General features: G+C 36.2%; 29 protein-coding genes across 36 annotated transcripts; 15 read left to right on the top strand and 14 right to left on the bottom strand.

Annotated features, from left to right (window-relative positions):
- Window positions 1-5,151: 5,151 nt before the first annotated feature.
- LOC148765270 (uncharacterized) lies at window positions 5,152-8,470 on the bottom strand. The gene is made up of 5 exons (XM_088812727.1): window positions 6,556-8,470; window positions 6,336-6,479; window positions 6,112-6,267; window positions 5,515-5,994; window positions 5,152-5,440 (listed from the first exon to the last, which is right to left on the bottom strand). Exons 1-5 carry the CDS (start codon window positions 7,147-7,149, stop codon window positions 5,333-5,335), a joined length of 1,482 nt encoding a protein of 493 aa, XP_088668853.1. The 5' UTR covers window positions 7,150-8,470; the 3' UTR covers window positions 5,152-5,332.
- Window positions 8,471-8,883: 413 nt separating this feature from the next.
- LOC105952448 (TRIGALACTOSYLDIACYLGLYCEROL-like protein) lies at window positions 8,884-12,711 on the top strand. The gene is made up of 5 exons (XM_012976001.2): window positions 8,884-9,289; window positions 9,816-10,065; window positions 10,725-11,109; window positions 11,803-12,116; window positions 12,260-12,711. Exons 1-5 carry the CDS (start codon window positions 9,015-9,017, stop codon window positions 12,455-12,457), a joined length of 1,422 nt encoding a protein of 473 aa, XP_012831455.2. The 5' UTR covers window positions 8,884-9,014; the 3' UTR covers window positions 12,458-12,711.
- Window positions 12,712-13,050: 339 nt separating this feature from the next.
- On the top strand, window positions 13,051-15,100 carry LOC105952449 (10 kDa chaperonin 1, chloroplastic). Its single transcript, XM_012976002.2, has 7 exons — window positions 13,051-13,316; window positions 13,437-13,495; window positions 13,623-13,673; window positions 14,355-14,420; window positions 14,501-14,548; window positions 14,675-14,704; window positions 14,871-15,100. Exons 1-7 carry the CDS (start codon window positions 13,229-13,231, stop codon window positions 14,937-14,939), a joined length of 411 nt encoding a protein of 136 aa, XP_012831456.2. The 5' UTR covers window positions 13,051-13,228; the 3' UTR covers window positions 14,940-15,100.
- Window positions 15,101-16,789: 1,689 nt separating this feature from the next.
- Window positions 16,790-17,870, bottom strand: LOC105952354 (E3 ubiquitin-protein ligase ATL4). The gene has a single exon (XM_012975898.2). The coding sequence runs from the start codon at window positions 17,804-17,806 to the stop codon at window positions 16,928-16,930; it is 879 nt and encodes a 292-aa protein (XP_012831352.2). The 5' UTR covers window positions 17,807-17,870; the 3' UTR covers window positions 16,790-16,927.
- Window positions 17,871-18,577: 707 nt separating this feature from the next.
- Window positions 18,578-21,824, bottom strand: LOC105952386 (uncharacterized). Its single transcript, XM_088813211.1, has 7 exons — window positions 21,568-21,824; window positions 21,021-21,200; window positions 20,477-20,929; window positions 19,953-20,126; window positions 19,544-19,689; window positions 19,150-19,260; window positions 18,578-18,843 (listed from the first exon to the last, which is right to left on the bottom strand). Exons 1-7 carry the CDS (start codon window positions 21,697-21,699, stop codon window positions 18,762-18,764), a joined length of 1,278 nt encoding a protein of 425 aa, XP_088669337.1. The 5' UTR covers window positions 21,700-21,824; the 3' UTR covers window positions 18,578-18,761.
- An 883-nt stretch (window positions 21,825-22,707) lies between these two features.
- LOC105952450 (ALG6, ALG8 glycosyltransferase family) lies at window positions 22,708-25,618 on the bottom strand. Its single transcript, XM_012976003.2, has 4 exons — window positions 24,776-25,618; window positions 23,886-24,092; window positions 23,555-23,792; window positions 22,708-23,179 (listed from the first exon to the last, which is right to left on the bottom strand). The coding sequence occupies exons 1-4, from the start codon at window positions 25,514-25,516 to the stop codon at window positions 22,797-22,799; spliced, it is 1,569 nt and encodes a 522-aa protein (XP_012831457.1). The 5' UTR covers window positions 25,517-25,618; the 3' UTR covers window positions 22,708-22,796.
- Window positions 25,619-31,656: 6,038 nt separating this feature from the next.
- On the top strand, window positions 31,657-32,483 carry LOC105967759 (senescence-associated family protein (DUF581)). The gene is made up of 2 exons (XM_012992371.2): window positions 31,657-31,882; window positions 31,968-32,483. The coding sequence occupies exons 1-2, from the start codon at window positions 31,788-31,790 to the stop codon at window positions 32,146-32,148; spliced, it is 276 nt and encodes a 91-aa protein (XP_012847825.1). The 5' UTR covers window positions 31,657-31,787; the 3' UTR covers window positions 32,149-32,483.
- A 5,243-nt stretch (window positions 32,484-37,726) lies between these two features.
- Window positions 37,727-40,688, top strand: LOC105973838 (uncharacterized). Its single transcript, XM_088813780.1, has 2 exons — window positions 37,727-39,742; window positions 39,849-40,688. Exons 1-2 carry the CDS (start codon window positions 37,730-37,732, stop codon window positions 40,626-40,628), a joined length of 2,793 nt encoding a protein of 930 aa, XP_088669906.1. The 5' UTR covers window positions 37,727-37,729; the 3' UTR covers window positions 40,629-40,688.
- A 922-nt stretch (window positions 40,689-41,610) lies between these two features.
- On the top strand, window positions 41,611-44,304 carry LOC148765269 (uncharacterized). Its single transcript, XM_088812726.1, has one exon. It carries the CDS (start codon window positions 41,611-41,613, stop codon window positions 44,302-44,304), a length of 2,694 nt encoding a protein of 897 aa, XP_088668852.1.
- A 4,282-nt stretch (window positions 44,305-48,586) lies between these two features.
- LOC148765268 (uncharacterized) lies at window positions 48,587-51,569 on the bottom strand. The gene is made up of 2 exons (XM_088814058.1): window positions 49,554-51,569; window positions 48,587-49,441 (listed from the first exon to the last, which is right to left on the bottom strand). The coding sequence occupies exons 1-2, from the start codon at window positions 51,564-51,566 to the stop codon at window positions 48,662-48,664; spliced, it is 2,793 nt and encodes a 930-aa protein (XP_088670184.1). The 5' UTR covers window positions 51,567-51,569; the 3' UTR covers window positions 48,587-48,661.
- A 3,241-nt stretch (window positions 51,570-54,810) lies between these two features.
- Window positions 54,811-61,426, top strand: LOC148765267 (uncharacterized). The gene is made up of 2 exons (XM_088812725.1): window positions 54,811-59,629; window positions 61,413-61,426. Exons 1-2 carry the CDS (start codon window positions 54,811-54,813, stop codon window positions 61,424-61,426), a joined length of 4,833 nt encoding a protein of 1,610 aa, XP_088668851.1.
- Window positions 61,427-61,525: 99 nt separating this feature from the next.
- On the top strand, window positions 61,526-64,572 carry LOC148765266 (uncharacterized). Its single transcript, XM_088814006.1, has 2 exons — window positions 61,526-63,585; window positions 63,737-64,572. Exons 1-2 carry the CDS (start codon window positions 61,573-61,575, stop codon window positions 64,514-64,516), a joined length of 2,793 nt encoding a protein of 930 aa, XP_088670132.1. The 5' UTR covers window positions 61,526-61,572; the 3' UTR covers window positions 64,517-64,572.
- Window positions 64,573-66,103: 1,531 nt separating this feature from the next.
- LOC105952355 (putative serine/threonine-protein kinase PBL19) lies at window positions 66,104-70,647 on the bottom strand. Of its 2 annotated transcripts, XM_088813555.1 has the most exons (6): window positions 70,328-70,471; window positions 69,801-70,216; window positions 68,755-69,015; window positions 68,313-68,435; window positions 67,156-67,748; window positions 66,104-66,235 (listed from the first exon to the last, which is right to left on the bottom strand). In XM_088813555.1, exons 2-5 carry the CDS (start codon window positions 70,161-70,163, stop codon window positions 67,191-67,193), a joined length of 1,305 nt encoding a protein of 434 aa, XP_088669681.1. In that variant the 5' UTR covers window positions 70,164-70,216; window positions 70,328-70,471; the 3' UTR covers window positions 66,104-66,235; window positions 67,156-67,190. The 2 variants fall into 2 exon arrangements, with proteins under 2 accessions (XP_088669681.1, XP_088669680.1); XM_088813554.1 differs by lacking the exon at window positions 66,104-66,235 and having other exon boundaries at window positions 66,903-67,748; window positions 70,328-70,647.
- Window positions 70,648-72,322: 1,675 nt separating this feature from the next.
- Window positions 72,323-73,852, top strand: LOC148765265 (protein FAR-RED ELONGATED HYPOCOTYL 3-like). Its single transcript, XM_088812724.1, has 2 exons — window positions 72,323-72,364; window positions 72,620-73,852. The coding sequence occupies exons 1-2, from the start codon at window positions 72,323-72,325 to the stop codon at window positions 73,850-73,852; spliced, it is 1,275 nt and encodes a 424-aa protein (XP_088668850.1).
- Window positions 73,853-77,806: 3,954 nt separating this feature from the next.
- Window positions 77,807-79,301, top strand: LOC105952452 (large ribosomal subunit protein eL43). 2 transcript variants are annotated; one of them, XR_016029938.1, is made up of 6 exons: window positions 77,807-77,948; window positions 78,467-78,506; window positions 78,631-78,719; window positions 78,822-78,904; window positions 79,009-79,193; window positions 79,233-79,301. XR_016029938.1 is itself a non-coding variant. In XM_012976005.2 (5 exons), the coding sequence occupies exons 1-5, from the start codon at window positions 77,946-77,948 to the stop codon at window positions 79,070-79,072; spliced, it is 279 nt and encodes a 92-aa protein (XP_012831459.1). In that variant the 5' UTR covers window positions 77,807-77,945; the 3' UTR covers window positions 79,073-79,301. The 2 variants fall into 2 exon arrangements, 1 of the variants encoding a protein (XP_012831459.1); XM_012976005.2 differs by having other exon boundaries at window positions 79,009-79,301.
- A 368-nt stretch (window positions 79,302-79,669) lies between these two features.
- LOC105952453 (casein kinase II subunit beta-1) lies at window positions 79,670-83,068 on the bottom strand. Its single transcript, XM_012976006.2, has 5 exons — window positions 82,639-83,068; window positions 81,892-82,110; window positions 80,834-80,943; window positions 80,582-80,747; window positions 79,670-80,129 (listed from the first exon to the last, which is right to left on the bottom strand). The coding sequence occupies exons 1-5, from the start codon at window positions 82,862-82,864 to the stop codon at window positions 79,999-80,001; spliced, it is 852 nt and encodes a 283-aa protein (XP_012831460.1). The 5' UTR covers window positions 82,865-83,068; the 3' UTR covers window positions 79,670-79,998.
- A 917-nt stretch (window positions 83,069-83,985) lies between these two features.
- On the bottom strand, window positions 83,986-85,324 carry LOC105952387 (Cox19 family protein (CHCH motif)). The gene is made up of 3 exons (XM_012975929.2): window positions 85,159-85,324; window positions 84,322-84,398; window positions 83,986-84,218 (listed from the first exon to the last, which is right to left on the bottom strand). The coding sequence occupies exons 1-3, from the start codon at window positions 85,250-85,252 to the stop codon at window positions 84,171-84,173; spliced, it is 219 nt and encodes a 72-aa protein (XP_012831383.1). The 5' UTR covers window positions 85,253-85,324; the 3' UTR covers window positions 83,986-84,170.
- A 1,363-nt stretch (window positions 85,325-86,687) lies between these two features.
- On the top strand, window positions 86,688-89,300 carry LOC105952356 (rac-like GTP-binding protein RAC9). Of its 2 annotated transcripts, XM_088813360.1 has the most exons (8): window positions 86,688-86,827; window positions 86,997-87,088; window positions 87,465-87,552; window positions 87,912-88,021; window positions 88,126-88,189; window positions 88,576-88,640; window positions 88,837-88,902; window positions 89,040-89,300. In XM_088813360.1, the coding sequence occupies exons 1-8, from the start codon at window positions 86,812-86,814 to the stop codon at window positions 89,136-89,138; spliced, it is 600 nt and encodes a 199-aa protein (XP_088669486.1). In that variant the 5' UTR covers window positions 86,688-86,811; the 3' UTR covers window positions 89,139-89,300. The 2 variants fall into 2 exon arrangements, with proteins under 2 accessions (XP_088669486.1, XP_088669485.1); XM_088813359.1 differs by lacking the exon at window positions 86,688-86,827 and having other exon boundaries at window positions 86,838-87,088.
- Window positions 89,301-91,489: 2,189 nt separating this feature from the next.
- LOC105952388 (uncharacterized protein At1g28695) lies at window positions 91,490-93,933 on the top strand. Of its 2 annotated transcripts, none has more exons than XM_012975930.2 (3): window positions 91,490-91,787; window positions 91,868-92,275; window positions 93,300-93,933. In XM_012975930.2, exons 1-3 carry the CDS (start codon window positions 91,494-91,496, stop codon window positions 93,795-93,797), a joined length of 1,200 nt encoding a protein of 399 aa, XP_012831384.2. In that variant the 5' UTR covers window positions 91,490-91,493; the 3' UTR covers window positions 93,798-93,933. The 2 variants fall into 2 exon arrangements, with proteins under 2 accessions (XP_012831384.2, XP_012831385.2); XM_012975931.2 differs by having other exon boundaries at window positions 91,499-91,787; window positions 91,874-92,275.
- Window positions 93,934-95,120: 1,187 nt separating this feature from the next.
- KIS (tubulin folding cofactor A (KIESEL)) lies at window positions 95,121-96,864 on the top strand. The gene is made up of 3 exons (XM_012975932.2): window positions 95,121-95,473; window positions 96,120-96,206; window positions 96,584-96,864. The coding sequence occupies exons 1-3, from the start codon at window positions 95,321-95,323 to the stop codon at window positions 96,683-96,685; spliced, it is 342 nt and encodes a 113-aa protein (XP_012831386.1). The 5' UTR covers window positions 95,121-95,320; the 3' UTR covers window positions 96,686-96,864.
- Window positions 96,865-97,025: 161 nt separating this feature from the next.
- LOC105952454 (Alcohol dehydrogenase transcription factor Myb/SANT-like family protein) lies at window positions 97,026-98,768 on the bottom strand. Its single transcript, XM_012976007.2, has one exon. The coding sequence runs from the start codon at window positions 98,458-98,460 to the stop codon at window positions 97,405-97,407; it is 1,056 nt and encodes a 351-aa protein (XP_012831461.2). The 5' UTR covers window positions 98,461-98,768; the 3' UTR covers window positions 97,026-97,404.
- A 787-nt stretch (window positions 98,769-99,555) lies between these two features.
- LOC105952455 (uncharacterized) lies at window positions 99,556-101,644 on the top strand. Its single transcript, XM_012976009.2, has 2 exons — window positions 99,556-100,281; window positions 100,714-101,644. The coding sequence occupies exons 1-2, from the start codon at window positions 99,706-99,708 to the stop codon at window positions 101,500-101,502; spliced, it is 1,365 nt and encodes a 454-aa protein (XP_012831463.2). The 5' UTR covers window positions 99,556-99,705; the 3' UTR covers window positions 101,503-101,644.
- On the bottom strand, window positions 101,616-105,206 carry LOC105952456 (uncharacterized). Its single transcript, XM_012976010.2, has 3 exons — window positions 104,101-105,206; window positions 102,711-103,488; window positions 101,616-102,580 (listed from the first exon to the last, which is right to left on the bottom strand). Exon 3 carries the CDS (start codon window positions 102,563-102,565, stop codon window positions 101,825-101,827), a length of 741 nt encoding a protein of 246 aa, XP_012831464.2. The 5' UTR covers window positions 102,566-102,580; window positions 102,711-103,488; window positions 104,101-105,206; the 3' UTR covers window positions 101,616-101,824.
- Window positions 102,807-103,286, bottom strand: LOC148765264 (uncharacterized). The gene has a single exon (XM_088812723.1). The coding sequence runs from the start codon at window positions 103,284-103,286 to the stop codon at window positions 102,807-102,809; it is 480 nt and encodes a 159-aa protein (XP_088668849.1).
- Window positions 103,693-105,194, top strand: LOC105952457 (putative carboxylesterase 9). Its single transcript, XM_012976011.2, has one exon. It carries the CDS (start codon window positions 104,074-104,076, stop codon window positions 105,043-105,045), a length of 972 nt encoding a protein of 323 aa, XP_012831465.2. The 5' UTR covers window positions 103,693-104,073; the 3' UTR covers window positions 105,046-105,194.
- An 819-nt stretch (window positions 105,207-106,025) lies between the features above and the next one.
- On the bottom strand, window positions 106,026-108,357 carry LOC148765263 (putative WRKY transcription factor 12). Of its 2 annotated transcripts, none has more exons than XM_088812873.1 (4): window positions 108,053-108,357; window positions 107,863-107,924; window positions 107,263-107,439; window positions 106,026-106,333 (listed from the first exon to the last, which is right to left on the bottom strand). In XM_088812873.1, exons 1-4 carry the CDS (start codon window positions 108,320-108,322, stop codon window positions 106,177-106,179), a joined length of 666 nt encoding a protein of 221 aa, XP_088668999.1. In that variant the 5' UTR covers window positions 108,323-108,357; the 3' UTR covers window positions 106,026-106,176. The 2 variants fall into 2 exon arrangements, with proteins under 2 accessions (XP_088668999.1, XP_088669000.1); XM_088812874.1 differs by having other exon boundaries at window positions 108,056-108,356.
- A 3,176-nt stretch (window positions 108,358-111,533) lies between these two features.
- On the top strand, window positions 111,534-113,589 carry LOC105952458 (nucleoside diphosphate kinase B). The gene is made up of 4 exons (XM_088812875.1): window positions 111,534-111,753; window positions 111,897-111,945; window positions 112,474-112,705; window positions 113,308-113,589. Exons 1-4 carry the CDS (start codon window positions 111,703-111,705, stop codon window positions 113,420-113,422), a joined length of 447 nt encoding a protein of 148 aa, XP_088669001.1. The 5' UTR covers window positions 111,534-111,702; the 3' UTR covers window positions 113,423-113,589.
- Window positions 113,590-113,969: 380 nt separating this feature from the next.
- LOC105952459 (uncharacterized) lies at window positions 113,970-119,244 on the bottom strand. 3 transcript variants are annotated; one of them, XM_088812872.1, is made up of 10 exons: window positions 118,813-119,221; window positions 118,504-118,702; window positions 117,360-117,469; window positions 116,637-116,705; window positions 116,408-116,523; window positions 116,252-116,306; window positions 115,372-115,492; window positions 114,660-114,707; window positions 114,439-114,533; window positions 113,970-114,262 (listed from the first exon to the last, which is right to left on the bottom strand). In XM_088812872.1, exons 2-10 carry the CDS (start codon window positions 118,601-118,603, stop codon window positions 114,161-114,163), a joined length of 816 nt encoding a protein of 271 aa, XP_088668998.1. In that variant the 5' UTR covers window positions 118,604-118,702; window positions 118,813-119,221; the 3' UTR covers window positions 113,970-114,160. The 3 variants fall into 3 exon arrangements, with proteins under 3 accessions (XP_088668998.1, XP_012831468.1, XP_012831469.2); XM_012976014.2 differs by having other exon boundaries at window positions 118,504-119,244; XM_012976015.2 differs by lacking the exons at window positions 118,504-118,702; window positions 118,813-119,221 and adding an exon at window positions 118,257-118,408.
- Window positions 119,245-122,833: 3,589 nt separating this feature from the next.
- On the bottom strand, window positions 122,834-131,449 carry NRPB1 (RNA polymerase II large subunit). The gene is made up of 14 exons (XM_012976016.2): window positions 131,069-131,449; window positions 130,686-130,949; window positions 129,778-130,077; window positions 129,500-129,658; window positions 129,204-129,365; window positions 128,893-129,113; window positions 128,666-128,807; window positions 128,253-128,588; window positions 127,879-128,165; window positions 127,390-127,648; window positions 124,245-127,309; window positions 123,665-123,736; window positions 123,361-123,417; window positions 122,834-123,250 (listed from the first exon to the last, which is right to left on the bottom strand). Exons 1-14 carry the CDS (start codon window positions 131,150-131,152, stop codon window positions 123,130-123,132), a joined length of 5,529 nt encoding a protein of 1,842 aa, XP_012831470.2. The 5' UTR covers window positions 131,153-131,449; the 3' UTR covers window positions 122,834-123,129.
- Between the last annotated feature and the right edge of the window lie 3,553 nt (window positions 131,450-135,002).

Here is a 135,002-nt window from a genome sequence, read left to right as displayed (position 1 = left end):
AACTCTTCAGTTTTAGACTATTAAGAATGAATGGAGACAATGTGGGAGTAGATCAACATCGACTATGGTAAGAATTGAGGAAAGTATTAGTTTTACACTTGAGCATTGTAGACTTGTATGAATATATTGTATAGTATATGAGTATCATGTATGAAATTCAACATATTTATGGGATCTTGTATTCCAAACGCAACAATAATGCTCACCTACCTTAAAATAATCATTTAAAACATAATTTATGCATCTCCCGTACTTATTGATCATTAAAACGTCGATGAAATTGGTACAATTCAATTCATCAAAAAATATAGTACGCTTTGTTCACCAATTAAGTATAATGTATAAGCTGGTAAAGTACAAGTGAGTCGTCACGATAGTACGATTTGTTCACTGATAAAGTATATGTTTGCCATTCATATAGTATTTTTACAGTCTATATATTATTGTCGGGCCAATGCATCCATATGATCGCATTTTAAGACACAACTCTTCAGTTTTAGACTATTAAGAATGAATGGAGACAATGTGGGAGTAGATCAACATCGACTATGGTAAGAATTGAGGAAAGTATTAGTTTTACACTTGAGCATTGTAGACTTGTATGAATATATTGTATAGTATATGAGTATCATGTATGAAATTCAACATATTTATGGGATCTTGTATTCCAAACGCAACAATAATGCTCACCTACCTTAAAATAATCATTTAAAACATAATTTATGCATCTCCCGTACTTATTGATCATTAAAACGTCGATGAAATTGGTACAATTCAATTCATCAAAAAATATAGTACGCTTTGTTCACCAATTAAGTATAATGTATAAGCTGGTAAAGTACAAGTGAGTCGTCACGATAGTACGATTTGTTCACTGATAAAGTATATGTTTGCCATTCATATAGTATTTTTACAGTCTATATATTATTGTCGGGCCAATGCATCCATATGATCGCATTTTAAGACACAACTCTTCAGTTTTAGACTATTAAGAATGAATGGAGACAATGTGGGAGTAGATCAACATCGACTATGGTAAGAATTGAGGAAAGTATTAGTTTTACACTTGAGCATTGTAGACTTGTATGAATATATTGTATAGTATATGAGTATCATGTATGAAATTCAACATATTTATGGGATCTTGTATTCCAAACGCAACAATAATGCTCACCTACCTTAAAATAATCATTTAAAACATAATTTATGCATCTCCCGTACTTATTGATCATTAAAACGTCGATGAAATTGGTACAATTCAATTCATCAAAAAATATAGTACGCTTTGTTAACCAATTAAGTATAATGTATAAGCTGGTAAAGTACAAGTGAGTCGTCACGATAGTACGATTTGTTCACTGATAAAGTATATGTTTGCCATTCATATAGTATTTTTACAGTCTATATATTATTGTCGGGCCAATGCATCCATATGATCGCATTTTAAGACACAACTCTTCAGTTTTAGACTATTAAGAATGAATGGAGACAATGTGGGAGTAGATCAACATCGACTATGGTAAGAATTGAGGAAAGTATTAGTTTTACACTTGAGCATTGTAGACTTGTATGAATATATTGTATAGTATATGAGTATCATGTATGAAATTCAACATATTTTATGGGATCTTGTATTCCAAACGCAACAATAATGCTCACCTACCTTAAAATAATCATCTAAAACATAAATGGAGACAATGTGGGAGTCGATCAACATCGATTATGGTAAGTTTTTCGTGAATACACATGTAATCGCAAAATAAAGTACCATGTGTTCAAAAGGCAAGTACATTTCATCGAAACATATAGTACAATGTATACAATGAAAAAGTACGAGTAGAGCTAATCAATAGTATTATTAGCTCTACAACAAAAGGACAGATTGTTTATGGCATAAAAACACATTCACCTGTTCATTAATTAATTACAAAAAACACAAGAACCCCAAAACACTTCCACTCCCAGTTTTTTCACAATAACGCCAGATCTATTTCATATTTAGCTTCCACTTCTACTCCCCGATGCCTCAGAAAGATAGCTGCTAGTTTTGGGCGAAGTATTTTGATATCGCAAGTTTTTGCCTTAAACCAAATTTCTTCACTGTTTACAGCATGACAATATGCCCACATGCAGACAAACAAGCCGCAATCAAGGTTCCCATCCTGCTGCCTGCATCCATGAACCCATTTAGCTTCCGATTGTATCTGCAACCCAGACCTTCTTTCAACCACCTTGCTGTAAAACGAGGCCTACGAAAATAAAATATTATATTAGTCTACAACAATTCGCAAGAATAAAGAATAACTAATTACAAGAATATGGGCTTACGACATAATCCGCAATTCCTGGGAAATTCGGAGAATAGTCTATGGAGTTCCAATGGTAAATACATTTATCTATTGGGTTCAGAACAAGCAGGAACCAGTGTTCACTGGAATTGATAGGTATCATGACAAATGTTTTACTGAAGATATTTGCTGTGTTTAGCTTGTCAAAAGCCATCGTTCCAAAAATAGTAAAATCATTGAGAAGACGATCAAACTTGGCATCGCTCATTCGTTCTACGTCCATCCGAGGTCGCGACATTAACTCTTGCTACGAAACATAATAGAGAATATTAGATAACATTGTAATGTATGCAAAATTATTTGTTAAACCACTATATACCTGGGCAGGGGAGTCAAGGTAATCAATCTCATGTCCATGCTGGGTCATGATAGATTCAGAACATAATAGATTCAAGTACAAATCTATGTGTTCTGCACTCAGCATTTCATCAAATAAAAGTTCGCACATATGCCTTCCCGTCAACTGATGTGGGCCTCTCTCCACAATAATTTCACTACAGTAAGACATAACCACGTACTATTGGATAAGTAAACTTGTACTATGTACAAAGTTACTACATACTATAACATGCAGTAAACATGATATGATCCTAACTACATCCAAGACGAAGAATTGGAAGACAAGGAAGAGGGAAATTCGTTGGACAAGTCAAAAATCATGCATCCCGAAAGTCTCGTATAATTCTGGCAGAGTACACTATTTGGCTTCTAACTTTCTCATCTGAAGTCCAATTAAGGTGATTCAAATTGCTACGGAAAGCCAACTTAAAAATCTAAGACTTTGATGTTTTGGTCCGAGAGAGATTCGGAGTGGAAGAGGTATGAAATCGAGCTTGAAGTCAAGACAAGTGCACAGCCAAGTGTCTACTCGAGTTATGAAGAATGTTCGTATCGTCGACTTGATATTTTGAGTTTAGATTTTATTAAATTACGTTTTTTTTATATTAGGTTTAATATATTTATATTATTTTAGAGTTAGTTATGGCTAGGATTTTCTTATTTATTAGTTTCCTTATTATAGATTAGGTAAGAGTCATTTTCCTTGTGAAAAATGAGTCTTTTTAGATCTTATAAATATGTAGCCAATTTGGCTGATTTTGATGGACGAATTTTAATGGTTTAATTGAGAGTATTCTCGTTTGGTTCTTTAAGAACTGTTCGAACATTACGGTGGATTCCGTTTGTTCACCCTGACTTATCAATCGATCTTCCGCAATCGATCGTGGCGTCTTCACATACCAAGGTTCTTGCCTCTTTATAGGCAATGGGTCGCGGTTCCACCCCCTTTTGATTCCTTCTTTTGGACGGTCCAGCAGTTGATAACCGAAGTATTGTTATCGGGTCTCGTCACATGGTTGGCGTGGTTCATATCATTTGGTACTCAGAGCCATCTTCCTAAGAAGGTTTCGCCTATCCTTTATCTTTATTTTTGAGTCAGCCTTTGTTTTGTTTTCGTTTCATGTCAATTGTTGTTGAGTCGTATAGTCTTTCGTTTGGCTATTTAGAGTCCATAAACAAATAAAAAAAGAAAAATCGAAATTTATTTTTTGTTGAAGTTTCTTTGAGTCTAAGTTATGTTTTGTCTAGAGTCCAGAAAAAAAAATCGAATAAAAAAAAGAAAAAAAAAAACGGAAGAACGAGTGAGTTTTGTTATTCGTTAATCTCGTGAACTCTATTAAGTTTCTTTCTTGTGGCGTCAACATTATAACTTTGGTTCGTGGTTCTATATAGCCATTGGGTCAAGTTGGTTGTTCCATACTTTTGGTTTGCGTTTCTATATAAACGTTAGGTCGGAGTGCTAACAAGGAAAATTTAATCTTGTTTATTGGTTGGGGAATTTCATTATTATTTGTTCGTAAAAAGAAAAAAAAAAAAAGTTCCAAATACAGCGAAGAACTTTCTGCCTCATGGATTCGCTTTCAATACTACACGCTCATTCAAAGGAATCGAATTCGAGGACGAATTCTTTTGAAGAAAGGGAGAATGATATGATCCTAACTACATCCAAGACGAAGAATTGGAAGACAAGGAAGAGGGAAATTCGTTGGACAAGTCAAAAATCATGCATCCCGAAAGTCTCGTATAATTCTGGCAGAGTACACTATTTGGCTTCTAACTTTCTCATCTGAAGTCCAATTAAGGTGATTCAAATTGCTACGGAAAGCCAACTTAAAAATCTAAGACTTTGATGTTTTGGTCCGAGAGAGATTCGGAGTGGAAGAGGTATGAAATCGAGCTTGAAGTCAAGACAAGTGCACAGCCAAGTGTCTACTCGAGTTATGAAGAATGTTCGTATCGTCGACTTGATATTTTGAGTTTAGATTTTATTAAATTACGTTTTTTTTATATTAGGTTTAATATATTTATATTATTTTAGAGTTAGTTATGGCTAGGATTTTCTTATTTATTAGTTTCCTTATTATAGATTAGGTAAGAGTCATTTTCCTTGTGAAAAATGAGTCTTTTTAGATCTTATAAATATGTAGCCAATTTGGCTGATTTTGATGGACGAATTTTAATGGTTTAATTGAGAGTATTCTCGTTTGGTTCTTTAAGAACTGTTCGAACATTACGGTGGATTCCGTTTGTTCACCCTGACTTATCAATCGATCTTCCGCAATCGATTGTGGCGTCTTCACATACCAAGGTTCTTGCCTCTTTATAGGCAATGGGTCGCGGTTCCACCCCCTTTTGATTCCTTCTTTTGGACGGTCCAGCAGTTGATAACCGAAGTATTGTTATCGGGTCTCGTCACATGGTTGGCGTGGTTCATATCAAAACATGTACTATTGGATAAGTAAACTTATACTATGTACAAAGTTACTACATACTATAACATGCAGTCAACATGTACCATTGGATAAGTAAACTTATACTATGTACAAAGTTACTACATACTATAACATGCAGTCAACATGTACTATGCATTCACTTGACATATACCATTAAAGACATTAACATGTACTATCAAGGTGGTTGTGCTCTTACCCTAAATCAACACTTTCCAAGAACTGATCCAACAATATCCTATCTTGTTCGGATATTTGGTCACGACGTACGTAGTCATTTCTTCCCCGGTAATAATCGGCATTCTATATAACGAATAAATCACACCAATTATGACAAAAAATAATAATAATGTAATACTAATATTAGATAAAAATACCTTGATCCCAGGGACTGAAACCGAAACCTTGGACACAGGAACTTGTTTACGACCACGTCCTCGTCCTCGTCCTCGCACGCGTGGAACTTTGGCCTTTGACTTTGGCCTTTGACTTTGACTTTCGTCTCCTTGATTTCTCTCTCTTTCTTCACTTTCGTCTCCTTGATTTCTCTCTCTTTCTTCACTTCGTTCTCCTTCACCTTCCATCCCCTTTCCTCCTTCATTTTCTCCTTCCTTTTCCCTTTCCTCTATCTCTGCCTCTATCTCTATCTCTTTCTCTGTCTCCGTCTCTCTCTCTTTTTCTGTCTCTGTCTCTTTCTCTTTCTCCTTCTCTTTCTCCTGCTCTTTCTCTATCTCTATCTCCTTCTCTTTCTCTATCTCCTTTTCTTTCTTTCTCTTACTCTGCATTTTTTTTTCTTTATTTTTTTCTTCTGTTACATTCCCCCTCTTCCTTTTTAAGTTATTCTTCATCTGCTGCAACTAAAAAAAACAATAGTACGAGACATGTTATACCATAGTATTATATTAGTTGACATATAGTATGTTCCAATGGGAATGGAAGTATGAATTTTAGGGTTTATTGTATTAATGACTTACAGATGTTGCTTCCACGTCTCCAATCTCATCTTCACTACTCTCAGAACTTATTTCCACAAATCTGTCAGCACTAATTCCAACAACTGGACCAGAAATTACTTCCAAAACCGGAGAAAGCAACGCTTTCTCTTTCGGGTACACAGAAAATGGTATAACCTAATAAACGTAAAAAATTTGTTAGCAAATACCTAATACATTATATATTTTGTAACTCAAAGTGTTACCTGCACTTGTTTTATCTGATCAAAAAGCAACCTAGCTGCTTCTTCATCGATTGGGATTTTGTTGTCTTGCCACCGGAAGAACCGGGGAAATTTGTAAACACTGGTGCTAACCCCTAGTGACGTGATCCTTTCATGCACCCATGCCTGCGTATTTTGGAATCAATATTAATTGGTATATTCAATATAACATAATATATATTCACTATTAGATATCACTTACCAATAAGCCGATAGTGCATCCATCAAAATACTTCAACCCCCCCTTCAGATACCCCTCCATATTCTCAACAAGAATATCATACACCAACTTTCCCCATGCAAAAGACCCTAAAACCTCCAAATCTTCTACATGCGGATAAACCCACCTTTCTAACGTTTTGTTCCCCTTTGGCAGTAGAATAGTATTTAACAGATAAATAGTGTACAATCTGCTGAAATCTTCAACAGATTGTTGATCGGTCATAACTGCATAGGCCTCCAGTTTATAACCAATATATGGCCTCGTCACTAAAGATAACTTACCATCAAAAATACGTGTGATGAAATCAGTGTCTCTACCATCCATATTCACATCCACCGGTACGCCTTCGTACTGCAGCCCTAATACGATAGATAATTGCTGCGGAGTGAATTCCAAGCGTATAGTATTTCCCCCAAACCAGAAGGCCCGATCTTCTGGATTGTACGCTTGCATGAGAGACACAACCCTATGGAAGCTGTGGTTTATTTTAGGCATGTCCATGTAGTGATAGAAGGGATTTTTCTTCAGTACTTCATGATGTTGTTTCTTCATCACTTTTTTCACACCTTCCATAGTTAGGTGAAAAGCGATCGGTGAGCACCTGCAGCCTATTGATAGCTTGCTGCAATCTTCTTTTACAACAATTCCTGCAATTACATACACATAAAACAAATACAATTATAACAAATACAACGTACTATAAAGTTCCACATGTCAATACCATCCGAAATCACTAGTAATACCATTCAAAGGCACTGGTAATACTATTATGGCATATGACTTATACTACAGGACCATCAAACATTATACTTCTAGTACCACAAGTCAATACCATCCGAAGTCACAAGTAATACCATTCAAAGGCACTAGTAATACTATTATGGCATATGACTTATACTACAGGACCATCAACATTATACTTCTAGTACCACATGTCAATACCATCCGAAGTCACTAGTAATACCATTCAAAGTCACTGGTAATACTATTGTGGCATATGACACATGCTACAGAACCATCAAAGATTATACCATCTAAATGCACTATTAATACCATTACTGCGCATGACACATACTATAGAACCAGTACGAAAAATACAATAAGCCTCTTTCCCATATCCTATATGAAACCCTTGTTAGGACTCAAAATGCTTTGGGGACATGCTAATGTCACCGAAGAATAATACCCATGAGAAAACTGTTACAAAATCATGAAATTCGACAACAAATAAATGATCTTTGCAAACCCAAACAACAGAACAACAAATATTGGAACCGATTTAATGATTAGGGCAAACACCGAATAAAGTCGAGGCATAATACCCATGAGTGGATATGTTCAAAATCATGCAATTCTATAACAAATAAACCTTTTTGCCCTGCTTAAGCAACACCCAAATGGGTCTGTTTCCAAGAAAATGAAAAAAAAATAAAAAATCAAACCTTGTTGTTTACCCTGCTTCACCATTGTTTATAAATGGGTTTGTTTATACTATTTTTCTGCGGTTTGTTGATTCTTCGTGTTTCGTAATTTCTTCCTTCTTTGTTGTTTCTCTGTTGCGTTTCTTCTTCGTTTCTTCTTCGTTTCTTCTTCGTTTCTTCTTGGTCTGAAAATGGGTATTACTGAACGGTGGTTTTTTCTGCGCCTTTTTAGCTTCTTTTTTGTTGTTTGATTTTTGAAATGTAACGGGCAAAGAGCGTGTAATACAAACGGCGCGTGGGAAGTTGAAAAGAAGTTATGTAAAATTAGTATAAAGTAAAGGGTATTTTCGTATTTGCACATTTTATTAGGGACTGATCTGCATGTTAGGCGCGTGAGTAGGGACTGAAATGCTAGGGGAAACTACCTAGGGACTGATCTGTGTTTCAAGTTTTGGTTTAGGGATTTTTCTGTAGTTTCCCCTAATAATAATAATAATAATAATAATAATAATAATAATAATAATAATAATAATAATAATAATAATAATAATAATAATAATAACTATCATTATGCTCAATCATTACATTGTACTTTTGCACGTACTTTCGTAGAGAAAATTCACCACAACCAAACATATTCTCATTTCTACACATACGTAAAACTAAAAATACCCATTCATCCAAACATATTCTCATTTTCTACACAAAAACCAATAATCTACTTTTTTCATCAGAAATTTTGAAAACTAGAAATTCCCCAATGAACCGCATAGTCCATACTCCATAGACCATTTGAACATTTTCAATGGGTTAAAAGGACAAAGAGTAAAAAGTAGCGGGGTTAAATAGCAATAAATGCAAACTTTAAAACCCAAACAAAACCTCTGTTCCCCCTTCCAAAAATTGCAGTCCCAGTCACAGATAAGGAACCACACCAAACCCTCTTTCCTCACATTGAAGGAGATAAAACCCCCAAAAAGGCAACCGTTCGCCGGCCGAAGTTTTTGGCCGGGAAAAATGGCGAATCTGAGAACGGCGATGGACGCAGCATTTTGGGACATGAACATATCCACTCCGCAAGCCCTCGACGGTGCTTCCAAGGCGGTTCCCGGCGATCCCATACCCATCGACGGCGGTAGAGCGAGCAAAGCCCTAAGAATTCAGCAGCTGTCTCTGTTGGGAAACGGTTTTCCTTTGGGAATCATTCCGTCTTTTTCTCCTTCGGCGAATCACAAGGAGCTTGGCTCTTTTGCGCTGCAGTCTCTCCTCGGCAAAGCCGTTGTCGGAAACTGGTATTTCTCTTGAACTTTGGTTTTTTAGGTTTTTCTAATTTCAGAGGAATTTTATAATGCTGAAAATCATATATTACAACTGTTAGATTCATCAATTGAAGCAGCAAATGTTATGGTTTCCTATTTTAGCATGTGAGTTTATTGAAGATAATGATTCGACATTGTTTATGCTATTATTATTGAATCTAATTGAGCTTAGCGTGGATGTGTTGCTTTATTCGTTCGATTTATGTTCACAGAAAATAGTTTCGGTGCGTACTGAACGTATTCTTCAATTTGCATCTTGATTAATTATGATGTTTGATTGTACATTGTTGACTAAACTTGTCAATTTTGATTAGCGTGATTTGATTATACCGAAACGGCATTTCAATCATCGAAATTGTTGTCTGCACATGCATCGAGTATGCCTCCACCAGGGTTGTTATGTATACTTATGTACAGTGATCATTCATGTGGATATTAAAATTGAAAACTCGTTTCTACTCATGTAATATCATTGAATCACGACGTTTTTTTTATTTAGGTGGGTTGGATTAATCGGGCAATTTCGTCCAAGGAAATTGATATCATCCATTAAAGCTGAGATTGCTACTTCCGATGAATGGGACCTACCTTTGGTTAAAGATGTCGCAAAACAAATCGTGGACAAATCACTCTATGCGTTAGGACTATGCTCACAGATAGCATTAACACCCTCATCATCCTTACTTTTGAGCACTGAAAAGCACGGTGAGAGGAAAAACCGACGAACCAAGGCTATGCTCTTTCACCAGGCAAATTCTGCACTTCAATTATTTAGCTCCTTTCGCAACGTTGCCTTTGGTTTTCCTTCTATTTGACTGCTCACTGCATTCCCCCCCCACAATATAACTGTTCTTCTTTTAGTATGGCTTGAGTTAGTTAAGTGTTTCTTTGTCTTGATCATTTGAATCCTACAGCTTCATGTTAATAATGAATGCGCTCTTGAAATCTTCCTGCTAAAGCTTAGCTTCAGAAATAACTTTAAATGTCATTATAGCTCTAATGTCAATTCGGTAGAGTGTGTTTTTGAATAGAATGTGGAGGCATAGGAAATTGTGGCAGATGAGTATCACAGTAGTAATGAATATATCATTTATCATTAATGCATGTTCAGAGCAAAATGTAGGTTTTCTATGTTATGAGTCCATGAGATAAAGCTAATGAAAGAATTTCCCTGTTCAAGAATGTGTGCTAATAAAATAAAAAACGATGAATCTGTTCTAAAGTTAACACAAGTTAGCAAAATTCATGAGCAGAAGAAAAATAAGGCCCGCGTGGACACATTGTATCTTCAGCAAGCTATTTCTTTAATATTATAAAAGTTCTGATGCTACCTATCGTGTGCTTGAGTATTGTCTATTTGGTCTGTTTCAACTAAATCTTTGTCTGAAAACTTTATCTTCACATGCAGCTCCAAGATCATGATATTACATTAGAAGCTGCATGGCCTGAGCTTTTCAGAGATCGCAATGGAAAATATTGGGAAGTTCCGGAATCTATCTCTTTGGACTGTTCATCACTCATCTGTGAGTCGGGATTGCGTTACCGTTTTGGGATACATAAAAGCAGCGGCCTTCCACAGGCTGTTGATTCCACTAATGCAGCTGAACCACCCCTTGCTTTGCTGCCTGGACTGTGTGCGAAAGCTGCCTTTTCTTATCAAATGTCGAAAGACTTATGGAGACAACAAGAAACAAAGGAGGATGCTTTTGTACAAACAGAGAAAGGGCATTTTTGGCGTCCCACGTATGATATTCGTCTGAAGGAGCCTCATGCAGCTATATCTGGAATTGTTGGTAATTTTTTTTCTTTCGCTAAATGTTCCTAAATGCTTCTCTAAAGGAATTTATTAGCTATCTGCATGGTCTGTTACATTATTGGGTAGGGCCCAACCAAGATCTACGAATGAATTAATGCTAACTGCAGTCATGTATGTTCACAGAAGTTTTTAATATAAATCATCAATTTGATCAGCTTCACAGTTGCATCAGAAATTTTAAACTCTTGAGAAGTAGTTTATGTATCTTAGATAAAATCAGTTGATGTGATGTCCCTCGAGGCTCAAATGCTCGAGTTCATAGTTCCCTTTTAAAGTTCAATTATTTTAGCCAAAAAAAATGCTCGTTCTAGTGGTAATAATTATAAATCAAGATCCATATAATTATTTGTCGTTATATGTTATACATAATAAGGCCTCATTTGGTTGGGTAGATTAGCCATGATTAACTAAATAATTGAACTTCGTTTGATCCTTGGTAAACCCAATAATTTTCGGATCGACCCGGAAATATTATTTTATCGTGGCCTATCTTACCTTCTAGGTTTTTAGGAAGATTATTTATTGGAAATTTTGGACCTCCCATGGTCCAATTTGGGGTTTTCATTAGGTTATCTGATCTTCTAAACGAGGCCAAAGAGTAATATGAATTTTTGCATCTACACGTTTTTGGTTTTACATATTTCTTGATGGGTAACGTTTTTGCATTTAGGGGGTACTTGTGAGGCATGGTTATTTGGTGGCAGAGGTATAGTATCTGTTGATCCACGACAAGGCGAGAGTTCTTCAGGGAATAAAGATAGAGGTCGTTTTGGTGCCGATTTATTTGGTTCACTATGCTATACTTTCCAACATGGACAATTCAGAAATTTATACGGCGATCTCACAAGGGTAGATGCTCGTTTCGACGTCAGTTCAGCTTCAGCTTTAGCCAAAAAGACCATCAACCTTTTCAAGACTGCACAAAATAATCCATCAAGAAACGAACTCGCTTCACCCAGGCTTAATTTAATTTTCCATCAACAGGTGAGCTAAATGCAATAAACCCTTCTTTTTAATCTGATTTTTTATTTAATTCGTAATTGATTGCGAAATGGCGAATTTTGATGCATCTTTGATCTTTATATTGCATTCATTGCATGTATATACTTATATATATGTTGGTGCAGGTTGCTGGGCCAATTGTTTTTCGAGTAGATTCCAAGATTGCCATGGACTCAAGTTCTGGCAATCGTGGACCCCACATAGAAGATCTGATATACAGCTTGAATTACTCGCTGAGGGTCCTCGGTTCTGGTAAGGTGGTAGCATGGTATTCTCCAAAACGAAAAGAAGGGATGGTCGAGCTTCGTCTTTTTGAATTCTAACTCCGAGAGTTTCATTATCCTTTTTCGGTACTTACTCTGGTGATTTTGACTCTTGTTAGCCTCTGCCTCGGGGTGCAGTAGAAATCGATTTTTGTTACCGATGTGCTTGTTTGTGGGTTTTAGGTACGGAGTTTCTAATGTTGCGAAATTGCTGAAAGAATCATACTTTCAGGGAGGTTTTAGGCTTTATAAATCATCTACACTGTTCCATTTCTCTTTGTCCAATTTTAATTCCAAAATCAGAAATTTTCAAATCGGAATCGATGGAATTCAAAATTTCCAGCTTTTTTAGTCATTTGCACTATAAATTACATGGATATTATAATTGTAAGTTTCGGAAAATAAAAAATGGATCGAAAATTATAAATCTAATATATTTTTCAACTCCGTTCAGAATTAAGAAACTGTAACTTTCAAAATTTGGAACGAGAAATATTTTTCCAAAGTTAATTGTTGGAATTTGAAATTTTTGTTCATCATATATATATTAATAATAATAATAATAATAATAATAATAATAATAATAATAACAATAATTTACTCAAAAAAAAAAAATAATAACAATAATCATCGGTAATATCAATTGGATGAAGGAAATGGGTATTCGGGTCAAATAACCGAAGTTTCTAGAACCCCAGTCGACCCAATCAATTCAAATCCCTTGCTTTATCAAGTTGTACGTTGAAGGCAAATAAACTGAACTAGCAGCAAAAAAAGAAAAGGTACAACACTCTGAAAAATTCTCTCTCCCTCTCTCTCTCCCCCTTATCCATGGCGTCGTCTTCTTTCTTAACCCTAGCTAATCCCTTCACTTCACACAAACCGAATCTCGCACATTTCTCCACCAAAACCCCCATCGGTTAGTTTTATTCAACTCCTCCTCTTTATTTTGAATCTGAATTCTTTTCAATTTGCTGATAATAAATATATTATTTATTTCGCATGATAAGTTGATAACTGTAATTGTGTTTGTGAATAGGTTTACAGAGGACCTCTTTGAGAATCAATGCGATTGCCAAAGCATACGAACCCGCTAAGGTTTTCTTCCCCCTCACATTCGTACAATTTAGTGTGTGTGTGTCTTTTAGAGAGAGAGAGAGAGAGTGTAATGTGTATATACAATAATTGGAAATTAGGGCTGAAATGTTTCAATTTGTGCATATAGGTTGTGCCGCAGGCTGATAGAGTTTTGGTTCGTCTTGAGGAGCTAGCTGAGGTATTTTTTTTTCCTTTTTCTTCTGGTTTGAAATTTTGTTGTTACCATTCGTTTAAAGTTTTCTGCCTTTTCGATCTACCGTGATTTTATACATTTTTTTTTTTTTTTTTTTTTTTTTTTTTTTTTTTTTTACGGTTCGGTGATTTGCAATTTGTAAATTTGGCAAAATGATTTTTTGTTTTTTCGATTAGACGTATTTGTGTACAATGAGGGAGGTACTGTAATTTTGTGTTTGTAGAATTAGTGGTGTTTGATTTATGGTTTAATTAATGTTTGAAGTTTGTCACATTTATGAATATACATTCCAGTTTTCTCTTCGTTGGGACTCTGTAATTTTTGTCTAGTATCGAATTACAGTTAAACCTCTATAACATTCTATTAATTCAGCATGTTAATCACTTTGGTCCGTGACCGGGAAAAACTATTATTAAGCGAGGTTATATTATCGAGGTTCTACTGTATTGAAGGATTCCTTTTGAATTTCTTGTTATCCTTAAGAATTATGTCTGCTGTTGATATTTATATCCTATCCACGATGCAGACTTCATCGTGATGTATTATTCCCAAAGTTTATACAAATGCTTAAGCAGATATAATTTAGCATTAGTCGTCAATTTTATTTTTCTTTGAATTTTTTTTTCCTTTAATTTATAATTTAAATGAAGAGAACTTTTATTACAGAAATCAGCTGGTGGAGTCTTGCTGCCAAAGTCAGCAGTGAAATTCGAGCGTTACCTTGTCGGAGAGGTCAGTGAAGCATATTTTTAATTTTCTCGTCAAGATATTTTCCTCTTTATCTTATTTTCGTAATCAATAATTCCTTGCAGGTTGTTTCTCGCGGTGCGGAGGTTGAGGAAGTGGAAACCGGAAAGAAGGTAAAGTTCTAGAAGTTTCTTTTACTTCATATAAACTTTCTCGATTTTCGCTTTTGGTTTTGCAAGTTGAAAAAAATCGGATTTTTGTTTTTCACCGTAATAGTGACGATAATTTCTTCCGTGCAGGTGCTTTTCTCTGATGTAACTGCATACGAGGTATGTTGTCTAGATATAAAATAAACGAAACAATCTCTTTGAATTGTTGGTTATATAGATTTCAAATGTAACGTCTACGCGTGCTGGAAAATTTTATCGCGTAAATGTAACTTTAATTATTTGTATAATAAATTGAACTTCTCCGGTATGTTGGTTTATTTATCAGGTTGATTTGGGAACATCTGCAAGGCATTGTTTCTGCAAAGCTAGTGATTTGCTGGCGGTGATCGAGTAGAGGCCGTATTTTCTTCCCGAGTACTCAGGTTTGAATCTTAATGGGAAATAATTATTGTTTTATGTAGTATTAATTGTTGAGCAAACACTTTTTAGCGCGAACCTTCGAATTATAATCATGGAATAAGTTATTGCTTCCAAGTTTTGTTAAGTATTACTAAAGATCTTTCTTCTTCATAGTTATTTAAATTTACAATTTTATTTTATTAGTGATATTTTTTCTCCAACTATAAGATTTAAATTTTGTTATAATTAGTTGCGAAAATAAAGAAATGGAAAGAAACAAAGAAAAAGATAGTTTTTTTCCTTTTCTTTTTGATCAAAGGGGCCGATATTTGACGTGCATTGGATCAATTTTGTTTCGCGCAATAGTCTGCAAATCATACCGAAAGTGTAAATTATATTGAATGGTGCGACGAAGTGGGCCTAAAATATGTTCGGAGTTGAATTCGGAGTGTTGAAAATTTAGAATGAAAAATAAATAAAAATTGTAGTGTATATAAATAGTGTGGAGGTCGTTTAAATAATTTAATAAAAAAATCAATTATTTTATCAGATCCTAATATGTCTGAGTAAATTGCAAAAAGTACCACTGTGTAATCTCTAAATAGCAAAAATCCCCTTATGACAAATAAACTAGCAAAAACCTCCCTGTGAAATTATTTAAATAGCACACTCGGCCCATTTATCATTTGAGTGTTGGCTTCATATAAAAAGACACAAATACTCCCGGGATTTTGCAATTAATAAATTCTTATATTTTTTAAATATTTTAATTATTTTATTTTTGTTATATCTTAATTATAAAGATACAAAGGGGTCTTTAATTTATTTTTATTTTTATTAACACATAGTTTTTGTATATATTTTAAATTATTGCTACATCAAAGTAAAATTTAAATTCCGTTATTATATATTTAAAGAAAATCTATACTTAATTTGATTAACAAATTTTTAATAAATTTTAAATTTAATTATTTACTATTTTTTTAACAATATTTTAATTTCTAAACAATCAAATTAAAAGGAATATATATATATATATATATATATATAATATATATACATATAAATACATTTTTAGGGACAATTTCGTCATTTCACGTCCAAAAACCTACTACCAGTCGCGCAACCCGCGAGTGAGCCACACTTAAGTCAACCAGGGGGGTTTTTGTCTTTGACTAAATTTCACAGGGGGTTTTTTGCTAGTTTATTTATCACAGAGGGGTTTTTGCTATTTGGAAATTACACAGGGGTACTTTTTGCAGTTTACTCTAATATGTCTAGCAAAAATGCTACCTGAAAGGCAAGATATAGCAAAATAAGTGATGATAACATGGTATTTGCGGATCATTCCGACATGATACTGGAGATATCTAATATCAAATAAAAAGTTTAATTATTTAATTAATAGTGGTTAATCTCTCCAATCAACGAGGCGTAATAAGATTAACTTATCTTGGGGAAAGTAATTGTTCAAGATTTTGTGCCTCCAACTAAATGCTATATTTAATTAAACTAATCAGTAATCACATTTAGGTTGCCGGTTAACCAAATTAATCAACAAGTTAAGCCACACTTATTTCCTCCAATCACTCCGACACACAAAGCTAATGATGTTTTTTCAATAAAGTTTTTACATTCTTACATGTAGCAAACTGCAAAAGCAAAAATAATTTGAGGTTTAATTAACTGGATATATAAATAAATTATAATTAAATATTTTATATACACAGTACATGATATTAGTAATATTTTAAATAATCAAACCCTATTATAAGTTTTCTAATGAATATTAAAGAATGGGACATAAAGCTAAATGTAGTGAGAATTTAATTTTAATATATTTCTCTAGCACAACAAAATAATAAGGTTTTGTGGAAAAATAAAATAAAATTGAAGTAATCAATTTGGTTACCCGGAAGTTTGAATTATTTACAATTAGACCCCAGAAAACCACCAGAGTAGTTTACTTATTTCCCTCTCTAACTAACCCGGTGGCGACTCTAAATCCTCGGGGGCAACCACAGCCTGGCTACGGCGGCTGCTGCCGGAGATTTGGAACGACGTCGTACGGGGAGATATAGTAATTGACCTCAGCCAGCCGGAGACGACCGGTAACGGTATTGCCACCGGCGGTTGCTTGTCATCTGAAGTGAAACCGGAAACTACTCTGCTATGACTTGTGAACCCTACCGGAACCTCGCATCCACCATCGCCGATGATGTACTCGAACGATCCCAGCGAGTACGTCCGCCGCCGCCGCCCTCCTTCCACCGCCGCCGCCGCCGTTACTTCTCCATCGCAGCGGCGATGACTGATACTTCCGATCTCAATCCTGAAACTTCCGCCGCTGTTATCCGAAATGATTTTATCGAGTACGTCGGAGGAGCTAGAGGGCGGGGGGAGCACGACGGCGGACCTGCAGAGGGGACATGTCAGATTGGACACGATCCAGGCGTCGATGCACGCGGCGTGGAACGCGTGGCAGCAGAGCGGCAGCAGGCGGAGCTGGTCGCGCGGCTCGAACTTCGACAGGCAGACGGCGCAGTCACCTCCGGCGGCGCCAGCCTGCAGGGTGACGGAGCGGAAGGTGAAGATCGGAAGTGAGTCGAGCAGATACTCGAAATCCGCCACGTGGCGTTTCTGCCTATTCGAGACGACGACGTCGTCGGCGGCGGAGAAGGAGCGGTGGAAGCGCCTCGAGAGGCACCGGAGGAGGAGGTATATAGCGGCGGACACTGTTGCGGCGGAAGAGATGATAATAATCACTACGATAGATGTGTATGCGACGGACATATTATGAGAGAGAAGGTAATGTGTAGAGAGAGAAACAAGAGAGATAGAGAGAGAGAGAGAGTAGGCCATTTCTAGAGAGAGATGTGTACTTATATTATTGGGTGATTATGATGTCATCAATGGTCTTTTTTTATTATTATTATTTATTATTGGCTTCATGAAGGAAACTATTGTGGGGGCATTTTGGTAATTTTGAGGTTTCTTAAACACTACAATGCAAAAACGTTTTGTCTTAATTTGCTCCAAAAGATGAAATCCCTCGCTCTGAGTGACGTTTTGCCTTAATTTGATCACATTCACATGTGGTGAATTGAATTTTTGTTAGCCTTGGTATGGTTGCAATTGTCGTGTAGCAGAGAGTCGAGTTGGATCGAGTTATCAATTGCTCTGTGGTGAAAGTTCGAGAGAGGATTGAGTTGTAATCGAAAGAGGGTAGGTGCTTAAGTGTGTGCTGAATGCAATACGATGCTTAAGTGTATATCGAGTGATTTTAAACTGTATATCTACGCAATTAATCACTCACTAAACATATGCACATGTAACAGTGTGTATGTGTAGATATATAATTTGAAATCTACTTGTGTACGTAAATATATAATTTGAAATCTACAATGTATTTCATCAGGTGTAACATCTACAAAACTCTGGTTGCATGTGTGAGCGCACGCACAAGAATTGTCAACCTACTAAACCTAATGTAGATATATAGAGTTATAGACACACATTTTGTGGGACTTTGACCCTCGATTCCAGCACATATTTTCAATTTTGACCCTCAGTTTGAGAAGCATTGGGCCCCCAAAATTGAGTAATTAAATCCAAGTCAACCTTTTCTCACAATTTCCATCAACAATGTTCACATTAGTGAACTTGTAAATATTGTTATTTATGTATTACATTATTCTACAAACAAATATAGAAACTTCAGCAAATATCACATTTTTCTTTTAAAGAAGGTATAATTATAAGTAAACATGGTAGAGTATATATTACTTACTATAAACATCTATTTACATTTTTGCCATTATTGTGTCGATACGTCTGCGTTTGTTCCGGAACATTCTCCACCAGCCCCACAAACATCGTGTCTGCAGAGTGGACATACCCTGATCAAGAACACAAGCAAATCAAGGTCAAATACGTACAGTTAAACCTCTATAAATTAATAGAGTCGAGACTACCAGAATTCTATTAATGTAGCAGAATATTAAATTGTCGAATTTATGATTTAGTACTTTGTCCCCATGAAGTATACATACACTACTATACATCCATCACACACACACACATGGATGTGTGTGTGCTTTTGTGTCTATATATCAGGTGTATTTCACTTGATGTAGCATCTAATAAAAACCCGAAATTAAAAAAAAAAAAAAACGCAAAAGCAAAATTACTCGTTTGGAATTTACCTATTTACTTCCTTCAGCCATTTATCAATGCAAGAAACGTGATATTCGTGATTGCATGGCAGAACTCTTAATTTGTCGCCTTCCTCATAATCCGATAAACAAATATAGCACCTGTAAGTAAAGTACAATTTAATTACACACGAAAATCTAAAAAAGAACGATATACATAAATTAGTAACGAAAATAGAAAGGAATAATAAAACCCACACACGTTAAATATACATAACTTTTCAGAATCTTCTTCAATGTCAGTAACTCCTAAATAATCGAGATTTTATATATATATATATATATATATATATATATATATATATATATATATATATATATATATATATATATATATATATATATATATATATATATATATATATATATATATAGGAAGACTTACTGTTGAGCATCAGCAGAATCATCGTCGGATTTTTTTAATGATTTGTGATATTTGAGAGGAAATGAATCGACGAGAGATTCTGGGGCAGGGAGTGATAGAGTAGATAGTGAAAGTGACAAAGACTGATTCTGAATTTCATCCAAAACCTGAAAAATCGAGTACCCGATTATAAAAATTAAAAAGATCTAGATGATAAAATTAAATTGTACAGTGTCCTACGATTTTACAGTCCCTTTTATATTTTACTTAAAACTCCCGATTTTGACTACCTTGCTTGTAATATTCTTCAAAAAAGCACTATGAATTTGAACTAGAATCGAACTTTTTTTGGGGTTCGAAACGAGATAACAAACCCATGGAATCATTGGTCTCAAAGGGAAATATATTTTATATATATATATGCATGTACCTCAAATAATGCCTCAGCAAGAACGATTATTCGTGAAATACTTGCAAGACTGGTCGATTCTTCGGGTGTAAAGAACGAGTCACACGAACATGTACCGTCCAAATGCAGTCCAGACGTGCAGAATGCAGTTTGTGGGGCCCCCTCGTTAATGTCACCTATACTTCGTTCCGAAACCTAAGACACGCAAACGTCACTAGGCAGTGAATGCAATAAAAATAAAAATAAAATAAAAAAACGAGCAATTCCTATGGAACATAGGTAGAAACGTTGACAACTCTTTTACGAAAAATAAATATCCGACGAGGTCTTAAGCAAGATAAGCGAATTTGATAAATAAACATGGTTTATTGCAATCAGCACCCTTGTGTTATAAATATTAGCAAAGATGCCCCTTGCGAGTCGTTTTCTTTAGCAAACTACTCCCAAAAACGTAACCGTTTTCTTTAAATGCAACGAACACAAATAAATAAACTATTATCACAAGATCACGACGAAATCAAGTTAATAAACACAATATATCTCACCTCCGATCTCATTAGCAATCTTCTTTCGTTCCTCCGACGAAATCTAGCACCGAATGAATCAAGATCACGACCGGTGGCTCCTTCGTAATTTACATCACCACTAAAATCAAGAAGCCATCTATCATTGGGGCCCACATCGTCAGCAATACTAGCTGCGAAAACAATTGTGGGGGGCCCACCGCTAGGCCTTCTAAAGCTCCGTCTCGATAGAGCATCCCAAAACAACCTCCTATTGTTCCTCCTCGATTCTCGGATATTTATTTCGGAATTTCCCGATAAATAATTCGAAGGGATGGTCACCAAATTAAGATGAAGGAGATCTTGGTCGATTTCAGAAACGAGAAATTGCGGACCAGTAGAAGAAGTTGTTGCTGTTGCCGCCACATCAGCATCGGAAACAATAGAAAGCGGCCTTAAATCGTCCGAAATAGCATCGACCGATTCTTGGACAGGCTGTCGGAAATGTGTAAATTTTTTATTTTTTTTTCAATGATCGATTATTTCGGCATTGTTTAAAATTCTCGGAACATTGAAAAACGCATACCTGGTGTGGGAGTTGTTGTTCGATAATATCTGTGCTTGTTTGGACATTTACAAGACCGGAGTCGAGGAAAGATTCCTCGACGGCAGTCGTGCTTATTTCAGACGAGGATTCTACTATGAAGGCTGGAGAAGATTCTACTACGGAGTTTCGAGGAGATTTCTCCGGAAGATTATCCAATTTCTGTAGCGCGAAAACGAGAATAAAAACTGAGTAATCGATTCCGTACTAAAATCTACATGTTTCGTAAATAATCATGTCATCGAAAAAATCATTTTCGACACGATATATATCAATTTTGAAGCTCACGCATCATCAGCACTCATTAAAAAAAAAACTAAGTACAATTGGTTCAGTTCACACATAAAATTTCATTTCAAACACTTAATCTAATCAAGCAAACCACGATCACGAAGAACTGGAAATTAATTACACACAAAATTACACCTAAATACAAAACACGAAATCAATCATACAAAGGGAATCGCATATCTGATGGACTGTAGTAATAAATTCATAAATAGAGAAGGATTAAAAAGCAAAAAAATACCTGGAAAGTTGACTTTGAAGTGAAAATACCACAAAACAGAGATGAAACCCCGCGATTGATTCTGGAACGAGACAAATTTCTTGAAGATGACGATGATTTTGATGAACCCAGATGACTATTGCTCGACCCCATGAATTGATTTCCTCAATTTTCGAAGAAATTTCCCAAAAAAAAAAAAAAAAAAAAATATTTTTTAGAAAGGGTGTTTGTTTTGTTAGTCAGCGATTTGAAAAGCCATAGGCAAGTTAACGTGTGATGGGTGGGTTGGGCCCAGTTTCCAACTGGTATCTATCACTCACTCCATTTTTTTTTTTTTTTTTTATTATTATTATTATTATTATTATTATTATTATTATATTTCTAAAGCTAGGTTTTTACTTTTTATATTAATTTTAATAATTTATGAAATTGTTATTAGCTAAATGTAAATTACCATTTACACGTATTAAAAAGAAGAAAGGAAAAAAAAATGTGCCTTGAAACTAGAGTTAGAGATTGGAACAGAATTTCCGGTTTCTGCCAATACCGATATGGATTTTTCTGGTTTTGGAATAATATTTTTCGGTCCGAATTCCGATTTTTCCAAAATTATTTGGACTAGAATTGGAATACATAAAACATTACGGTTTATGATGCAATTTTAATTTTTGAAAATAATTCCAAGAATTATGTGACGATCTTTTTCTCGAATATTACACTTACACTATCAATATTTTAAGTGACTACAAAAATGGAAATTTCCGAGTTCCACCGATGAAAAAATTCGATTTTGGAACAAATTTTAGTTCCAAATTCCAAATTCCAAATTCCAAAATTCATAATTTCCGATTCTTTTAATAGAATTGGGATTATTTTTTCGCTTTCGAAACAGAAAATCGGATTTTTTTCCGAAATTGCTTATTCCGATTCAATCTGTCCAATTTCCACACATAATTAAAACTTTAAAACCACATAAATTATGATTAAAGAGACATTTAAAGAGAAATGATGCTCATATTATGCTAAATGTATTGTTCATCGAGTGTAGCATTCTTGGATATATTTCGAACCCTTATTCGAAAATTTCCAACTTTAAGAGAAAAAAAGAAAAAGGAAATAAAATCATTCCAATATTTAAAATTTATAAAATTACTGCAAAAAAAAAAAAAAAAGCCTTTGATTATCCCTCATGTTACAGTTGAGACTATATCCTAATTTACAAGTCAAGCAATTAATTAAGCTATATAAAATCAATGGCTCAAAGAAATCATTCTTAGTTGCCAAATCCAAGAGTACATCATTCCTATAGCAGAATATATAGAAATCATCATAAGGGGTAAAAAGGGAAATCGGTCACCAAAAACGATACGATGGAGAAACTGCCCCCATATCTCGATACACAATAAGCCCAACAGATAGAATTTTCCGAACCATCCGATGTAGAAAGTAGGAGTTTCTTGTTTATTGTTATTATCTCTTCCTCCCTTAACTGCAGTTGCTGTTGTAGAAATACTCCGAGGGAAAATAGAGGAAAACCCGAAAAACATGACGAGAGAATGTAGAAGAAGCAATACGACTTTAATTGGATATTCTTGGGCTTCGAACAGAAGAGGGAAAAGCGAGTAGCAAGACACTGCATGGCATGGCATATAAGAGACGACCGTTAGTGTTCGCACAAAAATATACCGATATATTTCAAGATTGTGTGTGTGCATGTGCGTGTGCGTGTGCGTGTGTGTGTGAACTTTACTCGATACTATAGATACCAAAAATCTGGATTTAGGAAAATCATGCAAAACGATTGGTCAATAGTTCGGCAATCAAACCACACATGCTTTTTTTATGAGAATAACAGAATTTCATACCAATGAATGTTATAAATTCAAAGCCATTTACATTAACGAAGTAGCAAAAAAGTTCAACCTCGAAAGAACTAGCATTCGTATATTACACGACAAATATGAGTATTAGATATATGATTTGAATAGACTAAAGGGTATAATCGTACCTATGGACAAATAGAAGTAGTGTCTAGCATCCTCAGCGCTTCTCAAGGATGTTGCAGCTAAAGGAATCACGAAATGAAGCGACGCCTTTTCGTGAACATGCCATCCGAATAGAAACCCGCACGTATAAGCATACGATATCCATTTAGATACCATCTTAGGTTGTGGATTCCTCCACGCCTTTACGAGACAAGGAGATATTGCCAATATGACCGTGACGAATGTAATCAAAGGGGTGATCTGCAATTTTTCGTAACGAAATCAAGAAATTGATATGGTTATTTATTTCACATACCAACACACGTTAAAATAATAAGCGGGGGATTTTGTTACCGTGGGTAGTACGGCAAATGGTGACGAATCCCCAACTAGACCGCCTGTGAATGAAGCTGTTGGTGCTTGGATATCAAACCCTAGTTTCACGAGCGAAAATGCCAGACATTTATCTAATATTATATAGAATACCCAGAAATTTGGAGCCCAGTAAGCATGACAAAGTCCTCTGCCGAAAGGAAACATGCGGTGGAGAACTTGTTGTATCTGCAAAGTAACAAGCGAAAAAACAGCACAACTTGTAAATAAATAACATTCTTACAAAAAAAGAGAAGAAAAAAAAACACGGATAAAGCATTGTACAGCATTGAATTCAACCTCGGATAATCGAAGATAACATAATATCCCCAGTTATATTTATCTATTAAAAAAAATTCATCAATAAGAAAATCAACCATTCCATAAATCTATCGGAATTTCGTAGGAAAAGTGATTTATCTTATTATTAATCAAGGATTTCTTATATGGCGAGAACGGCCCTCGCAAATTGCGAAGACTAATTTGTTAAGAATTAAGCGGATTGAAGATATAGCGTCATCGTTTGCTGGAATCGAAATATCTGAACTAGCAACTGGTTTACCAAACAACACATTGGATTATCATTAAAAAAAGACAATCGACGATAAATTATAGAGAGGTCTTTTAGTTTACAACTCCCGAAAAACAGAGTATGCTACGATTTCTGGTAACTTGCTCTACTTATAAAGTAAGAATTCCCGACCAATTTGCAGCTGATCGTCTACTCGACAAAGCAAATGTAGAACTAAACTTAAGTTGTGACAAAAACTATCAAATTCAAATAATTAGTCGAATCGAAGCATCGTCTTTTTCACATTCCAACAATCAACATTTAACAAATTCGAGCACAACAAGAACAAACAAACATTTACCTGCCCGTAGTACCAAAACGGGCCGTAAGCAGCGGCAAAAACCGCCAAAACCGCACTCCCCATAACCACCAACCTCGCAAACCCCTTCACCAATCCGCCATTACAGTAATGCCTAAACAAATACACGAAATAAACCGGCGCAGCCACTGCGAATAGATGCTTAAAACAGAGCAAAACCGCGAAAACAAACCCTCCAATCAAATCCCTCCCTTCCTCCAAAAACGAAATTGACAGCAATAAAATCCCTAACAGAAATCCATTGTACTGAAAATGCATATGATCCACAATTAACAACCCCGGCGACCAAATAACCAAACACCAGATCAAAAGCCTCTGTGCACAACCGAAATTTCCGCCTTTGGTCAATCTGTGAGAGGCGTACACCAAAACGACGTCGGATAGTATCACGGAGAGGCGCTGGAAGAGGATCGCCGGAGGGGAGGCGTAATTGAGGCCGCGGTGGACATCGGCCATGGTGGGGTCCACCTTGGAGGCGAAGAAGGAGAGGAATTTCTCGAAGTAGGCGAAGAAAGGAGGGTAATCGAGCGTCCATTCGCTGGTGGCGTCGGAGTACCATTGCGAGAGGGGGAGGGAGTGGGTAAGGGCTAGCCAGTGGCGGTGGACTTCGAAATCGGTGCTGCGGTAGGAGGGGATTAGGAGGAGTTTCACGGCGGCGGCCACTAGCGCCGGCCACCATACGCCGCCGATCTGGGGGCGGTTGTTTGGCGGCGGGGTTTTCATCGAGGAAGGGGGCAGCTTTGCTAATTTTAGTTAGTTCATTATACTATAGGTGGATAAATTAGAATTCTTATTTTCGATTTGATTTAAATTTTCAAAAACAAACAATTAAACATATTGTTTTTCGTAAATTCCATTTATAACATCAAAATTAACAAATTATTATATATATATATTTCTAGTATTTATTAATAATTTTAATAAAAGATAATTAGCAAGAACCACCATCCAGGAAAATGAGTTAAGTAAACACGCGCTCAAAAAAAATAATTAGAGAAAACCTCCTTAGATAATATCCACTCAAATGATATTTTCATAATTCCAAAATTACCCTTGATTGTCTACTATACTATTTCAAAACCCAAATTTTATTTTCTCTTTTCCGTCTCTTCTCTCGCGTCTCTTCTCTGCTTTTTTTTTTCTCTCTTTTATACTTTTCTCTCATTTTCTCTTGTCGGAAGATGAAAAACCAACCACCGACATCACCGCCAGAACAACGATGCCAATTCCGTTGAAACCGTCGTCGTCGTTGCCGTTGCCGTCTCCGTCACCGTCGCCGTCGTTGCAGATCTTAACAAAAGCGATAAAGATGATGATAATTTTGATAGCGATTCTGAGTTCGAATGCTACGATTGCTACATCGGCGACGAAAAGAGGTAAAATTGTTGATCGGAATCATATTTTGATGGGTGGTGGTTCTGCTTTGGTTGGTGGTGCGAGTTGTGATTTTATTTATTTATTTGTAATAAAAAAAAGTCATAATATCAAAGTAAGGTGGTGATGGTGTGTTGTGCCGGCGTTGTGGTGACGATGGGGAGGCAGAATTATGGTTTTTTGGTCGATTGGGCGGATGACGGCGCGTGCAGAGAATTTCACGCAAGCTGAAACCTTAATCGACTGTGTACATGTTCATAGTCGATTAAGTTAATCCACTATGCTCTGGTAGCCGATTATTGTTTTTTTTTTTTTTTGTTTATTGATTCTAATTGTATAAATCATTTATAATGTTTGTACAATTTTTGTTTGGGATGTGATAAATGTCGTTCGAGATTTAATAATACCGTTACATTTTCAAATGTGATTTTGATCATTTTTAATTCCAAAATTTACAAAACCCGAAAAATAGAATTTGTAGTATTCTGATGTAGTTTTCTAACCCAACTTGAATCACCAACATTGGATGTCGGACGAGGAAGATATACATGAATCAATGGATACTACCCACAACTTTGATGTATTCAGGTATCTAAAATTCAAAATGTGACTCATTCATGCATAACTTTGTCACACGGCATCCAATCTAGCGGATTTAAGTTGGATTAGAAACCTAACCCAAAGGACTACAGCTTTCGTGTTTCGAATTTCGCCAAAATCAAAATAGAAATATGTCAAAATTAGGTTCGAAGTCAAAACGACATTAGTAAAATTGAAACGACATTTAACATTTCAGTTTTTGTTTTGTAATATATAATTGATTTTAAATTTTTTCGCAGTTGTGATTTGTTATTTTTAGTAGCAGATTCTTAATCGACTATGTTTCACATCATAGTCGATTAATGTGCTTCATTCACTCCAATTTTTAATTTTTTTTTTCTTGGATTTTTGGTTTATTGATTCCAATTATATAAATCAATTATAATGTTTGTATATTGTTTGTTTTTTGTAAAATATAGTTGAGTTCGCATTTTTGTAATTGTGATTTTTTATTTTTAGTAGTCGGTTCCTTAATCGACTATAGTTCATCATAGTCGATTTAATATGTTTCATATTCGATTAATATACCTTATAGAAAAACAAAAAGTTAAAAAATAGAAGCAGAAAATAATAATAATAATAATAATAATAATAATAATAATAATAATAATAATAATAATAATAATAATAATAACAATAATAATAATAATAATAATAATAATAATAATAATAATAATAATAATAATAATAATAATAATAAAATAATAATAAATAATTTAAAAAAAAAAAAATAAAAAAAAAAAAAAGAGGAAAGACACGTTGATGGGTCATGGGCGGGAATGGGCAGATAGTGTTAAAGGTGGAAGGACATAATTGGAAAAATTGGTGGCTAAAATTAAGAGCGAATTTCTCAAAAGGTGCAAAATAATTTGGGGTTTTCCCTATTAAAAGAAGTATTAAGAGGTTATATCCAAGAGTCTATTTTAATAATAAACATTAATAAGTAGGACCGGCAATTGATCTGGGTCTAACCGAAGCCCGATAGCTCGGCCCGATTATATTTGAAGTCGAGCCTATTTTTTAGTGAGTCGGGCCTAGTTTGAGCCATTTTACTGAACCCGATTTATTTATGAGCCGAATTTGAGCCTACTATGGCTCAACCCGAATAAGACCCGACCGATTAGGATAATAATAATATATAAAATATTTATTATTTTAATGTTATGGATCAACATACAAGTTGTGACTGTATAAGATTATTTGATTTTGTAAAGAAAAAAGTTCAAATAAAAGGAATTAAGTAGTGGCGGTGGCAATAAGTTAAATACGAATCAAATGCAACATATCACCGAGATTTGACAATATAAAACGTTTCCAATAATAAGAGTTACTAATCTTTTTGTTTTTACTTTTTTCAGTCTTATTTTCAAGTTTTTCGAATAAATGCAAAGATCGTTTAGGGTTTTTTTTTTTGATTGACTTCGTTGTAGGTAAATATTGTTCATCACTTATTTTTATAAATTTTGTTACTCATTACAATTATATAGTAATGGGGCCCGATATAAACCCGAAACCCGAAAAATTACATGAGCCGAGCTTGAGCCTATACTAATGAGGCCCGATGGTATATGAGCTTGAGCCTATAGTAACGATGTTCGATGGTATATGTGCTTGAGTCGATCTAAGTTCGGCTCACATGGCTCGATTGCCAGCCCTATTAATAAGAAAATGACTTTATAAAGGAAATTTTTAAATTTCGCCCGATCCAAATATCTTCCATTAGAAATTTCGAAAAAGGAAATTCCGATTTCAAAATTTTCCAAGTTCTTTTATATACGTCATTTTTATTCCGATCTGATTTAATTTTAATTTCTATAAACAATTAAAAAACAGATATTATTTTCGAAAATCGTATTCATACCATCAATGTTATTATACAGATTTTTTAATAACATACATTAATAAAAATAATGATTTTTTGCAAGGGTTATACAGTTTCCATCCCTGATGTATATTATTTGTAATATAATTACCCCTAAAATATCATTTGTAATACTTACCCCTCAAACTCAATTTAATTTGCATTTTAAATCCTAATATCTTACAATTTTCTTTTTTTTTTAAATAATAACTAAAAGAATAAAAAAAATATACAACTAAAAATATATATGAAAAATGCAATATTTAAAATTTTAAAAATATTATCTTACAGTACATATTTAATAAATAACATCTAATTATTATTAGACCAATTAATAGAATATATTCTTATCGATAAATTTTAAGAAATCAATAAATGAATAATAGTAGTCTTAAGTATTTTAAATTTATTTTATTTCATTGATTTCTTCAAATATATGTTCATTTAGTATTATATAATATATTAATTTTTATTTTTTCTAATAATTTAATTTTAGTTACTTTTTAATTTTTATGATCCAATAATTATTAGATTGTTAGTTTATTATGTTTTAATTTTAAAACATAAAATATTTGATTGTAAGGGGTAAGTGTTACAAATAATACTGTAAGGGGTAAGTATACATATGCTATACTTCAGCGGTGCAAAGTGTATTTAGCCCTTTTAAATCCATCAATTCTGTCATGAGAATGTTCGAAATTGTTAAAAAAAAAATCAAATTCACAATTCTTTTGGTTTTTCTAGAACATAATTAGAATTAGTTTTTCTCTTGCAAAAAAATTGAATTTTTTTCAGAACAAGTAGAATTAGAATTTGATCTTACAAAGAAAAGCCACACTAAAAGAATAAAAAAAATTAAAGGGTCTAAAATGCTAAAAATATATACTTCGGTTGTAAACTGCAATTAACACAACGCATTTCTCATGCTATCATGCGCCGTACAATCTCAGCCGTCCATCTCACTGAAGCAATACACGATTGCGACACCTCCAATAATGTAGATCGATACATTTTTTAATGCATAAAAATTGACACGTGGCACCCGGAAGAAAGAAATTATTGGGTGCAGCGCTGGTGGCATCTTGAGGCCTCACGTGTAACGGAGGATCAAAGCCAAAGCAATATTAGATTATTAATTAATATTAATTAAAAAAATAGAAAGGAGAATATTACTTGCTGCCCGCGGGCAACGGGCAAGTGCTTCGGGCAAGGGAGACAATGGCCTTGGAATCTGAGCCCGCATGTACTCGATGGTCCCCTTGGTGGGCTCCACTTTTTTGGAATCATATTTGCTGGTCTTATTAAATAGGTGGGACCAAATATTAGTTGTTTGTGGGTCCCAATCCGACGCAGCTCCAATGTGGGGAAAAGGAAAACGACAAAAAGTGGGGGGACTCCTAATCCAATTATTATTATCATATTTTTTAAAAATAAATTACAAATCATAGAACCAACCCTTTATGTTTGAGATATTACATTCATCCCCCTGCAGTTTGTATATTTCTTACATTCATCCCATATAAAAGGGTGTTAATGTAAGAAAGCTACAAACTGCAAAGTAGGTGACGCAATTTTGAAAAAGAATATTGGATTTTTTGTAAATAAACCTTATTTCTTGGAACGGTTGTATTTTATCCTGTTTTTTTTTTTTTTTTTTTATTATTTAAGTATAGGCTGTTGACTCTGCAACATACCCCGTAGAAGTAAGTATACACTAATTAATCCTTGTCGGGTTAAGGGATGGGGTCCCTGGGGGCGAGGGATTTCGCCTTTTGGTGCAAGTATACACTAATTAATTAAAACAAATCAATTGTTTTTAAAGGTATATGAGTATATCTTAAAGGGGGAAAACAAGCCAAATTTACGGAATTAATTTCGAAATTAATATTGAAGATTTAAATTATCTTAGATATACTTTCAATTCCAATCAAAAATAAAAATTGAATATCAGAATGCTAATAGTTGGATCGAAAGTTTTTATGGAACTTTTGAAAGAGAAACGGCGAAATTTGAAAATTATATTCCAACTTTCACCTTTACTTCGACCCAATCTCCTTTTAAAGAAACAAAATGTATGTGTAAAGTACAACCCTAGATTACATCTTTATTATTTTTAGAAAGTTAGAATCAAATGCAAATCATACCAAAATATAAATAAAGGGAAAAAATACAGTTTTTGTCATTCAAGTTTGTACTGATTTCGCATTTGGTTTTCCATGTTCACAAAAATCACATTTGGTTCCTTATGTTGTAAAAATTCAACATTTTTATCCCTTTCCGTCAATTTTCCGCTAAAACTAACATACCAAAATATAAATAAAGGAAAAAAAACAGTTTTTGACCTTCAAATTTGCACTGATTTCACATTTGGTCCCCTGTGTTCACAAAAATCACATTTGATCCCTTATGTTGTAAAAATTCAACACTTTTATCCCTTCCATCAATTTTTCGTTAAAACTAACTGAATAAAACGTGTGTCCATCACTTCCTTAACTAACGAACTAACGGTAAATCGATGGAAATGATACAAAATGTTAAAATTATTGGAACAGGAGGGAGGGAATGTGTTTTTTGTAAATATGAGTGACCAAATGTGGAATTAATACAAAATTAAGGGTGAAAATTGTAATCTCCCGATAAATAAATGTTAGAAAGACGGAATAATAAAGTTTATGCACTCATAAAAGATTCTCTTAAACACAAGGGGCGCAAATTGGAAAAAAAAAGTTAATTTTTATTTTTTTAAAATTATTCTTTTAATTCGAAAATAATTTAGATGCAGTGTACTAATTCTGCCACAGGATTCAACCCCTTGGATACGGGGAAACTGCCAGTGGTTTTTTATTAGCAATTATTACAGTCTTCACAAATCATTTTCCAGTGGTCCCCACCCTCATTTAAACCTCAGTGGTCTCCACCAGTAAGAACCCGTCTTTTCAACCCCTTACGGTGGTCCTCGCCACACACAAGTATTACCCCTCAACCCCCACTTGTCCACTCTTTTTCTCTATATAAAACCACCACCACCACTCCTCCATAAAATCCTCCCTCCCCACAATTCACACACTCTCTCCTCCCCCCACTTTTGTGCATCGCCACCATCGCCGTCGTATCGCCGCCGCATCGCCGCCGTGAAACCGCCGCTCCCAAAAAAAAAAGATGAGGTCATCAGGATTTGAGCAGCCACACTTTCTTGATTCTTGCTTCCTTTGCCAGAGACAACTGAGCCAGAACAAAGACATATACATGTACAGGTAAAGCCCAAAAGATTTCACATATTTCATTTGTGCCCCAAAAAGATATTTGCAAATGGGTCCTCATACTGTTTCGTGTTTGCAGAGGAGACACACCCTTTTGTAGCCAAGAGTGCAGGCAAGAACAGATTGAAATGGATGAAGTCAGCGAAAAAAGATGGAGACATTCTTTGAAGAAATCGAATAATTTGAGACAAAGCAAAGATTCCACACAGGAATCTGAGACCAAGAAAGCTGTAAGAAGAGGCACGGTTGCTGTTGCCTAAAAAAATAAAAAAGATGATCATTTCGCAATTTCCCAGTTTCTCAGGGACTTCTCTGATAAATGAATAATTAGGGAAGGGCTTTTCTGATAATTTTAAGAGTCTGATCTGTAAAGAAAGAAGGTGGGCAAGAGAGTGGAGAGAAAGTCCCTCACCAACCAATTTTGTTTCTTTTTTTCTTTTCTTTTTATTTTTTTTTATCTTTTATTATTAGTATTATTGTTATTATTTAAATTGCCCTTAGTTGGGATTAAATGAAATTATATAAATCTATGTTAATGATTTCTATGAATGTAGAAGCATGATTTTATGTGAATATATATGTATGTGTTACTAAATATTTCTAGATCTGTGGCTGCTTTTTCTTGTGATTTTGGGAGTTGGAATCAGATTCTCTTTAATCACACAACAAATAATATTACAAAGTGTAAATATCACTTAACCCCCTATGGTTACAAATTTTTGCACATGACTCCATTGTGCTTGTAATATTAGCAAATAACCCCTGTGGTTTATAGGGTAGCTTCCGTTATGTCAAATTTAAGCCCGTGTGTTAAACGTCAAAGTAATTTTTTTTTTCAGATGACCCCATTGTGCTTTTATTCTCTGTAAATGACCCCCTTGAAGTTTGAGACACGCGATTAACCCCTTGAAGTTTAACACACGTGATTAAGTTTAACGAAAGCTACTCAATAAGTCATGGGGGTTATGTGCTGATATTACGAGAGAACGAGGGGGTCATCTTAAAAGCTTGTAACCACAAGGGGTTAAATATTATTTACTCTATTATAAATCAAATCTTTTATTTGGTCTTTATTCAAAATTCTTATAAATTTAAATACAAACAATAAATTATAATTGGACTTTAAATATTAATAATACATAAATAAAATAAAATAAAAATATTGAATACCGAACTAAATTCTCGGTACGATAATCGGCACAAACCAAACGAACTCGATTTGGTTTTGTCGGTTTACCGATCCGATGAACACCCGTAAGTAATTCTAGTAAATTTAAATACAAACAATGAATTATAATTGGACTTTAAATATTGATATTACATAAATAAAAAAATAGAAATATGAAATACCGAACTAAATCTTGGTTCGGTAATCGGACATACCGAATTTTCGTTATGCTCAGTTTGGTTTTGTCTGTTTACAGATCCGACGAACACCCGTAAGTAAATTTGAGACCGTAGATGTGGATCACTAATTAAATTTGACATCGTAAATGTGGACGTGCAAAACAATACATAGTTCAGGGGATACTTATAATTACTCAAACATGAGATGTATGTTTCGTAATTTAACTCTACTTTAGGGGGGTTATTGTAATTTGCGCAAAAACTTACAAGGGAAGAAACTAGAAAGATGGAGACTTCTTCGAAACTTCAAGAATTCAGACACATGCCTAAACAAATCTTTATCGAATACTGTGGGCAAATTATTTATTATTATTATTATTATTATTATTAATTAATAATTAATTAATTAATTAATTAATGATATTTTGAAAAAATCAATGCTCAAAGTATCTTAAAAGTCGTACTATCTTTTCATATATTAAGGGAAACAAATAAATAAAGTTGGATTCTTTAACAAACCAATAAAGAGGTGACATCACATAAGCATTAACATATGTTACACTATTTTCAATACCCGATCGAATCAATTTGTTCAATTAAATAATAATAATAATAATAATAATAATAATAATAATAATAATAATAATAATAATAATAATAATAGTAATAATAATAATAATAATAATAATAATAATAATAATAATAATAATTATTATTATTATTATTATTATTATTATTATTATTATTATTATTATTATTAGGGTAAATTACACCCACACCCCTGAGGTATGCTTAAATAACTGTAAGGTCCCTGTGGTATCGATAATTACACTCACCCCCTTGAAACGTAGTTATAAACTCTAATGGTATAATGCATTGGATATGTTATTACGATAGAGTTCTAACGGACTATTGGTTTCAGGAAGTGGTGAAGACAACAAAGAGTTATGAGTGATTTAAGAAATATTGGGGGAGTCATGTCACCCCATAACTCGCCATAACTTTATGTTATCTCCATAACTAGCTAAAAGTAATAGTCTATTAGAACCCTATCGGAATAATGTATCCAATGCATTATCCCGTTAGAGTTTTTAACTACCTTTCAGGGGGTGAGTGTAATTATCGATACCACAGGGACCTTACAGTTATTTAAGCATACCTCAGGGGTGTGGGTGTAATTTACCCTTATTATTATTATTATTATTATTATTATTATTATTATTATTATTATTATTATTATTATTATTATTATTATTATTATTATTATTATTATTATTATTATATTATTATTATTATTATTGTTATTATTATTATTATTATTATTATTATTATTATTATTATTATTATTATTATTATTATTATTATTATTATTATTATTATTATTATTATTATTATTATTATTATTATTATTATTATTATTAATGTTTTGAGAAAAAAATAACTTGAATTTAATTATATGTTTATGCTATCAGAACATTAAATATCTTGTTATCTTTTTATTAATTATTAGTATTTTTAAATACTGCAACAATAATCGAAATTAGGGGCATTTACATTACCATTTTATATTGTTTAATTATTCGAATCATAATTTAATGGAGTGAGGCCATGACATTTAATTATTTATTTTAGGGACAACTCAGAAAAGACTCGTGATTCTTTCGATTGTAGTCCTCATAAATACTTTAATTCACTATTTCATCCTTTTATTACACTATTTATAAAGAAAAAACCCAATATTATCATTTCAAAGACAGCCTTAAATGACTTCAGTCTATTTATTTATTGACAAGTCTATTTATTTATTTAGCATTTATTATAGAGTTGACTTGGTAACACAAATAGGGAAATTACAAGCACCTCACCAAAGTGTAATAAAAAAAACATCTTTTGTTCGAGAAATAACATCTAATCCCCTGCAGTTTGTAATTTTTTTACATTCACCATCTTACAAAAGAGTATTATTGTAAGAAATCTATAAATTATGTAATTATGAAAATATGAGGGTGATGTGCCTAATTAGGTTTTAACCCAAAAAGCCCAAGATGCTCATTTAAAGAAAAAATCCAACACAAAAGCCCTTAATTATGAACTTCATAAGAAGCTTATGGGAAGAACTCTAATGTTTTTTGTCCCATATTGGTTTTCTACAAGAAAACTTTACCAAACTCCACCTATAAATATGTATTATCAACCACATAGTAGGGTAAGCACTATTTAGGCAATTAATTAATATTAGGGTAAATAGCACTTAACCCCCTTGTGGTTTGGGCATTTTGCACATGACCCCCTTGTGGTTTGAAATTAGGCACATAACCCCCTTGTGGTTTTGACATTTTGAACATGACCCCCTTATGGTATGAAATTATGCACATAACCCCCTTCTGGTTTTGAAATTTTGCACATGACCCCCTTATGGTATAAAATTAGCACATAACCCCCTTGAAAAGAAAACTGGAAAAATTGTAACACAATATAAACAACAAATTTGTAACAACAAATTCTTATCTGCGATATAAACAAACAAGAAAAATTGAACAAAGATGATTTTATTGAATTAAAATAAATAAATTGCGGGTTACAATCTCTATTTTAATCCTCTGATTCTTCTCTCAAGAACAATATATAGTTGACTTGAATTTTCGGAGTCGGGTCGTTGACTTGATCTTCTCCGGATTTGATTTTGGATTTGGATAACGTTTTCCGAGGGTCTTGCGACTTGAATCTCGGATCGAACGTTGAACTTTGACTTGATTTGACTTGAAGATCTTGAAATTCTTGATGGATTTGGCCCTTCAATCTTCCAATGATCTTGACTTGAATTGATTAACGTTAATCCGAAGGTTTGGCACCGTTATCTCGGATCGAACGTTGGATTTGATGAAGAACGCCTTGAATTTGCTCAAGAACACCTCGAATTTGACGAAGAACACTTTGAATGTAGAGAGAGAATCTTACCTCCTACGAATTCTTCTTCCTTGCTTCTTGAATTGTAGAGAGAATTTTGCTCCTACGGTTTCTGTTCCTTCAGTTGTGTTTGAATTGTGAAGGGAGGGTCCCTATTTATAGTGGTAGAATAAGAGTCCTTGATGGGCCTTACTGATGATGTGGCGCGATTTGATTGGCCCGATTAAATTGATATTTATCTCTTGTAACTTGAGGGAGAAGAAATAATCCTATTGGTCAATATATATATTTAAAATCAATTATCTATTTAATTTAGGAATTAATTTAATTAAATTCCAAAATATATAATCGATAAATATATATATATATGACCGCATATATACGAGTCTTCAATTGGCATCTAAGTCCTTCGGCTATGTATAATTACACAATGCCATTGGATCAAACTTTATCCCATATATAATTTAGCCATTTAATTGGCTTAAATTTTATTCTTCTACAAAATGCCCCCACTTCTAGTCTCGGCGAAGAACAAATTGTATGTTTGTGAGACGAGACTTGAAGTAAATAAGGCGTGAATATTGGGATAATTCATAGATGTATTTGAGCTTTTCATGAATATACCCCACATGTATTCAATTTATAGACTTTAAATATAAAGCCACTAGAATTTTCCAACCCGAGAATGCATGGCTGTTCTTGCAAAGAATGATCAATCTGCTCTATCGATGCTTTCTTTCCTCGATTTGCGTTATAAAATTTAATTGGGCCCACTTGAATAAACAAATAGAATTTCAATTGCAATTGGAATCCTACATGAGAATAACATCTGCTTCAGCAGCCCCTTTTTTTTTTTTTATAACATTTTTTTTTTTCATGGGCCCACTCAAAACTTCAATTGAATTCCCTGTAGAGGACTTCAATTTCTTTTGGTTAGAGAGTCCTTCTCCTACCTATGTTATACTTCAGCACAATTAGTTTTAAAAAAAAAAATTATTCCTTTGTCCACATGGACTTCCAACACGTGAAGAATGGAAGCATTACTTCTTCTAATTGATCTCTGACTCTTTTCCAATTAGACGGATGGAGTCCTAACTTGAATCGATTTATCATCGTCCATGGCCTATAAAAAGAGGTGCCCTCTTCACTTTTTCTTCATTCATCGGCACTCAGCCTCTGTGTGAAAGTACTTTTTTTTTTTTTTTTTTTTTTTTTTTGTGTATGTTCAGATCCCTTGTCTCTTGTTTGCTGCTGCTTGTGTTTGTTTCAAGGTAAGCTTTGCATATTAAATATTTGTACAACAAGTTCTCCTCTGCATGTCCACCATGTGCTTGATAATATGACAATGAGAACCTTTTTTTTTTTTTTTTTTTTTTTTTGATTCCAGATTAGTTCCACCCATCAAAACTAAGCCCTCTTTTCCTTATTCACTCAAGTTTTCGCAACTCGAAATATTCGGCACGAAACTCGGTAGAATGTTCGATTTTAGCACAGTCCTTGCCCTCGCTCCTTTTTTTTTTTTTTTTTTTTTTTTTTGGTATTTCGAACTTATCGCTCTTTCTTTAAATTGTTTTGATAGATTTTCCGATGGTTTGCTTCAAGCAAGCTTTCTCCTCTTCCGGCGACGAGCAATTGGTAATTCTTGACGATCGTTACCAACCGAATGACAAAGGAACTGTCTTGACGATTTATGCCCCCCTTATCGGTTCTTACGCAAAGCAATGGCCACGTCTCACGACTCCGAATCGCATGTCCGTTTGGTCCCACGAGCATCCTCATAATAAGTACGAGTACGTGTATAGCTTGCGAGCATCAAATCATAAACCCGACAGATCCTTGCTTCCGGAAGAGTCAAGCGGTCCGAGCCTTCTGCCGACTTTGGGTGGCAACATCGTGAAGGGAAAAGTCAAGTGGGGAGATACTCTCGAGCTTTCCGGCGGCTTTCAATTCTTCAAAGGGTACTGGGAATGGACCGAAGACGTTCTCAGCCGTTGCCAGCACAAGCTAAAGTCTGCGAAGATCTACGATTCTGTATATGCTTCCCTTTTCACGTACGACTACAATTCCGAAATCATGAAGGCGTTCTTCGAGGCATGGTGTCCGACTACAAATACCCTCTTGACGTCTCCCGGAGAAATGTCTATCTCTTTATGGGATTTGCACATCCTCTCCGGGCTACCGTTAACCGGGCTTCTTTACGATGAAGTTGTCCCTGCCTCTCAAGAACTCATTGGTACCGATGCAAAGGGTGTTCGATATTCTCACCGTTCCTGCCGATATCTATTCCATGTCTACCACTTACTTCGGAAGCGCTCTAAAGATCCTTCCTCCAACGTCTCTGTCGAAAGCTGGATTCAGTTTTGGTCGAAGAAGCAGAAGAAGTACACTCAACCTCCTCCACGCAAAGAAAAGAAAAGTGTTCGCCCCAAGTCAACTCACAATCCTTCCGGCAATATTGAAGCACATGCAAAATGGATCAACATTGAAGAAGCTGTGTTTTCGAGCATTAGCGTTGATGTCGAACTGAGGTCCGAGACATACTTGGCGGCCCATTTGGCTTGTTGGCTTTGCACCTTCGTTCTCCCTACTGATGATGTAGGCATGATACGTCCTTCAACGTTCAAGATGGCTAGCATAATGGCGAGTGGCGAAGAAGTCTCTCTTGCAGTTCCTGTCTTAGCAAGCATCTTCAACGGCATAAATAGGATTTCGAGATCCTTGAGACCCCATCAAGAGAACTCTCCGTTTCCTATTCACTTCGTCTATAGTTGGTTGGCGCTTTATTTCAAGACCCATTGTCAAGTTCTGCAAGGCGTAGCCGTCGATGGCCCAAAGATGATATCTTATTCCGGAGAAGGAAGCGCTAGATACTACACTCCCGCGGATGCACGCAAACGGATTCACAAAGGAGATCTTATGTCTTGGACTTGCACCACGATCCCTAGGAGCGAGTCTTCTTTATATGTTGATGATGGAACAACAAAAGGGTCCGAGAGAAATTATTTCATCGCCATTCGCTCGAGCTATCTCTCCTTGCGGCGTGGTAATCGTTTCGTTATTGAGCCATATAGTCCTCATCGGTTTAGCCGTCAATTTGGGTTTTACCAAGATGTGCCTGGAGTACTTGATGAAGACGTTCGCGAGGCTTCTTTAATAGATGGACTCCGTTATTGGCGTCTATGTGTTTTGCTCGAGTCCATGTCTAAAGTGATATTTTCCGTCATTCCTCAAAATTCGAGAAAGTTTCACACGGACGGCTATAAAAGATGGTGGACTAAAGCTTACGGAACTTATCTTGAAAATAAAGTTGCGAGTTTGGTGAACTTGGAGTTAAGTAAGATTCCACTTGAAGACAAAGAAGATGAGGCAAGAAATAGTCTCGGCAATCTTTCTCGCGGAAATGTGCTCCAAACCAAAAACCCTCCTAGAGATATAAAGAAGAGGAACGTTTTGCCTCCGTCGGATGAGAGTGACGATAGCCACATAGAACGTCATTGGAAAAGGCCAAAGAGGGACCCGCAATCTTCAAAACCACAAGATCTTCATATTGATAACAATGTGGACAGTCATTCTCGAACAAATGACACTTTTGCTGAGAAGGTTGCACTTAACACTTTCCCCTTTTTTTTTTTTTTTATTTTATTTTTTTTTTTTTATTTTTTTTTTATTTTATTTTTTTTTTATTTTTTTTTTTTTTTTTTTTTAGTTGGAAAACGAGATAATTAACGTTGATGATCGCGAGGAATCTCAAGCTAGTCATCACTCAACTGCCAAGGCTTGCTCAATGGGTGCAACTTTGTCGCCGACTGCTTTAATGCCTGCCAGAGCATCCAAGATGAAAGAGACTGCGAAAGGGTCGTACAATGGTGCTTGTTCAGTTTTTGTGGGTGAAAATTTTCTGAAAAATCACAAGCGGGTTTTTCTTCGCCAATTATGGCAAGATCTTCGTGCGAGGATAGTACGGACTTCAATTGATTCCATCTCGTCTATTCAAGAAGATGTCCAATTAGTTCTTGGAACCATGAGGGATCTTGGTGATTTCGACATATCTTGCGTAGAGGAATCATTGAAGTCATTATTTTCCCAGGCGACGGCTTATGATAAGGTGAGGTCGTCGAACTCTGAGAAGACATCTAAAGAGATTCTATCACGACAATTAGATGAGGCTAAAGATCGTTTGCATACTACTCAAGCTAGAGAACACAAAGAGACTCTTCAAGTTCAAGTCACCAATAGTGATTTGGAGAGTGTCAAGAAAGAGCGTGCTGCTTTGAAGGTGAGGGTGGGACAGTTGAGATCATCATTAAAGCGACAACGAGAACTCCTTCATACTGTTCAGACTGAAATTCGTGAGATTAACGAAGAGATTGCCGCCATTGAAAATACATCCCCTTTAAGTGATGATTTGGTAGAAGAATTGCGCGCTTCTGCCGAGCTTTTAGAAGATGCCAAAGAAAAGTTGAATGATTTAGACCCTTTCGCTTGAGCTAGATTTAGATTTTTTTTTTTTATTGTTTATTCCACTTTTATGATTCATGAAATAATAAAAAAAAAAAAAAAAAAAAGACTCCCTTTCCATCTTGTTTCCTTAGTATTCGGCACTTATATTTTCAACAATTTTTTTTTTTTTTTTTTTTTTTTTTTTTTTTTTTTTTTAAGTAAAGGACTGAACTTAGAGAATATCTAAGCTGCCTACGTACCCCGAGTGGGATCAAGTCATAACGTAGTTCAAAGAAAAAAGATAGATTTTTTTTTTTTAGAAGATGACTGATCTTAGAGAATATCCAAGCTGCCTACGTACCCCGAATGGGATCAAGTCATAACGTAGTTCAAAGGAAAAAAGATAGATTTTTTTTTTCTTTTTTTTTTTTTTTTTTTTTTTTTTTAGGAAAGGACTGAACTTAGAGAATATCTAAGCTGCCTACGTACCCCGAGTGGGATCAAGTCATAACGTAGTTCAAAGAAAAAAGAGATAGAATTTTTTTTTTTTTTTTTAGAAGAGGACTGAACTTAGAGAATATCCAAGCTGCCTACGTACCCCGAATGGGATCAAGTCATAACGTAGTTCAAAGAAAAAAAATAACGTTTGAAAAAAAAAAGATGTATTTTCTTTGATGGGTGGCACGCCCAGTGGGACTACGATTTATGGATGTTTATGGAGCATGACATCTTTATGGAGCATGTCATCAAATAATCCCCTCTCATCTCTTCTCTCTCTCAAAGATCCTAGTAGCTGTTCCAAGTTCACGATGAAGGCTGCTACTTCAAATTCATCAAGCATGGGCGTAGTTACAAGGAGTATGGCTAAGAAGCTGCAGACATCCTCCGAGACTAGCTCAACGCCCCAAATCATCGAAAAAGGCTCGTCACCTCTCGTCAACACAGGTGGAGGCGTGGAAGGATCTAAAGGAGAAGCTTCGTCATCCACGTCCCTTTCAGCATCAAACTACTCTGAAGTGGCTCCCGTCATGACGACACATGCTACGACCATGGAAGAGCAGATGGCGATCTTGACCAAGGCCATTGAAGGGCTAACAAAGCACATTCAAGAACAAGACTCCCAAATTGCGATGTTGCGAAACAAGGTTGACGGTAGTCACGACATGGGTAAACAAGGCGAAAATCACACCGAAGCTGAAACTTCTGCAAGGCGACATCCAATCGAAAGGGAGAAGAGCCCGGCTGAAGAATTCCAGATTTCGTCAGAGGGGTTGATTCCGATAGACCAATTGAAGGAGTTCATCATGGGGACTATCAAAGACAAATTCAATGAGGGTTCAAAATCGTCGTCAACATATACCAAGCCATACACTCTAAGAGTAGACGACTTGAAGATGCCAACTGGTTACCAACCCCCGAAATTTCAGCAATTTGATGGCAAGGGTAACCCAAAACAGCATGTGGCACACTTTGTTGAAACTTGTAACAACGCCGGGACTTTCGGAGACTATCTCGTTAAACAATTCGTCCGATCATTGAAGGGGAATGCTTTCGATTGGTATACAGACCTAGAACCGAACTCAATTGACAGTTGGAGTCAGATGGAACAAGAGTTTTTGAATCGCTTCTACAGCACCCGAAGAACAGTAAGCATGATCGAGCTCACAAACTCTCGCCAGTGGAAAGAAGAGGCCGTCATTGACTATATTAACCGTTGGAGGAATTTAAGCCTGAATTGCAAGGACCGATTGTCAGAGGCTTCAGCTATCGAGATGTGCATCCAAGGAATGCAATGGGGACTCCGATATATCCTGCAAGGGATTCAACCTAGGAGTTTTGAAGAGTTGGCCACTAGAGCGCACGACATGGAGTTGAGCATTATGGCTAGTGGAGTTGAGGGACCACCAGTTCAAGAGCCTCGACAGTTGAAAGAAAAACAGGACTTTCGGAAGGGGGGTAGAGTTTTCTCTAAAACCTCAAGCAAAGAATCTTTGGCAGTGAATGCGACCCCTATCAAATTTCAAGGAAAAGTGAACGGAAACGATGAGGAAAAACAAGATTTTTCCCAAGAAAGAATAAGACTTACTCTAAAAGAAATGCAGGCAAGGGAATATCCATTCCTCGACACTGATGTGGCTGGAATATTTGACGATTTGCTAGGTTTAAAACTTATCGAGTTGCCTGAAATGAAGCGCCCCGAAGAAGCTAACAAGACCGATGACCCAAAATACTGCAAGTATCATCGGTTGGTCGGACACCCAATTCATGATTGCTTCGTATTCAAAGATAAAGTTATGCAGCTAGCTCGCCAAGGGAAGATATCACTTGAAGAGATCAGCGCCACTACAAATTTTATCGTCAGCACTTTTGAGTCCCTTGACATGACAACAACGAACGTACACGGAGGAGATGATGATTGTATCAACATCTCATGCAACGCGATAAGTGAAAAGGAGACCGCTGTTAGTGGAACGACTCCGTCTCCAAATGAAGTTTGTACCGTGATTGGTAAATGCATGTCAACAATGACTTTCGCTGATGAAGATTTACTTCTTGGTTCCAAACTACACAATAGGCCATTGTTTGTTGCCGGCTACGCTCGTGAGCAGAAGGTGAATAGAATTTTAATCGACGGAGGTTCTGCAGTCAATATTTTGCCATTGCACACTTTAAAGGAATTGGAGATCTCCACAGAGGAGCTCAAAACTAGTCGATTGATGATCCAAGGATTTAATCAAGAAGGACAAAGGGCCCTTGGTATCATAAGGATAGAGTTGTTAATGGATGATATGTTGTCCACTCCACTGTTCCATGTCATTGACGCAAGAACCTCATATCGCATGCTTCTCGGGCGACCTTGGATACATGAGAATAATGTGGTTCCTTCTTCTTGGCACCAATGTTTCAAGTATTGTCGAGACGGAGTAGTTAAAATAATACTCGCCGATGATAAACCATTCACCGAGGCAGAAGCCCACTTTGCCGATGCTAAATACTATCTTGATGATGAGAAAACGGTAAAGGCCAAAGAAATTCTACCAGTTGAAGAACCAAAGCGAAGAAATAATCGAGACAATGCTCCTTTAGAGTGCGAGGCTTTGAAAGATTTGATGTTTCCCCTAACACCAATTGACGAGAAGCGATCAACTTCTCAACCACCTAAAGGATTTGGTCATCCCACAGAAGGAACCCAAGAGGAATGCGAAGAATTCTCCGAGTCTCAAATGACAAAATGTTTTGGCCCAAATGCTTATAAACTCCTAGTGAAAGCTGGTTTCAACCCACGTGAAGATTCTACGCTTAGAAGGCTTCCTGCCGAAGTTGTTGGCGAAAAGATGCATGGCCTCAATACTACTCAGATAATGCTGAAAGAAAAGGGACATGCTATTCAAAGTCCTAGAGTTGGTCTTGGATTTGTTCCACAGAAGCCAATTCGTATTGCTATCAATAGAGCCACCAGTAATTACATAATCGAAGATGAATTCTCATCAACAGACGATTTTCTTGAAATTAGAACAAAAGTGAGAAGGACATCCGTCTTTGATAGGCTTACACCATCTGTCTTCGACAGACTTGCGCCATCCGTCTTTGATAGGCTTGGACCACTTAGAGAATGGGGGCATGAAAAAGGCGACAAACGAGGGTTTGATAGACTTACGCCATCCGTCTTTGATAGGCTTGGACCACTTAGAAAGTGGGGGCATAACAGAAAGAACAAGTAAGATGTGGGTGTCTCTAATACTAAAATCACCAAAACACGAAGGATTCGAAGTTCAATTCCATCTCGCATGAAACGGCGTACTTATTTGACCATATCATGTGGTGAAGAGTTGAAGGCTAAAATGCGAACTGTCGTCTTTACGAAAATCCAAGACGACGAGGAAGATGACAGAGAAAGTGTGGCATCATCGTATCATATCACTTTAAGTGAAATAGACGTGATTGAGGAGGAAGACGCTGAAATTGCTCCACCCGAGCTTGAAGAAGGAGTCAAAGCCACCATCGATGAGTTAAAGGAAATTAATTTAGGAGATGCGGAGAATCCTCGACCAATCTACATTAGCGCTTTACTGGCTGTCAACGAAGAGGAGACTTATATTGAATTGTTGCACGAGTTCAAGGATGTGTTTGCATGGTCTTATAAAGAAATGCCCGGATTGGACCCAAAAGTGGCAATACATCATCTCTCCGTGAAGAAAGGAGCTCGCCCTGTAAAGCAAGGCCAACGTAGATTTAGACCTGAATTAGTCCCTGCAATTGAGGCTGAAGTGAATAAACTTATTGATGTTGGTTTCATTCGAGAAGTCAAGTACCCAACATGGATTTCAAGTATTGTCCCTGTCAGAAAGAAGAATGGACAAATTCGTGTATGTGTTGACTTTAGAGATTTGAACGAAGCATGCCCTAAGGACGACTTTCCAATGCCAATAGCCGAACTAATGATTGATGCTACTACGGGCCACGAAGCATTATCATTTATGGATGGGTCATCAGGATACAATCAAATACGAATGGCGCCGAGAGACGAAGAATTAACAGCCTTTCGCACTCCTAAGGGCATCTATTGCTATAAAGTGATGCCATTTGGCTTGAAAAATGCCGGTGCTACATACCAAAGAGCCATGCAGAAGATATTTGATGACATGCTCCATAAAGATGTTGAATGTTATGTGGATGACTTGGTAGTTAAATCCAAAAGAAGGGAAGATCATCTCCAAAATTTGAGAAAAGTCTTCGAGCGCTTGAGAAGGTACCAATTGAAGATGAATCCATTGAAATGTGCATTTGGTGTTACTTCGGGGAAGTTTCTTGGATTCGTAGTTCGTCACCGAGGCATAGAAATCGAACAAGCCAAGATTGATGCAATTTTAAAGATTCGCGAGCCTAGGAACATTCATGAGCTCAAAAGTTTGCAAGGAAAGTTGGCATACCTAAGAAGGTTCATTTCAAACTTAGCCGGTCGATGTCAACCATTCAGCCGACTCATGAAGAAAAATGTTCCCTTTGAATGGGATGAAGCTTGCACTAGTGCATTTGAAAGCATAAAATCGTATTTAACGAAGCCCCCTGTGTTGATCGCACCAGTGCCCGGACGATCGCTAATACTCTATATTGCTGCTCAAGAACGATCTGTCGGAGCTTTACTAGCGCAGGAGAATGATGATGGAAAAGAGAGCGCCTTATACTACTTGAGTAGAACAATGACACCAAATGAATTGAACTATTCGCCAATCGAAAAGACATGCTTAGCGCTCATTTTTGCAATTCAAAAGTTGAAGCATTATTTTCAAGCGCATGTGGTCCGCCTAATCTCAAGGATGAATCCTCTAAAGTATGTCATGACAAAACCCGTTCTATCCGATAGACTTGCAAGGTGGTACCTGCAATTGCAGCAGTTTGACATAACATATATTCCACAAAAGGCTGTGAAAGGACAAATTCTAGCCGATTTCTTGGCGGATCACCCTATCCCTGCAGAGTGGGAGTTATCCGATGATCTACCCGATGAAGATGTTCTCGTGATTGAAGCTAGTCCTCCTTGGAAGATGTATTTTGATGGAGCTTCTCACAGAGAAGGAGCGGGCGCCGGAGTAGTATTCGTCACATCCAACGGCGAAGTGTTGCCTCACTCTTTTACCTTAACGCAAAATTGCTCTAACAATGTTGCTGAATATCAAGCTCTTATCCTTGGGCTAGAAATGGCAGTTGATATAAAGAAACTAAATTTGGAGGTATACGGAGACTCCAAGTTGGTGATCAATCAGATACTCGGATCGTACGAAGTAAAGAAGCTCGATTTACTCCCTTATGTGGATTATGCTAAAAGACTTATCGGATACCTTGGTGATGTGACGATAGAGCATGTGCCAAGAAAAGATAACAAACAAGCAGATGCATTGGCAAAACTTGCTTCTACTTTAGCCATGCCCGAAGACGGAAATCGTATACCAATTTTCAAGAGGTGGGTCGTACCACCAATCTTTGAACATGAAGAAATTGAAGAAGACGAAACTCGAGCGGTTTACGTGTTTGAAGTCGAGAAAGAAGATTGGCGTCAGTCATTTGTGGATTACTTGAAGTACGAAAAGTTGCCTAATGATCCACGTCAAAGAGTTGATATTCGACGTCGTGCGGCTCGTTTCATCTACTACAAAGATACACTTTACAGACGTTCATTTGATGGAGTCTTCCTGAGATGTTTAGGTGATGACGAAGCCATTCAAGCCATAGAAGAAGCTCATTCCGGAATTTGCGGCGCCCATCAGTCAGGACCCAAACTACATTTCCGAATAAAAAGAATGGGTTATTATTGGCCATCTATGGTAAAGGATTGCATGGAGTATGCCCAAAAATGCCAACCTTGTCAATTTTATGCAAACTTTATTCATCAACCGCCGGAGCCATTGCACCCTACTGTTGCCTCATGGCCCTTTGATGCTTGGGGTTTGGATGTGGTTGGACCTATGACAAAGTCTTCAGCTGGACATCTCTATATCTTGGCAGCAACAGACTACTTTTCCAAATGGGCTGAAGCAGTGCCTCTTCGAGAAGTAAAGAAGGAGAACGTTGCTGATTTCATCCGCATCAACATCATCTACCGTTACGGAGTTCCTCGATATGTGATCACAGACAACGGAAAGCCATTTTGCAACAGTGTGATAGATAAACTTTGTGAAAAGTTTGGCTTCAAGCAAAGAAAGTCTTCGATGTACAACGCTGCCGCCAATGGACTCGCCGAGGCCTTCAACAAGACTTTATGTAATTTGCTGAAGAAAGTGATCGCCAAGTCAAAACGCGATTGGCACGAAAGGATGGGAGAAGCTTTATGGGCTTATAGAACAACGTATAGAACACCTACTCAAGCCACTCCATATGCGTTGGTGTACGGTGTGGAAGCGGTCTTACCTCTTGAAAAACAAATTCCATCATTGAGGATAGCTATACAAGAAGAACTCACTCAAGAAGAAAATGCCCGTTTGCGTCTTGCAGAATTGGAAGCTCTTGACGAGAAAAGATTAGAGGCACAACAAAGTATTGAATGCTACCAAGCTCGTCTTTCTAGGGCGTTTAACAAGAAGGTGCGGCCAAGATCGTTTCAAATTGGAGATTTGGTGCTTGCCGTAAGGAGGCCCATCATCGTCACTCATAAAACGGGAAATAAATTTACTTCAAAGTGGGATGGTCCTTATGTCGTCAAAGAAGCATACACAAACGGAGCGTACAAGTTGGTTGCCGAAGATGGTTTAAGAATTGGTCCGATAAATGGAAAGTTCTTGAAGCGGTACTATGCATGAAGCGGAGGAGAAGGCTCCTGGCCCGCATGAGTTGAAACTGTGCACGGCTAAAAAAAAAAAAAAAAAAATAAATAAAAAAACATCTATCTTTTTTCTTTGAACTACGTTATGACTTGATCCCATTCGGGGTACGTAGGCAGCTTGGATATTCTCTAAGATCAGTCATCTTCTAAAAAAAAAAAATCTATCTTTTTTCTTTGAACTACGTTATGACTTGATCCCATTCGGGGTACGTAGGCAGCTTGGATATTCTCTAAGTTCAGTCCTCTTCTAAAAAAAAAAAAAAATTATATCTCTTTTTTCTTTGAACTACGTTATGACTTGATCCCACTCGGGGTACGTAGGCAGCTTAGATATTCTCTAAGTTCAGTCCTTTCCTAAAAAAAAAAAAAAAAAAAAAAAAAAAAGAAAAAAAAAATCTATCTTTTTTCCTTTGAACTACGTTATGACTTGATCCCATTCGGGGTACGTAGGCAGCTTGGATATTCTCTAAGATCAGTCATCTTCTAAAAAAAAAAAATCTATCTTTTTTCTTTGAACTACGTTATGACTTGATCCCACTCGGGGTACGTAGGCAGCTTAGATATTCTCTAAGTTCAGTCCTTTACTTAAAAAAAAAAAAAAAAAAAAAAAAAAAAAAAAAAAAAAAAAAATTGTTGAAAATATAAGTGCCGAATACTAAGGAAACAAGATGGAAAGGGAGTCTTTTTTTTTTTTTTTTTTTATTATTTCATGAATCATAAAAGTGGAATAAACAATAAAAAAAAAAAAATCTAAATCTAGCTCAAGCGAAAGGGTCTAAATCATTCAACTTTTCTTTGGCATCTTCTAAAAGCTCGGCAGAAGCGCGCAATTCTTCTACCAAATCATCACTTAAAGGGGATGTATTTTCAATGGCGGCAATCTCTTCGTTAATCTCACGAATTTCAGTCTGAACAGTATGAAGGAGTTCTCGTTGTCGCTTTAATGATGATCTCAACTGTCCCACCCTCACCTTCAAAGCAGCACGCTCTTTCTTGACACTCTCCAAATCACTATTGGTGACTTGAACTTGAAGAGTCTCTTTGTGTTCTCTAGCTTGAGTAGTATGCAAACGATCTTTAGCCTCATCTAATTGTCGTGATAGAATCTCTTTAGATGTCTTCTCAGAGTTCGACGACCTCACCTTATCATAAGCCGTCGCCTGGGAAAATAATGACTTCAATGATTCCTCTACGCAAGATATGTCGAAATCACCAAGATCCCTCATGGTTCCAAGAACTAATTGGACATCTTCTTGAATAGACGAGATGGAATCAATTGAAGTCCGTACTATCCTCGCACGAAGATCTTGCCATAATTGGCGAAGAAAAACCCGCTTGTGATTTTTCAGAAAATTTTCACCCACAAAAACTGAACAAGCACCATTGTACGACCCTTTCGCAGTCTCTTTCATCTTGGATGCTCTGGCAGGCATTAAAGCAGTCGGCGACAAAGTTGCACCCATTGAGCAAGCCTTGGCAGTTGAGTGATGACTAGCTTGAGATTCCTCGCGATCATCAACGTTAATTATCTCGTTTTCCAACTAAAAAAAAAAAAAAAAAAAAAAAAAAAAATAAAAAAAAAAATAAAAAAAAAATAAAAAAAAAAAAAATAAAATAAAAAAAAAAAAAAAGGGGGAAAGTGTTAAGTGCAACCTTCTCAGCAAAAGTGTCATTTGTTCGAGAATGACTGTCCACACTGTTATCAATATGAAGATCTTGTGGTTTTGAAGATTGCGGGTCCCTCTTTGGCCTTTTCCAATGACGTTCTATGTGGCTATCGTCACTCTCATCCGACGGAGGCAAAACGTTCCTCTTCTTTATATCTCTAGGAGGGTTTTTGGTTTGGAGCACATTTCCGCGAGAAAGATTGCCGAGACTATTTCTTGCCTCATCTTCTTTGTCTTCAAGTGGAATCTTACTTAACTCCAAGTTCACCAAACTCGCAACTTTATTTTCAAGATAAGTTCCGTAAGCTTTAGTCCACCATCTTTTATAGCCGTCCGTGTGAAACTTTCTCGAATTTTGAGGAATGACGGAAAATATCACTTTAGACATGGACTCGAGCAAAACACATAGACGCCAATAACGGAGTCCATCTATTAAAGAAGCCTCGCGAACGTCTTCATCAAGTACTCCAGGCACATCTTGGTAAAACCCAAATTGACGGCTAAACCGATGAGGACTATATGGCTCAATAACGAAACGATTACCACGCCGCAAGGAGAGATAGCTCGAGCGAATGGCGATGAAATAATTTCTCTCGGACCCTTTTGTTGTTCCATCATCAACATATAAAGAAGACTCGCTCCTAGGGATCGTGGTGCAAGTCCAAGACATAAGATCTCCTTTGTGAATCCGTTTGCGTGCATCCGCGGGAGTGTAGTATCTAGCGCTTCCTTCTCCGGAATAAGATATCATCTTTGGGCCATCGACGGCTACGCCTTGCAGAACTTGACAATGGGTCTTGAAATAAAGCGCCAACCAACTATAGACGAAGTGAATAGGAAACGGAGAGTTCTCTTGATGGGGTCTCAAGGATCTCGAAATCCTATTTATGCCGTTGAAGATGCTTGCTAAGACAGGAACTGCAAGAGAGACTTCTTCGCCACTCGCCATTATGCTAGCCATCTTGAACGTTGAAGGACGTATCATGCCTACATCATCAGTAGGGAGAACGAAGGTGCAAAGCCAACAAGCCAAATGGGCCGCCAAGTATGTCTCGGACCTCAGTTCGACATCAACGCTAATGCTCGAAAACACAGCTTCTTCAATGTTGATCCATTTTGCATGTGCTTCAATATTGCCGGAAGGATTGTGAGTTGACTTGGGGCGAACACTTTTCTTTTCTTTGCGTGGAGGAGGTTGAGTGTACTTCTTCTGCTTCTTCGACCAAAACTGAATCCAGCTTTCGACAGAGACGTTGGAGGAAGGATCTTTAGAGCGCTTCCGAAGTAAGTGGTAGACATGGAATAGATATCGGCAGGAACGGTGAGAATATCGAACACCCTTTGCATCGGTACCAATGAGTTCTTGAGAGGCAGGGACAACTTCATCGTAAAGAAGCCCGGTTAACGGTAGCCCGGAGAGGATGTGCAAATCCCATAAAGAGATAGACATTTCTCCGGGAGACGTCAAGAGGGTATTTGTAGTCGGACACCATGCCTCGAAGAACGCCTTCATGATTTCGGAATTGTAGTCGTACGTGAAAAGGGAAGCATATACAGAATCGTAGATCTTCGCAGACTTTAGCTTGTGCTGGCAACGGCTGAGAACGTCTTCGGTCCATTCCCAGTACCCTTTGAAGAATTGAAAGCCGCCGGAAAGCTCGAGAGTATCTCCCCACTTGACTTTTCCCTTCACGATGTTGCCACCCAAAGTCGGCAGAAGGCTCGGACCGCTTGACTCTTCCGGAAGCAAGGATCTGTCGGGTTTATGATTTGATGCTCGCAAGCTATACACGTACTCGTACTTATTATGAGGATGCTCGTGGGACCAAACGGACATGCGATTCGGAGTCGTGAGACGTGGCCATTGCTTTGCGTAAGAACCGATAAGGGGGGCATAAATCGTCAAGACAGTTCCTTTGTCATTCGGTTGGTAACGATCGTCAAGAATTACCAATTGCTCGTCGCCGGAAGAGGAGAAAGCTTGCTTGAAGCAAACCATCGGAAAATCTATCAAAACAATTTAAAGAAAGAGCGATAAGTTCGAAATACCAAAAAAAAAAAAAAAAAAAAAAAAAAGGAGCGAGGGCAAGGACTGTGCTAAAATCGAACATTCTACCGAGTTTCGTGCCGAATATTTCGAGTTGCGAAAACTTGAGTGAATAAGGAAAAGAGGGCTTAGTTTTGATGGGTGGAACTAATCTGGAATCAAAAAAAAAAAAAAAAAAAAAAAAAAGGTTCTCATTGTCATATTATCAAGCACATGGTGGACATGCAGAGGAGAACTTGTTGTACAAATATTTAATATGCAAAGCTTACCTTGAAACAAACACAAGCAGCAGCAAACAAGAGACAAGGGATCTGAACATACACAAAAAAAAAAAAAAAAAAAAAAAAAAAAGTACTTTCACACAGAGGCTGAGTGCCGATGAATGAAGAAAAAGTGAAGAGGGCACCTCTTTTTATAGGCCATGGACGATGATAAATCGATTCAAGTTAGGACTCCATCCGTCTAATTGGAAAAGAGTCAGAGATCAATTAGAAGAAGTAATGCTTCCATTCTTCACGTGTTGGAAGTCCATGTGGACAAAGGAATAATTTTTTTTTTTAAAACTAATTGTGCTGAAGTATAACATAGGTAGGAGAAGGACTCTCTTAACCAAAAGAAATTGAAGTCCTCTACAGGGAATTCAATTGAAGTTTTGAGTGGGCCCATGAAAAAAAAAAAAAATGTTATAAAAAAAAAAAAAGGGGCTGCTGAAGCAGATGTTATTCTCATGTAGGATTCCAATTGCAATTGAAATTCTATTTGTTTATTCAAGTGGGCCCAATTAAATTTTATAACGCAAATCGAGGAAAGAAAGCATCGATAGAGCAGATTGATCATTCTTTGCAAGAACAGCCATGCATTCTCGGGTTGGAAAATTCTAGTGGCTTTATATTTAAAGTCTATAAATTGAATACATGTGGGGTATATTCATGAAAAGCTCAAATACATCTATGAATTATCCCAATATTCACGCCTTATTTACTTCAAGTCTCGTCTCACAAACATACAATTTGTTCTTCGCCGAGACTAGAAGTGGGGGCATTTTGTAGAAGAATAAAATTTAAGCCAATTAAATGGCTAAATTATATATGGGATAAAGTTTGATCCAATGGCATTTGTGTAATTATACATAGCCGAAGGACTTAGATGCCAATTGAAGACTCGTATATATGCGGTCATATATATATATATTTATCGATTATATATTTTGGAATTTAATTAAATTAATTCCTAAATTAAATAGATAATTGATTTTAAATATATATATTGACCAATAGGATTATTTCTTCTCCCTCAAGTTACAAGAGATAAATATCAATTTAATCGGGCCAATCAAATCGCGCCACATCATCAGTAAGGCCCATCAAGGACTCTTATTCTACCACTATAAATAGGGACCCTCCCTTCACAATTCAAACACAACTGAAGGAACAGAAACCGTAGGAGCAAAATTCTCTCTACAATTCAAGAAGCAAGGAAGAAGAATTCGTAGGAGGTAAGATTCTCTCTCTACATTCAAAGTGTTCTTCGTCAAATTCGAGGTGTTCTTGAGCAAATTCAAGGCGTTCTTCATCAAATCCAACGTTCGATCCGAGATAACGGTGCCAAACCTTCGGATTAACGTTAATCAATTCAAGTCAAGATCATTGGAAGATTGAAGGGCCAAATCCATCAAGAATTTCAAGATCTTCAAGTCAAATCAAGTCAAAGTTCAACGTTCGATCCGAGATTCAAGTCGCAAGACCCTCGGAAAACGTTATCCAAATCCAAAATCAAATCCGGAGAAGATCAAGTCAACGACCCGACTCCGAAAATTCAAGTCAACTATATATTGTTCTTGAGAGAAGAATCAGAGGATTAAAATAGAGATTGTAACCCGCAATTTATTTATTTTAATTCAATAAAATCATCTTTGTTCAATTTTTCTTGTTTGTTTATATCGCAGATAAGAATTTGTTGTTACAAATTTTTATTTTGTAGAAGAATAAAATTTAAGCCAATTAAATGGCTAAATTATATATGGGATAAAGTTTGATCCAATGGCATTTGTGTAATTATACATAGCCGAAGGACTTAGATGCCAATTGAAGACTCGTATATATGCGGTCATATATATATATATTTATCGATTATATATTTTGGAATTTAATTAAATTAATTCCTAAATTAAATAGATAATTGATTTTAAATATATATATTGACCAATAGGATTATTTCTTCTCCCTCAAGTTACAAGAGATAAATATCAATTTAATCGGGCCAATCAAATCGCGCCACATCATCAGTAAGGCCCATCAAGGACTCTTATTCTACCACTATAAATAGGGACCCTCCCTTCACAATTCAAACACAACTGAAGGAACAGAAACCGTAGGAGCAAAATTCTCTCTACAATTCAAGAAGCAAGGAAGAAGAATTCGTACGAGGTAAGATTCTCTCTCTACATTCAAAGTGTTCTTCGTCAAATTCGAGGTGTTCTTGAGCAAATTCAAGGCGTTCTTCATCAAATCCAACGTTCGATCCGAGATAACGGTGCCAAACCTTCGGATTAACGTTAATCAATTCAAGTCAAGATCATTGGAAGATTGAAGGGCCAAATCCATCAAGAATTTCAAGATCTTCAAGTCAAATCAAGTCAAAGTTCAACGTTCGATCCGAGATTCAAGTCGCAAGACCCTCGGAAAACGTTATCCAAATCCAAAATCAAATCCGGAGAAGATCAAGTCAACGACCCGACTCCGAAAATTCAAGTCAACTATATATTGTTCTTGAGAGAAGAATCAGAGGATTAAAATAGAGATTGTAACCCGCAATTTATTTATTTTAATTCAATAAAATCATCTTTGTTCAATTTTTCTTGTTTGTTTATATCGCAGATAAGAATTTGTTGTTACAAATTTTGGCACGCCCGGTGGGACCTCTCTACCTCTCATCTCTTCTCTCTCTCAAAGATCCTAGTAGCTGTTCCAAGTTCACGATGAAGGCTGCTACTTCAAATTCATCAAGCATGGGCGTAGTTACAAGGAGTATGGCTAAGAAGCTGCAGACATCCTCCGAGACTAGCTCAACGCCCCAAATCATCGAAAAAGGCTCGTCACCTCTCGTCAACACAGGTGGAGGCGTGGAAGGATCTAAAGGAGAAGCTTCGTCATCCACGTCCCTTTCAGCATCAAACTACTCTGAAGTGGCTCCCGTCATGACGACACATGCTACGACCATGGAAGAGCAGATGGCGATCTTGACCAAGGCCATTGAAGGGCTAACAAAGCACATTCAAGAACAAGACTCCCAAATTGCGATGTTGCGAAACAAGGTTGACGGTAGTCACGACATGGGTAAACAAGGCGAAAATCACACCGAAGCTGAAACTTCTGCAAGGCGACATCCAATCGAAAGGGAGAAGAGCCCGGCTGAAGAATTCCAGATTTCGTCAGAGGGGTTGATTCCGATAGACCAATTGAAGGAGTTCATCATGGGGACTATCAAAGACAAATTCAATGAGGGTTCAAAATCGTCGTCAACATATACCAAGCCATACACTCTAAGAGTAGACGACTTGAAGATGCCAACTGGTTACCAACCCCCGAAATTTCAGCAATTTGATGGCAAGGGTAACCCAAAACAGCATGTGGCACACTTTGTTGAAACTTGTAACAACGCCGGGACTTTCGGAGACTATCTCGTTAAACAATTCGTCCGATCATTGAAGGGGAATGCTTTCGATTGGTATACAGACCTAGAACCGAACTCAATTGACAGTTGGAGTCAGATGGAACAAGAGTTTTTGAATCGCTTCTACAGCACCCGAAGAACAGTAAGCATGATCGAGCTCACAAACTCTCGCCAGTGGAAAGAAGAGGCCGTCATTGACTATATTAACCGTTGGAGGAATTTAAGCCTGAATTGCAAGGACCGATTGTCAGAGGCTTCAGCTATCGAGATGTGCATCCAAGGAATGCAATGGGGACTCCGATATATCCTGCAAGGGATTCAACCTAGGAGTTTTGAAGAGTTGGCCACTAGAGCGCACGACATGGAGTTGAGCATTATGGCTAGTGGAGTTGAGGGACCACCAGTTCAAGAGCCTCGACAGTTGAAAGAAAAACAGGACTTTCGGAAGGGGGGTAGAGTTTTCTCTAAAACCTCAAGCAAAGAATCTTTGGCAGTGAATGCGACCCCTATCAAATTTCAAGGAAAAGTGAACGGAAACGATGAGGAAAAACAAGATTTTTCCCAAGAAAGAAGAAGACTTACTCTAAAAGAAATGCAGGCAAGGGAATATCCATTCCTCGACACTGATGTGGCTGGAATATTTGACGATTTGCTAGGTTTAAAACTTATCGAGTTGCCTGAAATGAAGCGCCCCGAAGAAGCTAACAAGACCGATGACCCAAAATACTGCAAGTATCATCGGTTGGTCGGACACACAATTCATGATTGCTTCGTATTCAAAGATAAAGTTATGCAGCTAGCTCGCCAAGGGAAGATATCACTTGAAGAGATCAGCGCCACTACAAATTTTATCGTCAGCACTTTTGAGTCCCTTGACATGACAACAACGAACGTACACGGAGGAGATGATGATTGTATCAACATCTCATGCAACGCGATAAGTGAAAAGGAGACCGCTGTTAGTGGAACGACTCCGTCTCCAAATGAAGTTTGTACCGTGATTGGTAAATGCATGTCAACAATGACTTTCGCTGATGAAGATTTACTTCTTGGTTCCAAACTACACAATAGGCCATTGTTTGTTGCCGGCTACGCTCGTGAGCAGAAGGTGAATAGAATTTTAATCGACGGAGGTTCTGCAGTCAATATTTTGCCATTGCACACTTTAAAGGAATTGGAGATCTCCACAGAGGAGCTCAAAACTAGTCGATTGATGATCCAAGGATTTAATCAAGAAGGACAAAGGGCCCTTGGTATCATAAGGATAGAGTTGTTAATGGATGATATGTTGTCCACTCCACTGTTCCATGTCATTGACGCAAGAACCTCATATCGCATGCTTCTCGGGCGACCTTGGATACATGAGAATAATGTGGTTCCTTCTTCTTGGCACCAATGTTTCAAGTATTGTCGAGACGGAGTAGTTAAAATAATACTCGCCGATGATAAACCATTCACCGAGGCAGAAGCCCACTTTGCCGATGCTAAATACTATCTTGATGATGAGAAAACGGTAAAGGCCAAAGAAATTCTACCAGTTGAAGAACCAAAGCGAAGAAATAATCGAGACAATGCTCCTTTAGAGTGCGAGGCTTTGAAAGATTTGATGTTTCCCCTAACACCAATTGACGAGAAGCGATCAACTTCTCAACCACCTAAAGGATTTGGTCATCCCACAGAAGGAACCCAAGAGGAATGCGAAGAATTCTCCGAGTCTCAAATGACAAAATGTTTTGGCCCAAATGCTTATAAACTCCTAGTGAAAGCTGGTTTCAACCCACGTGAAGATTCTACGCTTAGAAGGCTTCCTGCCGAAGTTGTTGGCGAAAAGATGCATGGCCTCAATACTACTCAGATAATGCTGAAAGAAAAGGGACATGCTATTCAAAGTCCTAGAGTTGGTCTTGGATTTGTTCCACAGAAGCCAATTCGTATTGCTATCAATAGAGCCACCAGTAATTACATAATCGAAGATGAATTCTCATCAACAGACGATTTTCTTGAAATTAGAACAAAAGTGAGAAGGACATCCGTCTTTGATAGGCTTACACCATCTGTCTTCGACAGACTTGCGCCATCCGTCTTTGATAGGCTTGGACCACTTAGAGAATGGGGGCATGAAAAAGGCGACAAACGAGGGTTTGATAGACTTACGCCATCCGTCTTTGATAGGCTTGGACCACTTAGAAAGTGGGGGCATAACAGAAAGAACAAGCAAGATGTGGGTGTCTCTAATACTAAAATCACCAAAACACGAAGGATTCGAAGTTCAATTCCATCTCGCATGAAACGGCGTACTTATTTGACCATATCATGTGGTGAAGAGTTGAAGGCTAAAATGCGAACTGTCGTCTTTACGAAAATCCAAGACGACGAGGAAGATGACAGAGAAAGTGTGGCATCATCGTATCATATCACTTTAAGTGAAATAGACGTGATTGAGGAGGAAGACGCTGAAATTGCTCCACCCGAGCTTGAAGAAGGAGTCAAAGCCACCATCGATGAGTTAAAGGAAATTAATTTAGGAGATGCGGAGAATCCTCGACCAATCTACATTAGCGCTTTACTGGCTGTCAACGAAGAGGAGACTTATATTGAATTGTTGCACGAGTTCAAGGATGTGTTTGCATGGTCTTATAAAGAAATGCCCGGATTGGACCCAAAAGTGGCAATACATCATCTCTCCGTGAAGAAAGGAGCTCGCCCTGTAAAGCAAGGCCAACGTAGATTTAGACCTGAATTAGTCCCTGCAATTGAGGCTGAAGTGAATAAACTTATTGATGTTGGTTTCATTCGAGAAGTCAAGTACCCAACATGGATTTCAAGTATTGTCCCTGTCAGAAAGAAGAATGGACAAATTCGTGTATGTGTTGACTTTAGAGATTTGAACGAAGCATGCCCTAAGGACGACTTTCCAATGCCAATAGCCGAACTAATGATTGATGCTACTACGGGCCACGAAGCATTATCATTTATGGATGGGTCATCAGGATACAATCAAATACGAATGGCGCCGAGAGACGAAGAATTAACAGCCTTTCGCACTCCTAAGGGCATCTATTGCTATAAAGTGATGCCATTTGGCTTGAAAAATGCCGGTGCTACATACCAAAGAGCCATGCAGAAGATATTTGATGACATGCTCCATAAAGATGTTGAATGTTATGTGGATGACTTGGTAGTTAAATCCAAAAGAAGGGAAGATCATCTCCAAAATTTGAGAAAAGTCTTCGAGCGCTTGAGAAGGTACCAATTGAAGATGAATCCATTGAAATGTGCATTTGGTGTTACTTCGGGGAAGTTTCTTGGATTCGTAGTTCGTCACCGAGGCATAGAAATCGAACAAGCCAAGATTGATGCAATTTTAAAGATTCGCGAGCCTAGGAACATTCATGAGCTCAAAAGTTTGCAAGGAAAGTTGGCATACCTAAGAAGGTTCATTTCAAACTTAGCCGGTCGATGTCAACCATTCAGCCGACTCATGAAGAAAAATGTTCCCTTTGAATGGGATGAAGCTTGCACTAGTGCATTTGAAAGCATAAAATCGTATTTAACGAAGCCCCCTGTGTTGATCGCACCAGTGCCCGGACGATCGCTAATACTCTATATTGCTGCTCAAGAACGATCTGTCGGAGCTTTACTAGCGCAGGAGAATGATGATGGAAAAGAGAGCGCCTTATACTACTTGAGTAGAACAATGACACCAAATGAATTGAACTATTCGCCAATCGAAAAGACATGCTTAGCGCTCATTTTTGCAATTCAAAAGTTGAAGCATTATTTTCAAGCGCAAGTGGTCCGCCTAATCTCAAGGATGAATCCTCTAAAGTATGTCATGACAAAACCCGTTCTATCCGATAGACTTGCAAGGTGGTACCTGCAATTGCAGCAGTTTGACATAACATATATTCCACAAAAGGCTGTGAAAGGACAAATTCTAGCCGATTTCTTGGCGGATCACCCTATCCCTGCAGAGTGGGAGTTATCCGATGATCTACCCGATGAAGATGTTCTCGTGATTGAAGCTAGTCCTCCTTGGAAGATGTATTTTGATGGAGCTTCTCACAGAGAAGGAGCGGGCGCCGGAGTAGTATTCGTCACATCCAACGGCGAAGTGTTGCCTCACTCTTTTACCTTAACGCAAAATTGCTCTAACAATGTTGCTGAATATCAAGCTCTTATCCTTGGGCTAGAAATGGCAGTTGATATAAAGAAACTAAATTTGGAGGTATACGGAGACTCCAAGTTGGTGATCAATCAGATACTCGGATCGTACGAAGTAAAGAAGCTCGATTTACTCCCATTCGGGGTCCTGCGACTTGAATCTCGGATCGTAGTCAAACGTAGTTCAAAGAAAATACGTCGAGATCTGTCAAGTCCCACTGGGCGTGCCAAAATTTGTAACAACAAATTCTTATCTGCGATATAAACAAACAAGAAAAATTGAACAAAGATGATTTTATTGAATTAAAATAAATAAATTGCGGGTTACAATCTCTATTTTAATCCTCTGATTCTTCTCTCAAGAACAATATATAGTTGACTTGAATTTTCGGAGTCGGGTCGTTGACTTGATCTTCTCCGGATTTGATTTTGGATTTGGATAACGTTTTCCGAGGGTCTTGCGACTTGAATCTCGGATCGAACGTTGAACTTTGACTTGATTTGACTTGAAGATCTTGAAATTCTTGATGGATTTGGCCCTTCAATCTTCCAATGATCTTGACTTGAATTGATTAACGTTAATCCGAAGGTTTGGCACCGTTATCTCGGATCGAACGTTGGATTTGATGAAGAACGCCTTGAATTTGCTCAAGAACACCTCGAATTTGACGAAGAACACTTTGAATGTAGAGAGAGAATCTTACCTCCTACGAATTCTTCTTCCTTGCTTCTTGAATTGTAGAGAGAATTTTGCTCCTACGGTTTCTGTTCCTTCAGTTGTGTTTGAATTGTGAAGGGAGGGTCCCTATTTATAGTGGTAGAATAAGAGTCCTTGATGGGCCTTACTGATGATGTGGCGCGATTTGATTGGCCCGATTAAATTGATATTTATCTCTTGTAACTTGGAAGAGAAGAAATAATCTGATTGGCCAATATATATGAAAAATCAATTATCTATTTAAATTAGGAATTTTTTTAATAAAATTCTTAATATTAAAATACAAAACATATAATTGATTTTTCTTTTAATATATAATATATATATATATATATATATATATATATATATATATATATATATATATATATATATGGTTTCACGTATTTGATACATATATATATCTTTAATTGAAAAATTGTTCGTCTACAAATGCCCCCTCGAGACTTGTTCACGAACGATGCGACTTGAAGTGAATAAGTCACGAATATATTGGATTGATTCATAAATATAATTGGTTTTTCACGAATATACCCCGTAGATATTTGAATCAACAAGCCTGAAATGCACGCCCACGGTAATACATCATGGGCCCGCTTTCTTCCCCAAATTTCTCGGTCTCACTCAAAAGAATTTATTTAACCGATATATACGGCCCATCTTGAAAGGCCTGACCAACTTCAGCAAGTCTCTCTTCTCTTTCTTTTATTTATTTATTTATTTTGTTTTAATAAATAAAAAAAACTTGAACCAATTGGGCCCCACTTATAACAACAAGCCAATTACAATCTTGATTTTGAACTTATTTTCATCGAAAATAAATTCAAAGAGAATGCCATCAGTAGACTTCTTTCACAAACACAAGTATTTGACTTCCGGTGTATTTTAAACTCTATTTAATTGGACAATTATAATCCTTGTATGAATCGGATTGCTTCCTTTCATGCTTATAAAAGGGAGACCCCTCCACGCTACTTCATTCATCATCACCTGCCATCAAGTCTTTGGGAGAAGAATTTTCAGCGTTATATATTAAGCCCTGCATCCTTTTTTTTTTTCTTCGGTGGTTTGCTGATTTTGTGTGAGCTTATTATATCGATTTTTTTTTTTTATCAATCCATCTCTTTGGGCATGTCCGCCACATATTTGATAACATGGCTTTTGAGAAACCACTGCATTAATCTTTTTTTTTTTTTTTTTTTTTTTTTTTGGCTAAATTTATTGACTTTCTTTTCTTTCTCCAGGTTTTTCAACTTGACAGGTTCGATACGAAAATCGATTCTAGCACGGTTCCATGCCCCCATTATTTTTCTTCCTTTTTTTTTTTTTTTTTTTTTTTTTTTTTTTTTTTTTTTTTGTCAAACTAATTGCTCTTTGTTTTGAATTGTTTTGACAGGTTTTGCGATGGTTTGTTTCAAGCAAGCTTTCTCCTCTTCCGGCGACGAGCAATTGGTAATTCTTGACGATCGTCACCAACCGAATGACAAAGGAACTGTCTTGACGATTTATGCCCCCCTTATCGGTTCTTACGCAAAGCAATGGCCACGTCTCACGACTCCGAATCGCATGTCCGTTTGGTCCCACGAGCATCCTCATAATAAGTACGAGTACGTGTATAGCTTGCGAGCATCAAATCATAAACCCGACAGATCCTTGCTTCCGGAAGAGTCAAGCGGTCCGAGCCTTCTGCCGACTTTGGGTGGCAACATCGTGGAGGGAAAAGTCAAGTGGGGAGATACTCTCGAGCTTTCCAGCGGCTTTCAATTCTTCAAAGGGTACTGGGAATGGACCGAAGACGTTCTCAGCCGTTGCCAGCACAAGCTAAAGTCTGCGAAGATCTACGATTCTGTATATGCTTCCCTTTTCACGTACGACTACAATTCCGAAATCATGAAGGCGTTCTTCGAGGCATGGTGTCCGACTACAAATACCCTCTTGACGTCTCCCGGAGAAATGTCTATCTCTTTATGGGATTTGCACATCCTCTCCGGGCTACCGTTAACCGGGCTTCTTTACGATGAAGTTGTCCCTGCCTCTCAAGAACTCATTGGTACCGATGCAAAGGGTGTTCGATATTCTCACCGTTCCTGCCGATATCTATTCCATGTCTACCACTTACTTCGGAAGCGCTCTAAAGATCCTTCCTCCAACGTCTCTGTCGAAAGCTGGATTCAGTTTTGGTCGAAGAAGCAGAAGAAGTACACTCAACCTCCTCCACGCAAAGAAAAGAAAAGTGTTCGCCCCAAGTCAACTCACAATCCTTCCGGCAATATTGAAGCACATGCAAAATGGATCAACATTGAAGAAGCTGTGTTTTCGAGCATTAGCGTTGATGTCGAACTGAGGTCCGAGACATACTTGGCGGCCCATTTGGCTTGTTGGCTTTGCACCTTCGTTCTCCCTACTGATGATGTAGGCATGATACGTCCTTCAACGTTCAAGATGGCTAGCATAATGGCGAGTGGCGAAGAAGTCTCTCTTGCAGTTCCTGTCTTAGCAAGCATCTTCAACGGCATAAATAGGATTTCGAGATCCTTGAGACCCCATCAAGAGAACTCTCCGTTTCCTATTCACTTCGTCTATAGTTGGTTGGCGCTTTATTTCAAGACCCATTGTCAAGTTCTGCAAGGCGTAGCCGTCGATGGCCCAAAGATGATATCTTATTCCGGAGAAGGAAGCGCTAGATACTACACTCCCGCGGATGCACGCAAACGGATTCACAAAGGAGATCTTATGTCTTGGACTTGCACCACGATCCCTAGGAGCGAGTCTTCTTTATATGTTGATGATGGAACAACAAAAGGGTCCGAGAGAAATTATTTCATCGCCATTCGCTCGAGCTATCTCTCCTTGCGGCGTGGTAATCGTTTCGTTATTGAGCCATATAGTCCTCATCGGTTTAGCCGTCAATTTGGGTTTTACCAAGATGTGCCTGGAGTACTTGATGAAGACGTTCGCGAGGCTTCTTTAATAGATGGACTCCGTTATTGGCGTCTATGTGTTTTGCTCGAGTCCATGTCTAAAGTGATATTTTCCGTCATCCCTCAAAATTCGAGAAAGTTTCACACGGACGGCTATAAAAGATGGTGGACTAAAGCTTACGGAACTTATCTTGAAAATAAAGTTGCGAGTTTGGTGAACTTGGAGTTAAGTAAGATTCCACTTGAAGACAAAGAAGATGAGGCAAGAAATAGTCTCGGCAATCTTTCTCGCGGAAATGTGCTCCAAACCAAAAACCCTCCTAGAGATATAAAGAAGAGGAACGTTTTGCCTCCGTCGGATGAGAGTGACGATAGCCACATAGAACGTCATTGGAAAAGGCCGAAGAGGGACCCGCAATCTTCAAAACCACAAGATCTTCATATTGATAACAGTGTGGACAGTCATTCTCGAACAAATGACACTTTTGCTGAGAAGGTTGCACTTAACACTTTCCCTTTTTTTTTTTTTTTTTTTTTTTTTTTTTATTTTATTTTATTTTATTTTTTTTATTTTTTTTTTTTTATTATTTTTTTTTTTTTCTTAATGATTTTTTTTTTTTTTTTTTTTTTTTTTTTTTTTTTTTTAGTTGGAAAACGAGATAATTAACGTTGATGATCGCGAGGAATCTCAAGCTAGTCATCACTCAACTGCCAAGGCTTGCTCAATGGGTGCAACTTTGTCGCCGACTGCTTTAATGCCTGCCAGAGCATCCAAGATGAAAGAGACTGCGAAAGGGTCGTACAATGGTGCTTGTTCAGTTTTTGTGGGTGAAAATTTTCTGAAAAATCACAAGCGGGTTTTTCTTCGCCAATTATGGCAAGATCTTCGTGCGAGGATAGTACGGACTTCAATTGATTCCATCTCGTCTATTCAAGAAGATGTCCAATTAGTTCTTGGAACCATGAGGGATCTTGGTGATTTCGACATATCTTGCATAGAGGAATCATTGAAGTCATTATTTTCCCAGGCGACGGCTTATGATAAGGTGAGGTCGTCGAACTCTGAGAAGACATCTAAAGAGATTCTATCACGACAATTAGATGAGGCTAAAGATCGTTTGCATACTACTCAAGCTAGAGAACACAAAGAGACTCTTCAAGTTCAAGTCACCAATAGTGATTTGGAGAGTGTCAAGAAAGAGCGTGCTGCTTTGAAGGTGAGGGTGGGACAGTTGAGATCATCATTAAAGCGACAACGAGAACTCCTTCATACTGTTCAGACTGAAATTCGTGAGATTAACGAAGAGATTGCTGCCATTGAAAATACATCCCCTTTAAGTGATGATTTGGTAGAAGAATTGCGCGCTTCTGCCGAGCTTTTAGAAGATGCCAAAGAAAAGTTGAATGATTTAGACCCTTTCGCTTGAGCTAGATTTAGATTTTTTTTTTTTTTTTTTTTTTTTTTTTTTTTTTTTTTAGAGGAGAGGACTGAACTTAGAGAATATCTAAGCTGCCTACGTACCCCGAGTGGGATCAAGTCATAACGTAGTTCAAGGCAAAAAAAGATAGATTTTTTTTTTTTTTTTTTTTTTTTAGAGGAGAGGACTGAACTTAGAGAATATCTAAGCTGCCTACGTACCCCGAATGGGATCAAGTCATAACGTAGTTCAAAGAAAAAAAAAAAGATAGATTTTTTTTTTTAGGAAAGGACTGAACTTAGAGAATATCTAAGCTGCCTACGTACCCCGAGTGGGATCAAGTCATAACGTAGTTCAAAGAAAAAAAGATAGATTTTTTTTTTTTTTTTTTTTTTTTTTTTTTTTTTTTTTTTTTTTTTTTAAGAGGAGAGGACTGAACTTAGAGAATATCTAAGCTGCCTACGTACCCCGAATGGGATCAAGTCATAACGTAGTTCAAAGAAAAAAAAAGATAGATTTTTTTTTTTTAGGAAAGGACTGAACTTAGAGAATATCTAAGCTGCCTACGTACCCCGAGTGGGATCAAGTCATAACGTAGTTCAAAGAAAAAAAGACACCCTTGAAAAGAAAACTGGAAAAGACTAAATTGCCCCTATCAAGTCAAAAGTTTTTTTTTAATTTAAAAATAATTATTCTATAAAATGAAAAGCTTAATATATTTTTTTGTGAAATAAAAATATAATATATTATTGTGTTTTTTCTATTTTACAGGCCATATAAATATTTTTTTAATTTAATTTTCATTAATTTTCATTTCAACTATAGAGAAATGTTTTTTTTTCCAAATTTCCATAAAAGAAATAAAGACTTTGTTTCTTAAAAAAAATTAAAGTTCGATAACAACTATAATATAATATATTATATAGAAAATAGTAATATAATAATCATAATTAATGAAATGTTAAAGATTTTCAAATTGATTTTTAAAATCGAATAAATTGTCAATAGTACAATAACTAGTATTATATACCTTTTGTGCTGTAAAATTAAAGAAAAAACGATGATATATTATATTTCTCATGTTACAAAAAAGTACATTAAGCTTTTTATTTTATAGAATAATTATTTTTAAATTAAAACAAGAACTTTTGACTTGATAGGGGTAATTTAGTCTTTTCCAGTTTTCTATTCAAGGGGATGATGTGCTAATTTCATACCATTAGGGGGTCATGTGCAAAATGTCAAAACCACACGGGGGTTATGTGCCTAATTTCATACCATAAGGGGGTCATGTGCAAAATGTCAAAACCACAAGGGGGTTATGTGCATAATTTCAAACCACAAGGGGGTCATGTGCAAAATGCCCAAACCACAAGGGGGTCATGTGCAAAATGCCCAAACCACAAGGGGGTTAAGTGCTATTTACCCTTAATATTATTTGCTTATATTGTGATAGTTTTCTGACTTGAGCGTCGGAGGGCGTTAGCAAGGACTCTCGGCATTCCCGATATTGGGCTTGAAGATTCCCGGACTTAGGAGATCTGTGGGCTTCAAGACCATTGGGCTGATCCAACATTTTGGAACAACATTCTCGATATTGGGCTTGAAGATTCCCGGACTTAGGAGACCTGTGGGCTTCAAGACCATTGGGCTGATCCAACATTTTGGAACTGCATCAGAGGGGTTTTTATGTAAATAGATCTTACCCCAAGGGTGGATGTAATTTACCTGACAAATTGGAAGAACGACTGAAAATCAAGCTTCTAGAAGTGAAGGGGCATTATTGTCAATAATTCACATCTTCAATAGCTCCTTCTAGAATACAAGTACTTTTGCAAAAAATTAAAAGAAAATAAAATAAAGACTAATATCATAGTAATTGTCAACCTATTATTGGCGATTGTAACTATGTACAAGACTTTGATGCTATTAACGTATACAATTGGTTGAAATAACATTTATGAGAGTTTGACAAATATTTCATCTCAAAAATTCAATTTTAAATGTGAACGAATAAATCATATTCCTTCTTGTATTCAAATTTTCTATTTTATTTATTTGAAATGACCAAGTTAGCCCTCACATAAATCCACCTTAAGGAAAAATGGCCAACTTACGGTCACTCACCTGATGTAAGGCCAAATTATATATATAAAAAATTTCTTATATTTGAGTAATTACAACAACACCCCTTAACTATGTATTGTCATACACATCTACCCTTACGATTTCAAATTTACACACTGAAAGAAGTTTTTCGTTAGACAATACATAGTTGAGAGGTGTGATTGGAATTACTCAAACTTAAGGGGGTTTTTCATAAAACATGACCTCAAGGGGTCGGCCGTAATTTGCCCAATAAAAATTACACCAAAAATTCCAACGCAGAAGAAAATTAGCAGAACTAAGACAATTAAAGTTAGATTATAACATGTTCATGTCATAAAAATCTTTTTACATTAATCTTCACAAAAGAAAATAAAAAAAGAGCTAATAAGTTAGCTAATCAGATCACAAAAACATTCCCACGTTTCGATCGACAAAAATTAGCACAAAACACGTGTTTTAATTAATTAACCTCCGTTATTTTTTCGACTCCAAGTCTAATAACCCGAAAAGAAAAGAAAAAAAAAAGGTAAAAATCATACCTCTCTTTAAGTAAAACTAAACTCCAATTCATTTTTTATGCCGTATTTACGTTTGCCCTCTGCATAATAACAAACCTCCTCCTATTCGCTCCGCCTCCGTTTTCACTTATCTTAGCCAAGTGGGCCATACGCCTTTTCGCCGACTCAATGGGGCCCACCTTCTCCTCACCGGGGCCCGTTTCTTGATCCTCGTCAATTTCGACATATTTAACTGGGCTTTCGATATTGCTTTCCGTATCCGAAATTCGAACTATTTGCTTCAATATTTCAACCACTTCACTCATCTTCGGACGATCTTTGGCACTTTTGACCAAACAATTATCGGCTAATTTTGCGATTTTACGGGCTGAAATCAACGAGTATTTATTTTCGAGCCTGGGATCGATAATCGTGGCGAATTTCCGGCTCTCGATCGGATGTTTTCTCACCCATTCGAGCAATTTTTGCTCCGGTTTGGGCCGATCCCTCTCTAGAGATTTCCGGCCCGTCAGTATTTCGTATAGTACTACTCCGAAACTCCATACATCGCTCTTTGTGGTGAGGTGCCCCGTTTCTATGTAATCGGGTGCAGCATATCCGTATGTTCCAACAACCTACAAAATAAAATAAAATCTATAAAATTAAATTAAATTAAAAAAAAAAAAAAAGAAAAAAGGTTCTATGTTATTGGATGTATATTTAGTCCAATCACACTTGAGATTATTTTAATCTGATTTTGGCTAATCTGGCTAATAACCAAACGAGAGCATTAATTAATATAGGGCAAATTACGGCCAACCCCCCTTAGTTATGGTCAAATTACGAAAACCCCCCTCTTGTTTGGGTAATTACAGCCACCCTCCTCAACTATGTATTATCTTACGAAAAGACCCCTCCAGAGTTAAATTTAGGGATGTTAATTCGATAAAACCGAATCGAAATTTTAGCACGCCAACATCTTCTACCGTTACCGAACTGAATATACGATTTGGTTCAGTAAATAACCGAATTACATAAATTTTATGTAAAAATATTTAAAAGGAGGGGGGTGGCTGTAATTACCCAAACAATAGGGGGTTTTTCGTAATCTGGCCATACCTCAGGGGTGGCCGTAATTTGCCCATTAATATAACATGTTTATTATGCTATATGTTTTATCAAAGTGAAACTAAACTTACTGCAGTTGAAACATGAGTATGTCCGGCGGCGGGACCCTCTCTCGCGAGCCCGAAATCCGAAAGCTTCGCCTCGAAATTATTGTCCAATAGCACGTTTGATGATTTGAAATCCCGATATATAACCTACAACCCCCATTGAAGTACACAACATTAAGCATCAAGTACCACTCGTTGTAATTTCAAGCTAGAGCTCGTCACAAAGACGAGAGAACAAATCAATGCAGCATGTATAAAGAATCTTCACTACTTCGAAAGAATCGAGTAAAAAAAGAAAAAGAGTATTTTTACAGCTCCGCCCACGAAATCTTTCGAACAACAATAAATAAAGCCGAGCGATAAGAAACACGAGAACTAACTCCTAGATGTGGAAAAAAACCCGTATTCAAGAATTAATAGTGAATTTGTTAAATATCGGGGATTTAAAAAAAAAAAAGAAAAAAACCTGGATTTCCAATTCTTCGTGAAGATAAGCTAATCCTTGAGCAGCCCCGATTATTATATTTAATCGAGAATCCCACGATAAAGCCGGATAAGCCTTGTTAAAAAGATGATCTTCCAAACTTTTGTTTTGCATGTATTCGTATACTAGTAGCCTCTGTATACCTCTATCTCCATCGACTGCACAATATCCGATAAGTTTCACGAGATTTGGATGTTCAACGACGCCTAAAAATTGCACTTCTGCCACCCATTGTTTATGGCCCTAAGAATGAAATCGAATAAAATAGAATCGACATGAGTTCCAAAAACAGAGTCTTTAACCAAATATTTGAAAAATTCACAAAGCCCGGAACACGATTCAATTACCGCGGTAACACATTTATATTACCTGCGTAAGAACTCTCTAAATAGGAAAAAAGAAGAAGTTATTTTACTCGAGACTTGGATGACTTCGAAAATACAAAAAAAAAAAACGCACTTTATGAAAATATTAATCGCGGAATGTCACATCGATCGGTATCTACAAACAATACAAAATTTAAGGGCTCGTTCTTCTAATTAAGCGATTCACAACCGAAAGTTCATATGTGAGCTGAATTAGAAACAAAACTTAGTTTACAACATATAACGAAAGTACTCGTCCCTTTATTTATTTTTTGTATCTATAACGTAAAACCGCAAAGAACACTACATACACTAGTGGAGCCAAAATTTTAAAGTTCGCAGGGGCCGAATGCATTAAAACTTTTTAGATTTTACACAAAAAATAGGGATTCGAGAATTGTTGGGGGGAGGGGGCCATGGCCCCCTCTGACCCTATGCTGGCTCCGCCACTGCTTACATGTAGACTCAAATTGCAAGAGAAGTTAAGACCTTTAAAATGAACCAAAACCCAAACTCAATCAAGAAGGTCGAAAACGGAAACCCCTCAAGCAAACGATCGATAACTAATTTGACCGATTATGTATCAACAAAAACTCAATTAAAAAAAATGCAGAAAACATTACACACAATTGTAAGCAAGAATCAAAAAAAAAAAAAATTCACCTGTTGGCCATCTCTGTTGAGTTTCTTGATAGCAACAATAACAGAGTCACCCTTTTTGCCACCAACGGGGGCGATGGCCCCCTTGTACACACACCCAAAACCACCCTCACCAATTTTCAATAACCTGCTGAAATTATTAGTCGCCTGCCTCAGCTCGGCGAATGTAAAAACCCTCAAATTATGGGCTTTTTCCTCGTACAGCTCAGGTATACTCCGAGGTGACGTGGCAGCTGCAGAGCCAGAAGATTTTGTAACCCTCTCCGTTTGTGATGACGTGTCTTTGCTCTGGGTTTTCAGAATTGGCGCTGATTTTCGGACACCGCTGCTTTTGTTTCTATCCTTAAAATAATAGAAACACTTCATTTTTTATTTTTATTTTTATTTTTATTTTTTTGCTTCAAGATTCAATCTTTGAACTGGAAAAGAGAAATTAAACATGAATTAATGAGAACCCATTTGATTAAATTAAAATAAAAATAAAAAAATTAAAAAAAAAAAAAAGGGAAAAGGGATGGCAGAAAGCTCACCGGAGAAATTTGTTCTTTGAGAAGAAAATCAGAGATTGGTTGAAAAAAGAATTAAACTGTGTGTGTGTGTGTGTTTTCTTGATAGAGATAAAGTTGAGGTAGGAAAATTAATGCATAATGAGTAAAGATAGATAGAGAAAAGCTGGCGAAGATCAATAAATGCTTTGTTTGGCAATGGATTTGTTTCTGGTTTTTGTTCAACCGATTGGACTCTTCAACTTTCAACACGGTGCAACATTTTCTCTTCTTTTTTCTCTCTCTCTCTCTCTCTCTCTATATGTAAAAAAATATATTTGATTTTTTTTTTTATTAAAAAAGTTATTGCTAATTGGCATATGTACTATGTATAAATACTAGTAGGGGAAATCAGAATGGAATTCCCGAATGCCGCCAATTGGAACCGTATTTTTCACTCCGATTTTTGAAGTTTTGATTTCCGAATTTATTTGGAATGACATCAAAGTTGTATGTAAAACTACTGGAAATAGCGGCCACATCCTTGAGGTAAGGTCAAATTCCGAAAAAAATGTCATGTTTGGATATTTACAATCAACTCCCTTAACAGTGGATCGTCTTATATGTCCATCATTGAAGTGTGAAATTTAGTGAAATCTTCTAGATTATATATTCTCCAGTTTGTACCTGTTTTACCTTATTAGAGCTCAACATTTTAAAACAAGATGATCATAAGATGTTTCGCTTAGGTTGTAAATATTATATTGTGGTGCATCAGGAACTGCATTTTTGCACAAAACGAGTACAAACTAGAGAGATTTCCACGGAATCTATAATTTTCTGTTGAATTTGGCAACATAAAGATGGACGTGTAAGAAAATTCATATTTGAGGGGTTATTGTAATTACTCAAAAAGAAGGTTTTTTTCGTAATTTAATCTTACGTTGGGTTGTCATAATTTACCCATAATTGTCTATGAAACTTTTTTATTAAAAAAAATCTTTCTAATTGGCATATTTATGCATTGACTAATAGATTTTGAGGGGGTTTTATTGAAGAAAAAGTTTGATTTTGTGGGTGATGAAAAATTAAAGGGGGGTTTGTGTGATGACGTGGCAGAACTAGAAAAAGAAGAACATGGACGATGATGTTTCCTAGTACATACAAATCATTTTCAAGCTGTAGAAAGAAAGATTATTCCACACCTAGTTCTTTGAAAAATTATCAACGGTCACAAAAATTCAAAATTGGAGGGCTTTATTTCTTGGAGTTAAAGAAAAAGAATATTTATGGTTAAAGAGTCATTAAAAAGAAATAGAAGAAAGTAAATAATAATTGAAAATAAAAGTTATTACATGTTTAAATGGGCTAAATAATAATAATTTAAAAAATTATACGGAAATTACATTTTTATAGTTACATAAATTTATAATTAGATAATTTTAGTCACTCAATTGAAAATTAAAATAAATAGCATTCCTTTGAACAAAGAAGGCCTAAAGTTATAATTTATAAGAAGATGTATACACAATCTTTTATCTCCATGTAAATATAAAAAGAGAGAGAGAGAGAGAGATTATGCCTTGAAATTCTAGAGTGATATAATATAAGGAAATATGATAATATGATTTTTTTAATTTATTTATCATTATTTGGTAAAAGGATTTTAATATTAATATATTATATTACTTAAAATGAGGAGTGTGAATATGATTTTTTTAGTAAGTATTTAGTAAAAGGATATTAATATTACTTATTTTATGTTCATTTATCAGTAATTATTTTTTAATAAATAGCAAAAAATTAAGTAACCAAATATTATTGTAGATGTATTTGTGATGTGCAAGTTTTTGTCTAGGCAGGAAGAGTGTGACACGACTCAAAAGTCTTGCTAAATTAATTTTTTTGGGATTTGCTTTTTACCGTTTGAAAAAGGCTATTTACCGTTCAAAGATACTCTCTCTCTCTCTCTCTAAAAAAAATTGCTCTCAAGACGATTTCTTCACAAATCATTCTTATTGGTGTGATATACGAACATAAATGAGTTCATCGGATGAAGATCGGGATAGCGAACACAGCGAGGTAAAAATTCCGTGTTTTCGATCGAAAAAAATGGGCTAAAAATTCAAAAGCCCAACTTGGGCGCCCGACAGTGCAGTGCACGCCCATGTTGGGCGTGCAGTTGGCTGTTACACGCCCATTATGGGCGTTTGTAGGCCAACTGCACGCCCAACATGGGCGTGCACTGCACTGCCGGGCGCCCAAGTTGGGCTTTTGGGTTTTAAACCCTTTTTTTTTTTTTTTTTTTTTAAATCAATTTTTTTACATTTTTTTCAGGACGATACGTCTACATTTGAAGTTGATCATACCGATTATTTTACCACTACTCAGTTGTTTGATTCGAAGGATGAGGTAGTGGTTTGGGTGAGGTTCGTTGCAAGAGGTCTTTTTGTGAAAATAGTAAAAAGAAGCAGTCCTAAAAAAAAGATTTTTTTGACTTGTGACCTATTCGGGGAAAAACGAGAATGTCCATCAACTAATCCAGAAGCGCGCCCGAGAAGGACCGGTAGCAAAAAGATAGGCTGTGGTTTTTATATTGTCGGAGAGCTACGATGGGATGATAAATGGGAGGTCAGAGTAATATACGGGAAGCATAATCATGTTCCGATATACAAGTCCGGGCATGGGATGAGTGCATTGTCTCAGGAGGAGGCGAAGATCATTAGTGATCTGTCACAAAGTCATGTGCCGCCCAAGAAGATTTTGGCTAACTTGAGACAAAATGGTTTGGGCCTCGATGCTTATTCAAAACAAATATACAATCAGAAGGCGAAATTGAAAAGACTATCTAGGGGTGACCGTACAGTGATGCAACATTTGATTGGGTTGCTTGAGGAGCATAACTATTACAAGTGGTTCCGTACTGATGAAACTACACATGCAGTTACTGATTTGATGTGGGCTCACCCTCAATCTGTGGAATTGTTAAGTAAGTTTCCGTACGTATTACTACTTGACAGTACTTACAAAACAAATCAGTACAAATTGCCTTTGTTGGAGATTGTTGGTGTTACTCCTGTCGGGAAAAATTTTACTGTTGCAGTCGCATTTTTGCGCCATGAAAATGAAGACCATTACACATGGGTGTTGCAAAAGCTGAAGAGACTTTTCCCCCCTCAGACTCTACCTAGTGCCATCGTGACGGATCGAGAGTTAGGGCTCATAAAGGCGCTAGAGAATGTATTTCCGACCGTACCTCATCTCTTATGTCTTTGGCACATTAACATGAATGTGGGGCGTCGTGCTTCAAGATGTCTCGGCAATAGTAGGCGTCGCGGCACGGCTTTTGTAGTTGGCGTGTGGCAAACTTTGGTAAAATCAGTGTCTGAAGAAGATTTCGCCAGGAATTACACAGCTTTGACGGACGAGTACGCGAATTATCCAGATTTGATTGAGTATCTCCAATACACTTGGCTCGTATACAAAGAGAAATTTGTAAAAGCATGGACGGATCTAATTTTCCATTTGGGTAATACATCGACAAGCAGGTATTTATTTATAAGTGGTTAAATACATATACTTAACTTACTGTCATGTAGTTTATTGAAACATAGCATATTCTAAACATATTAGGGTGGAGAGCAACCATAGAGCATTGAAGAGATGGTTGGAATCGTCCACGGGTGGCTTCGACACATTTTGGGCACAGTATCACTCAATGATGAAAGATCAATTTAACGAGATACTAGCAGATGGCTCCGCTCTCTCAACCGGCTCGGTACTAGGATCTACACGGACGTGGGTGTGGTCTAGATACCACGGCAAATACTCCGGATCCGACTCCCAAGCTGGACGCGCCTTCCGACCATAGTAATCTCGACTAAGCATGTGCGTGTGGGGGATACTCCACATCTGATCGCCGGGCTCATAGTTAACCTTGTAAGATGCTATTTTTCTCTCCCTCTTAGCACCTTTTAGCGGACGAATTGGGTCCGCCGGTTTAATCTGCCGAAACCCGAACTGACGCAAAACTCTATCGGGCATATAAGGCTCAACGGTATCCATCCATCGAATAGTCCCGTGATGAACCGTCTTTCCAACTTCAGATGCCACTTCCAATCCAAATGGCGTCCAATTCACCTACATTCATTTAATAATACACATATATTAATAAGCATAATTAATATAAAATGATGTATCGAATCGAGACGTCTACGATTATATAATACACATAGATACTTACATCTGACGGACGCATCGAATCGAGACGTCTACGATAATCTACAAGTATATCCTCGTCCTTAGGAATATGATGTATCACCTGCCACCGTTTACACCACGGCTCTCCCGTAACATGTGCGTTAACCATCGGAGGCCGGAAACACGGAAAATACTCATATATCCAACACTACAATACGGGAAATAATAATACGGCATAATTAATAAAATATGCAACAACAACAACAACAGCACCAACAGCAACAACAACAACAACAACAACAACAACAGCACCAACAGCAACAACAGCACCAACAGCAACAACAACAACAACAACAGCAACAACAACAACAACAACAACAACAACAACAACAACAACAACAACAACAGCAACAACAACAACAACAGCAACAACAACAACAACAGCACCAACAACAACAACAACAACAACAACAACAACAACAACAACAACAACAACAACAACAACAACAACAACAACAACAACAACAACAACAACAACAACAACAACAACAACAACAACAACAACAACAACAACAACAACAACAACAACAATAATAATAATAATAATAATAATAATAATACCTCTAATAGTGTCAGACATCCAGCAATCTGCGCCGCCTCAGCTCGCGTAGCCATGCCCAACTGTCGGTACAGATAGGCCAATGTAGCCGAACCCCAAGAATACTCGCGAATCAGATTGATTTCCTCTAACAGTGGGAAAAAATCTGCTCTGACCTTCGATCCACTCTTATCCACGAACAACAACTTTCCGAGCAAGTATGCAATATATGCTCGTACTCGATACGCGGAAGGAAAGGTAGAATTGTCGCCATATTTCACCTCCAAATCATCTAACCGGGGTCCGCCACCATACCACCAATGCTCCATAAGTGCGGGGTCGACTCCGAAAGCTCTCGCACCAAGCTGGATCGCGTCGGCCTTATCCATCCAGACGTTAGGGCGAGTTCCACTAACTCGCAAACCCATGATGAAATGCACGTCGTGCAGGGTAATTGTCATCTCACCGAATGGCATGTGAAAACTGTTGGTGTCCGGCTGCCACCTCTCAATAAAAGCCTCTATTAATGGGTTATTGTGCTGAGGCAGCGAACAATCACGCAAGTGATACAAGCCGGTACTCTCAAGTAGTGAGACACAATCATCGTCGTCGGGGCCCGGCCAAGTACACTTCGCGTGCGACCGTAATTTAACCATATGTCGTCCCTGTTCAAGATATATTCATATATAAGTATACCACAAACAAGTGTAAATATTATAAACAAAATTTATTAATATTAATAAGTATTACCTTTCCCTCCCAAATGTCGTAGGCAATATGTGCTCCAAAACTTGGAATCAAGTGAGCGTATTTAGGTCCACCGGGTGTCTCACCGGTCAACATCCAAGGTCGAGAAGGAAGTTTTTTTCTCGGAGCGGTGCGGGACCTCGAGGCAGGATTAGAACCACCGAAAGTACCACCCATCGGGACAGGAGGCGGAGTCGGAGTCGGAACATACTCGTAATCGTCATCGGATGGAAAATCCGGCACCGGAAACTGATACTTCTGCTGAAAGCGTAGTTGTGGATCGTACTCGTACTCCTGCGGCTGCATATATGCATCCATGGGTGCATCCATCTCCTGCTCGGCCTCTGTCTCTGTCTCCTCCTGAATCATCGTACGTGGGGGTACAAAAGCACCAGTGCGTTCCCCACGACGTTTAGAACTAGTCACATTTCTATTATGTGTCCTTCCCTCCCGTTCCGCAGTAGTCTCCACCACCGGATCTGCAGGAGGACGAATCAGGGGTCCTTTCCCTTTTCCGAGTCCGAATTTTTTCGCCCAATTAGACATCCTGTAAACATAAAATTATATTAAATTTACTAACTTATTTTAATTCAGAAAAAAAATATTTCTTTTAAATCAAAAAAAAAAAAAAAAAAAAAAAAAATAAAAATATTTAAATCGAACGCCCGGTTTGGGCGTTTCCCGGCCGAACCGACGCCTGGACCGGGCGCCGGTTCGCCCGGGAAACGCCCAAACCGGGCGTTGAAACACTCATTTCACGCCCAAACCGGGCGCTGGCAGCATGAACGGACGCCCACTTTGGGCGTCGGTTCATGCAGCCAGCGCCCGGTTTGGGCGTTTGGCTCTAACATCCGAAAAATTCAAAAGCCCTACAAATCGATTTGTAGGGCTTTTAAACATGAAATTGGTTGCAAAATCGAGTTACCCATTGCATATAACACATGTAGGTGTTGAAATTACCTGAAAAAATCGAAGCCCAAGCTCGATTTTGGTTGATTTCGAAATTTTTCGAAAAAAAAAAATTTTCTGAAATTTTTGGAATGGGGGGTAATTGGAGAGAATTTCGAATTTTAGGGGTTTTAGAGAGATAAACTGTTTTTTACTTTGAACGGTAAATAGCACTTATTAGCCCGTAAAGAGCATTTTCTATTTTTTTTATTGATAAAATTCTCTAGTGGTTAGGTTGTGGACTTGACTAGGCACCAAAACTATATAAAAGCTAAATTTATTTTAAATAGTTCATAGGTTTTTAGATTTAATAAGTTTTAAAAAAATGATAAATTGCTAAATTTTATTTTTAAAATTAATTATGTAATTTATTAAATAGCTGATAAACTCTTAGAGGATCGTATGGTTAATTAAAAATATAATAGGGTCATATGTACAAAGTTCAAACCTTAGGGAGTTAAGTGCTATTTAGCTTTTATTTTAATTATATGAAATTAAGCCTCTAAATATTTGTCAACACTACCAAACAATTGACTCAAAATTCGTTCTTTTTTTATTTTTTAAATTAAATAAATGTAACTTAGGCAAAATATCTTGGATGTCTACATCTTGTAATTTGCATATTGTGGCCACTAATCTAACTATAAACCACTAATCAAATTTTGTATGCCCTATCAAAATAATATGGAATAATTATGCATCTAGAAAAAATAGATGCTTGATCTATATACTCAACATTATTTAAAAAGATTAATTGTATAAAAGAATTTATTTAAAGAGACATTAATTGGTGGAATTAAAGAGCGTAAAGTCTAATAACTCGAGTCTGATTTTATCTGCCAAACATTTTCTAGGTCGACACTGTCAAATAAGATAAACAAATATCGATTATCTAAATAAATTATTGAATTATTGATGGGCTAAGGCCCAATTAAATCAATTAATCTCAAATAAAATTAGAAAAAATAAAATAAAATATTTATCTAAATAATTACGATATTGGGCCGCAGCAAAAAAGCCCAATAAATGAAGCAAAACAGCCCTTTAGGGCTACAAATGCAGGCCTTTTGTCACTATATATATAAATTTTACCAGTAAATAGGTTGAACGAATTAGCTTGCAAAATCTAGGGTTTTGCCGTTCCTCCTCTGAAATTGAAGCTCTGCTCCAATGGTATTCTCTCTCTTCCTTAATCTCTCTCTCTCTCTCTCTCTCACGCACAAACACACATTCTGAAGCATAAGCTGCTACTCTGTGATTGAAAATGCTGTTTGGTAGTGACGTCATATTTAATTTTGTATTTATTCGATGCGATAAAGATATTTGATTTTTTTTTTTTTTTTTAATATTGCTTGATAGTTTGTTAAATTTCGACATCTCTCAATCCCAGATGCATATTTTGTTTTTGCTAGAAATGATTTATTTTATATATGATTAATTAATTAATTAATTTGGTTATTTGCCTATGGAAATGCTGCATCTATGAACTAATGGTGGTGAATGAATTATTTCATATAAATTCATTATTTTGATTGAAACAATTATTGAATTCAACTTGTAGCAACTAACTAGAAAGTGCTTTTTTTTTTTAATTGAAAATTACAACTCATAATTTAAAGATCTTGATATTCAGCTGTTCATATTCTTGGTTTATTGCTGTATAATCATTGCATTTTATTTGATTTGTGTAGGCTAAAAGAACGAAGAAGGTCGGGATTGTTGGGAAATATGGTAGGTTATCTATCTTATTTCTATTACTACCCGTTTTTGAAATTAATTATTGTCTGGTAAATGAATTTTATTTAAATTAAAAATTACATTGGCATTGTTTGATGTGTTTTTCGTTACGATTCAGGAACGCGATATGGTGCTAGTTTGAGGAAGCAGATCAAGAAGATGGAAGTGAGTCAGCACAGCAAGTACTTCTGCGAGTTCTGCGGAAAGGTAACGACTTTTGAAGTGCTTTTATAAAGTGATTAATATTAATTTGTTAGTAGGATTATGATGGTAAATCGAGTACTTAATTGGCAACTGTTTTAATTACAGTACGCGGTGAAGAGAAAGGCAGTCGGAATTTGGGGCTGCAAGGATTGTGGCAAAGTGAAAGCTGGCGGTGCCTACACATTGAAGTAACATTTTTTTTATAACAATATTTTAGTTTATTTATATTTTTATTAGACGCATTAATTCATTTTCGATTTTGCCTAATTATGTTTTTTTAATTGTATTGCAGCACTGCTAGTGCTGTGACGGTGCGGAGCACAATCAGGAGATTGAGGGAGCAGACCGAGAGTTAAATTTTCTGTCTGGTTTTTTGTGTTCGGGGTTTTCATTTTTGTGTTTTTTTTGGAATATTTATTTTCGACTAAAGAACTCTAGACCTATGCATTTCAATTTCGTGTATTTTCTACAATATTTAACAGATATTTTCGAGGAATAGTTTCTGTTTTGATATTTGTTCTACTTCCGGTTTTGTGGTTGCAATACTTTCGATTAGTTTGATATGATTGTGCAATTCGAGATGAAGTTAAACTGTGGTATGGATTTCTATTACATCCTCAATCAAATTAAAACATACTTACCATGAAAATCGATTGTTTTTTTTTACGTTTCTTGTTTGCTACATGAACAATAAAAAACCAGTAGCTGGACATCTTTGATTGCTTGTAAAAACTATTCAATAACTAATTGTTCACATTATTCATGTCAAGAAAGATCGACGTCCTTTCCAGTAAACTCAACGGTAGAATTCAACGGTAAATTCCGGGTTTATCCTATTATTGACAAGTGTACTTCTAATATATTTCTCAATTATTAAAAAGAATTAAAATAACAATTATAATAAAAAAAAAAAGTGGTCTAGTGTTATATATGAAGTATGCAGTCAACATTAGTTGCCTGAATCGCAAGAGGCTTCCCCTTATGCATATATAACGACGATCAAGTACGCGATAAAGCATTAGCAAGCAATTCACGTTGCGTTAAATAAATCAGCTTTTACATGCCCTTTGAATTTAAATAATGAATGTTCATTACAGATGCGACTGGCTACAACTGGCTTCTCCATCAAACGAGCAATTTCGACATATTGAAAAGTTGCTGCATCTTTTTTTTTTCTTTCACCTGCCATTGTTCACAATCTACTCATACATCACACGCCACACGAGAGAAGCATCTGATTGGCGAATAATTAAGGGCTCGATATAATTTGGAAACTTGTTCGTCAAGTCTTGTGGAGCTTGAAGCCAAAAACTCTCGGCACATAGTCCTGTGTTGGCTTCTGTGGCTTGAGATGTCCATAAGTCATCAAGAAGAGGTGAGGGAAAGTCGTTCCGAAGTATGCTCCATCAATATCTATTCGAGTCAAGAAAAAGTCAACCTAATAAAAATGGAATCTGATGTTCGACACAAATATGGTTCGGTACAATTACCGGTTAAATCTAATCAAATGCTCTAAATGTTAAATGCACCACAATCAAGACTAGGAATCGGTAATAATAAATTGCCTCAATGGGTTCGTAAATGATAATTTCAAGAAATTCCATTTCTGCCTACCTCTCCATGCAAGTACCTAGGTTATTTTAGCATATGTGTCTACGTCTTTTCTATTTTCGTTGAAATCGGAGTCTTGTTTTTCCATAAAAGATTAATGAAGGTTTTGGCTTAATCTTTTGAAGCAGCAGATGAGACAAAAATTGAAAAAAATGTAGATTATTGGGAATAGGAAAATTATTTAGAGGCACGAGTAAGAAATGCACCCAAAATTAAAATATGAAAATGAACGAGATAATATATATTAAGGATACTGCCTTGGTACTTGGATCGAGGATAGTAAACATCTTCACACTTGGGACAGTAAATCTTTACGGTACTTGAGCGTGGGATGTCCGACTGTCCAACGGGAAGACAAGGCTGTCCACAGCAGTAAACTCTCGGACATCTTCCAAAGTCATAGTTCTTGTACTTCTCTAACTGTTAGGTCAACAAGTTAATCGAGATTTAATGAACTAAAAGAAAATGTAGCCAACTCAAAATAAGGATGAACTAATGGTGTTTACCATTGCAGCCATTCCCTTGGTTGTTAAAATGTATCGGACATGAATAAGGCCATAGAGCATTTCTGCAGCTGATTCAATCAATTCGTTCTGTTCCTCGGTAAACACATCACCTGTGCACGCCGATGAATGAAATGTTATTACAAATATAATTCTTCTTGAAGAAGGGGGAAGACAACAGCTAATACTGAACAAAATTAATAACAATTAAACAATGTGCTGCAACAATGAGTAAACCCCACGGCAAAACATAAAGAATTACGAAAACTAAGCCAATTTCACGATGAAAATGCTGAAATGGTGTGTAGCAAATAGAGCGGGAGCTTGTTAATCAAAGTAGTAGTAAAGCAGAAAACGTTAACACTACTGTTCAAATATTAATACATCCGTTTTGAGAAGATATATTGATTCAGAAACACCAACTAGTAACTTTTGTTACAAGAGACTCGAACAATCGATTAAAAGCCATCGATAGTACTCATAAAAGTAGGGCAAATGCATTCTTTATTTGGTTGGTAGACAAATATAGAATTTGACTGATAAGGTTCACAAATGGAAACGAGAGTATCAAATACAAAGATCCTGAGGCAGTTATTCACCACCGCATCAGATTACGTCGCTCATTATTCATTATTGATTTAGTGAATTTCATAAAAAAATGACAAATCTTCTCTCTTATACCCTTAGGCCCCGTTTGGTTGCCAAGATAAACTAAGATTAACTAAATAGTTGGAGTTAATATGATGTTTGGTATCCCCAATAAATTGCCGGGTCGACCCGCCAAAATTATATAATCATCGCTTATCTTGCCTTCTAGGGAGTTTTTTTTGTTGGACGTGGTGAGCTCCAATAAAATAATTGGGTTTCATTAGATTATTTAATCTTATATTGGCTAATCTTATCTTGCCAACCAAACGGGGCCCTAAAGAACTTTGCACTTACTGCCACACCAGTGGCCAAACAAGTTTAGTTTTGCCAAATGTAGCAAGAAAACAACATATTTCAACGACTAACAACTCGAGGACGCCATTCATATTGGTCAAGAATACAAGAGCGCTTACCATGAGAAGACTCAACATCAAGAATCAGGTCCACCGCATATTCGTAATACGGTATTTGACTGCTTAACCCACAGAGATTAAAATCATCTTGAATATATTCATCATCAACTTCACAAAAGAACTCGTTTCCACGCAAGTTGCAAAACCAGGAAATCCAAGATGTATCGTCTCCATCAGAACCACTGACATCAGACTCTTCACTGTCCGTTTCAGATTCATCTGCAAAATAGATACAATTAGCAATCTATAGTTTCTGTTTAACTTGTGGCACATCACGTATATGTACCCTGTTTTGCAATTTTAACAACCGTGTACGTATAAACAGAACAAAATCAAAATACGAACTCCACCACCCTCCCAAAGCCACGTTACATTCAAATGCTGAAGAACTTCACGAAAGACGAAACCATCTATAATCGTAGTCACAAATTAACAGCCCATACAGATCAATTAAGCCACTAAAAAATAAGAAACACGGATACTTCAGCCCAAAATTCTCAAAAGCAACAGAAACCCACAAAACATTAACACATCCAGATTTTTTTTTTAATAATATTCAATCATAAAAAAACCTAATATCCATACATTGCACCATAATTGACTGACACAAAGTGATTCGCAGCACACGAACTCAAAAAAAAAAAAAAAAAAAAAAAAATCGGATTGATTTCAATTACCAAATTGATTCACTTTACAAATCCAAAATAACAATTCAATTTTTCTTTTTTTTTTAAATTAACAGCGTACCCTCGGAAACTTTGTTCTTGTTGGCAGTGGATGAGGGGAGGATGTTCCGGTGGTCAGTATGCTTAGCAACGGCGGAGGGTACGGCGACGGCGACGGCGGAACCCTTGTTTCTGGAGGTGGAAGGGGAGGACTTGTCGAAGTGTTTGTCCAATACATCGTTGATTCGCTTTCTTTCAAGCATCTCTCCACCCTTGGATGAAGCCCCTCCGCCTCGATCTCTGTACATATCCGTATATATATATATATATATATATTCAGGAAAAAAATACACAGTACGAAGATAGCGAGACGAAGAGAACTAGGGTTTCTCTTTCTATACAGATTAGAGAGAGAGAGAGAGAGAGGGCTCAGGCCTCAGCTGAGATGGGCGAGTGTTTTTTTTTCCATTTTCATTTTTATGTTTATTTTCTTTTTTTGTGTTGTTTTTTCTGATGGTTTTATTTATTTATTTATTTATTTATTTTTATATATAGGGAAAATTATAGTTTTCACCCCTTAAGTTTGTACTTATTCGATATTTGGTCCCTTATGTTCATAAAAAATACATTTGATCCGTCATATTTCAATAATTGAAGATTTTTGGTCCTTTAGGTCAATTTATCGTTGGTTTGTCAGTTAAATAAACGATGGACACATACTTGATTCTGTTAATATAACAAAAAATGTTATTTTTTTGAAACATAAGGGACCAAATGTGTTTTTTGTGAACACGGATCAAATGTGCAGTCAGCGAAAACTTGAGGGATGAAAACAAGATTTTACCCTATATATTATTTTGATATTTTCATAGTGATGATTATTGGACAATTACTATTAATTACAAATTTAAGAATGAAATAAATATTATTAATAATTTTTGGGTTTGTAAATGTTATTTTGGACGTGTTCTTAACTATTATTTAATTTACTTTTTGAAATAGTTATGTTTGTACCTTACTAGTTTCGACATTTCAAACATATTTATATAAATTGCTATGAAAAAAAATATATATTTTATTTTAGACAAATAGTATACCAAAATAAACCGATAACGAATTTTTTCGGTGGAACAATTTAAATAAATTGTCATACCAAAATAAACCGATAACGAATTTTTTCGGTGGAACAATTTAAATAAATTGTCATACCAAAATATCGATAACGACTAATGACAATGGACAATGCCTACTACTCCAGCCCGATTCACATTCGGTTCGATTAAATAATATTTAGAACTCGTCTCGATATCATATCAAACAAAACTTTCAAAAAAGCTCGACAAAAAATGCTTCAATTGAAACGAGTGCAAGAATAAGCACAAACGTGATCGACTGTAGAATTTCAAGAATGCTGATCGGTGCATCGGCGTTTAGTAAAACGATTTCATTAAATATATAGAAACATAACGAGGAAGACATCCCCGTTATTTATGTCGGGAATTTATGAGCTAAACTAATAAATAAAAGAGCAAAATAACCGAAAGTTGTGTGACAAATTGAAACCTTCTCTTCATGCACTAAAAGTTAACAGGCAAATACGAAAAACCCAAAGTATTACGAGAATAGAGACCGGCTCCGATTGCGCTCCAGTCGAGCTTCCCTCTGTCACAACCAAGATAAGAAAAATAAATAAATAAATATCGAATAATTAAAATAACAGAATAAAGATGCACAAGCAAAATATTTTTTTACGAAGTATGTGTACCTCCTTTTTCTTGCATTCCTTGTACATGTCGAATTGTTCTTGGCATTTACTCTTGTCAGTGTTATATAACTCTAAGCCTGCAATAAGTTTAAAAAGTTTCGATACCTGATAATTAATCTGGAAAGTTCCGGAAAAACAAAGTCAAACGAACCAACGGTTCAACAGAACTTCAAGCAACTATAAACTTCATATGATAAGAAAAACGCTAAATGCTTCATACTTCTTCATACAACAACACTTCGTAAAAAAATCACCGACGCCACTAAAAACGAAGAAAGTAAATAACAAGAGCACCAATAGATAAATTTTCTGTACATAAAGCTATAATCATGGTCTCTTAGCCAATCTACACGTAAAAAGACGCTAACGGTCGGGTTCTAATTCAATTGTTCTTCCTCCGATTATAAATTAAACGAGGTCGATTCAAAAATAAAGTAGCACCTAGATTAACAAGCCCATACGATGAAAACTTCAATTTTTTCCCCAAACAAATCCAGTTAAACCTTTATAAATTAATTCAGTCGGGACTAACAAAATTCTATTAATTTAACAAAATATTAAATTATCGAATTAACAATTTAGTACATTATTTAAGCGAAATTATTAATTTATTCAATTACGAATTGAGCATCACTTGTAAGCTAAATTCTGCATTATGTCAATTCAAAATAATTTCAAAAATTTCAACTGAAAACCTAATTCTTAATAGAAACCCAACTAATTACAGATTTTCTGTCAGCTTTTCTAGTTTAATTTTAGGGTTTTTCACAAATTCAAGGAACCCTAAAATAAAATTGAGCATTGAAACAGAACAAAAAAAGGGGGCAAAGAGATTACATTTAAGGGAGGCGGAGTAAGCAGGGTAGCAATCGGAATCGGAGATACGAGCCGCACTCGGATACGCCGCCGTTTGATCTTTCGCCGGTGCCATATCTTCAATCCTCTTCGTTGATCTTCTTCTTTCTTCGGCAACAAGTAGAAATTTTGTTTTGTTTTTTAATGAGAGAGAACATATATATATAAAAGCCCACAAGGTTTTATTTTTTATTTATCATTAGCCCAATAATTATTTGGGCTCTCTCACAATAATAGTTTTGGGAGTTATTTTCCTTTTATTTTGAGATTTCGGGTTTCGGATTTTGAGATTTTGGGTTCGGTTTCGGTTTTAATTTTGATTTAGGTTTCGGTTCGATTCGGTTTCAATTTGTTTTGAGAGATAGTTTGAAAATGAAAGTATTGTTTGTCTATAATTTTAGATTAGATGATATACACGATAGCAGTCAAATCATGTTTTTGAAAAAAATGTAGTTTAGAAGAATAATCGAAAAATAAAGTTTGTTTGAAGGGTTTTATTTTAATTTTGGGTAAATTATGGTCATCCCATAAGATAATGTCAAATTACAAAAACTTCCTCATGTTTGGGTAATTACAACCACCCATCGGGCCTCAACTATGACTCTTCTTATATTTTCACTCTTGTGGTGTCAAATTTAATGAAATCTTCTAGATTATGCGGAATATTCTCAAGTTTGCACTTGTTTTACCCCATTCGAGTTCATGACTTATAAATACCAGATTGTAGTGCATCAAGAACTGCATTTTTGCACAAAACGAGTATAACATAAAGAACATATCATAGAATCTAGAAGATTCTGTTGAATTTGGCACCCTAAGAATCAAGAATGAACGTCTAAGAAGATTCATAGTTGAAGGACAGTTGTAATTACCCAAACATTAGTGATTTTTTGGTAATTTGACCTTATTTCAGGGGTGATAGACCGTAATTTACCCTTTAATTTTAATCTTATGTCGTTTAAGTCTCGTGAAAGCTGCTGTTATCTTTCGGGAAAAATACAGTTTTCATCCCTCAAATTTATACCTATTTCACATTTGGTCCCACAAGTTTACAAAAACCACATTTGATCCCCCAAGTTTACAAAAAACCATTTGATCCCTTATGTTTAAAAAATTCATCACTTATAGTCACTTTCGTCAATTTCCCATTAAAACTAACGGAATCAAGCGTGCGATAACGGCCTTAACAAACGAACTAATAGTAAATTGACGAAAATGACAAAAAATATTAAATTATTAGAATATAAGAGCCAAAATGTATTTTTTTGAATATAAATAATCTAATATAAAATGTGTACAAACTTGAGGGACGAAAACTGCTTTAATTCTGTAGATTCATTTTTCCCCTCCCCTCTCTGCCTTTCTAACTTTTGGTAAAATTCTTTAACTTGTTGGAAATTGAAATAGTTATGGCGCATTAATCTCTCTCCCCCTCTCTCTCTCTCTCTCTCTCTCTCTCATTTTCCCTCTCCCACAGCTCAAAATAAAGTGAAATTTCACAACCTTTTCTGTACTAAGAAAGAAAAAAAAAATCAAGAAAAGCTACAACTTTGCTTTCTTGGCCCCCCTCTCATGCTCCCCACTCTCCTTTCTCCCTAGTCCCTTCCCACATAATTTCATGGCATCTACTCATTAATGCACAGAATAAAAGGTGATTTTTTTTCAAAAACCCTCTTCAAATTAAAAGGGGTTCCACCATTGTCCTTCATTTATTCATCTGCCCAAATCAGAAAGATTTCATTTTTTTATTTTTGGTGTTCTTGATGGTGAAGAAATGAGTGCTAATAATAATAATAATGGTGGTGCTGCAAATTCCACAGCTACAAGATTCATCAAGTGTGTGACAGTTGGAGATGGTGCAGTTGGCAAGACTTGCCTTTTGATCTCATACACCAGCAACACTTTCCCCACTGTATGTGTTTTTTATGTTAAAAATCGTTTCTTTTTCTTCTTTTCTTCTTTCACATTGCAGTTTCTCTCTAATTTTCTTGATCCCTCTTTGTGTGTGTGTTTGTGTGTGTGGTTGTTGGTTCATATGATTCTGTGAAAAGGGTTTATTTTTCTTCTTCTATTACAGTTTCTCTTTGATTTTCTTGATTTTTTTTTGTAGGATTCAATTTCACCTTTTGTTGTGTGTTTGTGTGTGTGTTTCTTGGTTCATGATTATGTACAAAATGGTTTCTTTTTCTTCTTCTTATTACACTTTCTCTTTGATTTTCTTGAATTATTTTTGTGAGAATTCAATTTCACCTTATGTTGTGTGTTTTGTGTGTGTTTTCTTGGTTCAGGATTATGTTCCAACTGTTTTTGATAACTTCAGTGCTAATGTCTCTGTTGATGGGCAAACTGTGAATCTTGGCTTGTGGGATACTGCTGGTATGAATCATCATTTTATACACATTCTTTTGTATATATACATATATATATGTGTGTGTGTGTGTCACATTTGACTCCCATTGATTAGCAATAAAGAAATGGTTGATTCGTTGACTTAAATGTGGAATTCAAAGGAAGAATTTGCTCAAGGCCTTAAATTTGCATAATGCTAATAACAAATTCTTGATTTACTATCCCAAGCAACATGGAGATCTATTACACTGTGAATCAGTGCAAGAAACGGCATCGAATTGCGCGTTGAATTAAGAACACGACTCCTACTAAAGCCCCGTTTCTCTGTCTATGGTTTTCTCAATTCTTCGAAATTTAAATACGAATTTTATTTTATTTAATTGCAGGTCAAGAAGACTACAACAGATTGAGGCCCCTCAGTTACAGAGGGGCCGACGTTTTCATACTCGCATTCTCTCTCATAAGTAGGCCAAGTTTCGAAAACATTTCCAAGAAAGTAAAAAACACTTCTCTTTTCTTTTCCTCCGTTAATTTGTAGAAACCAAATGTATTTATTTATTTATTATTATTTTCTTTTCGCTTGTCGTTATGTCGGAGAAGTGGGTCCCGGAGCTACGGCATTATGCTCCCTCGGTGCCCATTGTTCTCGTGGGGACGAAACTAGGTAAGTGTTCTTTCATCATCCCATATCATTACATTTAAATTCAAGAAATGTTTATATATTTTCTTGAATACTCTCATTTTGCATTATAAGCACTATCGCAGGAGAACGAAAAAAAAAAACGATAATTTGGGATTTTCCGATTTTTGAATTTAATAGTAATTCACAGTCTTTCTAGAAAAACTACGCGTTCGAATGTACACTCACGCTTATGTACTTAAGTCGATTAACCGGTATAAATAATTGATGGTCTTATGCTTAGAAAACTTGAAGTCATGTTAATATAATCCGAGCTCGATTCATCACGGTAGCTATGTTTCAAATTTCACATAAAAATCTCCGAATTTCTATTTTTTTTCATCGAATACGACTAATAGATTGAATTGCAGATCTCAGAGAGGACAAGCAATTCAAGAAGGATTATCCAGGGGCTTCCACTATTTCCACAGAACAGGTACAAGCATATATATATACATATATATATATATATATATATATATATATATATATATATATATATATATATATATATATATATATATATAATCCACACACTTGTATTTAATTATTTAACATATAATTTAGATCAGAAAAAAATTAACCCTCGTTTTCTTTTCTCGTAACACGATAAAATTCTTGTTTTTCGATAGGGTGAAGAGTTGAAGAAGCAAATAGGAGCAGTGTCTTATATTGAGTGCAGTGCAAAGACACAGCAGGTTTTTTTGTCCTTAAAATATTTGTTAATTGTAATTACATCAATAACTACTTTTCGAAAATGGAAAAAATAAAATAAAAATAAAATTGTTGTTTTTATTTATTAATTATTACTATTATTTTTTAAATTCAATTGCAGAATGTGAAAGCTGTATTTGATGCTGCGATAAAGGTGGTTCTCCGCCCTCCGAAAATCAAGAAACATACGACGAGGTATAAATCGTGCCGCCTTCTCTAATCGACGATTTATGTGAAATTAAAAGCTGAGATTAATTGTCTTTTTTTTTATTTTTTTATTTTTGTTTTGTTTATATTAATGTTTAGGAAAAAAATGATGTGCTTTGTGTTGTCTCCTTTGTTAATTAGCCTTCATTTGGTTTGTTGTATTGGTTTCATTTCATTTGGTCTTCTGCTTATTGCATCTTTGTTTATTTTAGTTATTTAAAAAAAAAAATTATTTTTTTAAATACAATTTGCATCCCTATACTATTACCACCGTCTCATTTACCCCCCTTGAACTACTAAAAGCGATAAAATAGCCCCATAACACAGTCAACTATAAGAAGTCTAACTCCGTTAAAAAGTAAAGTTACATTTTTACCCTTACATCAGATAAATAGTCATCTTCTGACAACTCATTATTTTATGATTTGTAAAATATTGATTCAATTATTCACGAAGTATATATATAATATAAAATATAAAATAAGTGACCGCCAAGATCTCCTTCTAAACCTTACTCCTTTGGTCGTCGGAAAGTTCACCAGCTATCGGATTTCCTATTCTAAAGATACGTGTATCTAGTCAAGATCGTTCATGATCTACGTCTTCTTTCGTTCGATCTTTATCTACTCTTTTCTCTAACGAACTTCCAACCCAACAAATTCGTTTGGGCTCACATATGTATTACTCCATGGGCCTATCTTTAGGGGGTTCGGCCCAAACTTGCTAAAGTGGGACCCATCAATAAGTAAAAATAAGCAAAAGGGTAAAACTGTCCAAAATTTGTTATTCCTCTTTGCCATTATCCGGTCAACACTTCACAATAAATTACTGGGGGCTATTTTGTCACATTTAGTAGTTAAGGGGGTAAATAAGATAGTGGTTATAGTATAAGAGTGCAAATTTTAAATATTAGCCCCACATTTTTTCACTATTTCAATATTTTGAAGTTGTCATGGTGAATTTTAAATTAATCCCATTTAGGGTCATTAGATATTTTCTTTTCAAATCCAGACCCTCACTTTTCCTTTTTTGAGAAACACATCCTCACATCGCCTCTCTCTCTCTCTCTCTCTCTCTCTCTCTCTCTCATCTCTCTCTCTCTCACACACACACACAATATATATATATATATATATATATATATATATATATATATATATATATATATATATATATATATATATATATATATATATATATATATATATATACATATTTTAAAAGATGAGTTAAGGACAAGACGTGGTAAAAGATTCGTCATTTCTTCACACGACTAACCATCTATTTATCATTCGATTAAAATGAAAAAATAATAATAACAAACGAGCTAATATGGCAATTTATCCCGACTTTAATTTCTACTATTATATTTATAATTTGCTATTTTTTTCTAATTGTGATGCAAAATGTCAAAAGCATAACTACACTTGTATACATATACTATGAAAGTGAATCACGTTTTGATTAGGAAAATAAATACTATTTATTAAATTAAAGGTTGAAGGAATATTAATCCAAATTATTCCATGCCACCATCTTTACATATTTGGGACCTCCTACTGACAAATAGGTTATTTCTATACTACACCGGTTAAAGATTACATCAGATGAATTCTTATAGTTGATTTACACACACCAATATAGATGTGTGTATTTAGGTGTACATAAAGGGTAAATAATACATGTTTTCCAACTTCGGGTAATAACACTCTTCAAATTTAGAAATATTCTTCAAATTTAGAAATATTCTAGAGTGTTAGAAGGTTAACTGCTTCGTAATTAATTCGTTTGTTTTAAAATTTCCTTTTAGGATAAATTTTACTTCTTATATTAACTGTCACTTTACACTTTCCAACCAGAATCAATTTTTTTTTTTACTAATTTGTCCTCTATCATTATTGAGTAGTGAGTACTCATATAGGTAGTGAGATAAAAAGAAACAACATTCTTAACACGTGTAAGGGCAAGTTGGGGTTTTTCCTATCGAAATGAATAATATTTATTACAATCACCGACTTATTTTCATCTATCTTAAACGACACTTAACAAGAAACGCAGATAGTACATATATCACATGTTATTGTCCTAGTTTGAGGATTAAAATGTAATTCCACACAAAAGTTAGAAACCAAACATTAAATATATAGGAAGAATAGAATAGGAGAAGGAGAGAGAAATATTACGTAAAAGAAACCCCATTATGTTATGGGTTGATTACATGAAATATATATAGATAAATATTGCTAGGTAATAAAGTTTGACTAGGTAACTAAATCCTAACTTATCTAGGTAACTCAGTAATACTAGAATTCTAATATTACAAGAGTTGTATAATATAATATTCTCTAACAAAATAAATAATAGATTCATGAAAATTTCAAGATGTGGCTTGCATGACTCTCCAACTCTTCTTTCCCCACGTCTACCCCTCACCCACCCCCCACCCTACCCCCTCCATACATACATACACATATACATACACAAGTCAATGCAAAAAATTATTACAGAAAAACCAAACATGGATTACCCGAAAAACTCCATAAAAAATCTGGCAATCGTCTCGTTATTCATCGCAACCCTCGTTCTTCTCTGTTCTTCGAAACCCTTCTCCAATTATTATAACCCCTTCCCTTCTTCTTCTTCACACAATCATTCAAACTCTGTAAGTATATACATATATACATACATACATATATATAATTATTTTTCTCTGTTCTTGATTATTTTTTTTTCTTTTATAAGCTACAGGCGTATGAGGAAAAGGATGAACTCGAGAAAGCTCTGGAGAGGGCATCAATGGCGGGGGCGAACAAGACGGTGATAATCGCCATTATCAACAAAGCTTACGTGGAGCCACACGAAGACGAGTACCCGACGATGTTCGATCTTTTTCTCGAGGGTTTTTGGGCCGGGGAAGAAACCCGGCCCCTTGTCGACCGTTTACTGGTGGTCTCCATGGACGAGACCGCCCATGAACGGTGCCTCTTCCGGCGGCTGAATTGTTACAGACTCGCCGGCGGAGGCGACGGCGGCGGAGATCGGTTCGCCGGAGAGAAGGTTTACATGTCGGATGAGTTTATAGAGATGATGTGGCGGAGGACTTTTTTTCTGCTTGATGTTCTCAAGAGAGGCTACAGCTTCATCTTCACGGTACGTTTTCTCTGTATTTATTAAAAATATTATTTTATTATTATTTTTGTAATTAACGTGTTGTGATTAAATTACCCTTATTTGTTACAAGAAGAAGAAAAAAGGAAAAGGGCCTGTAATACGCACATGCCACGTATGATTTAATTATTAAAATATAATCATAATGCAAATCATTACATATATTTACAAAAGTCATATTTAATATATGTTATTCATTTAATTATTAAGTTTTTATGCTGATTTAATTTTATAAATATTTTTTTAAATCCAACTAAATCAGTAGAATGTAAGTTGAGCAAATATATTTTGTTTTTCCAAATTGCTTGGAATTTTATAGCCTATGTTTTTTTTAGATGTCATTAATAAATTAAATAATATTGCAGCATTGGAATTGAATGTGTACGAGAAAAGACATATTTGTTAGTATATATGGGTTGGTCACCCTACTTAGTTGCGTAGAATCTCGATAAATTAATATTCAATAAATTAATAATCTCGCTGAAATAATATTTTTTTATGGTCCCGGCTCGGTAAAATTAAAATGTACTAAATTATTAGCTCGATAATTTAATATTTTTCTAAATTAAAAGAATTTTATCGATCCGACTATATTAATTTATAAATGTTTAATTCTACTTGTAAAAGTCTACTATTGAATATTTAAGTATCAAAGTCTACCTTAAAAAGAAACTAAAATCAAAGTCAAACATTTTGAAAGAAAAGTAAAAATAAAAATAAAAAAGTGATTTAAATCAAGAAAATTGAAAATAATGGAAGATGACCAAAATAGGTATTTTGAAGGCAACACATGAACTGCTTCCACGACTTTAATATGTACTCATGAAGAATTCAACGTTTTCAAGTATATATTAAAAATAATTAAATTTCAAGAAAATGAATGAATTGTTTTTAAAAAATTACAATTTTGAAGATGCTACATCAGATGAGCGTATATAAAATGCGTGTATTACATTCAAATATCGAGATATTAACAAAATTCGAGTTTTTAATTTTTTTTATATAGGATACTGATATAATATGGCTAAGGAATCCGTTCGCAACATTGAGCAACGACAACCAAACACTCGACTTACAAATAAGCACCGACGACTTCAACGGGGACCCGCACTCGGAGAACAACCTAGTCAACACGGGATTCTATTTCATAAAATCGAACCAAAGGACGATCTCGCTATTCGAGACGTGGTACGACCGGAGGAAGAATTCGACGGGGCTGAAAGAGCAAGACGTGTTGTTGAATCTAGTGAGGGAGGGCATTTTCGGAAAATTGGGAATTAGTGTGAGATTTCTTGACACGTTATATATAAGTGGGTTTTGCAGAGATAGTAGAGATGTTGGGGTAGTAGCAACAGTGCATGCAAATTGCTGCAAAAGTATTAGAGCTAAAGTCGCTGATTTAAAGAACGTTTTAAGGGATTGGAAGAGGTTTAAGAATTTTAATGATAGGGAGAATTTTAAGTGGTCGGAACATACATCTTGTATTAATTCTTGGACCACTTAGATTTTTCAATTTTTTTTTTTATATTTATATATATCAATATGTGTGTGTGTATTTGTTAAAAATATGAAGAATGGAGGTTTACATTCCTAGAATTGAAATTGGTTATGTTTTGAATTGATTTGAGTTTTTTTGGCTTGAGGAAAGGGTCGCTCGAATTCGGTGAAATTGGATCGGAACGGACTAATTTTTTTTTTTTTCAAAATGAAAAATTAATTCCGATTATGTTCCCACTAAAAGAATCTAAAAAATTGAAAATCGGAATTTCAAAAGTTGAAATTGTGAAAATTGTTCCAGAATCGAAAGTTTACGGATGAGAATTGACGGAACCTTAATATTCTTGTTTTTTTTTTTTTTTTATATCACCTTGAAAACAACATATACACAATAATATTGGGTTAAAAGTGTATATTTTTAGTAAATTGGAAAAACAGAAATCTTCGTAAATATTTTCGAAATTAGTATCGAACCGAATATAAACTGGGAATCGGAACTTTATCAAAATGAAAAAATATTGTCCCAAACACGAACCTTTTGAATCGGAATCAACAAAATTCGTAATTTCCATCCATAAACAAAAGATCCTCGATTTGAGCCCTAATTTTCTGGTCACATGCAGAAACCATGAATTTTGGCTATTAGTTGTGAGTGATCAAGCCTAATGAAGATAGTTAATGTGTCACATATTAATAATTTTATGTTTAAAAATTTGTTCACTTTGAATTATAAAGGAGTAATAAATGAATAAAAAATTAATTTTTCACAAAATAATAGACTTGAAGCCTGATTAATTTCCCGTTTTGTAGATATTGTACCCAGTGAAACATATCAGGTGATCATGCAACATTGATTTACATATAATAACACACATGTATATTTATGCTTAGTGGGTAGTTATTTGTATAAATCTATGATGCAAAATCACCTGGTAGCATGTCGTAAACCTTTGGTGGTGTTGCAAAAGCTTTTACAAATAGATTATAAGCTCTTTTTTTTGCTCATAACCATTTTTAAGTGTTTGTAAAATGAACTTTTACTTTTGTTTCTCTTAAAATAAGCAACTGTAAGCTATAATTTGTTAAGCACCCGTGACCCTTTTTTCTATACAAGTTTATTTTCTAGGAAATTTACAAACACCCCCAACTTTTTTAAAAATAAACACTTGAAATCAACTGAACTCACATTCTACAACTTCTACTTTTAAATAAGCTTTTGCAAACACCACCTTACCGGAGGCCCAATAGTCTAATCTTGCAGGGCCAAAAGTAATTTAATATATAATATAATATGAATTTATATAGTTTTTAAATTATTATTTTTTTCTATTTTTATTTTCTTTTTCGAAAAGAATATCTGGCGGTCACTGTGTGCAAAACAACACTCTTCTCCTCAAATCAAACCTTAGATCTGAGCTGCCATAACACCCCCCCGCCCTCTCTCTCTCTCTTCATTTGGGGATTAATCACTGAAACCCTAACAGAAAGCTTGATTTTTGAATTGGTGATCAGAAAAAAGGAAAAGCAAAAATGGCAACAGTGAGGAATTTGAAGATAAAAACATCAACGTGCAAGAGAATAGTGAAGGAGCTCCATTCATACGAGATCGAGGTCGAAAGAGAGGCTGCTAAAACCGCCGATATGAAGGCCAAAGGCGCCGATCCCTATGACCTCAAACAGCAGGTATACAATTCTGTGCCCTAATTCACTCACAATTCTGTTTTTTTATCCCCAATTTTTTCACATTCAATTGCGTGTTACTGTGTGCCCGATTTTCTGGTAATTTCATTTTTTTCGAAATGCCTAATTGTGCTGACTGCTGATTGAGAATTACAGAAATGCCCTATTTTTTGTTGCTTTTGGATAATTGGATTTCAGTTTGATGCTTTTTTGTTGGATTTTGTTGCCTTGCTATTTTCGTTTCATCAAAGGATGTTAGTTTGATGGGGTACTTGTTTTCCGATTATTGTTCGTGAAATTAACGGAAACCTAATGATATGGGCTTGGCCTTTAGAGTGAATTAGCAGGAAATTTCGAACAAACCTACTGAATCTGCAAACTTGACAACATTCATATTACGGTTATGGTCGAACTCCTTTTATTTACATCTCAACACTTTGTTAGAGATGAATTTTGATCAAAGAGGTTAAGTGATACAAGTGATGCGGAAGTTCGAGCAAACCCAAGTTATATCTTTTTGGGCTGGGGTCAAGTCGATCACATTGATTTTAAACGCTCATTATAAATCTTAAATCGAATCAAATATTTTCTTGTTTATTCGTCTCTGTTTTTGCTTGATTAAACTTATACGTTGATGGATTTCGTTTAGGAAAATGTGCTGGCTGAATCAAGGATGATGGTTCCCGACTGCCACAAACGCTTAGAGTCTGCTCTAAGCGACCTTAAAGGAACTTTGGTACGCCGTGTGTGTGTGTGTGTGTGTGTGTGTGTGTGTGTGTGTGTGTGTGTGTGTCTAAATAATTCTTTCTGTTGCCGATGAATCTTTATTAAAAATCATGACGATTTGCATGGATAGAAGTAAGAGTTTATGGTCGATTGCATTCCTCTCATGTTTGGGCCAATTGGTTAGAATTCGCGTTGTTCTTGAAATGCAATTATTTAATCTATGAAGGCTAAATATTTCTGATATTTGTTTTCGTCGCGAGCAATGTAGTTTATTAAAATTATAATTCTGAATGTCTATGAGATTGGATGAACCCATTCATTACATTGATTTCGACTTGAAATTGCTTATTTAAAATTTAAATTAACATGCAATCTAATCGGGGGCAGGTTGAGCTGGAAGAGTCGGGCGAAAAGGAAGGTTCTGAAATCGATGAAGCCCGAAGCATCATTGCAGAAGTTGAAGAGCTATTTCAATCTTCAGATGTTTAATTTGACTGTTTTGAGCTTTACTCCTCTGTCAAACTTTGTGGTTTTTTTCGATCTTGAGCTTGATTAATGAGTGATTGCAAAAAAGGGATTTTTACAATCTTGTAAACGTTTGTTGGTCTCGTCTCTGTATTGCTGTATGACATTTCGAAAAGTAGTCTACTGAAATTTCGTTTATCTCATATACACAACTTTGTACATCTGAGTAGTGCTTATAATGACAACTCCAATAGATTTACCAAATCTATCTATAAAGTGGCAGAAGCTCATAAATTATGTGCTCAACAACATTAAACATAAAAGTCCGAAAACACGAAACTTTTAACATCAGAAAAAACATAAATTGCAATAATGTAATCTGTATAAATTAAACATTGAAGAGAAGAAAAAAACACTCTGATCTACATATACTCAACGAGACCATAGGTTTTGAATAATTCGATCGAAATGCAAAGTCAAGAAGCTACAACAAATTCAAGAAACAAAGCTACAATAATAGCTATAGCACTAAACTCAACTTCCAAATACCTAATATCTAAAAGTTTGACAAATTAAATAGACATATAGAGAGTCGAAACGTAACCTGAGTAGCAAACGAAACCCGACTTCCCAACTCTTAAATACACAAGGGATTGATAGATAGATAGATACACAATCCAATATCCCCATTCCTTCATCCCTTAAACCAAATTGAAGATATCATAAATTAAAAAATCGAACTTTCAGCACTCGGGTGTATTCGAATTCCTCTTCGCCCTTTTTGTATTTCTCTCGGATATCGACTTAGCAAATGCCTCCACAATCCTCTGCTCCGATTCAAGAATCATCTCTGTTCGTTTCAACTCCATTTCCATTCGCATCTCTTCAATTTGCCGAACCATATCCATTTTCACCTTCTCCATTCTCATAAACCCTTCCCCCAATCCCTGTATAGCTGAAACCAGTTCACCCACCCCGGAATCAGCCTTGTTTTTGCTCGGCGGCTCAGCTGCCGCTGCCGCCCTCTTTCCTACGAATCCTTCTCTTGAAACCTTACTAGAGGCGGCAGCTCCGTTCACACCGGTGGTGTAATTGGTAAATCTAGGGTTAGGGTAATTAGGGTTTGGGCCACCGCCACTACCCATCTCGTCGAATTTGGAATAGACCTTGGCTACGGTGGGAACACCACCACCCGCGGAGGTGACCCGACCCGGGATCTTGATCCGGAACCCGCTTGTTGACCCGTTGGTCTCGGGCGGGTCTGGAGCGGCGAAACCCCCTTTTTGATTGTGGTTGTATAAATCGTTGATGCGTTTGATGCTGTTCCTGTGGTCGTTTTCTTCTTCTTCATCGTCGTCGTCGGACGACGGAGGGGTGGGGTTGGGCCCCTTCTCCATGGCGTGCATGATGTGGAAGTGGACCCAGGAGGAGGTGTAGCGGCGGACGCCGCCGTGTGCGGCGGATCTCTGGATCTCGGCGCGGTAGCGCTTACGGAGCTTCTCCATCTTGTGGCGGCACTGGACGGCGGTTTTGGGGGGGCTGGCGGGGCATCGGGAGGCGACGTCGTCGGCGACCTCCTGCCAGTGGTTGGCGCGGAGGTTGCCGCGGCGGAGGGAGTACCACTTGTCTCTGTAGGCGTCGATTAGGGCGACGGTCTCGTCGGGGGACCAGCACGGCGGAGGGAGGCGGCGGGAGGCGGAGGAGGTGGCGGCGGCGGAGGAGGGGAGGGCTAGGGTGGCGGTGGGGATGTGGTGGTGGTGGTCGTCGTCGTGGGAGGAGGGGGATAAGGTGGTGGACATGATTTAGGTAGGGCGGCGGAAGGCGGAGGAGATGAGATCTGGGGCAGAATAGAGGAGGAGGTGGTTGTGGCATAATGAATGGTGCGGTGGGGTAGGGTTGTTAAAGGGGCGGCAGGCGGGCTGACTTGGAGGATCTAGAAACATGAGATGAGAGGCCACCGCTTAGGGAGGGGGACGCTAACGTACGCCGGGTGATTGTGTGCGCTGTTAACGTGCGCAATTCCAGAGGCAGTGTCCTCGTGGCTTTTCTCCTTTCTTTCTTTCTATTTTTTTTTTCTCTCTCTCATATTTCTTTTGGTACTAGTTTTCAGCCAAGTTCCATATACTATTTCTTACATACTAAATCTCAATATTTTCAATATTTATTTATTTATTTATTTTATTTTGTAAAATCTATTAAAACTAATCTTGAAATGCATTTGTTTGCTCTAAATCTAATTAATAAATGGTGTGAGTTGGAAAATAATTTTCAATTTATGGCGGTTTCGATCTGAAAATATCGATTTTCGAACAATATTATCATTAAAAATTTGTCAAATTTTAATTTTTGATTTATCTGAAATTTTTTGGACCGAAATATATAAGAAATTCTGAATTCAAATTCGATTTTCTTAATTTCCAAAAGCAATTTCGAAAATTATGAATTTTATTTTTTCCAAATATTTCATGAATAAACAATAGAATATCGTCGATTTTTTTTTTCAGTTTTTTTTTTTTTTTTAAATCGAATTTCCGATTGTTCCTAGCCTTTTTGCAACAAAATCAAAATTAGTTCTATACTTCGGAAGAAAATATATTTTGTTTCTAAAGTACTAATTCCGATTCCCACCCCTTTGATATAAGCTTAAATTACGAAAAAATACTTTATTTTTTATAATAACAACCAAATCCCTCAACTATAATTGTATTACGAAAATTCCCTCATTCAGTTGGTAAATTTGAAACCGTAGGGGCGAACGTGTAAGACAATATATAGTTGAGGAGGTGATTGTAATTATCAAAACATGAGGAATCTTTTTGTAATTTGAGAATACCTCAAGGGCGTGGCCGTAATTTACCCTGAATATAATATCACTCCTTTGAATTCTTCAAAGTGACATTTCTCTTGCAAGATGAACATGTCTTGTCTCTCATATATATATAATTTATCCTATAGTTGAATATCTGAATTTCATATTGATCAGATTTTCAACTGATCAGATTTTCCATTAACAAAAAACAAGTGGGCAAAAAAATTTAATTGCAATGGACAAAAGGCTGATTGATGCTGCTAAAAAGGGAGATGTTGGAAAACTCCGAAATCTGATCGAAGAAGATCCTTTCTTGTTGAGGTCCGTTTCGTTATCCGACGAAGAAACTCCGCTGCACATTGCTTGCATCGCAGGTCATCTCGACTTCGTCAAGGAGCTGCTGACTCACCGGCCGGGATTCGCCGAAGAGTTGAGTAAAGACGGTTTTACCCCTCTGCACGTCGCCTCGTCTTGCGGCGACGTAGGGATTGTGAAGGAGCTGTTGAAAGTCGGGGGGAGCCGTCTTTGTTTGGTCAAAGGGAGAGAGAAGAGAGTTCCTCTTCATTGCGCGGTTTCGAAAGGCAGAGTTAAGGCTATTACGAAGCTGCTATCGGCTTGTCTGGATTCGATCGCGGAAGTTACGGCTCGTGGCGAGACTTGCTTTCATCTTGCTGTGAAGAACAACCGATTCGAAGCTTTTAAGACCCTTTGTGAGTATGTGGTCTCGTTCGATAAAGAGGATTTATTGAATAAGAAAGATGAACGAGGGAACACCGTTTTGCATCTTGCTTCATCAAGAAAGCAATATGAGGTGATCTAATTAATACTTGTTTTTTTAGATGTTTTGATACTGTTCGATGTCAATGTGATTTTGACCATTTTTTAGTCTGAATTCGGCAAAACTAAACGCGTCAAATTTGTAGTCCTTTGAGTCAGCTTTCTATTGCAACTTGAATAAGATAGATTGGATGTCGAGTGAGAAAGTTATGCTTGAACGAGTTACTGTCTGAAATCTGAATCTAATATTACTCAATACAACAAATTTATGCGTAATTCTCTCACCTGACATCCAACTTAGCTGATTTAAGTGGAACTAGAAAGTTCACTGAAAGGACAACAAATTTGTGTTTCACGACATTTGAAGTTGAAACGGTATCAGTAAAACTGAAACGACATTTAACATTTCAGTTTTTTGTTTTTGTTTTTTTGTTATGGTTAATTCATATGGGAAATGTGTTATCAGTTTATAGATTTGTTGATGGACAAGAGTTTCGGGTTCAAAGGCGAATTGGAGGTGAATTCGTTAAACGAAAAGGGCCTCACGCCACTAGATGTGTTGTTGTCACAAGGCGGCGACTCTGAAATCGAGGAAATACTTAGTTTATATGGAGCTACACGAGCTCAAGAAACGAACCTGTTTCTCGAAATCCCGATAGAAAACCCGCGAGAGGAACGAAATACGGGTCGACCCAAATCCGAGTCAAAGAAACTTCAAGACTACTTCAAGTACGACAAGACCAAAGAGTCTGCGAGCAAAGCTCGAAATACGCTCCTCGTGATCGCCGTACTTATCGCCACCGCCGCTTACCAGGCGGTGCTCAGCCCGCCCGGCGGCGTCTGGCAGGACGATTTCACGCCGGGGACCGATGCTAAGAACAGCACCACCGCCGCCACCGCCGGGAAACGCCACAGGGCGGGGCAGGCGGTGATGGGGACCCAAAATCAAGTCTCGTACGGTTTGTTTCTGCTGTTCAACTCGATCGGATTTTTTATGTCGCTGCACATGATGGATTTTCTGACGCAAGGGCTATCGATGAAGTTCGAGCTGAGGATAGCGCTTTTCGCGTTAGTAGCGACGTACGATACTTGCATGGTGGCGATCACACCTAGTGGATACGTGTCTGTGTTTTTTATTGCTCTGTCGGTGGTGATGCCGATAGTTATGCCGCTGTTGACCATGGTGGTCAGGGATTATAGGAAGGGGTGGCGGCGGTGCGAGTCGTCGAGCTCGGTGGCCGCTGTCGGTATTTGAGGAGGGATGAGTTTTACTTCTTGTGTAATTGTATGAAACTGCATGCTTGTGTTATTGGAGGGAATTTTGTGTTCAATGTGTGGTTTTGATTATCTAATGTAATGTAACTTATATATAAGAATGTAAGAAATGTTGTTATTTAGATTGATGAGTTGTCTATTTAACCACATTTTCGAAATACAGTTAAATCTCTACAAATTAATAAACTCTGATCGTGACTAATAAAATTTATAAATTTAGCAGAATATTACAGCCGGGACAGACGAAAATTATTATTGCATATCGAATGAATCAGTTGATTTTCTTGCATCAACTATATGTACTATGCCGGCAATTCGCTTCGCCGCCACCACTTGTTATGATCTCTAACGACCTTGGTCAACATCGGCACCACCAGCGACATCACCACCGACACCGCCACGAAAAACACGGATATCATCCCGCTAGGCGCAATCGCCACCATGCAAACATCGTAAGTCGCGAACAACGCAAAAAGCGCGACCCTCAATTCAAACTGCATAGGAAGCCCGTTGGTCAAGAAATTCATCATGTGCAGCGACATAAAGAACCCGACGGAGTTGAAGATCAAGAAAAGGCCGAACGAGATCGCGGTCTGAGTCCCCATCACCGACTTTCCGGCGGTGTGCCGCGGTGGCGTTTTGACGACATTGTTATCCGGAGAGAAGTCGTCCTGCCAGACGCCGCCAGGTGGGCTGAGCACCGCCTGGTAAGTGGCGGTGGCGATTAGTACGGCGATCACTAGCAATGTGTTCCGAGCGTCACTTGGAGACTCTTTAATCTTGTCATACTTGAAATATTCTTGAAGCTTCTTCGAGGCGGATTTGGGTCGACCCCGACCCGTATTTCGTTCGTCCCGCGGGTTTTCTATCGGGATTTCAAGAAATGGGTTCGTTTCTTGAACTCGTGTAGCTCCATATGAACTAAGTATTTCCTCAATTTCACAATCACCACCTTGTGATATCAACACATCTAGTGGAGTAAGTCCATTTTTGTTCAAAGAATTCATCTCCAATTTGCCCTTGTAACCAAGATCCTTGTCCATCAAGAAATCGATAACCTGATAACAAATTTCCGATTATAATTAATCAAAATAATAAATAAAAATATATATGTACGTCGGTAAGGTAATATTTATATCTCCAATAAAATCTATCATATAAAAAAAAAAAAGAATCGATGTATTTTACCTCATATTGCTTTCTTGATGAAGCAAGGTGCAAAACGGTGTTCCCTTGTTCGTCTTTCTTGTTCAATACATCCTCTTTACCGAACGAAACAACGTGTTAGCACAAGGCCTTAAACGCGTCGAATTGGTTATTTTTCACCGCAAGATGGAAGCAAGTTTCGCCTCGAGCTGTAACTTCCGCGACAGAATTCAGACAAGCCGATAGCAACTCCGTAATAACCTCAACTCTGCCTTTCGAAACCGCGCAATGAAGAGGGATTCTCTTCTCTCTCCCTTTCACAAGACAAAGATGAAACCCCCCCACTTTCAACAGCTCCTTCACAATCTCTACATCACCGCAAGACGAAGCAACGTGCAGAGGGGTAAAACCGTCTTTACTCAACTCTTTGGCGAATCCCGGCCGTTGATTCAGCAGCTCCTTAACGAAATCGAGATGCCCTCGGATGCAAGCAATGTGTAACGGATTTTCTTCGTCGGATAATGCAACGGCCCTCAACAAGAAAGGATCATCTTTGATTAAATTATTTAGTTTCTCAACATCTCCCTTTTTAGCAGCCTCAATCAGCAATTTTTCCATACTTGTGATTATATTATATGCCTTTAATTCATTTTTAATATACCTTTTATTCTGAATAAAAATGTGATTATTTAGTTTTTCAAAGGGACATATATTCAACTATAGAGACAATTGAAAACGTGTTAGATATTACCATTGACAAGTTTAATTTGTGGGGAAGTCAAAGATAGTCTATATAATCTGGTCAACGGATGTGTGCACACTGCGTACAAACAAAGCAAATTTTCAGTTCAATAATAATAGTTGGGGTGTGGGTGTAAATGAATCGAGTCGGGTCGAATTAGACGCATAACTGTATAAATGTTTGAAATTTTATCGAGCTTCAAAACTTGTGTTAACTTTAGTAACTTCATTTTTTTTATACATACTTCATTATACTTATACTCCGACTCGAGCTTCATATCAGGTTTAATTCATTATAATTTAAAAAAAATGATATATTATAATTACAAACCGAGCTCGAACGAGTTTTCAACGAACGTTATGGGTCCATTTTAGAAATAGATCGATTTACATTTCTAAAAATATCAAAAGATATATATATTTTTTTAAATAATAATAGTATAATACCATCAAGACATTCTAAGACAGAGGAAAATGTGATTAGTAACTAATCCCACCCTTCAAATAGTATTAGTGTGTTAATCACCACTGATTAACGAAGTTTAAGACGGCCCCTTAATTTCCCCAATTATTGAGGGGGAAAATTACCAGTTTAAAAAGATGAAGAAATATAATTTATAAAATAGTGAAATAAAATTTATTTTATTTATATAATAAAAAAATAATGTCAAAATTCGACCCATACGATCACCTGAAAGTTTTCCCCAATCCAGATGGTTCACTCACGCGCTTCCTGAAGCTCCCGAGCTCCACCGCCACCGGCGACGTCGACGGCGACGACGGCGGCCAAGCTCAACAACACTCCGTCCTCAGCAAAGACATCACACTCAACGCCGACAAGAGGACATGGATGCGGATCTACCGCCCGGCGAAGCTCCCCTCCTCCGGCCAGCGCCTCCCGGTGATACTCTTCTTCCACGCCGGCGGCTGGATCCAGATGAGCATCTCCGACGCATTGAACCACGAGACCTGCAACCGCCTCTCCGCCGACGTATCCGCCATCGTCGTCTCCGTCGAGTTCCGGATCGCGCCGGAGAGCCGGCTCCCGTCGCAGTACGACGACGCGTTGGACGCCGTCCTGTGGGTGAAGAGCCAGGCCGGCGACCGCGACCGCGGCGAGAGGTGGATCCGCGACCACGGCGACCTAGATCGGTGCTACCTGTACGGCGTGAGCTGCGGCGCCAACATCGTGTTCAACACGGCGCTCCGGATGATGGAGATAAAGCCGCCGCCGATGAGAGTCGCCGGCGTCGTACTCAACCAGCCGTTCTTCGGAGGGAAGAAGCGGACGAAGAGCGAGCTGAAGCTCGCCACAGATCCGTATTTCCCGCTGCCGGTGATCGATCTGCTTTGGGAATTGGCGCTTCCGCCGGGTACGGATCGGGACCACCGGTTCTGCAACCCGTTCGTTGACGGGCCGATGAAGCAGAAGGTGAAGAGTTTGGGGAGGTGTCTGGTGATAGGGTTCGGCGGCGATCCGCTAATCGATCGGCAGCAGGAATTTGTGCAGATGCTGGTGGAGCAAGGGGTGCAGGTGGAGGCGCGTTTCGACGATGTCGGATTCCATGGAATTGACATGATCGACACCAGAAGGGCAACCGCCATTCTTAATTTCATCAAGGAGTTCGTCGTTTGATTTTTATTTATTTTTTTATTTTATTTGTTTTTTTTAGTAATATTTATTTTCTTTTTTGGATTTTATTTTTGATGTTTGAATTCTTGTGAATTTTGGTTATACTTCAAACTGGATTAGCATAAATAAACTCATTGGATTAGTGCCTAAAATCGGTTATATTTGCTCTCAATTCTTCAATAGAACATCGATAAATTAACAATTTTGTTTAAATAATTTGTTTTCTCAGTCCCAAATCGTGCTAAAAATTATCTAGTTAGATTAAAATTTCGCTAAATTAATACAATTTGACTATCTCGACCTCGTTCGTATTAATTTATAGAGGTGTAACTCTACTTAGAGTTTCTTCCTAATTAATTGTCAACCAATTTTCATTTAGGTGCCTCAACTTTTGATTAATTTCGCCTGGCCCCCCTAAAGATTGGGCCAACACAGAATATGTGAGCCCAAAATTTGGATGAGAATATTTTGGAAGATTGTTTACCTCGTTTGGTTACGTAATTTAGTATAGAAGCAGAGCCCAACCCATTTCTTGTCATCATAAGTTTTAGGGCAATTTACGACTATTGTCCCTGAGGTAAGGTTAAATTACGAAAATTCACTCTTATTTAGGTAATCTGTAATTCCAACCATCACTCAACTATGTATCGTCTTACGAAAAAAACCCTATTTCAGTAGATAGATTTGACAAAATAAAGACGTATAAGACAATACATAGTTAAAGCGAGTGGTTGCAATTACCCAAATAAGTAGGAATTTTTTTTTTCGTAATTTAATATTACCTCAAGATATGACCATAATTTGTCCTTGGTTTTCGAGCCTGTTTTGCTAAGTTTATGAGCCACTAAAAATATCTAATAAGGAGTTTAAAAGCTTATAAGTTGTTATAAGTTGATCCTGCATTTTATAGAAGTCACTATTTGAACAAAAAAAAATGAGACATTTCACTACAAATATTAAAAACAAAAAAAAAACTCATGCAATAAAGAAAAATTAAACAAAAGCAAGTATATATATGCCCCTAAAGAAATTCTCAACATATATGAATAAATGTTATTCATGAAACAAATGTAGAATATATAAATTATATTTGACGTATATATATAATATAAATGGATATATGAAATAATACTCTCAATATGAGGTAAAAGCGTCGTCGGAATTAGAATCATCGGAGGGAGAGTGGTTGTGCCGCCCCTCGTAGGTTGTAATAACCATCCGGCAATCCTCCGACAGCCGCTCAACCCTTTTCTTCACTCTGCAATTACTATGTGTACATTTGTAGTAGCTTCTGCAAATTAAATGTACCACAGTTACTCTCTTATTTTTATTTGTTTTTCATTTAAATAAATAAATAAAAGCTGCTTAATAATTTTTTTAGAATATTCAATTCTCTCCTAAATAAAAACATTGAAAATAAATAAATGACAATGGATTTGCAAAGCAACAAAAGTATTATTACACATGCAATAATATTATAAATGATATTTAGATAGTAATTAATTATAGAGAGAGAGAGAGAGAGAGAGAGAGAGAGAGAGAGAGAGAGATGTTCTTTCTCTGTGTTTAGAAGAATTTGAAAAGAAGTACAGAAGGAAAATCAGATAGAGAAAGACAAACCTGACTGGTGCAGTGCACCATGCATCAGCACTCACTCGCAATAATTACACATATATGTATCATAATTTGCTATTATATTATATTTTACTTGTAAAAATTAATTCCTAATTATATGTTAATCACCACATCATTAATTAATTAATTAATTAATTGGTTACATGAAGCATATTCTAGTGCTCAAGGTAAAACATTCATGTCACAAATAAATAAATAACAGCTACATCAAAGAATGAAAACTTATGAGTATTTGTATATATATATATATATATATATATATATATATATATATATATATATATATATATATATATATATATATATATATATATATGTAGGTAAACATAAAATTTCTGTACAATTTTTTAAAAGTTTAATTAGTATTATTCTTATTGAAAAATATCTTTTAATTTTTTCATTAAATTAATTAATATTCAATAAATTATTAACCTCATTTACATAATAGTTTCTTCTGATCCTGACACAGCGAAAACCTACTAAATTATTAGTTCGATAATTTAAGATTTTTTCAAAATTAATAGAATTTTATTGGTCTCGACGACAGTATTAATTTACAGAGGCTTAACTGTACTAATTACTTACCTTGGATGGAGGCTGTTCTTGACAATTTTCTGACCATATTTTCTCCATTTATAACCATCATCAAGCACATCAACATCACTCCTTGTCTGAAAACAAAATCTTGGCTCTCTTAGCTTTCTCCTAATTACCTTATTAACCTTATTGTTGTTCTTCTCCGACGACGAACAACTCCTCCACCTGCCGCCATATCGTACAATCAATCGATATATCATTAGTTTATTAATTAATTTTAGATTCGTTGATTAATTAATTATATGTTAATTTCAGAATTATTTTTTGCAAACATGATAGAGAGCAAGTTATAGTACAATTACCTTGCAATTATAACTACTAATAAATTATTAAAAGAATGAAAACCAATACACATAAAAGGATTTTTTTTTTTTCATTTCCATTGGAAATTAAAATTAAAATTAAAATTAAATCTTTTTATGAAAATATAGATCTCCTCAAATTGTGAATGAAGTGAAAAGAAAAAACTTTAGGGTTTAGTACTACATGATGCACACTGAGAGAGAGAGAGAGAGAGAGAGAGAGAGAGAGAGAGAGAGAGAGAGAGAGAGAGAGAGAGAGAGAGAGAGAGAGAGAGAGAGACGATACCATGAATGGCTACTGCAATTTTCATCATTATTAACAGTCTTGGGATCCATCTCTGTTGCTCCCTGTATATTAATTTAATTTAATTTAATTTATAATTATCTCCATTTTTATTAATTAAATAAAATCAAATAAACAAAAGAAGTAATATTATATAAAAAATAAAAATAAAGAAACTGATATATATACCAACTACCTGCTGTTCGTGATTCCATGAGGGTCTATTTACAAGCTGTTCGTCATGATTATCAAACCCTAATAAAGAACCATTATTATTATTGGTGGTTGTTGGCTTGGCGGCGGCGGCGGTGGCGGTGGTGGTGCCGCCGTGAAAGGGCGGTGAAATATTCGGAGAACTGGTTAAAAAGCTTAGAACCTGATTATTGTGATCCCCATCAAAGCTGTGAACAAACCCCATATCCAGAGCTGAAAGATGATGAAACCCTACTCTCTCTCCTTCCATTATATTATTATTATTTGAATATATTTTTTATTTTTATTTTTCAAAGAAATTGTTGATGATAAGATTGAAGAAATATTATTTATGCTCAATTCTTCTTCTTAGTGGATGTGTACGATATTATTGCATGTTCATAGTACTACAACGTGTGGGGCTTCTTTTGAAATATATATATATATATATATATAATTTAATTATCTCGTTATTGTTAAAAAGTTTAAACTTTTAAATGAGGGTTGTCATTAGGACCGAGTTAAATGAAAGGTCCTGTTTTCGACACTAATTCTAAGAGTTCGTGTACACGCTCGATCCAAATTGTAACCTTGTAAAATGAAGGAACGTATATGTTAAAAATAAAAATATTAAACCATTCAAATCACTAAAAAAACTCAAAATAACTAATAACTAGTCAGTTTTTTTATTCAATATTAAAGCATGCGAAAAAGTTACTCCCTCCGTTCATTTATAATTGTTTTTTTATTTTTTCACAAGAATTGAAGATTTCATTAAATATGACTTGATTATAACAAACTGTATACTTTTAGACTAAATTAACTACTCCCTCCGTCCCAATTTAAGTGACGTTTTGGGTTGTTGCACACATATTAAGAAAATCAATAAATGTGTATAGATTATAGTAAAAAACATAGGAAAATACTAATATATCCTTGACATTAATTGTTTTACAACTAACTAGTTAGGAGTGATAAAGGGTAAAATTGAAAATAGTGCAATTAATGATGCATTGAAAATCTAAAATGACAAATAATTTGGGACAAAAAAAACTCTCTAAAAAGACATATAATATGGGACAGAGGGAGTAATTAATAAGGAGCAAGGGTAGAATTGAAGATTATGTAATTAATACAGTATTTTAAGCTCTAAATGACATATAATATGGAGAAAAAAAACTTAAAAGTGACTCATATTATGAGACAGATGGAGTATTAATTATTTTGTATGGTTTTGTAATTTAAAGTTGCCATATAATTTGAAACGTAACATTAGATTACGAAAATCGGATTTTTTTTTTACAACTTTCTACTATTATCCACATAATTTATAATTTTTCAAAATATAATTTTATTTTAGAAAAAATATAATAAATATATATTATTTCCAAATAAGAAAGAAAAGAAAAAAAAATGGAAGGAAGTTTTAGGTTGTTCCATGGGATATTACCCCGTGCGGTCAACTAGTAACGCTCTGTATACGCATGCGGAATACTTTGTGCAGTGACTTTTTCAAGACTACGTTGACTGTGTTAATTAATTTTTTTTTTTTTTTTTTTTTCAAGCCCAATTTTAAAACTCAAATATAAATTCAAACAAACTTGAAAAAGAATAATTATAGGGTAAATTACAAACACCCCCCTGAGGATGGTCAAATTACAAAAACCCCCATCTTGTTTGGATAATTACATCTACCCCCTCAATTCCTCAAATTTAGTGAAATCTTCGAGATTATAAGGAATATTATCACTTTTGTACCCGTTTTATCCCATTCAAACTCTACAATATGAAGCAAGATGATCATAATATGTGATTTTTAGCTTGTATATATCAGTTTATGGTGCACCGGAAACTGTATTTTTTACACAAAACGAGTACAAACTAGAGCACATTTCACGGAATCTAGATGACTATGTTGAATTTGGCACCATAAAGGTGGATGTCTAAGAAAAAATCATAGTTGAGGGGGTTAGATGTAATTATCCAAACAAGAGGGGTATTTTTGTAATTTGACCATACCTCAGGGGGGTGTTTGTAATTTACCCAATAATTATATATGCATTCAGCTCGACTCGACCATTTTATATAATTTGTTTAATAAATTCAAAAAAAAAGAAAGAAATAATAATAAAAAATCGACCAAAAAAATATTTAGCCATAGGTACTGCAATTGTCTACTCAGACCACTCTTCCCTGCAAAAGATGCTAAAGCAATCATCATTCCCACACAATATTTTGAATTTTTTCTTAGATAAATTTTTAATAAATATAATATTTTTGAAAAAATATTGAAAAATATTAATTTACCGAAATTCTTCCGTAGTATATTTTTCGATTTGTAATAAATAAATTTAATTTCATCATAATATCTAGACAGGATCCAACACTGTGATGATTATGGAATAAATATTCATAAGAGCAATAATTAGTAGATGTGAATGAAGGAAAGGTTGAAAATCTAAAGAAAATAAAGATGAGGGGCTGAAATGCAAATAACGTGTGCTGAATTCCATGCAACAATCGATTGCATTTCAATTTCAATCAGCTTTCAAAAGTCTTCCAAAAACTCATGATTATTAATTGTGTGGTGGGTCTCATTTTTCTTGTCTCAATTCATTTGTCCCATTCATTTTTCACAATTTAAAAAGGAATTTTTCTGCAGGTGAAACTCAATAATCTTTCACCAACTTTTTTTTTTATTAATTCTTTTTTTATAGTGTATACACAAAATTGCAATATAACTCGATTTATAATAAATAAAAGCAAGTATTTCAAGGGTGGATTTAAGGGTATAGCTATTGATTCGGATCAAGTCCATTAAGTATGTCCGATCTAAGAAAGCCCATAAACGTAAGCGAGGCCCGTAAGATGGCATCGCGCACAAGCTATCGAACAGAGAGAGACTAGTATGTAACTCTCTCGGGCAAGAGAAACGACGAGAGGCTAGTCAAGTTCCGATTCCATTCCAGAATAAATGGAAATCGGAATTTCGAAAATTAGAACGAAAAAACTTGTTCCCATATTAAAAAAAAATCAGATCGTAATCGGCGGAATTCGGAAATTTCCAAATTCTTTTTACCTAAAATATAAATTACTTAATAATATTGGAATTTCAAGAGTAATATTCGGTAATAAAAAATTGGTATTTTCGAAATCATCTTCGGAATTTAAATCGGATTAGGAATCGAAACCCATATATAATCCATTTCTATTGTTCCAAAATAAAAAAAAAATTGGATCAAAATCAGCAAAATTCGGAAATTTTGTTCCAATTTCCATCCCTAAATATGAATATATAAATTTTATTCTTTCCTAAAGGTAAGTTAATTTGAAATAGAGGGAGGGCATATTATTGGATTAAAAATAAATTTAATTGTAAAACTAAAGGGCCTAAAACAAATTATGGCTAATTACAAACCAAACTATAATTAATTATTTTTAAGAAAAAAAAAAAAAAAACTAAGTAGAAGACCAGAAATCTAGGACGCGTGTTTATCTCGAACAATAAAATAAAAAAAAATAAAAAAATGGTTGATTAGGGTTTTCTCACACTCATATTTATACCCTCCGCTTCACCACTCTACAACCCTCCGTCATCTTCACTCTGTAAATTAAACCTCAACCACCGCCGCCACCGCCGCCGCCACAACAATGGAGCAGACTTTCATCATGATTAAGCCTGACGGTGTCCAAAGAGGCCTCGTTAGTGTTTTTTTCTTTTATTTTCTTTTTTAAATACACATTTTCTTTGTTTGAGATTTCGTTTTTTTATTTATCTCAGATCGTTACTAAAATCAGGAATTTGTTTAATTTTTCTGTGTGTGTGTGTGTGTGTTTTGGTTCAGGTTGGTGAGATCCTTGGCAGATTTGAGAAGAAAGGTTTCACTTTGAAAGGTATATATATATTTTCCACCAATTTTTTTTATTTACATTTCAATAATGTGTTTTTAATCAGTATTCAAATTTTTGGGCGAATTATGTTTAACTTGATAATTACTCGTTATTAATTTATCAATTTTTGGTCTCAAATTTAATAAGATGTTTAACTTGATAATTACTCTCATCAGTTACTCATTATGTCGTAAATTTATATTCGGCTTTCGATTTGTTACCACTTGAAAAGAAAAAAATATATATTGTAAAGCCACAACCATTTTCATCTGAATAACAAAAAATATTTTTCACTTCACATATGTGAGACTCAGTTGAATATCTAGGACACTGCTCCGTTCGATTTCTTCATTACTTTTTAATTATTACGCATTAGTGTAGGTCATCCATTTACGCGATTGTACTCGGTAGAAGAATGAGAATGATCACAAACTGCTTGTTCAATTATTCTCATTTGATTGTCGAACATATTTCGTCTTTACTGGATAACGTTTTTCTCGTTCTGAACTGGATCTTATTTCTGTATTAAAGGTCTTAAGCTAATCACGGTGGATCGTGCTTTTGCCGAGAGCCACTATGCTGATTTGTCAGCAAAGCCATTCTTCAACGGGCTAGTGGAGTACATTATCTCCGGCCCAGTTGTTGCAATGGTGTGGGAGGGTAAGAATGTTGTTACTACCGGTAGAAAGCTTATCGGAGCAACCAACCCTGCTGAGTCAGCACCTGGTACCATCCGTGGTGATTTTGCCATTGACATTGGCAGGTAAATATCGACCGATGCTCTTTTATCATATTGACTATATTTGTTTAAGTATTTCGACTTCATTTACTGGGAAAACCCTATTAAGATGAATGATCCACTATCATGGATCTGTATTGGGCTTGATTTGTAACGGTTCTTGATTTATGGCTCTTTGGTTATCATATTGGCTATATTCCTTAAAATATTTCGATTTATTTGCAGTTTTAATAATGAAGTAGTCTCTCTCCTTTATTCCTGTTTGATTCCACTATCATGGTTCTCTACTGGGCTTGATTTGTACCGATTCTTGATTTATTCCACTATCTCGTTTACTGAGAAAATCCTGAGAAAATCCTTAATAAGCTGAATTACGTGCATAATGCTATTAATGAAGTAGTCTCTCCTTAATTCTTATCGGTTTCAACCGATTCTTATCTACTACTTACTGCCTTTGTCGGAGACTGTCGTATTTTGTCCCCTTTTTTTCGTGATATAGTTTTTTGTTCTCTCGGAATTTTGAAGTTGTCAATGTAGATGTTATAAAATTTGTGCATTAAGAGATAGAAAGTATTGTTGGAGCTACAATGCGAGAGCTATATATTTATGTGTTATTGTGAATGCAGGAATGTGATTCACGGAAGTGATGCAGTGGAGAGTGCGAGGAAGGAGATTGCTCTTTGGTTCCCAGATGGAATTGCAGAATGGAGAAGCAGCCTCACCCCATGGATCTACGAGTGAATTTTCGCTTCTACTTATATATTTAAGTTTTGACTATTTGGTATTTTGAATGTTTTCAGAACAAACCTTTGGGATTTTGGATTTTATTTTTGATTATATTTCGGAGTTTATTTAACGTTTCCATTGGCTAAAACGCACCCTAATATTCATGATTGTTCTTGAACAAATTTGTGTTTCATTCTTGCACTACTTTTCGAATCTGTTATAAAAAAAAAGAATAAATTTTAAGAAATATGGAAAACTGGAAAAGTGATTATGTTGAGACACAGTAGCACTCGTATTTATGAAAATACTTTAGTGAATCATGCATTTGAGTATTATCTCACAACGATTGATTCCGATAGTGTTATCCAGAAATTGTCGAAAAAGAACAAAATGTTAAATTTTTGAAACATGAGGGACTTAATAGATTTTTTGTGAACATCGAGAATCAAATGTGAATCAGAGATAAACTTGAGGGATGAAATGCGGAATTTTCCCCATTTTTTGTACTACGATAAACACAAATCAAGAACACCCAATGCTAATTGTCTAGGCGCTCACACTATTATGTCAATTTTGGATTATCAGCAAAATAAAGTATGTAAAAATAGTACAAATCATATAACTAGCGGTTCTGCACAAACTTCATAAATGCCCAAACCTACTATAACAAAGGAAGTGCAACACGAAAAAACTATAGTAGTATGGAAATACAACACGAAAAAATGGGAAATTGAGAGACGGCTACTTATAACACTACTGACTAAGAAGGCAATAGGAAGGCAAGTCTTCGAGACGTTTTATATCTTCTTGGAGAAGCTCTCTCTCCAACTCACGACGAGTAGCTTTCATCACAGCCTAATTGTACAATCCCAAGACCGAAATCAGTAATTGACTTACAGTGTCGATAAATAGGAGGCTCACTCAAATTGACATGTTGACTTATCAGTTATTTTGAACATGTAAAGAGCGAAACAAATTTCAAACTAAACATTTCAAGTGATAAGAAACTACGATTTTGGTGCAAAACTTACGTTGAAGTCCATGTAAGAAGCACGCATGGCAAGCCATTGTTGGTCCATTAGCTTGAACGCGATACAATATAGAAGATCAAATGCTGATTCATTTACTGTCAGACAAAATGTTAGGAAAGGTTTGGAAATCAAACCAATGAGCAAAAATCAAAATAAATTCAACAAAGAGTACATTTGTGGATCGAACACAAAATTGTGAGAGTAAAGATGTGAAGTGTTACCTGCAAGAAATTTCAAAAAGGTTGCTCCCACGAGCGTTCTGGGCTTCACTGCAACAGTAGAAGCAAAAAATAAGCACTTGTTTCACATGTTCAAAAAGATACTCGTGAATTAATGGTACACTTGGGTGTACTCAGGGATGCACACAAAGTCAAACCGACAAAACCTATTGCATGCACTCTACATTTATTCATTCACAAAACAAACGAGCAAGCATTCATCAAAAAATCAGATGAGAGAACTTTTTTGGCCGACAAACTCAACTAAGAACGACAGACCATGGAGACATTTCGAGAAGTGATTAAAATTCAGTAACAAGATTCAATTCTAATCAATGAATTACCAGGCTGAAAGTTGAGAGACAGAACTTTACTGCTCTCTCAATCTCGATCGTGGAAGCAAGAATGAAAAGATTATAAAGCCATGAACATGATTTAGACTCAAATAACTTCAATTACATATCTAAAATTGTTTTTCTTTCTGCAGAGGTTAAAATTGTTGAACTAACTATGATTCTTGTGCTAATAGAAATATATAAACTTCATATTGAACTACAGAACTGAGACTGCAGCTTATTCGAGTTGTATTAGTTATTGATTTCAAAAGCACACAATTCAAAGAATCACACAAATTCAAAGAACTTCAGAAGAAAGGAATAAAAGAATGGTCAACTAAATGTTGATTCTTTCATCACACCGAAAATTCAAAAAATACCTGCTTCAAGGTCAAGAATCTGAATAAGCATGAATGTGATGTTGACACCAGCTACGGCAAATGGGTATTCCCACAACGCCCTGTCACCTTCCTGCTTCCAAAGAAGACTCTGAAAAGATTTCTACATAAAAACATTTGGTAAGTTACAAAATTCCTCATATATCCTCTTTACAAAAAGCAAAGGAGATGAAGTTAGATAAGCAAAAACAACAAAATCCCTAGACAGTCGACATTGACTCACATTAGTCGACGGATATTGTGATGTGATTATGGATAGAAATTTATCTGTGTTCTAATGTAGACATGTATCATACTTTTGCCTATCTAAAAGTAATTTGGAAACAGGCATGTCAAACAAAGATAAGAACATAAATTTTTTTCTTCAGGGTTAAACGATTTGTAGTAGTAAAATAAAAAAAAATAAAAATCCCAAGAGAGGTAGCAATTCATATTGATCAAGTTCAACTGCGCATATTTGAATTCCAAATTTATCTCTGTAAGAATACCTAGGAATTTGTTCATAAAGTCACATGAAACTAGTCAAACAAAAACTTCCCCCAAAATACAAATGTGTGGTGGAGGAAGCTAAACTAACCATTATGTTCTGGCATTATTTTGCATCAATACCAAAGAATGGTGATATGAGCCAAGTTACAACAATACAAATCTTCACAACAATATAGTTTTATAAGCATATTAAACACATAAACCAACAATACTAATGAGAATATGTAACCATTTTACCATCAGGTGGATGGTATATTGAACCTTAACACAAAAATGTGCAGATACATTCAAACATGATCATGCACACACAGACACCCATGCAACCACAGTGTGAAATAGATAGACGTATGAGAGAGAGAGAACAGGATCGTACCGGAAAATTCCTAGCAAAGTACAGCAAATTTTCCAGTGATATGAAACCTCCACCCCTAAAAGAATATGCCATATGTTTAATTAAAACAATGCATGAGAAGAAGTAAAATCACTTTTTTAAGAGATTCAAACATGGTACAAGGATAGGATTATATACCGAAAATCTGTTGACGGATCTTTTCCTTGCCAACCCATTTCTTTCCACTGGTCTGATATTAAACCATGGAGTTCTTGCCCAGGAAAAGCAGCATTCCACAACGCCCGTAGAGCTTCCTATGAAGCAAATGAAAGAAAAATTAAAATAAAGGGTATGCAGATTTCAGTTCATATTTCTTTGCTTATATATGTGCTAGTGAATACATGCCTAGTAGATTTATGGACTATACCTGATGGACAGGAATAGAACTATCATATGCTGCATCTAACCGATTTTGTAGCCTCTCTAGGCATTCTTCCTGAGACATTAAGAGGGATAAGCATCAGTGGAACAAGCTACATATATTATATCGATGTTTCGTCAAGAAAATATCTTAATTACAGAGACATTGTAATGATCAAAGATTTAATGGACCTCTACGAATAAAAAAAAATACTTACTTAAGTTAGAGCTCAATTGTCATTCTGATCATAGTGTGGAAAAAATTAAGTTAAAATTCTGACTATATCCTGACCTAGGGGAGGATGTTACAGAAATTGATTCATACATCCCACCAGCAAAATTACTAAATAAAGTACATCAAATTCAAAAGTTGATTAGTCAACTTTGGTCTATTTTATGGTCTAACAAGTAATTTGATCTTATTACAAACTATAAAGTGAGAGTTGCTCCAGAATTATGGCAGGAGTAAATCTAACGTCCACAGATTATTCTAACCTACATGAGCAGTTCCTTCTGAGAATTATTACAAACTATATATTCAGCAGAAAGCAAACTGTCAAAGTGTAATTAACGAAAATCAGATTTAATGAAGCAGTGATGCATAAGGAGGCTACCATTTCCCTACAAAATTGAATTCTGGATACCTTGCAGGCAACTAAAGAAATGAAAAATGCAATTCTCAAGAAGTGGAAACTGAATATTAAAATAATCAACACCATAGGAATATCACCTGTGCCGTTGTCAAATCAAATGATGGGCGAGCATCATTTTCTCCTCCCTGAGCACAAACGCATGAAAGGCCTTTGCCAAGCCATGCTGTCGATCCTGCCACAACCTCCGCTGTAACAAAAGAAAACAGTTGGATAAATGAACAAGCGAAAAATGGCTTCTAAATTGCTAACAAGAGAAATATATTAACATACTAAAAACTCAACCATCAGCTCAGCATGTTTTACATTCAGGTAAAATAAGTATATATCATGTACCAAAAACAACGATTCTCACAGCTAGCTCTTTAATTTCATTCACAATCATTGAAATAAAGATCCAGATACAGAACTTAATACTACAAGAAAACGAGTTCACATTTTATGAATCAACAGACGGGTCTGATTTTGACTATACAGCTAGAACGGAAAACAGTTTGCCTAAATTTTTTCATAGTTCCATTTCAGAGCTGAATAAAAGTATGAGGTGCCAGCAGTCAACTTCAACCCTTTCAGCATTTTTCCCATTTATATCACTAGAAACATAAAAAAAAATTAAATAAAAAATTAAAAAAAAAGGTGGTTATGCACAGATCAGTGGTTATCCCCTTCAAAACCACAGCCAACCCACATTCCCCTGCCACAGCCCACTTCACTAAAATCCAGCTGCCACCCCAAATCAAATTGCAATTTCATATTTCTCTTATTGTAGTGATTTCTCTTGTTGAATTCCTCAAATTGTGTAATAAATCACATTTCATGGAAATTAAGATATGGGACGAAGATTCCAATTTCTTTTAAATAAAGGATTGGGTAGTGATTCCAATTACTCAGATGATAAGAAAACAGTGTCAAATTACGAAAAATAATAAATTATGTATATATATAAATATATGAACAACCGAAACAAGAAAACTAACCAATAATCTCAAAGCAAGTAGCCATCAATTAACGTAATTTTTCCAATTTAGGGATCAGAATATCTAGAACATTCACTGCACTATTGTGTACAGTTATTATGTTCGGGGATATAAGCACACGCGCACATAAATGGGGAAGGCAGACGAAAAAAGAGGTTAAAATAAAGTTAGGTGAACAGAGAAAAGCAGATAGATAAAAAAAAAATTAAAAAATCAAAATTACTGATTAAAAAAAAAAGGAATATACCAGAAGTAGAATGGCAAGCACCTCCACGATCGAGCCCTTGCGGTATTCGCCTCACCGCCACAAAAGATCCTCCGCCGCCGCCGCCGCCTCTATCGTCCATTTCCTCACTATTACCGCTCCTCCGCTCGCAACCGATTCAACTTTTTTTCCGTGAATTTAAATTTTTTTTTTACACCGGAACTGGAAAACAAGCTTGATCCTGCAAGCGTTTTCCAATTCGATTTCGGCAAAACGAAATCGAATTGATCAAATTAAAAAAAAAAATCGCGAGAAATACAGAAGCGGAAATGTAGGGGCGAAACGAAATACGACTCAACGACGCCGTTTCGAGATCTGCAGCCGCACGCACACCGATCAAAAACGACGACACTTCAATACAATTCTGATAGCGGCTCAAGCGCGTGTGTCCAAACACGTATACTATATATTTGACGAATTAACAGATTGACACGAATATGCAAATACGCATTAGGTTTTGATTGTTCGATGCATCGGCGAGTAGCGGTTTATCTTTATTCTCTCTCTACATATATATATATATAAGTATGTGTGTACGTATAGTTAGGAGTGAAGAGTCTTTCTCTCTCTAAAAATGGAGTTTCTGTGTTGTGCTGCTGGTGAAGTATTTTTATACTATATAGTCTGTGTGGCCTGCGCGTCTATTTCGAAGAGAGAGAAAGAGGAGAGAGAGAGAGTATTTTTTAGTGGATTTAATTTCTTTTTTGACCTAATTAATGAGATAATAAACTTCTGGGGAAGTTAATTGATCCAAATTTCACACTAATTAATCAGCTTAATCCCTTTGCAATTTGCATACTTGAAACAGTGTTTATTTCACTTTGCACCCTCGACAAAAAATAATAGCAAATCTCACCCTTCATATATAATAAATCATGCATATTGCACCCCAAATGAATTTTTAAAAGCTAATTTAATATTTTTAGTGATATTTTTTTAGGATGAAATATGTCAAACCTTTTTTTTTTTATATTCATCAATCATTTCGAGATTACAACCGGAAATAAATAAAAATACATTTCATCAATATATTAAAAAAAATTTACAAAATATAAAAAGAATAAAAAAATCATTCAGCTATTTTGTTATTAAGTTATTTTAAAATTATATTTTCTTCCAAATATTTCTACCAAATATTTTCACTAGTTTTTTCAGTAATTCATTGTGAGTTTTCATTTTTCGTATTTTGTACCTTCGAAATTATATTGGAGGTAAAAAAAAAAATAACAAATTAATTTGTTACTTTGCACCCTGAAAATAGGAATTCAATAAAAAGTGAAATTATCCTCAATAAATTTTAAATATTCAGTTCAGTGACCATTGTAATTTATTTGTCGTGAGGATGCAAAATGTCAAAATACTATATTTTAAGGGTGCAAACTGCAAAGTGGAATTAAACCCTTATTAATCCATCATACAAAATGGAAAGTTGTATGGGCACATTAAACAACTGTCAAAGTCCAGTCAATTGTTTTTCTTTTCTTTTCTTAAAATGAAATTAAGCACTAATTAGTTATTACTTATTAGTCCATCATACAAAATGGCACAAATTAACTATAATTTGAAATATAAGATTTAATACAATATTGTATTAGGTCCATTCTTTATTGAAAAACCTTTTTAGCATTGTTACCTAACAAACAAACAAACAATAAATAAATAAATAAATAAATAAGAAATAGAAAAATCAATTAATTTTAAAACACTATGAATAAACTCAAAGAGTTAAAGTAATATAACATGTCGATCACTAAGCTTTATCCCCAAATGCAAAGTCACCAGAAAAAAAAAGAAAAAAAGGTATGATTTGGTGTCACAATCCAATATTGGGTGCATATGACTTTCATCTGCCAGCCTATTATGTTGCCCCCACTTATTTATACCTTTTTTACTTTCACAAAATTATTATTATTATTATGCTTTTCTTCATGAATATCTAAGTTGCAAAACTTATTATTTTGATAAATTGATCATGAATACATACATACACAAACACACAAAAAAAAAACGCAAACAATGAGTGTGATCACATTCGATTTTGGGCACAATAGATTATTTAATACAGCTTATTAACTCATTATCTCTCTCTTTAGTCGGTCTAAAAGCACAAAAGTTCGAGCCTCGGTCAAAGGTTGAGAGCTCTCTAGATCTTCAATTCAGAAAGTTAATTCTTTCATTTTGATTTGAGGTACTTAAACTTCCGCTTCTCTCTATCTTGCCCTAATTTCTGATCTTCTTTCCTCTTTGTCCTCTCGTCGTACCACCGCGTTCAACTCATCTTGTCTGCTTCTGGCGACATTCTCGTTGATGATGACGATGGTTGTACCTAAATTGTCTTCTCCTTCTGAGACCATTCTTCTGTACCCATCTATATAACATGAGTTGCTAAGAGATAGAGAAATAAGATGTGAGAGAAATAGAGATGCAATTTGAATCTTAACCTAGTGTCCATATCTTTGTTCTTCAGGAAGCGAGAGGGATCCACTTCTAATTGTGGGAAAAACGAGAGTTCAAATTATGTGAGGTTGTGGGTATTGGGTGAGAGAGTTGGTCAAGATCTGAGTGATTTTGTCCAATATAGGGGTCCCAGTTACTTGTGTTTTGGTGTTGAACTGTAACGTGACATAGGAAATTGAGCCGTAACTGAAAGCTTAATTTATCCATTCGTTGGAGTTCAGTTGCTCATAGCTTCTCGAACATGTGTAATTTTTACGCTTTGTGGTCATGAAAAGCATGTTAAGGATTATTGGATCCTGAACATTCTGTAATTTTTTTATTTATTTTTTTATATCTTTTTATAATTTTTTTTGATAAAATCTATAATTTATCCTAAAATTTGTAGAAACAATAATACAATGAATATGCAAGTCATTGGATAACGTTCTATATATGTGTACTTTATGATTTCTTAATGGCTTAATTCCACTTTGCACCCTTGAAATATACCATTTTGGCACTATGCACCCTCGAAATAAATTAATAGCACTTTGCACCCTCGAAATACAATAAATCATGCATAATGCACCCCAAATGATTTTTTAAAGCTAAAAAATATAAATTTAATATTTTAGTGATATTTTTTTAGAATGCCAAATGTCAAATATTTTTTTTATTCATCAATCATTTTGAAACTATAAAGTTCAAAAATAAAAATACATTCCATCAACATATTTAAAAATTATATTGTTTTATCAAAATAAAATATTTTACGAAAAAAAAAATCATTCAGCTATTACGTTATCAAGTTATCTGAAAATTATTTTTTCTTCCAAATATTTTCACCTAATATTTTACAAACAGTGACATAAAAGATCCACAATCGAATAATTTAGTGATAAAAAATTATTTTTTTTATTTTTCTTTTGTAAGATAATGTAGTTTTTTTTAAATAATCCGGTGTAATTTTTATTTTTTCGCACTTTGTCCGCTCGAAATTAGGTTTGAGGTTCAAGAAAACAACAATTTTTTTTTTATTTTGTACCCCAAAAAGAAAAACACCAATGAAAAATAAAATTGCCTTTATTATTCAATTGAGGGTGCATTGTGAATGATTTATTGTGTTTTGAGGGTGCAAAGTGCTATTATTATTTTTCGAGGGTGCAAAGTGCCAAAATGGTATATTTCAAGGGTGCAAAGTGGAATTAAGCCATTTCTTAATTTACACATCTTACTTCTCGCTCCAATCAACCCATCTAGGAATATTACAATGTGATTAAATTAATCTTTTGATTTTGCCGTAACGAATTGATAACGTTCATTGAATCGAACATTGGAAATAGTAATTCTTACTGGGAATAGGAGCAATTTACTAGTTCCAATGGCTACGAAATTTGAGAATTTGCCCGCAAAGATTGTCGAGCAAGTAAGCTTATGTCTGTTGACCCAAATTCGACGCGTGTCTTTTTGTGGTGGAAAACTCCCTTCTTGATAACATTTAACGACACACGTTAGTTTCGTGTCTGTAATTGTTAGGTGTAAGTGCTGAATGGGCCTGCGCTGCCTAAATTTTGTGCGGGCCCGGGCTTGTCGTTAACACCAGTATCAAAAGCAGCAGTCGACAACTCAATAGCATTATTGACATTGCAATCGTTAATCATAACTCTGATTTTCATAAAGTTGCTACAAAGGAAAAAAAATTAATCGAAAAGATTCTAGGACAAATTTCGACCATCCTTGAGGTAAGACCAAATTACTAAAATGCCCTTCTTATTTGTGTAATTGCAACCACCCCAACTATGTATTTTCTTACAAACAAAACCCTCAATTAGTAGATAAATTTGACCGCCGAAAGGATGGAAATGTAAAAACAATATTACTCCAAAACAGATGCATATAACTACTTAATAAGGTCAACATTTTGTACTTGGGGAAGGAACATAACACATTTTACAATTGTTCACAGACTCCATACTAGGATGTAACTCAGGTTTACACCGGACGTTTTATATATATTTTTTCAACCCGACTCAAATACCAATAATAGAATGGTAACTCTCATAACCGAACTCTCACATCATTAATTCCGACAATTCGAAACTCAAAAACCGAGGAAAGGCTCAAGAACTTGGTCATGCATTTTTAATTAATCACTTATTACAAAGGCGAACTTCAACGACTGCTTTTATCATCCTTAACGCTCTTGTCGTCTTTGTCGTTTGTCAGGGGAGAGTATTGGCTGGTTGAAGTAGGGGAGTACCCTGGTGCACTTGGAGAGTATCCAGCACTTGGGCTGGAAAAAAAGCCGAAAAAAAGAAATATTTCATGACCAAATATTTTTACAAAAAATGGTAAGCAAATTGCGTTAAGATTTCGATTGACAGTGGAGTAATATGCACTCACCTATACTGCTGTGGAGAGCTAGGACTGTAGTCTGGATTTCCACTAGAGCTGTATGGGCTGCAATATTCATGTTTTACGAGTTAGATAGGATCAAAGTACCTTAGCAATCTTGTAGATGAATAAACGGATACGCTAGCACAAAAATCAAAAAAATAAGAATCGAAACAAGTAATATCACAGTGGCAATTAGCAGCTTAGCACATGCAGTTGTTCTGGCGTAAGAACGTGTGTAGAACGAAGTAATTGCGAATAAAAAAAGTAATGATTAACGCCTTGATTGAAGCTTAAGATATAGAGCACATACCTGCTTGGGCTATAACTTGGACTAGAGGGAGAATACGATGGGGATGTTGGAGAATATGAAGGTGACGTCGGGCTGCAAACACAGTACAAACAATTAGTGACTAAGAAGCAAATTGCGAAAGAAAAAAGCAATATTTTGAAGCAGCGGACTTTTGCATGTCTCACTTCTCACAATTTATCAACTAAAAAGGGAAAAACTGATCAATCAAAAGCTACAGAGGTCAACTTGATCAATCAAAACTCAAAAGTTAATGAACTTAAGCTATTCTTACTTATTCCTCAATGGAAAAGCAGGAAACTTGTTTTTTTTTCCTCTTTCTTTTTTTGTTCTTACAAATGTAGAACACAAAAAATACAACGAAAAGAAGGTGATCGATATCATTTTCTAGCCACTTACATGATGCGGTTAAAAAAAGTGACCGTTAACCAGTAACAATTTTGATTTCATTTTTCAATTAAATTCACTCTTCACAGGCAGTATCTAGGTTCTCGTATTTTCAACATAACCATGAGTCAATAGTTGGAAATCTTGGAAATCATGAAGAGCAAATACAGCAAAAAAACAGTTTTGCCCAAATTACCTGTAAGTAGGAGAGGATGGACTGTATGGGCTCGACGGTGTTATCGTAGGACTTGTAGGTGAATATGCCAGGGAAGGACTGTATCTTGCTGAAGGGTTATAACTCGGAGATGTAGGACTATAACTTGGCGAGGTAGGACTGTAGCTTGGTGAGGTGGGGCTATAACCAGGTGAAGTTGGGCTGTAGGCAGGTGATGTTGGACTGTAAGATGGAGATGTTGGGCTATAAGACGGAGAGGTAGGGCTGTAAGAAGGTGAAGTCGGGCTGTAAGAAGGAGAAGTTGGACTGTAAGAAGGTGATGTTGGGCTGTAAGAAGGTGATGTGGGGCTGTAAGAAGGAGAAGTGGGGCTGTAAGCAGGAGAAGTGGGGCTGTAAGCTGGAGAAGTGGGGCTGTAAGCTGGAGAAGTGGGGCTATAGCTTGGAGAAGTAGGACTGTAACTCGGAGAAGTTGGGCTGTAGGTAGGAGAAGTAGGCGAATACGATGGGCTGGTGGGAGAATATGCAGGGCTTGTTGGGCTATAACCTGGAGAACTAGGGCTATACGTTGGAGAAGTTGGGCTATAACCAGGTGAAGTAGGGCTATAGCCAGGTGAAGTAGGGCTATAGCCAGGCGATGAAGGGCTGTATCCAGGAGAAGACGGGCTGTACCCTGGAGATGAAGTAGGAGAAAAGGCCATTCCACCAACATAGGGAGAAAACTGAGCATCTGTGACAGGGGATAATCGAAGATTTGGACTCATCAGCAAATAATTCGGTGACATCATCCCATCGTGATACGGAGTTCCTGAGTGGGGAGAACGGCCAGGTGTCATGCCGAACTCCAATCCACCTTCCATATAGCTCGGCAAAGGGATCTCGATAGCTTGCTTCAGCATCTGTTCGTTCAACAACAATGCACAGTCCCCTGTGCCTATAGGTGCAAGCTGACCCAACATAATATTTTCAGTCACACCCCTAAGGCAATCGGTTTCCGCAAATACAGCAGCGTCGAGCAATATGTCCACCGTTTCTTCGAACGAGCATCTCATCATGGGGCCTGTGTCGTTTCGATTGATTCCGTGACGAGTGATGGCCATCAAGTGGCCGCGGTAAGTCATGGTGTCGCACAATATCGCCAGGTGGCGGTAGTTCACGTAGGACCCGTCGAAAGATATGACGACACGCAGCTCGTCCAGCAAAGACCTTCTAACCGCCTCTATTCCGAGAACTTCGATAACTTCGATCAAGTGATTGCTCGTTGTTCTACGCACATCCACTTCTTCGTGGCACATGACAGCCAAGAGATTCACGCCTTCTGTATCGAGCATCCACTCATTCTCCGCCTTGAACCCATCGTTCTCGTCAAACTTATTCAGCTTGCTGTTCTTTATGAACACCTTGTTGATATCTGGTATGCCTCGAAGAGCCATTTCTGTAAGCATGTTACCCTCGATCTTTTTCAGAAACACGTCATCCTCAGCCGATTCATCAGCCAACTCACCCTTGGGGGCCTGCTCATTCATTATACGAATACGAAGGATCAGCTTTTCGGCGTTGTCATCGTTAAATATGCACGTCAGGTCGTCGCTGAATTCAGTATTAATCTTCTCTGCAATATCTGCCATGCTTAGCTTCTTATCGACCATCATCTCTCGATTTAACTCTATGCGAAGCAGCCAAGGAGAGATCTTGTCTGGGTCAATTTCTTCGTCGGGCATCTCATAATAGGACTTCACAAATTCAACATCTTCCTCGATAATAGTGCTCATAGGATCAGGATCGTACCAAACCTCTGTGGCTTGTGTCACACTCCGTAGAGTTGTATACTCTAGAGCACACTGGACATTTTTAGCCTTCTCCTTAGTTTTACTCACATCAGGCTTCAGGTACACGGAGAGAGACGGTGTTTTTATTTTCTTCGCAACATTAATAATCTCCCTCAGCCTCGGCACACCTAAAGTAACATTCTTAGCACTCACACCAGCATAATGAAACGTATTGAGAGTCATCTGTGTAGCAGGCTCTCCAATAGACTGCGCAGCAACACATCCAATCATTTCCCCAGCTGCAACAAGCGACTGCAGAAAACGAGATTCTATCTCACCGATAACCCATTCAAACGCCTCACGTGTAAGTCTGTACTCCTTCAAAACCCTTTTACTTGCTAAGGCACTGCGAAGCAATATATTGAAGAAAAGAGTAGCATTTTTCTGGGCTTCAGTACTCAGATAATCATCACCAACAACCACCTTAAGTCTCTCTTGTAACTTATCAACAGCTTCCACTATCTCCATTGGGTGCATATCAGAAGGCCTCCGGAAATCAACTTTAAATGTCTTTTGTGCGTTTAAGACAAGCCTCTTGATATTAACAGGTAAAGGCCAAGAGTTGTCACCCGTGGTCGCAATCTCTGTCCCGAGTTGGAACCTGTCGACTTCGAGTTTCGTAACCTCAGCATCAAACACACTGCGAATTTCCCTAATTGTTTTCAGATCTTCCACAGCTTCAGGTAACATGTAATTAGGATTCCAGTTTGAATTATCAATCTCGTATTTGTACATGTCATTGAAGTCTGATTTCTTCAGCTTCAGCGACTCAAGAGGTTGCGATTCAATCCAAACAGCATCCATACCGTCTTCACCATATAGAAACTGAATCACATCACCCAAGGAATTCCTAACAGTCCCATCATACTTAACCATGATATCCTCCATAGCCTTCACCAACCGCCTTTGAATATATCCAGTCTCAGAAGTTTTCACAGCAGTATCAATAAGACCCTCCCTACCTCCCATGGCATGGAAGAAGAACTCTTGCGGAGTCAATCCCCGAAGATACGAGTTCTCCACAAACCCACGACTCTCTGGACCATAATCATCTTTGGTGAAGTGTGGTAATGTACGATCGACGAATCCAAAAGGTATTCGTTTGCCTTCAACATTTTGCTGCCCCACACATGCAGTCATCTGAGATATGTTAATAAAACTTCCCTTTGATCCTGCAGTAACCATAGCCTTCAGGTTGTTACTTTCTGACAAACTCTTTTGTGCGCTGCTTCCAGCGTCATCACGGGCCTTATTCAACACCTAGAGAAGAAAAAATTGGATCAGACTTCCTTCATCAAGCGTTGAAATGAAAGCAAAGTAAAGTAAGCTGTTTAACATACCTGATTCACTCTGTTTTCAAAAGATTCCATCATAGTTCGACCAGGTTCAGGCTCCAACTGCTTTTCTTGAGCAGCCCTGATAAGCTCTTTCACTTCATTCTTTGCATTTGAAATTGTTTCATTGATCTTCTCCATTGTCGCAGCATCAGCAATTGTATCACCAATTCCCATACTAAACGCATTCTGCAGGAGCCAATAATTGACGAGCCATTGTGTATGTCCCAAAAATTTACGAGCTGCATCTGGACCGACTTCTTCCCTGAAATCATTGGGTTTAATTACAAACAGAAACAACAACAAAAGAATATTTCACGGGCTACCATTCAGAAGTTTCAAAACCACTGCCAAAATAGCAGAATGGAACTAAGATGGTATAGAAGGCATATGAAGTATTCTTACTCTATAAAATAGCATCCCTAGTTCTTGTTACTCTCGCTAAACTCATAAAATGTAGCAATGTTCACAAGCAAAGGTCTTGAAAGAACATACCAAATAACATGAATCAGACTTCCAGTGGATGTCCCAAGCGCCTTCTTACACAATGTGCCAGTAAGTAACTCCCCTTTCTCTATTCGTACTTGAGTATCCCCTGGAGTTATAAATCCTTTTTCGGTTTCTTGATGCCATGCCGAATACCTCAATAGATTTATCTGCTTTGGTATGATCAGGTTAAATACTTGTTTTCCAGTCCAAAGAGGCCTAGGTTTCAGGATAGCTGGAGCAGGTACTTTGCCGTCAAAATCCTCCCACCACATCAGAATGTTCATGAAAACATCCTGCATAAAACAAAGATAAAAGTTTTAAAAAATGGAAATAGATACCTGTCGATAAGAACTCTAGGAAGAAAAAACACCAAATCTTACCTTCTCAATAAATGTGTCCCTTTTAGTAATTTTTCTGCATCCTAGAAGTGTATCCTGCACAATCCCCATCACTGGCCGATTCGCTTGCGGGGACACGATACATTTTGGAACCATCATCAGTTCCAAAACTTCCGCTCTTGTTTCAAATGACTGGGGAACGTGCATGTTCATTTCATCACCATCAAAATCAGCATTGTAGGGAGACGTAACAGACAAATTCAGGCGAAAGGTTGAGTAAGGCATGATCTTGATTCTATGCCCCATTATAGACATTTTGTGCAGACTCGGTTGCCTATTGAACAAGACGAAATCTCCATCATTCAAGTGTCGCTCCACCTGTACCATTTAATAGTTAGTCGCAAAATAAAGCACTTCCAGAAAATTCACATATAAAGAGCAGCATGGATTCTCACCTTATATCCAAGTTCTAGATGCTGATCACTGCTTTTCTTCAAGTACCGAAGATCAAGCCTCTGGCCATCATCCCTAATTATATACTTTGCACCAGTTTTACCAGGAGGAGGATGAGGTCCGTTTTCTACAAGCTCTTTCAACCTATTATCATGGACAAGTTTTGGTGATTAAGTAATCAAAATGTCAAAGAGGGTGACTATCGAATAGCATATAAAAAGAGTCGCACCTTTCAATGTTATACGGAGTTACAGTTTCTGGATATGTGAGATTTAAGGCAATACTCCAAGGTACACCCAGTTGATCAATGTTGATTGTCGGATCAGGTGTAATCACAGTCCGAGCCGAAAAATCTACTCTCTTTCCCATCAAGTTACCTCTGATCCGACCTTCTTTTGCCTTAAGCCTGCTACATATCGATTTGATTGGTCTACCAGATCTTTGGGTAGCCTAGAGTACACCAAAGTACTTCCCTGGTTAGATTAATCGTACTCAAGTATTTCAACGATAGATCCCCTATACATGAAAAAACAACCATACCCTTGGCTGTCCAGGTAGTTCATTGTCAAAGTATGTGGCTACATGAAACTGCAGCAACTGTGCAAACTCTGAGATGATGTGTGCAGGAGCCCCATTGCGCTCCTGCCTCTTCAAGTTCTCGTTGTGCCTAATGATCATCGCCAGTTGATGAGTTAAATCATCCTGCATTAGTAGATTGAAAATCAGACTTTCCACTATGGCAAAGTGGCAATTTTCCATTCAGAAGCCGACATATTAGAGCCACAGAAATATCGAAAGTGTTCTGATAATTCAGGAAACAAGAAGAATAGGCATACCTCACTCCTAGCAGAAGTATCCATCATGACAGAAGGTCTGACAGGAGGAGGAGGGATCGGAAGAACTTGAAGAATCATCCAATCAGGGCGAGCAAATTTCGGATTCAAGCCCAACAATTGACAATCTTCATCAGTTATTCTCTTCAGAATGCTAAGTACCTGAAATTAAAAGCAGATAAGAATCACTCGAATAAGCAACATGGGTCAAACTAACACAAATCACAAGGATTGGAAAGGAGAACATCCATTTTTTTTTTGTGATGTGTGCCATATAGTACCTTTTCAGCAGATAGCTGTTGTTTCCGCTCAACAGGTTCAGGCATCTGATCCTGGTCATCACTTTTCTTCTTCTGAAGCTTGTATTCAGCAACCATCTTCATCCCATCAATAGAAATTTTTGGCTGCTGAGCACCACACCCACCCCTAGACTTCTTTACAGGTTCTTCTGTATCTTGACTGTGCCCATCAATCTCATCACCACCGTCACATTTAGTTTTGTTTTTGCAGGCATCCAATATCTTCCTAAGTCTATTTTTTGGGTTTCTAATTCTCATCGCTTGCTTGAATTTCGGTTCCTCCTAGAATAAATTAAAAACACAACGTAAGTAATACTTGTCGGAAATGAATTGTTTCCTGTAAAACTTCATTCAATGTTTTCTTCCGGAATAATTCATTAGAGAAACCTAAGGGTTATTTATAGAAACATAACTTTTAATATTAGCACCAGATGCAAGCAGGCCATAGAACATATCAAACGCTTCCAACTACACAGGAATGCAACACCAATTAAACAGGGATATCTAGTACGATTCATCAGAATGGTCAAGCAAACATTGTCTGAATTTCTAGTATATGACCAAATACATGATGGAAGCATCATCCAACCTTCTAGTATATGTTGCACAAATGTGACACCAAGTTACTCAATGATCAGTCAAACCAACTTATCAGCTATCATCTTGTTCATGCTTATTATATACCTCCTCCTTCAAATCATTAACCGATATGCGGGGATTTCAATTTAATATTCAACATAACCAATTCGAGGCACAATAACAACTATTGCTTATACACAGTTCAGCTTCACCTAGCAATTAAAAATCAATCACCGATAAGTGGATGCACGAACGACAATTCAATCCACAACATCTCATTATTTGGCAATTCGATAATTCATCAAAATTACCTCATCGGCCAAAATTTTGGAGCAATTGAAGCAAACACAACGGAGAATACTGAGCACAATCTTCATGAATCCAATATGAAACATAGGTTTCGCGAGCTCGAGGTGACCGAAATGCCCGGGGCACTCAGCCATGTTCGCCATACACGTCTCGCACTTCATCTTCCGATCAATCGTCCCAAGCCGCGGGTCGCTCAGACCTCCAATCTTCGGCTTGCCCCTTTCTGTCGTCTCGCTGTGCTCAATATGCACAACCGACATTTGCCTCTGCAAAAAAAAAAAACAAAATCGCACCATTACTCCACTGATTCCTACTACTGAATCTGTTCCAAAAAAAAAACTACTCAAATAGTGAAACCAACGAGAATTGATAAAAATAAAATTACAATTTCGTCGGGGCTGAGAATCCCGAACTGAACCACGCGGACTTTGGCCACCTCCGCCGGAGAGAAGGGGAACCGCAGATCCATGGCGATTCGCCGGAGTGAGTGCTAGGGTTTGTTGAAATTAACTGTGATTTGAACAAAAATTATATCTACTTTTTCGTTTTCTTTTGGGTACAATAAATTTGATTTCAATTTTCTGTTAGCCGTTAGAAGTATTTCAGGGTTTTACAGAGAAATCTGTATTCAGGCCCTCTCTCTGCCCCTCTGAAGAAGGAGACTTTTGGAAACGAAAGTGCATATCTGAGGGTTTGGTGTTGTATTTATAGACGGGGAAAAGTGGCGGTGTTTGGTTACAGGGATAGCTATAGGCGGTTTTGGATTAGGATCAAAGATTAATTACGTGTTTGGTTTTAGGTCTAATCCAATTAAGAAATTATAAATTACTATTAAAAAACTTTATGTGTAAATTAATATATATAATTATTTTTATCTAGTAACATAAAATTCTCATATATTTAAGGAAAATTGCATTGAAATCACGTGATTTTTTTTTAAGAATTGGAATAAATACATGATTAATAAATCAATACACACAAATAATTATAAGAAGTTTATTGAAGTTATTTCAGCCCAATTAATGACAAAATCGAAAAATTATTGGACTTTCTAATAAAGCCCAATTAATCATAATTAATCTTATCGATCTAATAAAGTTATTGGACTTTCAAAAAAAAAAAAAAAATTATTGAATTGCTCTATGAATCGGTTGTCCTGCCAAACAACGCATACTAATTATCTGTTCATTTATTTTTACCGCAAATAGTAGATTAATGTGTTCTATTAGATAGGACAGTGGTACCTGATCCGGACTCATTTTGGCCTTGAGGAGAATCCCAAGTCCAGTTAAGTGAAGCCCAGACAATCAGGCCCGACTTAGGCCCAGGTCAAGTTCAAAGGAAGCCCAATACCACAACTATCGTGATAGACCGCCGAGGGTAAATACCGAGGTATAAAACCTATGAGATAGACTTCCGAGATAACCCGACGCCTGACAAAGTAGGCATTACGTTGACATCTCGAAAGTAGAGTAGGGGACAATTTTGGGACGTAAAGGAGGGGTGGCAGGCTTGAACTGATGGAGGAACAGTGAAAAGAACTAATAAGAACTCGCCACGTAGCCGAATAGACAGGATGACGACTTTTCTATCTTGGAAATATAAACAAGCCCAAAAGAGTCCATATTGTAGTAGTATATATACTAGGTCATGTATAGAGAAAAGGGGAAGTTTTTGGAAGGAGTAAAAAAAGGAATTCAATAAATTGGGTTATTCATATACATTATCTTACGCACCTCATTAGTTAATTAGACCACTCATATTGTCTAATAATCTCTCTTATTTACATTATTTAGTGATTTCATACACATACAAGGTATGAATGTTCAAATCCATGGCAAAACCTAATAATTTATAGAATAAAATAAAAGGGGAATCTTATATTATTGTATGTGACTAAACTTAGCACATCAGTACCCAATATCATTACCACGGCATCGTCATATCGTACCGTTATATTATTAATAAATAAAGCTATATTTTTATAATTATATTTTCAATGATGTCTTATTGAAAAAATGGAACTTAAGGAACAAAAATTTCATTATTGGATAAAGATCACTCATGTGGTAAAATTTGGCCACATAATAGATATATATTCTGTAATAATTGTGTATTTTAATTTAGATAACGGCTGTAAGGTGGTGTTTGGAAAAAAAATTAAAAACAGTTTTTGCGTTTTTTTCTTCTGGTAATTTGTTTTTGGGTAAATTACAATCTTCCCCGGGGTATGGTCAAATTACGAAAAAACTTCTTTTGTTTGAATAATTACATGTACCCCTCAGCTATGAATCTTCTTACACCTCCACTTTTATGGTGTCAAATTCAACATAATCATCTAGATTCCGTGGAATGTGCTCTAGTTTGTACTCGTTTTGTGTAAAAATACAGTTTCTGATTCACCATAATCTGATATATATATACAAGCCAAAAAACACATCTTATGATCATCTTGCTTCAAAATTTGAAGCTCGAATGGGATAAAACGGATACAATAGTGATAATATTCCATATGATTAAGAAGATTCCAATAAATTTGAAACCGCAAGGATGGACGTGTAAGAAAATTTATAGTTGAGGGGTTGTTGTAATTACCCAAACAAGAGGGAGATTTTTGTAATTTTACCATACTTCAGGGGTGTGGTTGTAATTTACCCTTTTTTTATTATATCATGGATCGGATCTTATATTGACTAATCTTATCTTAGGAACCAACCGAGGCCTAATACATAATGGCACTACGCGTAAATATCATCCGATTAATTAATTGTGGGTCCCGTTATTATCCAGGCAGCTCGAGCTTTGGCGAATTTAGCTAATATTATAAATACACTAATATGTATACTTTTAATATTTACACGTTTCACTTTTAATATCGTTTCCCCGTTTAACCGTATCGCACTTTCCGCGTGCTTGCGTGCATGCTACATAGGTATATATGGAGGGTTAAAGAAAGCTCTAAAAGAATTAGTTACAAGTTACAACTAACTAACTAACGAACTTAATTCTAGTTATGAGATGAGTTAACAGTACTAACCCTCCATCTCTAACTAAATAGAGTTGTGCATGAACGCATTTTGTTTCTAATATAATATGCGTTTAAGGGTACAAACGTAATTGCATAAACCTCAGGCAGGTTGGTGTAATTCAATATATATATATACTCTATTCGGCTCGATCACGCAGTAGACCCACTAAATGTAACCACCGTATTATTGAGAGAAAAAAACCCAGCATGGATGCAAGACACATTCAATTGCAAGTCGATGGTATGCAACTCGCACTGGAGCTTCTGATAAAAATGAATCACGGCCAATCCGTCGAGCAATGCATGGCTCGGCTCGCAAGTGCAAATATCTCATTGATATATTTTTTGACGTTGACTTACTTTTATAGGGGAGTCATTGTTAATATTTTTAACACGAGGGTTTTTGTAGCGAATCTGTAAATTTTTTAATTTTGAATTTAATGGGTATTTTGGTCTTTTTCATGTAAAAAACACACCCATAGACGCATAAATGGTGAGTGAATTGAACAATCATCTCGCAAGTGCTAATATCTCATTGATATTGATATATAGTCAAAATTAAAATGGAATAGAGTTAATAATTTTGAAATGGAATATCGTTAACAATTTTATGACCCATTTAAATGGGTTTTCTCGGATGTATGTTTGCTAAATATTTATTGATACATAGTCAAAATTAAAATGGAATATAGTTAACAATTTTATGACCCACTTCTAAATTGGCTTTCTCTAAGGTATGTTTGCTAAATATTTATATGCAACGAAGCTTAGATTGTTTTCTTTCCACTATATATATGAGAACCGGATACTTAATAGACGACCGAGATCGATCTATTACTATGGTTTGCAATTAATCTTTATAGATTTCATATTTTATAAAATATTCAAAAAGGTTCTACAAGACAATAAAAGATCCTAATACTGTTGAAAATAAATCCTATAATGTCATATGTATAGGAGAAAAACTCTTAAATCCTTTTGAAATGGGATATGCATTGGGCGAGCGAATAAAACATAATAGCTTAATACTTGGACGAACCCCACCGCCTCGCCCACTTGTTGACGGACCATAAAGTCAACAACTGAGCCTACCCCAATGTTCAAAATGTTGTGGGCCCGCCTGATGAAGTCAATTGCCTTGTCAGTGAACGTGCGTATTTTGGGGTCGATCATCGAGTACTACTTGAGACAGAAAGTCAACGAACCGTGGACGGTGCCGGAGATAGTGCATTTTCCTCTTATATCGTCTATCACAACATCTAGTACCGTCGAGTCGATGATTTGATCTCCA

Source organism: Erythranthe guttata, chromosome 14 (assembly GCF_056151865.1).
Source record: "Erythranthe guttata isolate IM_541 chromosome 14, IM_541, whole genome shotgun sequence".
Taxonomy (NCBI): Eukaryota; Viridiplantae; Streptophyta; class Magnoliopsida; order Lamiales; family Phrymaceae; genus Erythranthe; species Erythranthe guttata.
This window is presented reverse-complemented; position numbering and strand designations above follow the sequence as displayed.

Coding starts and splice junctions, on each gene's coding strand:
- LOC148765270 (XM_088812727.1), bottom strand. CDS start 7,149: ATGGAAGGTGTGAAAAAAGTGATGAAGAAACAACATCATGAAGTACTG. Junction 6,480..6,555: donor GATGCACTATCGGCTTATTG/GTAAGTGATATC, acceptor CAAAATACGCAG/GCATGGGTGCATGAAAGGAT. Junction 5,441..5,514: donor TTTCAGTCCCTGGGATCAAG/GTATTTTTATCT, acceptor TTCGTTATATAG/AATGCCGATTATTACCGGGG.
- LOC105952448 (XM_012976001.2), top strand. CDS start 9,015: ATGGCGAATCTGAGAACGGCGATGGACGCAGCATTTTGGGACATGAAC. Junction 9,290..9,815: donor AAAGCCGTTGTCGGAAACTG/GTATTTCTCTTG, acceptor TTTTTTATTTAG/GTGGGTTGGATTAATCGGGC. Junction 11,110..11,802: donor AGCTATATCTGGAATTGTTG/GTAATTTTTTTT, acceptor TTTTGCATTTAG/GGGGTACTTGTGAGGCATGG.
- LOC105952449 (XM_012976002.2), top strand. CDS start 13,229: ATGGCGTCGTCTTCTTTCTTAACCCTAGCTAATCCCTTCACTTCACAC. Junction 13,674..14,354: donor GTCTTGAGGAGCTAGCTGAG/GTATTTTTTTTT, acceptor CTTTTATTACAG/AAATCAGCTGGTGGAGTCTT. Junction 14,421..14,500: donor AGCGTTACCTTGTCGGAGAG/GTCAGTGAAGCA, acceptor AATTCCTTGCAG/GTTGTTTCTCGCGGTGCGGA.
- LOC105952354 (XM_012975898.2), bottom strand. CDS start 17,806: ATGGCCTACTCTCTCTCTCTCTCTATCTCTCTTGTTTCTCTCTCTACA.
- LOC105952386 (XM_088813211.1), bottom strand. CDS start 21,699: ATGGGGTCGAGCAATAGTCATCTGGGTTCATCAAAATCATCGTCATCT. Junction 19,261..19,543: donor GATTCTGCTGATGCTCAACA/GTAAGTCTTCCT, acceptor CTTTACTTACAG/GTGCTATATTTGTTTATCGG. Junction 18,844..19,149: donor TGGCTGAAGGAAGTAAATAG/GTAAATTCCAAA, acceptor GTTCTTGATCAG/GGTATGTCCACTCTGCAGAC.
- LOC105952450 (XM_012976003.2), bottom strand. CDS start 25,516: ATGAAAACCCCGCCGCCAAACAACCGCCCCCAGATCGGCGGCGTATGG. Junction 24,093..24,775: donor CGTTTTGGTACTACGGGCAG/GTAAATGTTTGT, acceptor GTTACTTTGCAG/ATACAACAAGTTCTCCACCG. Junction 23,180..23,554: donor CTACTTCTATTTGTCCATAG/GTACGATTATAC, acceptor CATGCCATGCAG/TGTCTTGCTACTCGCTTTTC.
- LOC105967759 (XM_012992371.2), top strand. CDS start 31,788: ATGAGGTCATCAGGATTTGAGCAGCCACACTTTCTTGATTCTTGCTTC. Junction 31,883..31,967: donor AAAGACATATACATGTACAG/GTAAAGCCCAAA, acceptor TCGTGTTTGCAG/AGGAGACACACCCTTTTGTA.
- LOC105973838 (XM_088813780.1), top strand. CDS start 37,730: ATGGTTTGCTTCAAGCAAGCTTTCTCCTCTTCCGGCGACGAGCAATTG. Junction 39,743..39,848: donor ATGACACTTTTGCTGAGAAG/GTTGCACTTAAC, acceptor TTTTTTTTTTAG/TTGGAAAACGAGATAATTAA.
- LOC148765269 (XM_088812726.1), top strand. CDS start 41,611: ATGACGACACATGCTACGACCATGGAAGAGCAGATGGCGATCTTGACC.
- LOC148765268 (XM_088814058.1), bottom strand. CDS start 51,566: ATGGTTTGCTTCAAGCAAGCTTTCTCCTCTTCCGGCGACGAGCAATTG. Junction 49,442..49,553: donor ATGACACTTTTGCTGAGAAG/GTTGCACTTAAC, acceptor TTTTTTTTTTAG/TTGGAAAACGAGATAATTAA.
- LOC148765267 (XM_088812725.1), top strand. CDS start 54,811: ATGACGACACATGCTACGACCATGGAAGAGCAGATGGCGATCTTGACC.
- LOC148765266 (XM_088814006.1), top strand. CDS start 61,573: ATGGTTTGTTTCAAGCAAGCTTTCTCCTCTTCCGGCGACGAGCAATTG. Junction 63,586..63,736: donor ATGACACTTTTGCTGAGAAG/GTTGCACTTAAC, acceptor TTTTTTTTTTAG/TTGGAAAACGAGATAATTAA.
- LOC105952355 (XM_088813554.1), bottom strand. CDS start 70,163: ATGAAGTGTTTCTATTATTTTAAGGATAGAAACAAAAGCAGCGGTGTC. Junction 69,016..69,800: donor TCAACAGAGATGGCCAACAG/GTGAATTTTTTT, acceptor TTTCATTCTTAG/GGCCATAAACAATGGGTGGC. Junction 67,749..68,312: donor ATACTCATGTTTCAACTGCA/GTAAGTTTAGTT, acceptor TTTATTTTGTAG/GTTGTTGGAACATACGGATA.
- LOC148765265 (XM_088812724.1), top strand. CDS start 72,323: ATGAGTTCATCGGATGAAGATCGGGATAGCGAACACAGCGAG. Junction 72,365..72,619: donor GGGATAGCGAACACAGCGAG/GTAAAAATTCCG, acceptor CATTTTTTTCAG/GACGATACGTCTACATTTGA.
- LOC105952452 (XM_012976005.2), top strand. Junction 78,720..78,821: donor TCTGCGAGTTCTGCGGAAAG/GTAACGACTTTT, acceptor TTTTAATTACAG/TACGCGGTGAAGAGAAAGGC. Junction 78,905..79,008: donor GGCGGTGCCTACACATTGAA/GTAACATTTTTT, acceptor ATTGTATTGCAG/CACTGCTAGTGCTGTGACGG.
- LOC105952453 (XM_012976006.2), bottom strand. CDS start 82,864: ATGTACAGAGATCGAGGCGGAGGGGCTTCATCCAAGGGTGGAGAGATG. Junction 82,111..82,638: donor CAAGAACAAAGTTTCCGAGG/GTACGCTGTTAA, acceptor TCTATTTTGCAG/ATGAATCTGAAACGGACAGT. Junction 80,748..80,833: donor CCAAGGGAATGGCTGCAATG/GTAAACACCATT, acceptor TTGACCTAACAG/TTAGAGAAGTACAAGAACTA.
- LOC105952387 (XM_012975929.2), bottom strand. CDS start 85,252: ATGGCACCGGCGAAAGATCAAACGGCGGCGTATCCGAGTGCGGCTCGT. Junction 84,399..85,158: donor TTACTCCGCCTCCCTTAAAT/GTAATCTCTTTG, acceptor AACTTATTGCAG/GCTTAGAGTTATATAACACT. Junction 84,219..84,321: donor AGGAATGCAAGAAAAAGGAG/GTACACATACTT, acceptor TGGTTGTGACAG/AGGGAAGCTCGACTGGAGCG.
- LOC105952356 (XM_088813359.1), top strand. CDS start 86,951: ATGAGTGCTAATAATAATAATAATGGTGGTGCTGCAAATTCCACAGCT. Junction 87,089..87,464: donor CCAGCAACACTTTCCCCACT/GTATGTGTTTTT, acceptor TTCTTGGTTCAG/GATTATGTTCCAACTGTTTT. Junction 88,022..88,125: donor TCGAAAACATTTCCAAGAAA/GTAAAAAACACT, acceptor ATGTCGGAGAAG/TGGGTCCCGGAGCTACGGCA.
- LOC105952388 (XM_012975930.2), top strand. CDS start 91,494: ATGAAAATTTCAAGATGTGGCTTGCATGACTCTCCAACTCTTCTTTCC. Junction 91,788..91,867: donor CACACAATCATTCAAACTCT/GTAAGTATATAC, acceptor TTCTTTTATAAG/CTACAGGCGTATGAGGAAAA. Junction 92,276..93,299: donor GCTACAGCTTCATCTTCACG/GTACGTTTTCTC, acceptor TTTTTTATATAG/GATACTGATATAATATGGCT.
- KIS (XM_012975932.2), top strand. CDS start 95,321: ATGGCAACAGTGAGGAATTTGAAGATAAAAACATCAACGTGCAAGAGA. Junction 95,474..96,119: donor CCTATGACCTCAAACAGCAG/GTATACAATTCT, acceptor GATTTCGTTTAG/GAAAATGTGCTGGCTGAATC. Junction 96,207..96,583: donor GCGACCTTAAAGGAACTTTG/GTACGCCGTGTG, acceptor AATCGGGGGCAG/GTTGAGCTGGAAGAGTCGGG.
- LOC105952454 (XM_012976007.2), bottom strand. CDS start 98,460: ATGTCCACCACCTTATCCCCCTCCTCCCACGACGACGACCACCACCAC.
- LOC105952455 (XM_012976009.2), top strand. CDS start 99,706: ATGGACAAAAGGCTGATTGATGCTGCTAAAAAGGGAGATGTTGGAAAA. Junction 100,282..100,713: donor CATCAAGAAAGCAATATGAG/GTGATCTAATTA, acceptor ATGTGTTATCAG/TTTATAGATTTGTTGATGGA.
- LOC105952456 (XM_012976010.2), bottom strand. CDS start 102,565: ATGGACAAGGATCTTGGTTACAAGGGCAAATTGGAGATGAATTCTTTG.
- LOC148765264 (XM_088812723.1), bottom strand. CDS start 103,286: ATGGAAAAATTGCTGATTGAGGCTGCTAAAAAGGGAGATGTTGAGAAA.
- LOC105952457 (XM_012976011.2), top strand. CDS start 104,074: ATGTCAAAATTCGACCCATACGATCACCTGAAAGTTTTCCCCAATCCA.
- LOC148765263 (XM_088812873.1), bottom strand. CDS start 108,322: ATGGAAGGAGAGAGAGTAGGGTTTCATCATCTTTCAGCTCTGGATATG. Junction 107,925..108,052: donor GGAATCACGAACAGCAGGTA/GTTGGTATATAT, acceptor ATTAATATACAG/GGAGCAACAGAGATGGATCC. Junction 106,334..107,262: donor AAGAACAGCCTCCATCCAAG/GTAAGTAATTAG, acceptor TTTAATTTGCAG/AAGCTACTACAAATGTACAC.
- LOC105952458 (XM_088812875.1), top strand. CDS start 111,703: ATGGAGCAGACTTTCATCATGATTAAGCCTGACGGTGTCCAAAGAGGC. Junction 111,754..111,896: donor ACGGTGTCCAAAGAGGCCTC/GTTAGTGTTTTT, acceptor GTTTTGGTTCAG/GTTGGTGAGATCCTTGGCAG. Junction 111,946..112,473: donor GAAAGGTTTCACTTTGAAAG/GTATATATATAT, acceptor TCTGTATTAAAG/GTCTTAAGCTAATCACGGTG.
- LOC105952459 (XM_012976014.2), bottom strand. CDS start 118,603: ATGGACGATAGAGGCGGCGGCGGCGGCGGAGGATCTTTTGTGGCGGTG. Junction 116,307..116,407: donor GATCCGTCAACAGATTTTCG/GTATATAATCCT, acceptor ATATTCTTTTAG/GGGTGGAGGTTTCATATCAC. Junction 115,493..116,251: donor ACTTTGCTAGGAATTTTCCG/GTACGATCCTGT, acceptor GTTTTTATGTAG/AAATCTTTTCAGAGTCTTCT.
- NRPB1 (XM_012976016.2), bottom strand. CDS start 131,152: ATGGATCTGCGGTTCCCCTTCTCTCCGGCGGAGGTGGCCAAAGTCCGC. Junction 130,950..131,068: donor TTCTCAGCCCCGACGAAATT/GTAATTTTATTT, acceptor TTTTTTTTGCAG/AGGCAAATGTCGGTTGTGCA. Junction 129,659..129,777: donor AACAGCTATCTGCTGAAAAG/GTACTATATGGC, acceptor TTTTAATTTCAG/GTACTTAGCATTCTGAAGAG.